The sequence below is a fragment of the Saccostrea cucullata genome, unplaced genomic scaffold (genome assembly GCF_032062105.1).
Source record: "Saccostrea cucullata isolate Sc308-1 unplaced genomic scaffold, CSIRO_AGI_Scuc_v1 ctg1159, whole genome shotgun sequence".
In the NCBI taxonomy this organism is placed as follows: domain Eukaryota; kingdom Metazoa; phylum Mollusca; class Bivalvia; order Ostreida; family Ostreidae; genus Saccostrea; species Saccostrea cuccullata.
Window position 1 is genome coordinate 52,288 of NW_026919615.1, and position 103,786 is coordinate 156,073.

Here is a 103,786-nt window from a genome sequence, read left to right on the forward strand (position 1 = left end):
TGATACTGGACCTCGGTTAATACGGTCTCATCCGAAGGACTGGTCTCCACGTCCGATAGTGGGATTCGAACCTGCGACGTAAGAATCAACTCCTTACTTCGCGATTCAAGAGCAGACACTCTAACCACTGCGCCACGTGGGCGATCGATAATTCGTCTGTATTGAGAGCATCTTCGCTAGCCAATGGTTTCCGATCTACTTTACAACTCTCGAGTTGATTTCGGATCGGAAAGATGCATTCAGAGCTAAACAGCATGATGTCCGTCTTTTGCACTATATCAAATTTGGATAAAAAAGGAACATGTATTCTTTCTACAACAAAACGTTCCTATAGTAATGTTATCTATCCTTGAAACTAAACATGTCTGCTTTTAAAGGTGCATCTAGTGGACACAGATTTGAAGTTAATATTTTTTGTGTACTATCATGACGTATATGTTTTAATACATAATTATATTCAGAGTAGAAATATTCGAAAGCAAAACCCCTTCACAAGTATCGTCATTCCGCGCTAAGTGTTGTGTACAGAGTTTAGCAAATTGAACACACCCGTGAAACGTACACAGTTTTTGTAAACAGGGCACGAACTCTGTTATTGTTAAGGTAGGATTCTTCTCATATTTCTTGTATTTAAAAATTAATGAAATTTTCACAGAATCAAGAATACAAAATCACAAGGTGATGGTATCAGTGAGATTAAATTTGACCGTTTTATACTAGATCATAACCTTTTCCCTGGACATTAGAATAAAAAAAAATACTGTTTCCAACCATGCGATCCCTACTTGTATTTCAAAAGATTGAATGTTTTTCTTTTCACATAAAAAGAAATTACCATATAAGGCCTATAAGATGATTTTACCAAATTGACATAAATTATCTAACTAAAATGGATATTGGCTAATCTGAATTTTCTCTGCTTTTCTTAAATTTTTAGGATATATTAGTTATTTTCAAATGCTTTCTATATTTAAATTTTTCTTATTCTCGCATATAGTAAAGTTGTCACACAACGATACAAAATGATACAAGAACAAAAGGTTTTGATCGTTTACTAAGAGTGGAAAAATACTTTTTACGGATTTTAGGCTCAAATCTGCATGTCCGTAGATTGGTAGCTTTTAAAAACTAATACTGTTCTAGTTTGTTTGAAAAATTGTATTTATTTGATATATTTTGTTCAGTCCCTTACTATTGATTTAAATTACATTTGAAAATTGTAAAAATTATAACTAAATTCATTGTTCTATAATAATTTTGAGAAGCAGAAAAGAAGATATTTTCATATTCCGCCATTCCATTGGCCACCATTCCGCCAAAAATATAGTCCTTGCTAGTTTTCAATAGCAGTTTACCATTTCTATTCAAAGTTGTACAATTGTGTTGAGGATAGAAAAATATGGTCTTTTAAATCTCTTACACCTAAATAATAAGACATGAAAGCAAATATACTTTGAATAGTTCATCTAGTCAGAGAAGAATCATACTTCAAGGTTTATGATTCACCGGGTGTGTTCAATTGTTTAAGTCTGCTCACCACAACTGCACGGATTGACAATACCGGTATATTGTGTGTATGTTTTGCTTTCGAACATTTCTAGTCTGAATAGTTTGGATTATAGTTTTTGTATTTTTCATTTATACACAATAAGATTGTAACTTTTCCTACGTATTAAGAATAAAATTAAAATTTGTGAAAGTGCAAGGGTGTGTCAATCAAACCCATCTAAAAATTTGAAGTTTCAATAACTTTTAGATGAAATAAGATTTTTAATATATTTTCGTGCGAAATGCTATTGCAATATATAAGTCAGATATTATACAGAAAAATTGAGAAATATTAACTTCAAATCTGTGTCTCTGCTCCTTTAAGAATGCCGCATATATGTAAAAACACATCAGGGTGAAATACAAATTCATGAGTATAATCGACTAAATAAATTTTCATGATTCATGAGTAATTTCATCGTCGCAAACCACGGCTAGTATACGACGGGAAGAGAGAGAGAGACTCCCAACCGTACCTTGAGACGATGGAGTTATATCAACCAGGGACCTATAATACTAGTTTATAATATAATATAATATAGTATATAGGTCCCTGTATCAACAGGATGAATTTTAGTTATTTATTGCATATTTGAACCGAAATGGTGATGCATTGCGAGACGATACACTGACTGAAATACAAATTGCGAAATCCAGCAAAGAATCTGATTGGTGGATTTTTATAGGTCCGCCCACGCTCTCAGACAAGAAAGATAGAAAACAGGCAAAAAAAATCTTTACTAAACCAAGTATTTTCTTTTGGTGATTAAGTTGGACGGGACGATGCAATACCTTATTCAATAATTGTGATTTAAAATAAAAATGAATGGAATGTGTTGAAAATATTTACCGTGTTCGAGATATCAGGAGTTTCTCTAATCAGAGAGAGATAGAGAGAGAGAATGCGACCGGGACCAGCGATCGACTTCGATATAAACGGGGAATTCGAGATATATATTTAACTGATATTTAATGCTGACAACATATTATTTTTAAAATATCATAATCGAGAAGTAATGAAATTTTATGCAACAACTAACGTACTTGTTATGGGCTAAGAAAGACCTTTTTGATACTGAGTTCAAGGTCATATACATTCTCAATGCGTGTAAAAATTTCATTTCCGAGCGATTTCCCTCGAAGCTTTTGAGCTTTTTGAAGGTAGTTTTATACCATAACCCCCCACCCCCGCCCCGACTTCCCTTTAGATTCTTAATCGGGGGACACAAAGTCTCTGATTAAGCTTTTTGTTCTTAAAACTAGACTTTTCGTGTAAATTATATGTTAAGAAAAACAAGAAAAATGTAATCTACACCCAGAATAATAAATTTCTGAATAAATCTCTGAAATAATTTTTAAAACTTTTAACTTTTTAGAAATATTTAAAATAGCTTGATTAAATTATTGTTAAGTGAAATCAGATTACATGTATTTTTTTTAAAAAGAAATATTAATTTTACAGGCACATAGTGAAATCAACGTGAATAGAAGAAATAGTTAACTAATTTATTCAGTGTTATTCTGAAAATTGTTTTGATTTAGACATAGTTTATTTATCTTAATTAAGTATATACAAAAAGACAGAACCAAAACTGAATGTAAGTCTTCACTGCTGAAAAATTACATAATTTAACCGAAAAGGATCCATCACATTTATAATGATGAATCGTGTTTCATTTTTAGCGCAAAGAGGCATAGGCTCTACCAGTGTTTCCGATTATTGTCTCGCCTACAACTATGTTTAAATAGATCGAGTACCTGTTACTACCGTCATGTATAAATAGATGAAGTTTTCGTATTGGTTTAGGAAACCAACTTTGACTTGTGATTGAAATAAATTATAATATTCAGAACCACTTCTATATGTATATCATTTTAAATATTTACCCATATACTTATGCAGATTGCTCTTTTCACTAAAAACATTTTTAAAACTACGGGAAATTAATGTCTTCTCTTTGATGATACCACAGAAGCCTCTCAGTACATAACAATTCATCACTATGAAGTAGTAAAGTTTTAGTTTGAATGGAACGTTTCGAGCCTTCCTTAGAACGTTGAGTGACATATGGCGCCACGCCCATTTCTTTCAAACGAAAGGTTTATTCGAATTCGAACAAGTATTCCATAAAAACAACAGCCAATTAAATTGACATTGTGCAGAAACACCCTGTAAACACATGTTTGACCGACACATGTGTTGTAACAACTCCAACAAACGTAAATAATTAAGGTACGTATTCCTTGCAAGACTTGTCTTACAGAAGCGGGATCGAGTCTAACTGTTTTTCCTAACTTCATAAAATTTTCATTTCAGTAACACTCGTGTTACTAATTATGAGATTCATATAATAAATAGAGGGTTATTTTAACTTATTTAATGCATTTTAATATAATAATACAGTTCTCAGTTAACCTTTGACTTTCAGTGAGGCGTGGCATTCTTGGCTCAACGTAATAAACGTCTGTCAAATAGCGAATACGTAGATTCTCATTGGTTTAGAAATTAGTTTACATGTAAATTTCAGACGCTATTTATGTAATGCCGAGAAGGCAACACCTTACTGAAAGTCCAAAGTTAACTGAGCATTGTCCTAATTATCAATTGAGCCCCATCCAAATACCAGAACATCTTACTCATGCAGGGACCAAGGAACTCATGATCTGGAAGAGGCACCCTTGCTCATCAGAAAGATACACTTAGTTTCTCTACTTTAAAACAATATTTTTGAAGAAAATAATTTATGCTTTTCCACCATCCATAACCCTCCTCTCATCCGTCACCTGCATGTGTGGCACAGTGGTTAGAGCGATTGCTCTAAAGTCGCAAGGTAAGGTGCTGGGGCTGGTCCTTATGCCGCGAGTTCGAATCCACTGCAGGACGTGGAAAGTGCCCTTTGGACGAGTCCGTATAAACCGAGATCCCGCATCGCAGTAGGTGTTGGCCAAAAAAGATCCCTCGCTGCTCAACGGCCCGGAGTGCTGGATAAATGTATAAATTTGCGGTCGTCCACTGGCAAGTCGTGGCGTCTCCATATGAGTGAACTACAAATATGTCCATAAGACATGAATGCCCCGAGGGTATATTAGTAAATGCAACATGAAAATTTTTATACGAGTGCACTTATGGGCCCCGGTAAAATGTGAAAAAATAAACATTCAAATTAAGCAAAAATTTTCATCCCAAATCATTAATTGATATCTAAACCGTAAGATTCAACAAATTTTACCGCTGAAATTCACGTATATACAAAGAACAAAACCATGGAATGCGGTAGGGGTCAACCGACATTTGTGATTTTCTATAGTAAATCGAGAACGGTCATTCATTTCAAAGCTTTTGTTTACTATGAGCCTAACTTTGTACAAACTTGCAAATGACAAAAAACGCATAATACATTTACAAAACTTGTGTGAAAGTAGGAAATTTGTACACGATTAGGCTGGTAGTTAAAATATTAAAAATGTACAAAAAGTACAATGTTTTTCCTATAGCAAGTGAGAGGTATTTACCTGTATGACCGATGTTGAACCCACTTGTGGAATAAATTATTTAAAATACTGAAAGTCACGTGAGTTCTACCCAGGTAAACATTCCTCAAAGGTGCTCACTGTAAAACATAGACAGGTTTTTTATCATTTAGTCAAATTCGCGCCGCTTAGAAATATTTCTATGTATCTATATTTAAGATTACGGTAGGGTAAAGAGAGTTTAGCGCCACTCATAAAAGTGTCAGACATTTTAACATTTATGCAAGACAATGAAACAGGTATTGAAAGCCACCTAAACACTCCTCTTAGATTTTAAATTCATTTTATTGTATATATTTTTTCAAATGCAAGAGTACAGATTTCTTAGTTTGATTATTATGGCTACAGGCAACTACACAACTTCTTTCAATTTTTTTAAAACAGATATAGCACAAAAAAGTTACATTCCACAAACGCGCCCGACTATGATCCACCATCAGATTGTTCAAGATCGCTTCGCCTTGATTTACATAAACGAAACTAAAAGACTTTTCCGGATTTTTAAGGTGTCCATATAGGCATTTAAAAATAGCTAATTGTTTCAAATCCATGCTGATTTGGGTGATGATTATCGTGTAGAAATATACACTAGTATATAACTATTTCCAAAAGAGAACGATTTGGTTATATATTCTAAAGTAAAATGGTACATAAAAAGGGCCCATTAAGCATTGCTTGAGTGCACTTGTCCTTTTATCAGAATATCTTGAATAGTGATGCGGTTGAATTGCTTACATCAGTATGTATCAGCACATGAAGTTTGACGCTAATTTCTTTAAAATGAGGTCAAGGTCAAAGGAAATGCCAAGGTCAAAAAATGTTGATGCAGTTGAAAAGCTCTCATCAGTATGTATCAGAATATGAAGTTGAAAAGAATGGCTAAAACTGACTTGAACACAATTGGATAAAAGTGAGGTCAAGGTCATATGAAAGGTCAAGGTCAAAATGTTGAAGCAGTTGAATTGCTTAAACTCTACGTATCAGCATATGAAGTGTGCCACTAATTTAGGAAAAGTGAGTCAAGGTTAAAGTCAAAATGTTGATGCAGCTGAATATCTCTCAGCAATATGTATCAACATGAAGTTTGATAAAAATATCTTGAGTGGTTTCTTTAAAACTGACTTAAACACAATTTGATAAAAGTGAGGTCAAGGTCAAATGAAAGGTCAAGATCAAAAATATTGATGCCGTTGAATTGCTAACATAAGTATGTATCAGCGTATTAAGTTTGACACTGATTAAGGAAAAGTGAGGTCAAAGGAAAGGTCAAAGTCAAATATGTTGATGCAGTTGAATAGCGCTCATCAGTATGACAGCATATGAAGTTTGATAAAAATATCTTGGACGGTTTCTTTAAAACTGAGCTGAACACTAATTTACCAAAAGTGTGGTCAAGGTCAAAGGAAAGGACAAGGTCAAAAATATTGATGCAGTTGAATAGCTCACTTCAGTTTGTATCAGCATACGAGTATGAAGTTTGATAACACTATATTAAATGGTATCTTAAAAACTGAGCTAAATACTTATTTAAGAAAAGTGAGATCAAGGTCAAAGGAAAGGTCAAGGTCAAAAATGGTGATGCAGTTGAATAGCTCTCATCAGTATGTATCAACAAGTGAAGTTTGAGAACACCATCATGAATGGTATGTTTAAAACTGAGATAAACAATATTATAAGAAAAGTGAGGTCAAGTTCAAAGGAAAGGTCAATTAAAAAAAATGTTGATGCAGTTGCATAGCTCTCATCAATATCTATCAGCAAATGAAGTTTAATGAAAATATCTTGGATAATTTCTTTGAAACTGAGCTTTGAACTGGTCTAAACACAAAGTGTGATGGAAGGACGGGAAGACGGAAGACGGACATGACAAACACTATATGCCCCGGCCATATTCATGGCGGGGCATAAAAATTCTCAAAAGGGACGTAAAACAACAGGCAAATAAATAGAGCCGCTTCCAACACCAACCCTCTCCTTTCACAGGAGCCCCAGGTTCTGGGGCCAAGGAAATTTACTATTTTGAAAGAACCACCCATAATCACGCACTTCGCTTGTTTAAATAAAACCCATGAGCAGAGAAGAAAATTTTCCAAAAATAGTGCCTTTTAACAATATAATCAATACAGCCCCGTCCTTACACCAGAACCCCTGACCTATAGGTTTCTTCAAATTCACTATTTTGAATGAGGCAACCTTTCTCACCATAACTATATATGCATCTTTTTATTGATTTATTGTTTCCAAAGAATTTGGCACAATATAATCATTAGAGCCACACACCCCGTCTTTCACCATTCACCAGAACCCCATATCCTAGCTGAGCCATGAAATTCACAATTTTGAAAAAGGCACCCTCGCTATTTCTGATTCTTATGAGCTTCCGAGGGCCCTTCCTCCAAGGATCCACCCTGGAGCTGTTATTTCCAACGTCTCGTCATCGAAAAGTCCCACCCTTCCCTTTCCAACGCAAAATCCTGAAAAAGCGTCTCAGTTTGTCTTCATCCTTCTCCCCAGGGTACATTCTTCTCCATTTAGTCGATTTGTTCTAACCCCCCCCCCCCCCGCTTAATTTCGTGAGAGCGAGTGGACATTAAATCTCAATCGTCTGTCAGTATGTCCGACTGTCATAAAAACTTTAACCTTTGTCTTAACTTCTGAATGAGAAGAGTAAGGGTTTTCATATTTTACATGAACATTACCTGTGACAAGACCTTTCAAAATATGCCATGATTTTTTTTTACCTTCGACCTTGACTTTTGAAGTTTGACCTACTTTTTTTCAAAAAATAATATTACTTTAAATTGGACACAAGTTTGACCTACTTTTTTTCAAAAAATAATATTACTTTAAATTGGACACAATTTTTGAAAGAGAAAAGATAAGGCTTTCATGTTACAAATTCATTATAAAGTATTATCTGTGACAAAACCTTTAAGTTTCTAAATATACTATGATTTTTTACCCTCTGACCTTGACCATGAAGGTACTTTTTCAAAAGTGTTATTTTTCATTTAAATTTTTGAATGGGAAGAGATATAGCGACAAGATGTTTCCGAGGATGCTATCATGATTTTTTACCCCTAGACCATGTTTGACCTAATTTTCAAAAATATAACTTTGGTGACATACATGATGTTGTGTTCATATTTGACACAGTATACCGTTATGCCTTAATGGCATCTTTCTCACTAAGACACCGAAAGTGGAGGACCACAATTCTTTGAATTTGCTTGTTTTATATTATTTCTCGCCATCTTGGATCCGTGCATTGGTTCCCAAAGAACACCCCCCTCCCTTTCTTAACCCTTTCCCTTTTACAGAATAACTTTGTTCACGTATACAGTAAACGTAATAATGATTATAAATTGTGATTATATGGTTTTTATGTGAAAGTGATTAGTTTGATGTTTTTTAAATATTCAAATGTATAACATAAAACTGCATGCCTAATCACTACATTTAGAATAGTTGTTTACTATTAGGACAACTTCAACCAAACACCTGTAACTTTAAATACTATCATCTTTGAAATGCTCCCAAAACCAGAAAGGTGTTTTATTATACTATAAACATGTATACATGTAAACAATTCTTTTTTTTCCTTTACAGGTGACACGATGTTGTGCAATGACATGAACACCCCGTGGCGGGCCCCACATTTAAACTGTCAAAGTAGCACATGCTGTCCGTGAATGAAGTTCCTTATGGGGAAGCAGAGTATATTTAGGAGCCATCTTGGTAGAAACGGTGTTTCTATCTTTTAACAACAGCTAAAAGGTTATGTTCAACAGGGCAATATTTTTTTAATAAGTTTTTTATTCTTATTCAAATAATATATTTTAATGAATAGATTCTTCATCTTCTTTACGGTAAATCATTGCTTTATTCTATCGTTTTGTCGATAGTGGAAATTTCCAGATTTTTTTAAATGAATGTTTACGCATGCGCATGTCGGCTTCTCCGACGACAAGATTCGAAGTCAGCAGTTGTACAGATTGTGACCGAATGTAAGTGAAATTGTGTGAACTGGGACGAGGGAAATAATTCCTTCCTCTATTATTTTAAAAACAGAAGTTTGAATGGATCCAAGAATAGCTTGGTATGTACCTGAGCAGTTAGGATTAGCCCATGACATTTGGACGAGGATCATTGAGACCCAGATAGGCGTGGATAATATGTCGCTGAACAATTCAAATCATAATTTGGACCAGAGACCACCAGAATTTATTTCTCTCAGTGTAAATAACAATCTAGCCCAGAAACATGCGCCTACGAATAAGCAATATAATATTCAGAATCAACAGAACAGCTTTAAAAGAAAACGAGAGAACAAGGCCAGCACTTACGGTCTGAACCATTCGTCCTACAAACATTTTCTGCATGAACATGGTGGATTAACACCCTGGATCCGAAAAGGAAAGGACTACCCACCAAATGTCATAGGGTAAGTACAGCTAAATAGACCTGTTGTTTCAAGGGAAATAGTATTCATTCACAATCACGCCCACGCATGACAAGTCATTCACAGTTCTCTCAAAGAATGCCCAAACTTAATAAATAACCCAAAAATATTGAAAAAGTGGGAGATTTTTGAGAAATATTTCTGTTTTTTGTAAAATATGTGATAGAATGAAGAACAGCAGTGTATAAAATTAGCTGAAAGATTATCTGTTTACTTTTTCAAGGTTATACAACATATGTCAACCTGTCTCTCCATTTTGTCATTCTATACCTTTCAAAAATTATTTCACTTGGTATTGATTTGTGAATTTTCTTAAGTATTGTTCACAATTGTCATTGATTTTTTTTTAAATCTAAAATGATTTCAGAAGAAAACCACACAAACAACTTGTTTATTTGGGGTAATGGTTTGAGAGAATATATAGTAGTCATAAATTGTTTTTCCAAATCCAATTGAGTTTATTAAAGTTTTTTTTTCTAATTTCAGGCTACATGAAGAAATTAAAGACTTTTATGAATATATGTCACCTACTGCAGAAGAAGCAAACATGAGGAATGAGGTCGTTCAGAGAATCAAAGATGTTGTCAAAGACCTTTGGCCAGATGCAAAGGTTTGTGTCTAAAACTCTAGAAATATTAGTTTAACATAAGAAAAGATACCACTTTTCACTCAAATTTGTAACCCATACTATTGTAGTCTCTTTGACATCTATTCAGTATATTCTTTATTTAAGATGTTTTATATCATGATATTTTTCTGCATTTGTCATGTTTGTAGGTGGAAATATTTGGAAGTTTTAAAACAGGGTTGTACTTACCAACAAGGTATGTTATGACACTCTTTGAAGTGAATATGTTTTAAAAAACCAATCATCTTTCAAATTTTTGTTTAATTTTAATTCTAGTGATTTAGGAAAATAATAACAAGTGTTATATTTTGCAGTGATATTGATTTGGTTGTGTATGGAAAATGGGACAGTTTACCTTTGTTCACCCTGGAAAGAGCTTTGAGAGAACGATGTTATGCAGACCCAGCCTCTGTGAAAGTGCTAGACAAAGCTTCTGTAAGTATTTTATCCCGTAGTTATGAACTCATGAGGAGGTGAAATAGTTAAAAGGTAGATCTTGTGAATTTTACAACACTTTTAAAATAAGCAAGAAATCTTAAATGGCTATACTTTTCAGACTTGGGATTGGAAAAACATGATTTTGTAAAGTAATCATCTTTAGTGTTGAAAGAAAGTCTGGACTTGAACCACACTTGTCTGCTATGTAGAGATGATTTCTTAATAAATATAATGGGTATAAATAATAAATTTATGTATTTTTCCAGGTTCCAATTATCAAAATGGTGGACCTCCAAACTGAAGTAAAGGTGGACATCAGCTTCAATACACAAAACTCTGTGGAAAGTGCTCAACTTATCAGCGTAAGCAGCCATTTTTAAGGCTAAATAAGAAAGAGAAAAAAGGTCCAAATTGAAAAAGGAAGAATTCTATTTCAATTTACATATATTGATATAAATGGATATGGTTAATCTTTATTATTAATATTTTTTATCTTAATACAGAAATTCATGACTGAATACCCAAATTTGAAATATTTGGTGTTGGTGCTGAAACAGTTCCTCTTACAAAGAGATCTGAATGAAGTGTTTACAGGGGGAATTAGTTCTTATAGCCTTATCTACATGACAGTCAGCTTCTTTCAGGTAATCACTGTTATACTGAGAAAAGAAATTTTTATTGTGACAGAGGTAATACTGAAACAGAAACATTTTATTTCTCTAGACAAATGTTCACAACTAAGTAAGTAACTCTAGTTTGGGGCTCTGCATTTATTTTAGAATTGCTGAAATTCTAAGGGAATTGATAATGTTGTGATTTTATATTCCAAACAGATATTGGTCCCAAATGAGCAATAATGATTTCAAAGCATTTTTTTTTGTTTTCAAAAAGGCAGAATTATTTGAAATGCTTAGAAATGTCGTACTCTTATGGTGTCTGCCTTCCATTTTAATTTTTGATACTTCGATGTAGATTTCATTACATCAGTTTTAAATTCACCTATCTCTACTTATTGATTTATATGGTTAACAATACAAAATGTGATTCTAAGAATTATGTACTTTCATTTTTGGTTTGGTTTGATTTTCAGAAAATTGTGTGAGCTTAAAATGAAAGTAAATAGCTAAAAACTATTTAAAAAAAAAAATAGATAAAGTAAATCATTATTAGTTTTAATCATTCTTGCACTTTTGAATCAAGATCTGACAAAATTGTTATACAATAATAAGGCATAGTTTTGTTTTTATAATAGCTCCATCCAAGGTACGACGCATTGGAGCCAAATGCGAATCTTGGAGTTTTGCTGATTGAATTTTTTGAACTGTACGGAAGGAATTATAACTACTTGAAGACAGGAATAAGAATTAAAAACGGAGGGTCATATGTCCCGAAAGACGAAATTCAAAGAAGCATGGAAAATGGCTATAGATCGTCTATGTTGTGTATTGAAGATCCATTGACAAAAGGTTTGTTAGAACATATTTATCATGTCCTAATTATGACGGAAAGTAAATATCTATATTAAAATTTTGAATAAATTTTATCATTTATGAAACCGCATGATTTCATCAAGGCATACTCTTAATATGCCACTTCTGAAGTTCAACTTTTGGAGGCATTGTTCTGTGTTCATCCATCTTAAGAGTTTCAATATTTTCATTGTATATTAAATATTGTAGGCAGACATTATTAATTTACATGTTACACATTATATGTTGTGTCTCATTGTATATTATTACTAACACATACATAGTGATTTGCATTTGCAAATAAGATGCACCCAAGGGATATATGATATGGATTAAGTGTAAAAAGTTATTTTCAGATGCAATTCATTCATTAAAGCTTTCTAGTATTTTTATGTATAACAGTATTAATGTTAAAATACTTCAAAAAATGTCTTTGTTTTTGTTTTGCAATCTCTTTTCAATATATTAGATTGATATACAAACAAGCTATTTTATGTGATTATTTTTTTTTTTGTAGGAAATGACATAGGGAGAAGTTCGTATGGTGCTATGCAAGTGAAACAGGCCTTTGAATATGCCTACATAGTTTTGAGTTACACAGTAGGCCCACAATATATGTTTTCAAGAAAGCCGAAGCATAGGTGAGAATCTGATGAGTTGAATTAATTTTTTTTTTCTGTTGAAAAAATGAGGGATTCCTAATCTTTAATTTTCATACTTGTTTATTGTTAAATGCGTTTAACAGTTTAACTCGAGAGTATACAAAGATACAGAAGGTTAACTTTTGAAATAAACTCACAATATTTCCTCAAACAAATCAAGGGATTGGAATTTTAAAACCATTTATTTTAAATCAAAAGAGATATTTTGCATTATATCAAGCAAAAATATATTTAAGAAGGCTGAATGTTGCAAGAAGGAAAATAAATAAGGAATGCTCTTGAAAATTTTTCCCTATTTAAAAATAGTTGATAAAGGGCTTCATTTTTATTTTCCAGGAACTGATCAATACAAAAATCACAATGAAACCTTCCCTTTTTCTAATGTCAGTTAATTTTGAAATGTAGACTCTATAGTCTATGTGATGTCATTTAATAAGAACGAATCATTTTTTCTGCAATATTATGGTAAGGTGTCTTATGTCATTGTTTCAGAGAACCATGTGATGATTTCTTTGAAATTCTTGTAAAATGTTATTCCTCCAACAGTTTGATTTTGATTTCAATAATCCATACTAAAGCAGGAATGTAATTTTCTTGATTATGATTTTGATTTATAATCAATGTTAAAGGTACTTGGACACAGATTTGAAGTTAATATTTTCTCATTTTTTCTGTATAATATCACGAATTATATATTTTAATAGCATTTCACACAAAAATTAATTAAAAATCTTATTTCATTTAAAAGTTATTAAAACTTAAATTTTTTGGCGGGTTTGATTGACACATCCTTGCACTTTAACAAATTTTAACTTTATTCTTAATCCTTAGGAAAAGTGGCAATTTTGATGTGTTTTAATGAGAAATATTAAAACTTTTATCAAGAAAAATAATTTTATTCAGAGTAGAAATGTTAGAAAGCAAAACACCTTCACAAGTATCGTCATTCCGAACTAAGAGATGCAAACAGAGTTTAGCAAATCGAGCACACTCGTGTTATGTACACAGTTTTTGTAAACAGGGCTCGAGTTCTGTTATTGTTTATATTTAGAATTCACCGGGTGCGTTCAATCGTCACAGTCTGCTTACCACAACTGCACGGACTGACAATATATTGTGTGTTTGTTTTGCTTTCGAACATGTCTACTCTGAATTTTCTGGATTATAGTATTAATATTTTTCATGTATACAAAACGAGATTGCCACTTTTCCTAAGGATTAAGAATAAAATTAAATTTGTGAGAGTGCAAGGATTTGTCAATCAAACCCGCCGAAAAATTTGAAATTTCAATATCTTTTAAACGAAATAATATTTTCAATTAATTTTTGTGTGAAATGCTATTAAAATATATAAGTCGTAATATTATAGAGAAAATATTGACTTCAAATCTGTGTCCAAGTACCTTTAACAATGTGTAATACGTGTACTTTAAACAGAATATGTCATACTCTCCCAACAGATTTGGTTTGAATGAAATTTTAATTAAAATTTAAATTAAATACACAAGAGAACAAACCTAGGTTTAAGTTCTGTATATTGATATAGCCATTTAATAAAAAAAAAATTCAAACTGCTTCATGTACAGTTTTGAATAAGTATCGAAAGAGTGTTACAAGTTTAATATGAAACCAGGATACGTAATTCTGGAAAAGTTCAAGTATTACTATTATAATAACTAAGAACAGGTGGAGCTCTAATCTCATCAAAAACTGCTAGTCTGCACAATTCAATGAAATCTTGTTTAAGGTGATAATGGTGATAATGAATGGGAGCACTTGAAGAATGACCCATTTTTTATAACTTTCACTGGCAATATCTTCTTGCAGAGAGTATTTTAAAATCTTTGTCTGAATGCAAAAATATGAATGTTTTATAAAACTAAATATTGTAATTGTTATAAAGTAGAGTTGGGTATTGCGAGTGAAAACCATATTGCGATATATTGCAATATATTACACTGAATATTACAATATATTGCGATATATTGTAGATTAATTATCATTAATAAATTTGTGCAGAAAGTTTAAAATGCTGTCAAGTTCAAAGACTATTTGAATTTATCTATAAATTTTAAAGGGGCGGGGGATAAGACATTAATCGCGCACATAATTATAATAACTTTTAATCAAAAACCAGGTAAAAAATTAAAACAAAATGTACTCATTTGATGAATTTTCAAATTGAAAAAAAAGTTTGTGCATAGTATATTCTTTATAGTTTTGTTTTTTTTGGGGGGGGGGGGTTGTTTTATTAAAATAGCATAAAATGTTACTTAATGATTGAAACGATACATGCTATCTAGAAATTTTATGTGGTCACAGAATAAAATTAAAGCCAGAAAGAAATTGTGACCTATTTTCGGGCGTTTGGTGTTTTAGTCTGACCCGACCTAATTTCACATAATGACATACGATCAGGAACTGCATTGGCCTATTTCTATTGTTTTAATATACATGCTCCTGATATACCATAAAGGTGTTTAAAATGGCATGAAACTTGTTAAAAAATAATAAAAAGCAACACTGTATCAAGTGAAAACATGGATGGCCATTTATTTGTAATATGTATCTTGAACTTAACATTCATCGTCGATCGTGTAGCTAGATTCCATGAGATTTTGTGAACCACAGTACACATGGTATACACCCTGTAGAAATGTATCATATATTTTCTTTCTTAATAATTTACTTAAAAGTCTTTTATTAATTATTAATTTCATTTTAAAGTAAGATATTTAAAATTGCGACAGTGAATGAAAAGCTTCCTCTCTCTCTCTTTTCTCTCTATCTGCCTCTGAAAGCCAACGAAGTATTTTTTTACTAGATTGAAAAGGCCTGGGGAAGTTACAAGTATTATTTCAGCAGTTTCTACAATAAAGGAGGTTTTTATATATTTTCATAAATATCGTAAATTACCGGTATCTGATTTTCATATCGCGATATATTATCGTGGTGGATAATACCACAATATACCGATATACCGGTAATATTGCACAGCCCTATTATAAAGCCATAAAGCATTTGGAATTTATAATTTATTGATTTACAAGAAGTTTTATAGCCATTATTTTTGTTTTTAAATAGAAAGTGATGTTCTGATAAAAATGATAATTTTTTCCAGCATACTTGGTCGAATAGTTCGAGTGACGAATGAAGTCGTGGAGTACAGACATTGGATAAAAATGACATTCCCTCGTAAAATCCCAGAAAACAACATGTTGGATTCCAGGAGCAGAAGCTATGCAAGCGTTGCCAATGGCAGCAAAGCAGTGGAAGCTAAAAACGATGTCGGTAACGAAAGCAGCAAGAGGTAGGTGGAGGAACTGTTCATCTGAAAGTGAAAGTTGTCCCTTGTTTATTCAATTCTCAAATATAGACATTCAGGCATAACTGAAAAATATTTAATAATATTAGCCCCGTTGTGTTTGCAAGTTCTAGTGGAACTCTCGTGAACTGGAAACGTTTAACCTAGAAGTTGGGGAATATGACATAACAGTCAATACTTGTGGGACTAGAACTGAGAACTATGGATTTTTTAATTATTTATAAAAATAAAAGTATAATTTGAGAGAATGTTAACAAGCACAATGCATTAGCCACTCTTACAAAAGTGGAAAAAAAAATGTTTGGTTAATAACAATGTATTTGTGATTGTAGGTGTAATGAGGATGGATCAAAGCCCTGCAATCCAGAGAGTGAACAGTCTGACTCGAGTTCTGTGTACAAATCCAGCAGCAGCTCTGCCAGCAGTAGCTCCACGTCTAGTCTTACCAGCGACACGGTAAGTAGTGAAACTTGGTGTGTTAATTCTCAGGGTAGGGCTATGGGACATTCTTTAAAAAATGTAAAGAGATTGTTTGTACATATAGTCATGAAGACAGACACAAAAAGAAAGTAATTTTGTTGAAAAAGGAAAGAAAAGCACTCCTTACATACTCACTAAAATAGAAAAGGGGAGAGTAATTTTGTTGGAGTGAGTAAAAATATTCTGTTCCTTAATGATTTTGAATAGATGTGTAATTGATTTTTTAAAAAGTGAAAAAAAGGATCTTATATATGATCTTTATAGAAAAAAGGAAGTTTATAAAACAATTATGAATTAGGGAAGAAAGCAAGGAAGTTAAATAAAATTTCTTATTGTAGGACTCTGAACCTGATCCACAACAACAAACAGAAATAGAAGTGACGAAATCAACCCCTACAACTCCAGTCAAAACAGAGAAAAAGACAGCTGTAGTCAGTCAGGAGTACACACGTAGTAGAGACAGGGCGCATAGCAACAGTAAACAAAGGACAGGTTCATCCAAAAGTCGAGACACTAGTTGTAGTAGTGTGTCCTCCACTCATTCGGCCGGATCTAACAGAACTAATGTGAACAGTGGACACAGGGGTTACAGCAACAGTTATGAGAACCGCGGAAACAGCAATAGAAACTCTGGTCACTACGACAGCGGACCGTCGAGAAAAGCATATCACGGAGGAAGTGCTCAAAACAAAAACGGCTATGACAGTGGCCGAGTTCACACATGGACGTTCAGTAGCAACAAGAAGAAGAAAAACACGGGAAATGGGTACGGCTACAACAAGAGGGACAGTTATCCAAGTGCTACTGCCGGCCACAGGTAACCTCTACTGAGGCCCGGGGTGGCAGTATTCAATGGTGCCCTTCAAAGTGTAAGAGGAGATCTTTGTGTGCGTTTTGTGTGATGTGTGTGCTTGTCTTATTACTTGGTGCCTCATATATCGAGTTCGAGTGGCATAAAAATGAATATGGATAGAAAATAACTTTTTGTGTGAGTTATGATCATAAGATAAATATATGTAAATTGTATACATGTCTCAAGATATTATGTTATTGTAAAATGATGTGAATAAGATTTATTTTGGAGACTCATTTTTTTTTTTTTCTGTACATGTCTGTTGAAAAGTTTTTTTTTCCTCCTGAATTTGTTATTCAATACCAAATGTATTTCAACAATCCAAATCATTTACTTTAATTAGAAATATGTTAAATTATGTATGAATTGTTCTTAAGAGATGTAAAATTGGGTAAAAAAAATCATATTTTAAACGGGCATATTTCCTTGTTCACATCACAGTAAAATTATGTGATATCAATGATTTATGTGATATATTTTTCCATTTTTCACCTCACCGTGTTGAAAAGAAAAGTCTATTTTCCATTTTTTACCCCACTCTCACATTATTATTATTTTTGGGGGGGGGCAAAAAATATACCATAGAATTTAATAGAATCATTGTGTAAAAATCATTGCATCAAACTGAAAGACAATGGATTCCTAGTTATTGTTCATAATGTACATTGTTTTTATGAGGAATAATAATGTTGGATTCAAAAGAATCTCGATAATTAAAAGCACAATATAAAATATGCAAAGGTCTTGATTCACTTTTTATCATGCCATTTTTATTTTCAAACAATGTTGTGTTATTTTTAAATACTGTTTTATTGTGAATTTCGGCTTGTTTTAAAGCTGTATTTTAAACAAGTTGTGTTGTTTGAGAGAGTCGTGTTGAACACAGACTTTCGAAAAAAGAAAAGTCAGTTTTCTACACAGATCATGTGTCAATTATTTTTCCCTGTGCCTTTTCATGAATGAACTACTGTAAAGAATTGAATAGGTGCTTTTTATATACATCAGAATAGACCTAAAAACTTACCACTAATTGTGCCAGCAATCAGGTATTAGTGCTGACCATTTTGCATGGTTATTTTTTTTTTCTTTTTAAAATACCCATAGGAATTCTTTATTTTTACCATTTGCAAATTAAAGAAGCGATCTCTCTTACTTTGTATTCTTAATTTCTTTTTCTTCCCTATCTTTCGTATTTCTTTCTCTCTTTTTCTTCCTGTTTGTCCTGCTTTCTATCTCTCTAATTTTTTTTGTTTACAACAGTCACGAAAAGCTTTTACAATGTATTTTGCTAAGGCAACTTAGTTGTAGCTTCCATAAATATTGAAAGCCAGATACTTTAAAATGACAGCTATTGACATTTTTTTGTGCGTGTGTATATATATACGAGACTTTGTTGTACATGTATTGATATTAATAATATTGTGCAATTATTCTGGTTATTAGAGAATTGGAAATATGGAAAAGAAAGAGGACCAATATGATTCAAGTTTTGTTTGTTTCAATGTATAATACGTTCATTTAATAGACACCCATTAGATCATGAATGGGTAAAAAAAAGTACAAAATCAAAAAAAAATGTGTATGATATTTTATTGGAAAAGAGGAAAATTCAATGCATCACTTTTGTTTGGAACCTATATTTAACATAGTGATTTTATGTATGTATGTATGTGGAACAAATCGTTGTAGAGCACATGAAGTTATTAAGCCAGATTTTCTTCTTTTTGTCCCCCCACTCAGTTTAGGTTGATTATTTTATCCTATCAAATCAGTATCCTATTAATGAAATGACTACGGTGTAATTTAGAGATGATCCTTGAAATCCATTTCTCAAGCAAACTGAGGTAGATTGATGAAGAGTTGGGAAATCTTTCTAGACATTTGGTCATTGGTAAAGATAACATCTTATATGTATTATGAGAAAACTGTTTATTGAGTGTTTGAGTTCATTGTTCATTTTTTATCAAACTTGGTATACAGGCAATGGCATTGACCCCTTGTATATAAGTGAAAGGTGAATGAAGTGTAAAAAATTTTACAAAGACAATCCATTTTGGTGATAATGAAAAAAAAAAATCTCCACCATTCATATCCAATTCATGGTATTTTTTGATTTTAATATTTTAAAATCTCTTTTTTTTAAAAAAATGTTCTTTCCTTCTTTCTCTGGTTTTAAAATTGTGACTAAATGTATATTTTCCTTCCTTCTTTCTCTGGTTGTAAAACTGTGACTAAATGTATTTTTTCATGTATCTAAAGTTATCAGAACACATATCTGCTAGTTCATTTGTAAATGTTATTATAATCTCTAGTCATTTTTCCTATACCCAGCTGTTTATTTAAGTACTGATTCAGAATACCAGACATGGTATACTGAGGAATTAAGTTCATATTATGGCAGCAATTTAATTCAAGTAAATGTGTATGTTTCTTTTATTGATGAACATCAGGTTTAAAAATTAGCATTTCGGTTCTGGGGGGGAAGGGATGAAATATAAATACTTTTAATTTTCTGTTTTTATGTGAAATGAAAATGCCTTTGACTTCATGTGATTCTCAAGTTTATAATTTTTGTGCATAGAAAAGATCTGTGCCCATTTTCAGTTATAATAATTATTGTTGATATGTTTTATTTCACAATGTTAAATTTGTCATCATTTTTGTATGAAAGAAAAAAGACAAAAAAAGTTGAAAAAAATAAAGGCATTAAAAAATAGCCATGTTTTCATTTTTTATGCAGAAAACTTGTTCAAACAATTTCAGACAGAGTCGCCATGCGAAGTTTTATCTTTCTGGTGATACATATCGATCCTCCAGAAAACATCGGATTTAAAAAAAAAAAAAAATCGGAAAGGGCTAAATGTACATTTATTGCAGCTACATATCAATGAATATCTTATTGAGTTATAAGCAGAAAATAAGTACCACCTAGACGTCAAATGGGATTAGTTAACAAGCACAAACTAATACACATAGTTGGAGAGTAATAATTAGTAGAGATTTTTATAAGATGGCTAACTTCTTCCAATAAAGTTGGATTTCTAAGTTGGTTTGTGACTGCAACCAAATCTTCAATCCGATGTGGAAGTATTGGCCTATGGTGTCATTAAAACTTCTCTTTTTTTATTTTAAATAATATATTATGAAAGGTAAACATTGACATGACTAATTAAGATGACTGTAAGAAAAATAGTTCACAATACGGAACATTGAGGCTTATGCAATGAGACATCCGTTTCCAACATTTACATATACTCTGGGGTATATTAGGGGTTACTTTTTAGTGAAAATGATTTTATCTCGTGTGAATAAGAAAAATAGAGTTGTAGTGTTCTGTTTCTTCCTTAAATATGTAAATATTTGGTTAGAAGTAAATTGAATATTCCATCAAATTCTAGATTTGCTGAAAGCTCATTCATTTAATTCAATCAGTGCCCTATCCAAGGCCCTTTAGTCACGTGACGTTAGCACCATCGGAACAAATGATTGCGATACGGCCATGGTGGAGAAGAATAGCGAAGTAACTGACGTGCAGAGGTAAATTAAGAAACAATTATTATAATATTTTATGTATGTGTTATATTTACTTTACGTTTACATGCGTCCAACAAAATGTACGTTTTTTTTATATATATGTGAAGGAAGGTCTGTTCCATTTGTGTATTTATTTTTAACTCGAGAATTCCCCCTACATCCCTTCGGATATCCTCGAATTTATTTACGTATTTTCTGTCATCAATGGGGATCAAGTACTGAAGAACTTTACATGGATGTAATTTCTTATTTAAAAGGCTATTTCATGGCATTGTTGCATGCATTTGGGGTAATTTTGTAAGTATTAATAGATGGTTCGTTCTTTAGTGTTTCGACACATTGTCCTGTCAAGCAACATCAGTTATTTGACGTACATGTAGCACAGGGGTAAGGCAGTTTGTAAGTGTAGTAGTCTAGAGGGTCAGAATGTCATGACACAGTGACCTAAATAAGTTTACTTGTTTTGGGACTTAGTGTACTAGCCTGCTAAATTTGTTTTTTATTGTCCAAAGAAATACTTTTAATCTATCATTGTGAACAATGAATATTTTCCAATTTTTTAAGAAACTGATATTTGTAGACTATCTTTAATTTAAAATTGAAATCTCTTCACCAGGTCACAATGATATCAAATTGTGTCAGTGTAGCACTAGAATTTGACCCAATAGAACTCCATGGGGGTGTAGGGATATTTATTATAAAGATTAATGTTAAGTCATCCTTTAACCCTTAGGTGGGAAGGGAGGGGGGGGGGGGTGATCAAAGTATGACCCATCTGTGACAATAAATAAGAATATTTACTTGTGAAGTACATGATATTCAAAACTTAATGTTGTACAAGATACAGCTTGAGTAAAAATTTTTAGCAGGATGCAAATTAAGTGTATTTTACTTAATTATTCTTACCAATAAGTAGATTTTAATACTTATTTTATATACCAAAAGTTTAAACATGTTAAAGATCATAGCTATATTCAAACTGAAAATATAGAATGAACATAAACTTGTGACTTAAAATGCTTCAATAATATCCTTGCTAAGAACTGCTTATAAATGCGATATTTTATGGGAATTTCATTTTTGACATTTCAGTTGTAGTGCAGTTTATCCTTCAAGCTGGTTTTCATGGAGACCTACTTCAATGGCTAAGCTTGCACAAGCCGAAAGGAAAATTCTTCAAGGTTAGTAGTCCCAATTAAAGATTTTAAAATTGTTAAACATTCATTGTATGCACTCGACAATTCTCAGTCAAATTTTACTTCATCTATTCTACAATTGTGGTGTTATAACTATGGTTACGGTGATATTCTACATGAAAGCACCTTACCTTGTTATATGTATTTAAAGTTTTTATGAAAAAAAAATCTTTATCAACTTTAGGAGATTAAACAAATTCTGAACATGTCATACTGTATATTTATAATTCTATTATTTTACCATGCAGCATTTCTGAGGAAAACAACCTATGATACAAAGTATGTGACACTACCAAACACCCATCACAGATTGTGGACGCTGACAGTGGACCACAAAGACAATGAGGTCAATAACAAAAAGGTCCCCCTCGTCATGGTCCACGGAATGGGCGGGGGGATCGGACTGTGGGCCCAAAACCTGGGTCCCCTCAGTGAAAACCGTCCATTGTACGCATTTGATGTGTTAGGATTTGGACGAAGTTCCAGACCCCAATTTAGTTCGAAACCTGAAAAAACTGAACAACAGTTTGTGGAATCTATAGAAGAATGGAGAAAAGAAATGGATATAAAAGAAATGATTTTACTGGGGCATAGCTTGGGGGCGTACATTTCGGGGGCGTACAGTTTAAAGTACCCAGACAGAGTCAAGCATCTGGTGCTGGTGGATGCCTGGGGGTTCCCTGAGAAACCTCCCGAGGATCAGCAGAGGCCGATACCCATGTGGATCAAGGTCATAGCCACTATTATTAAGCCCTTCAATCCACTGGCTGTTCTACGTGTGGCAGGACCTTTTGGTTTGTATATTAAATTACTTTTATTATAATAATATTCACTTTGCATTATGAAGAGTACTAAAAACAAACCATTTGAATACATGTATATTCTAGCTATCAAAAAAACATGATTTTAACTATGGATGAGGGCAATATTGATTTAATATGTTATCCCCCAAAGGATGAAAAAGTGGCAAAGTTCAAGGAAATAATTTTTCTGAGAGTAACTCTATATAAATCTAAAGTATCTAAAAAATATTGCACTTCTCTGAGAGTTATTTCCCTTGATTTCTATAATATCTACAAAGTCCATATATAATAAGTTTAAAGATTTGTGTTATAGGACCAGGACTGGTGAGGCGGTTTAGACCTGACCTACAGGACAAGTTTGCAGACACCCTGGACGATGACACAATTTTTGATTACATCTATCACTGTAACGCACAGTCACCAAGGTAACAATTTATTCAGATTAAAATTAGGAATATGCATGGCTAAAGAATATATATACAGAACATAATAGTATATACACAGATGTTTTTGCTCTGTTAAAGATTCACACATTAATAATTTTGCCCTACTTTGAATTCACCCAGACACAATTGTGTCAAAGGCGTATGATGTTATCTTCACAAAATAAATTCATCCTATTTTAAATATGTACATATGCAGCAAAAGTGATAGGGATGAAAATAAAAAGGAGGCAAAAATTTCCTTCTAAAAGTTTTCTACCCTCGTATACAACAGAGAGCAATACTGAATAAGTGATCTCTCTACGACATAGGGTAGGTACATGTATATTCTGTTTAGAAGTGCTACCCATGTTCTTGTTTTCTTTTAAAGTGGTGAGACAGCTTTCAAAAACTTGAATACCTCGTTTGGTTGGGCTAAGAACCCGATGATCCACCGCCTGCCGGACCTGAAGAAGGAGGTGCCGGTCACTCTGGTGTACGGGTCCAAATCCTGGGTGGACAGCAATACAGGGTACCACATCAAGTACCTCAGGAACGAGAGCTTCGTAGAAGTAGCTGTGAGTCATTAATTGTACAGTACCTTCTGGGTCAAAGACTTAAGTTTACATAATTTCAGAGATTGCACACATAGTTAGTTGTTCTTCATAAGGGTATTGTCAAAAAAATTTTAATGAAGGTCATATAAATATTTTTAGCATATTAGTTTAATTGCTTAAAAACTAATTCATTTATCCTTCTTTTGGTTTTAAAAACTATATGAATAGAAAAAAATATGAGCTGATATAACTGATTATTTATAATTATTTTATTATTATAAGATAGGCATATGTATTGAACTTAAATTTTTTTTCACATCTTCCGTATATTGCTAGGTTGTACGTGGAGCTGGTCATCATGTCTACGCAGATAAACCCAACCCATTTAACAAACTGATTCAGAGAGTATGTGAGGCAGTAGACAACAACACTAACCCCAAACCTCTGAAATTTCGGGAAAGTTTTAAAGCTTCTAGTGACTCATCTACACACATGTCTAAAACAATCTCAGAATCCAAGAGTTCGAAAAACTTGGTGACAGAGGAAACTCTGGATGACGAAGAAATAGAGACAGTCCCAGCTCAGGTTTTATAGCATACAATGGTGCCAATTTCATTGCTGAAACATTGTGATATTAATTGCATTTTTCATTAGCTCTTTAATGTCTTAATTTATTTTTCATTTCTACTTTTAGATTGTTTTTGCTTTTATATGTACGGGTCTTGATTAAGAATCACCAAATGAATTGCTCGAGTTTATTTTTTTTTTAGATTCATTTTTTTTTTAATTTAAGTTTGTTCTGTGGATAAAGCTGACAAATTTTTTTTTCTTAATCAAGTGGTTTCAAATTGTGCAAAAGATACTTGAATTTGAGCTGATGAACAATTATGTATAGAATTTATATGCATAATTAGTCATTTAATATACACAGAATTATATATTTTATGTCATTTAATATATTTTCATAAAGAATTGTTACATAAATAAAGTGTTCAGAGAGTTATAGAAACACATTATGTATAATTTTTTATTAAATCAGGTCTGTTAAAAAAATGTTTGCATTTGAGTTGTCTTCCTTCTTAAAAAAATCTTAAAAGCTATGGGAAAAAAATATTTATGAACATTTTCCTTGAACACAGTTCTCAATTCGGATATTTCTATGTACTAGAACCAAATGTGCCCATTTTTGTAAGAAATGTAGTTACTAGGAATATTTAAAAAATGTTTTTTTCCATGACAAAAGCTTGAATATTTCATGTTATCAGAGAATATATTTTTGTTGCTCTAATTTCAATGCATTCTGCTTCTATATTGTTACACCAAATAAATAAAAAAAAAATTGTCTTTTTTCTGTTATTCTTTATGAAAGCAGAAGAAAACACTATTGAGACTGAACACATTGTTAATCAGCAAGAGTGATTTGTAGTTTATTTAACCTATTACAATAAAAAAAAATTATTACCAAGTGCCAGGGACGAAAAGCAAAATTCATTATATCCATAAACTTTCAATATATTTTATAACCGAGGGGAATGAGAATTATTTTACTCTAAGCCTCAATTCTCTATACATGTGTCCTATAAATATTTCTGACATTTGGAAAGCAAGAATTATTAAGGAGTATTCTCCCAAGTAAATCATTGGTTACTGCTCTTGTACTCTCTAGAATAATGTATGTAGCAATGGCCTTCTAGTTCAAACAGTTTACTAATTAGCTCAACAAGGAAGCAGAGAAATTCATGTCAAGGGAAACGTAAAGGACGCCTCTAATTCATTTTAAGAGCTGCACTGATACCCTGGTAATTAAACTGTTTCACCTAAAGACCTTAAATCAGGAGAATTGTACATTAATGGCAGAATCAATAGTAAAACTCAAATCTTTATTTTTTATTTTTCTTGATTTCTTCAATTTATAAAAGAATTAACAGGAAAGTGAAGAACAGGTACAACGGAAAAAAATATCATTGTTCAAAAATTAAACTATTGCACAAAATACTTAAAAGGGATATAAAGCTTTAGACATAATACATTTGCCTAGAACAAAGTTAATGGCTAATTTAGTCTAGTTCATTAAAACATCTATTACCAATGTGTTAGTAGTTACCATTTGAAATTTAAAAGCAAACAAAAGTGTACTGGTACATGAATGTAAATAATTTTTTACAGAAAACACTACTAATACGTGTATATTTCTTTTTTAAGGGCTGTGAAATGCAAACAAATATGTTTTTTGCAAATAAGCATATAAATACTAACACTTCTTAAATAAGTCACCTCATTAAACTAAAAATAAACCTACCTCAAAACTATGCACATTTAAGACTTAGTTAGAGAGGAAACTTTGAAGTACATGTAATAATCATTGAACCTCAGTCAACTAAAAATCAAGAAGGGTATGGTAAATGATACTTTTCATGCTGCTAGCTTCCAAATGTCACAGATTTGAACAACCCAACAAAAATTCAATACATATGTATTCATTGTAATTTTAATTGTGCATCAACAAATCTTAACGGCATTTTTTTCTCCACTCTTTCCACTCTTTACGAGCTTTTGTAACTTTTACTGTATTTATACAATACCAAACAACAAAAACAATGATAAAAACATAAATAAGGAACCAAAACAAATGATGCATGGCAGATGAAAAGGAGTCACAATAACTGTCAATATTGGACAGAAACTGAAATGGGAACTTCAACAATTGAAACAAAAGAGATACAATGAATACAATGATGTCCCACAAGACACTCAGGATTGCACTTGGTATTGCGGTAATGTAACTGCTGGAGGAGTTCAGATCCATAAAGAACAGAAAGGCAACCATGATTATCCCAATTAAAACAAACATCCAATACTTTTCCAGAAGAATCCTGTGGCGTAGTGGGAAGCTGCTTATATATCCTGTTGGTTGGTTTTCAGATTCATCTAAAAGACAATTATAATTATGTTGCTGAATTGCATAATAATTTTTCAAGTAACACTTAAATTCATAAATGAAAAGAAAAAAAATTATTTATACAAGATTCTTTCTACAACAACAAAAACAAGCAAACTCCATATTGGTAATTTGATTCATTTGACAAGTTAGTAAATACTAAATTTCTACATGTGTACCGGGATCATGTCTTCTTTCTTCCATTCCAAAGATAATTTGTAAACTGTCAATGCGTCTCCTGCAGTCTGGACATTCTCTGGTGTTTTCAGCCCAGGATTCAATACAATCTTTGCAGAAGACGTGTCCACAAGGCACACAGCAGCAGGGATGCGTTCTATTCTCGAGGCAGATTGAGCAACATGTCATAACTTAGAATCATATTATTCTACAAAAGACATCATTAAAACTTTTTTTATCAAGTCAATATTTGAAAGGCAAGTAATATGCATAATAAGCAATGATAAGTGGCCAGATTTACTTTGTGAACATATGCCTATGGTAAACTATTTCGAAATGCAGTCCCCCATTGAAATGAGAAATAAATGTTTTAAGTATGAATTGTCTTCAGCTGAAATTTTATAAACAAGTACTTTTCTTGATATGTCAACTTACTAATCTCTGGATTTTATTAAGATTTCGTCATTTTCTTTGGTACACTGAAATGAAAATTATGTCATACGTTCACAGGAAACAAGATTCATCTAGCTAAAAGTGAAACCATACCAGGACAAAATATAATTTCCCGGTCAATCATCATTAAGACGAAACAAGAAGGGTTAATAATATAATATTTGTAAATGATTGAACGATTCATTAAATTATCAAGGAAAACGTAGAAAAAGGAGTGGGGTAATTATATATATATAATGGGATAAGATCCCCTTGAACAGATTCGGGATTTCAGAGTTTTAGAAATTTTTAGCTCGATCTACTGGTCAGAGACTAAACAATATTTCAAAATGCTACTTCTCCTACAGTTTTGGTCTGATTTCAGTATATAACTTGGCACACAAGTAGACTACACTAAGATACTTAATTCTATGTATCGGTTTTTGACTTCGATGAACATTATTGCCTTGATTACTAAAAATAGAAATTTCTGTGAAATTCTTTCAAATTGCTACTCCCCCTACAATTATGGTCTGATTACAATATAACTTGACACACAAGTAGACTACACTAAGGTACATAATTCTGTAATATTGGTTTTTGATTTGGATGAACGATGTTGCCGTGGTTACTAAAAATAAAATTTTCTGTGAAATTCTTTCAAAATGCTACGTCTCCTACAGTTTTGGTCTGATTTCAGTATAACTTGGCTACACTGTGATACATAATTCTGCATATCGGTTTTTGACTTCGATGAACATTATTGCATCAATTACTAAAAATAGAAATTTCTGTGAAATTCTTTTAAAATGCTACTCCTCCTACAGTTTTGATCTGATTTCAATATAACTTGGCACACAAGTAGACTACACTAAGGTACATAATTCTGTATATTGGTTTTTGATTTGGATGAACGGCGTTGCCGTTGTTACTAAAAATAGAAATTTCTGTGAAATTCTTTCAAAATGCTACGTTTCCTACAGTTTTGGTCTGATTTCAATATAACTTGGCACACAAGTAGACTACACTAAGGTACACAATTCTGCATATCGGTTTTTGACTTCAATGAACATTATTGCCTTTGTTACTAAAAATAGACATTTCTGTTAAATACTCTCAAAATGCTACTCCAAATACAGTTTTAGTCTGATTATAATATAATTTGGCATGCAAGTAGACTACACTAAGAACATAAAGAGACTTAATCAACTATCATTATTCTATTCATTGGTATTGTAAAGTTTCAATTCCCAACTCCTTAAAAGTACTTTTCTCTTCCTTTGTTATAAGTACAAACAAGTAGAGCTTCAGTCTCGACACAGACTTCTGGTTTAAATATACTTTTCTGAATTCTGATATTTTCTTGTTTATTCTAACCTCATCCATCTACCCCGAAAAATCCAAAAAAATTTCCATGATAATACCCGGTGGAGTATTCTTCTCAATTCCACACAGAAGAGTCTGAAGGAACATCTCATGCCACATTGTTAGGACCGAGGAGGTGCATTAGGCTACTACATGTACTTGTTTAGGGAAGCGGCACAATCGGACTAAAAAAAATTTCATGGCCAGTAACTGAGAGTATATTGGAGAGGGAGAAAACAGTTGTGAGAAGACAAGCTGGAGTAACAGAGAGAAAAAACACGTGTGGTCCCGTTAAGAAGGTCTGTGCACTTGCGGATTTGCCATCACTGCTGACCTTTCGGAAGAGAGATGTTATGGTCAGGTTTCAAAAGATTTGAAGACTGAATCGAGTCCATCTGATGGCAACTTGAACACCAGGACGTCCAAAACATCAGAACCGGAGGGGGGAGGGGGTTAAGGGGGTTTAGCCCCCCCCCCCATTTTTTTCCTCAAATATATGCATAATATAGGCATTGAAAATTGGGGTTAACTTTACTCCAGCATGCTAGAGGTTCACGGCGAGATACTTTTGACTTGGCGCCACGTAATATGGGTATATAAGGAGCGTAGTAAGGATGTTAACCGAGGCTCTTACTTGTAGGAGTAGGGTTACCTTTACCTTTTTTGTTGAATTAGCCCCCCCCCAAACACACTTTCAATTTGCTTCCGACGCTTATGCAAAAGGATTCTTTTTTAAAAGACGGGGGTGGATACCAGAGGACATACAAGTAGACATAATTTTGTTTTTGCCGAAGTGAAAAAAACCTAAAAAAACACAGCAAAGAAATACAAACACACGGAGTTTATGCCATCCATTTGATTCCATATATGCAATCTTGAGCATACTCTACGCACGAACAATTCCTGAAACGAAATAAGCTAATGGAAAATAAGTTAATGTAACAAGGAAATTAACGGTCACCTCTGATGTTATTGGATTCTTGTTTACTCTAGATTCTCTTGATCTGTTTTGTTTTAGTCGCATAACTTTTGGGAATTATTCTGTTCTTTATATCATCTTCATGTAAAAACATATATAGGAGTATGTGTTTGGTCAAGTTTATTTCTATAGACACAATTTAAATAAGTGAGTAGTAGAAACTTTTATCAAAGCACAAACATTGCAAATGTCCACAGAATGGGCCTTGTATCGAGACGTATATAACAAGGTCGAAAGATTAAAAAATGTTTTCAGTTAAATTTTTCAAGTTTCAATCACACTATTTAAGACAATATACATTCATACTAAGTACAACTCAATATTCTTTATAACAATTTATCATTATTAAACATTTAAATTTGCCACAATTAATAGATATACAATGTAGTTACATAATTATGCATGCGTGATGCAAAGCAAATATCGTTCAATTTAAGAAAAAAATCACGACGACAATTATTTCATTTCAATAATTTCATATGGAAATTTCTTGATTTATTAAATTCTAAATTTACACGTGGTAAAAATGTATTAGGAATTCAATAAACCGGGAAATTTTTATTTGAAATTCTTCACTGTTTGGTATGCAGTAAACGGAGCATTACTTTCGTCCCTCAGATGTCCACGGAATCGATATACATACTCGTACATATCTAACCATTACAGGTACATAATTATGGAAAGCATGTATGTTTTACGACAGAACAAGGAGGGTTATGTCTCTACTTGCCGTCCGATGATCTTTCAATCAAAGGTATCTCCCCGTAAACATCAAATATCAAATCACTTGAAATCCAGGAAAGTTGATGAGATTAATATAAGGACAGGTAAAATTTTGACTTTGATGATGTATCAGTGAAATAAGTTTTAATTATGTTCCCCAAACGAAGTTGGGGAACATATTGTTTTTACTCTGTTTCTTATTATTATTATTCTTATTATTTTTCTTCCTGGGAAAATTTTGTCCGCGAGTGATCTTGTAAACTACACATCAGACTAAGGTGAAATGTTTTTAGGGTCAGTAGACATGTAATGTAGATTTGCGGAACGAAGGTCATTTTGCGCGCACGTGCTTGCAAGAGCGCGCACGTGCAACATGATAAATGACAGATTTAATTGATATAGATGTAACTTTTTAAATTTTTGATGAAATGCTTTAGAACTCATAATATAAGGATACATTTGTAGCATAGACAATATGACATGGTCAAAATAGCAAGATCTCACGCGCATGCACGTGCGCTGCAATCTGATTGGCTGAAACAAAAATCTCAATATCTTTTTTGTTTCTTGATGAAATGCTTTGAAATTTTAAACATAGCCATGCATTAGGATATCCTACAATATTATATACAGCAATTATCATGAAAACACGTGCATGCACGTGCGCTGCAATCTGATTGGCTTAAACTTTAAATAGCTATAACTCATTTGGTTTTCAACCAAAGAGGATGGGATTTGAAACATAGATAGATATAATGAACCACTACAAAAAAGTATGGTCAACATGCACATGGATACACATGCGTGTACGTGCGCTGCAATCTGATTGGCTGAAACTTTAAACAGTTATAACTCCTTCGGTTTCCAACCAAACAGGATGGGATTTGGAACATAGATAGATATAATAGACTACTACAAGAAAGGTATGGTCACCATGCACATGCATACACGTGCGTGTACGTGCGCTGCAATCTGATTGGCTGAAACTTTTAACAGGTATAACGCCCTTGGTTTTCAACCATATGGGGTGGGATTTAGAACATAGATAGATGTAATGGACTTCTACAAGAAGGTATGGTCACCGTGCTTATGTATGCACGTTCGTGCACGTGAAATGAACAAAATCAAAAATACACTTGAATGAGCGTATTTTTTATTACTTTTGGATAAAATACTTTAATTTTAATATATTAAAGTATATGGATTGTGTAGACAAAATGATATGGTCATGCTAAATGCAATGCTAAAATTTGAATGAACTTCGTACACTTCCGGGTATATGTTGTTTAAGTCTCAAATACATAGAGTTTGTCTTATTTAATGAAGCTTACAGGTAATATGGCACAAAAGGAGAGTTGGGGAGCGTTTGGGGAACATCTGTAACGGTCCCCGTTACAATTAGCACTAGTTAAGATATAGTTTGATCATCCTTGTCAGGACCGGCTGCTTGTGATCGCGACGAAGCCGAGCTTTTGAAGTGTGTGCGTGTTCGCCAACAATAAAGAGAAGAATGGCCATTTGATTTTGTTTGATCGTAAATCTTCTTAATGTTGCTGATGTACAGAAACTTGTTATTATCTTTGAGAGAGAGAGGGAGAGAAAGAGTCTTAAAACATCATTGCAGCTCTTTTATTTCCATAAAAGTATATGAAGTATATCTTATTCAACAAAAAACATGCTAGTATTCATATACATGTAATTACACTTTAAATTTATGTGCATTTATGTTTTGAAATAATTATTCTAAAACGTCTTTTTTATTTCTTGATTACTCGTATACATATTAATCGGAGTTGTCTCTCTTTTACAAAAAAAAAATATATATATATATTTATTCATGTAAAATATGAAACCTGTATACATGTGTTCTCCTTTTCAAAATTTTAAAATCTTTGCAAAGAAATGATGGTTAAAATTTAAGGCCAAAGTCACGGGGACAAAAAATATAGTGCTTTTGAAAATATCTCGTCACAGATAGTGCACACATGTGTGAAATATGAAAACGATATTCTTACTTATTCAGAATTAATCATTAAGATTAATTGTTTTTTTTTTGTTTTTTTTAACAGAAAATGTGAGGTAAAGAGACTAGTGTATATATCCTTTCGCTTTCGCGAAAGTGGAGAAACGATTTTAGATGTCCATTTTTATATGCACCGTTCCTTTGGAGAGAAGAGGTGGTGTGCAAACTCAAGAGTTAATTGAAGGGAAACATTGAGTTGAAGAAGATTACAACCTATTCATTGTTAAATAATTTAATTTTGATTGTAACGTGTCATTTGACTGGATTAAAAAAAAAATTCACTCATAAGGAGACGCCGCCACATGCCGGTGGAGAGCTGCAAAATTTGTCCTATGCTCAGCACTAAGGGCAATTGAGCAATGAGGGATCTTTTTTTCGTGCCAGCACCTACTGCGACACGGGACCTCGGTTTATACGGTCTCTTCCGAAGGACCGGATTCCACGTTCCACGGTGGGATTCGAACCCGCGACGTAGAACTGACTCTTCGCAACTGCCGCAATCCAGGTTATACAGTATAACTTGGGCTACTATTTAATTCATTCCTTAAGTAGATAAGTATGAAACTTGTAATGTTTTGTGATAGCAATTTTTGTTGATATCAAGCATATCGACAAAGAACTGCGAACGATAGTATTGTTCTCTCTCCTAACTCCAAGTAAATTTTCAAAAGTTAAGATATTTGAATGATGATTTTTAGGGCCCAATCTGGCTCATACTTTACCCACATAATGCCTTTACGTAGAGAGTGTACAGTGACCATGAACCATTTTCTAGGTCTAAGGTCAAGGTCATAGCAGAATTACATGAAAAACTCTTGTCTGGAGCATACCTTATCTCATCTTAGTCCAATGAGCTCATACTTCATTCACACAGTGCCACTTGTCAATGGATGTGCAATGACCTTGAACAAAGTTTCTAAGTCAAGGGTCAAGGTCAAATATAGCCTCTCTGCTAAAATTTTTGCCTGGAGCATATTTTCTTTCTCCTTGGACCAATCTTGCTCATACTTCACCCATAGAGTGTCTTTGAATAAAGGATGTGCAGTGACCTTGAACCATGTTTCAGGTCTAAGGTTAAGGGCAGAATTCTATGAAAAATCTTATCCGTAGAATATCTACTCTCCCCTTGGTCCAATGTGGCTCATACTTCACTCACAGAATGCCACTGGTTAATGAATGTGCAGTGACCCTGAACAAAATTTCTTGGTCACAGTCAAAAATATCCTCTCTGTTTAAATTCATGTCTGGAGCATAGTTTCCCTATTCTTGGCCTAATCAGGCTCATACTTCACCCACAAAGTGCCTTTGGGTAAAAGTGTGCAGTGACCTTGAACCAAGAGTTTCTAGGTCTAAGGTTAAGTTCATAGCAGAATTATGTGAAATATCCGATCTGGAGCATATCTTCTCTCCCCTTGGTCCAGTGTGGCTCGTATTTTACTCACAGAATGACACAATGGCTGTGTTGTGACCTTGAACAAACTTTCTATGTCAAGGGGTCAAGGTCAAAATAGCAACTCTGTTTAAAGTCTTTGTTTGGGGTATAATTTCTTTCTCTTAAGTCTTGTCAGCCTCAAACTTTACCAATTGACCTAGGGTACGGAACATTTGTGATGTTCCATCTATATTTTGAAATAGGATATTCAACAATTTTCAGATAGAATATGCAACTTGCATGATTTTTGTGCGGTTTTTTTATAGAGGGTATGGAGCAGTATAAATAATCCTCTTCAAAATAAACCCTTTCCAGCTACCGTACCTTACATTTTCATGTTCTTTGTTGTTGAAAGCGGGACCCTTTGAGATGGCCACCATGCATCGGTATGATATTTAGTTTAATATTTATATGGATTTTCATAAAACATTACTTCTTTGGGAAAACAACGAGAGATAACTCTAAATTTTTGGTAAAACTAGTGTTTTTCGGTATAGAAATTAATAGAAAAGGGAAAATATTTTAAACCCCCCCCCCCCCCCAAATGAAACATAAATTCTTTTTAATGGGTAATATAGACTGTCATTTTACAAAATAATACCAAAGCACCAAAGCTTTTTGTGTTTCACAGGGGAGGGAATATATGTTTATATTTATCGAAACGTTGCACGTTAAAGGTATACACAAAACTAAAAATAGCTTATTTTTTCAATAATTTCAAAGTAATGTACAACTTATGCATGGTATTTTATTAATAAATGTATATAAAATTTCGGTTTTATCTAAAACAGATAAGAAAAGTATTTTTTATAAGGAACATTTTAATCATAGTAATTTTTATATTAATATGCATATTTCAAGAATAAGAAAAATCAGATATTTATTTTAAAGGAAATTTAGTAACGAAGGCTAAAATATTGTCCGTGTACAGGTATAAGTACTTTGTTGTGAAACCCCCCCCCCCCCTCGGGTTTTCTTCAAGAGATATACAGTGGATAATTTACTACGCTTTGGAGCAATTTGTGGTATTAAAGTAAAGTTAAACCAGTATAACATTCATTCTGTTCTTTGAAATATTAAACAAAGATTTTATGGCTGTAAATTGCAATTAATTTTTGAATTTACATATAAATGATTATTTTGTGTGACCTAACAAAAATTATTTTTTTTAACTTTTGAATTTTGATATCTTTTGAAAGAAAAAGACTAGCGTGCAAAAAGTGAAACAATTTTGACAATTTTTTTTAAAAAGAAAAACAAATATATTTTTTAGCGATTAGAATCGGACCAAGCGGCTTTAATATTTCTGTTTATAACTGAAATGTCACCATTCGCTTTGTCTTTTTTTTTTACTGCAAAACATATGGTGCAAAATTACCCCCTTTAAAAAGGAAATTTTTGGTTTTAAAAAGGATTTACTCTGTGGACTAAATAGTCCTCTATACTGACCAATTACTAGTAATCAAATGTCAACAAATATCCTAATTCAATGATAAATTCTAATAAAAATGTGAGGCTTTTAAATTACTACGTTGCAATTATCAATTGTTCTGCAAAAGCAGTTCTTGGCCTTTGAGTCGGCTATACCTACTTACAATTAGACTGTATAAAATTTAGAAAAGAAAATAAAGAACATTACGAAAGTTCTGACAATAAATATTAAAACCAAAGTCTTAATTTTCTAATCAAATTAATTAATTTATAACAAAAATTTAATTCATTTTAACATTTGAAAAACGTAAATCATTGATTTGCGCATGTACAAGTATTACATGACATTTAATGTATATATATATTTTGAAATTATTTTCCATTTCATGACGAAATATTCAGGAAGAAACTAGAATGGCATATCCGACGTCATTTAATTAACATGTATTAAATGTGAAATATTAACATCTGACCAAATTCTTACATTCAGGTGTTTTTATATGAAATATACGATGGTAAACATCAAGATTAATGAATGTTTTTCAACATATGCATGAAAATTACCGACAAAACATATTAAAGTTACAAGGAATTCGTCGAAACAATTAAGGTAACAAATACAGGTGAGTTATTATCGTGTCGACAATTAAAAAGAAATCAAGCAGGTTTTCTCAAACATGTGCGTGCTTCTCGCGTTGCGCATTTATTTGCCTATTACTTGGTACAAAGTATTTTTTATTTTCTCATCAACCAAACCTGTAGAGATTGTATCTTATTAATTTTACCGAACAAAGCGCTTAATTTCCTTTTTACACAAAAGCCTAAGACAAACAATTCTTTTGTAAATTACTACCAACGCGTCCAAGAACGGTTTATTAGTTCGTGCAATGTCTTATAAATTTGCCGAGCGAATGTGAGAGGAACGAATTAAAAGTGTTATTTTGGTGATTTTCAATAAGCACATCTATCTTTCTTGGCAATATATTTCTCATATTACCCCACTGAAATTGTCAGAATGAATTCCATAAGATCAGATAACACTTCATTTGAGCGTAAACGGATGTAATAAATTTTTCCAGAATACAGATTTCTTATTAGCTCAGAGAGTAATATGAACTTATTTGTAATCTTCTTTGGCAGAAATTGGTTTTATTTTCCCTTTTACAAAGACAGATCGGCATTTTTTTTAATAGGAATTGTCTCGAACAACATTCACATAATATAAGCAATGAATTCTGTCATCAAGTACAAATTTTAAAAAAATTTATATTTAAAAAATACTTATGATAAATTTAACGATCATGAACCATTTATATTATTTTTTTTAATTTAACATGGGTTTCAAAAATGGATAAATATGGAAATACCACATCAATATATTGCTATGAAAAGCTAATGAACCACAAAATTACATTAACTTCACTTTAAAGTTTGGCGGAATTTAATTTCCTTCTAGTGCAAAATTAGAGGATGAATCAAACTTAGAAAATAGATATCTTTTGTGGCCATTTAAAAAATAATTTTCAATTAAAATAATATCAGTGCATTTATCACATTAATTATTGACGATCAACCTGTTGCATTGGTTCTTAATAATCTCTCCCCTGTGGATCATACAGGAAAAGAAAATAAAGCATATTTCACTTAAAGTTACATGTAATTTGATGTTTCGCATATATATGTCTGTGTGTCTCCCATGAAAACTGCATGTACATTCTCACCAAAGCCATTTCTAATGAATCTTGTACCACAGTTCCTTTCATAACAATCAATCATAGTTAAATGCAATTTTGATGTGTTCCCATGAGAAACATATATGAAAAATAATTTTATTCAGATAGAAATGTTAGAAAGCAAAACACCTTCAGACAGCTATAAACAGACAGACAGGGCTAAAACCTAATGCACACTCGTGTTATGTACACAGTTTTTGTACATGCATGTCATAAATATTCTTTTTGCATACTTTACTTTTGTATTTATATGAGAAGACCTTTCTTTGCGTAATTTTTTTTAACCTTTCAAACTTGGAAGTTTGATTCACTTTTAAAATTTTTTTTATCTTGCCCACAACTTCTTAAACCGTTTTCTGGATTATACTTTAATATTTTTCATTGCCATCAATGTGGGAAGCCACTTTTCTTAAGGACCAATGGTTAAAATTAAATTTTCTTCCTGACATTGACTTTTCACCTTCTTTTTGAAAAAAAATACTTTAACCTTTTCCATATCTTTTGAATGACTGGTGCTAGGACTTTTATATTTCAATTTTTGTGTGAAATGCTTTTAACTGTCAATATATAGCCTTTAATATTGACTATTTTGAAAATAAGATTTGAACAGTTGGTGCTAGGATTTTCATATTTTAAAGGAATAATTAAGACAAACGTTTTCATATTTCAGTTGACAGTTAATTTAAAAATATTTCGCCATGAGCTCTTCACTTATCGATAAGTCGATTCAGTGTTTCACAAACACATCTAGTTTATCTGAGTTTTAGTAGCTGAAATTTGCACTGTATGTCTGGACGATTTCATACAAATTTCTTCTTTCTGGTTCTTGAGGATCGTGGTTCTTGAGGATATATGTATTTTTGACATTCACACATGTAATTTTCACTTCAAATTATTTGGATGATGGCGTGGCCCAAATTTGAAAACACAATTTGATACATGTATTCTTTGACACATATTTTTACAAAAATTTGGTGCATAGAAAGTGTCAAATCTTTTTCATATGAAAAATATTTTAGATTAACCTTTCAATAAAATTAAAATAAATATATATATATTTTTAATCGAAGAAATGAATTACTATTAACAACATCTGAAGAAATAGTCAAGAAAGGGAGATTTGCAACACATTTTTAAATAATTGTTGACCTTGAAAAATCAATCTTTTTAATAAACTTGGAGTTTTCTTTTTAAGGTCATGATTGAACGATAAAGGTCTTTTTTTTTTATTTTCTTCTCTTTCTATGCTGTAGACCGAGTTTAGAACAAAAGCTTGAGTTTAGATATGTCTTTCTCTCATATAACTGCTGAATTTGTCAAAATGAATGCCATACTATCAGATAACAATTCATTTGAGTGAAATTCTATTTTTCCAGAACCAGGTTCTTATTAGCTCAGAGTGTAATATAAACTTATTTGTAATCTTCTGCAAGAGAAATGGATTTATTTCGTTTCTAGCTGACATAAAAGCATTTTTATTCTTTAAATTGTCATGGAAAGTATTCATATCAGTGCAAGCAAGACACTAAGTTATAAGCTGATATTCGTATCTCAATATACAGTTTGCTTAACAAATAAGGTTTTAAACCTTATTTTTTATTTTGCATGATTTTTAAAACCAAGTGAATATGAAAATTTGCATATCAAGTATTGCTTTAAATAGCTAATGAACCACACATTCACATAAAACTCACTTGAAAGTTTGCAAAAGAGTAACTTCCTTGTAATCTCTTTTCACAATTCAAAAAGTGCAAAATAAGGGGAGGGGGGAAGCAAACTAATTTGGAACAGACACGCCCTCTAGAACATTTAACAAATCAAATATACATGAAGTTTGAAATAACATGTGATTCAGTTTAATGAGGCTCAACCTGTTGCATTGCTATTTAAAAGTCTTTCCCTTCTTGTTTATTTACTGTGCAATGTTTTAACACAATGTGTTGCAAAAAAAACATAAACATGTCTAACTTCTGATTGTCTCTCCAGATCAAAGCGATTGTTGATAAATCTTGTACCCTACAGCATCAGTTCCTAAATATAAAAATAACAGAGATATAAATGATTAATTTGGATATTTCTAAAGACGCAAAAAAAAGAGAAACTTATAATGGTAAAGTGTTTGAATAAATAAATACATATGAAATATGGGACACCATTCAACTGAAAGTACTAAAGTTCAAGATCTTCCAAATCTTGCTCTATTTGGGGCATTCAAAAAGAGTTAATTTTTGCATTATTATTTAAAATATCACTTAAACATTATTATTTAAAATCAGGTTTTTAAAAGACTATTAGGATAGTTAGTAAAAATTTCTTAGAGTAAAAATTTTGTTTCATTCATTGTGATAACTAAAGGGTCTGCGAAAATCCACAGGTTTAAAGCAGCTCTTCCTGCAAATAAATACTGAAGACTACACTTTATCCAATATTAAAGTTCAAGCTACATAAAACTAACGGTTCATTAAAAAAAAAATGTTTGTTGCATTCTGGAGGTAAATCTGGGATTTTGTGTTAGTGGAGTGTGGGTTAAACATGTAAGGAAAACAAATTTAAATTTATCACAAACAAATGAATTTTAGCATTTTCTGCTAAAATCTCATTGGTGGATTTTGATTTCCATAAAACCTGAGAGTTGCTAGGGGCTTCACTCCCTGGGCCCCTTCCCCAACTTTTTGAGTCCCCTTTTTTGAAGAACCCTGGATTCATCTGCTATGGGGTCCAATTCATGTACTAAGCATGATTTTTAAATTAATTTTCTATAATTAATTTATGTGGCACAGTGGTTAGAGTGTTAACTTTGCCCAAGAGTTGCAGAGTACGGATTGATCCAGGTTCAAATCCCACTGTATGACGTTGTGAGTCAATACTGATCATTCAGAAAAGAGTGTAGAAACTGTTCTAATAGCTTGGGAATGCCTATGTCAGTATGAATGCTTCAGTTGATGATGAAACATAACATCTATATGTACATTTCTATATGCTAAAATCGATCTTCACTCACTTTTATTTTATCAGGTGTGAACAGGGTAAAATTGACTTTGACTTCCGTGACTTTTGTGCTATTTTCTGGCTCTGTTACAGCAGTGTCCGTTTGTTGCTTAGGAGCAATTTTCTTATATGCTGTAGTGTGGAATTTTCCGGACTTTCGGACACTCCTGCGATTAAAGGATTTTTTAATATGTTCTGGTTTCACTAGTACAATAGAGCTGGACTGTCCAGAATGATCAGTTCGAAGAATATTTGCGACAGTTTGTAAAGTATGGAGCGTAAGCGACGACTGCTGCTGGGATCTAGATTTGAGGTCGTTGATAAGACTGAGTCTCTTTCTTTTCAAAACATCAAGATAATGCTCGATGTTGTAATCGACTTTTGCCAGGTTATTCAACTTAGCAAAACAGTAACAGCAAACATACTTTGACAAGCAATCACTTGAGCTTGGAGTGTAACCTAAAACTTCAGTTAGCTGACTGAATACACGAAATGTGTTACTAAAGATGCTTCTTCTCTGTTTAGGGGCTATTAACTGGTTGCATATGCACATTGCGACATGGAGGAGTGACCGCCATAACTGTTTTTGTTTATGGCCAGCGGTAAACCTAGTACTCTTGTCTCCCGACTCTCTCAGGCTCGGTTGTCACTGGGCAGTTCAATCCACGTAGAATATTCAATCAATTCATACATAGATTTAAAAAAAAGTTCTATCTCCTTATTGCTCAGATAAATCTCTCTTTTAATCAGATGTTAAAGTGAAGGGTTTTTCAAAAAAGGGGGTGGGGGTTACAACAACTCAGTATAACAAATGTACGTCATACTTTGAATATTTTAAACAAGCTTCAAGTCCCAAGTTTTCAAGTTTCTTTATTTCAACTGTCTCATCAGATTAGTTATACATGAGAAAAAACATACAGAGAGAGTTAACGTATAGCACATAATAGAGAGGTTTAGCAAGCTCACTTGTACTGTACATGTACGTGTAAACTACAAGTTAGAATTACACGTACACGTTAACAATTTTTTCTTGTTTAGCAAAGTATAAACTGTACTTGTACGTGTAAGTGTTTTAAATGTAAAAGTGGTTTACATTTTAAAATCATCCAAAAAAGCAATAATTTTAATATGTATATCACCTTTCTACATAACTATATGCATGTACTTATAAGAAGCATTTCAAACAGAGCTCTTATATTTTTAATCGGTCAAAGCATGTTTCGAAAATCTAGATGTTTGATTTTAACTCCCTATAAATTTTTGACGTTCAGTTCTTTTAATCAGTTTTTGCAATAAATATTCAGGTTTTAGAAAAAAGCAGACTTTTTGAAAAATAAACAACAGTTAAAGAATTATAAGCTACAAGTTTGGACTTACGTGTACTTGGCAATCTACACGTAACCTGCGTAAGAGGATACGTGTAGAAATTCGTCATTAGCAAAAGTGATGACGTAATGCACATATTTCTGGTGCTACACGTACACGTACGCGTACACGTTGGTTTGCTAAACATCTCTATTATGAAAAAAAAAATACTTCATGTATACATCAATTTTATTTTTATTAAAAACTCATTCCAAAAAAAATACTAATTAACATGCTCAAACTTAAAAATTTTATTTTATGAAAAGGAGTAGAGGGACTTTCCCTTGTCAATTTTCTTTCCCCGACAAATGACTCTCCAATTTACGAGATTACATAAAACAGGATTAGAAAACGAGTTTGAAAACTTATGAACAGGCTAGGATGAGTAATATTTCCTCGTACATTTTAAACGGTTTGCGTAGCAAGAAAAAAATAGATTTTCTCCACTTAAGGTCAAGATCTAGTAAATGAAAGGTGCCTACAGATTTATCAAAATTGAGAAATAAATTCCTTTATTGATGCTTTACAACTTTAGCTTGGTCAAATAAGGTGTTTCGGGGCATATTTTGTAGGTAAACAAGATGAAAAACTGTATTTTAAACTGTCATTTTCAATGAAAAATTAAGAAAACCAGTCATGAATGTGGGAGTTTTTTTCGTATTCGGCAAAGGAAATGTATCCAGATTGCCTACAGTCTCTCAGAAAACGGTAATTAGTATGTTCATGGCCTCTTCTTTAAATTATTATCAAATTTAATATAGGTTTCCGGTTTACTTTTCATGATTTCAAATTGAATGACATGAAAATACCCTATTTTCTACATAATTCTGCTAAAGCCGTAAAGTACAGGAAAAAGAAAATTGAAATTGATTATGACGTCATAATGGATCTAGCACCAAAAAATTAGTCTAAAGTTATTTACTAGATCTTGACCTTAAGGTAGGATTCTTCTCGTGTTTTTTGTATTTAAAAAATAATGAAATTTTCACAGATCAAGAAGACAACATCACTAAGTGATGGTTTCAGTGAAATTAAATTTGACCGTCTTATATTAGAGATATTGGGGTCAAATGCTGGTGAGGGTCTCGAGGGGTGTTTCTTTGGTCACGGAGATTCCCCAATAGAACTTCGAGTTAATGCCCACCGTCTCAAAAAGGTTCTGCCAGCAAGTCACATGTCACACCTCCACGTTTTGGTGGCCCTGGAAATGCTAAGGTAGCTGAGTGACAGTGGCGAAAGGCGAGTTTTCGGCGCCTTTAAATAACTGGAACTTGTGACCTAGGGGAAGAAAAACCCTGACAGAAAACCACTAGTCCTCCGAGTACAGGGGGTTTTGCTCAGGGTGAGCAACCCTGACATGTAAAAAAATCAACAGCTACAGAAACCAAAGCCGAGGAAAATTTTACCACTGGAAGGATTGAAACTATTCAGGAAACTGAGCACATGAAGGATGGCAGTCAAACCCAGCAGGAAACTGACACCCAGATAGTGAACATCCTTCACCCTAAAGAAGTATGTAGAGTTGGTTGCTGGAATGTCCGCACCCTCTACCAGACAGGAAAATTGGCCCAAGTCTTAAAAGAAATGGACAGGTACGACATCCAAATGCTAGGTATATGTGAAACTAGACGGACAGGAAACGGGACTCGCAAACTTGCCACTGGTCATCAGATACTGTACTTGGGAAGAAGCGACGAACAGCACAGCAGTGATGTAGGCTTAATACTCAATAGGAAGCTAGGAAAGTGCATGTTAGGTTGGAACCCATACAACGACAGACTTCTTTCTACACGATTCCATTCAAAATTTGCTAAACTGACAGTTATAGTCTGCTACTCGCCTACAGAAGACAAAGAAGAAGAAAAGAATTCTTTCTATGAAGAACTGCAGAGAGCTGTGGAGGAAACACCAGTTCATGATGTACTCATCATACGTGGTGATCTGAATGCGAAAATTGGAACCAACAATGAAGGAAAAGAATCCATTATGGGAAAACATGGATGTGATGTGATTAACAACAATGGTAGTAGACTAGTAGATTTCTGCCTAGAAAATAAGCTATTGGAGGCACCATCTTCCAGCACAAAAACATCCATAAACAAACATGGACTTCACCAGATGGTCACACACAAAATCAAATTGACCATGTACAGATTAATAAAAGGAGGAGAGGTACACTGCAGGGTGTAAGGGCATTGAGAGGGGCTGATGTACACTCTTGTCCTAGTAAAGCTGAAATTGAAATTGAGAAAGATAAAGGAAGGGAAACAACGGTCACCTCAAGTGGATGTGAGCAAACTCAAAGATCCTGCACTCATGAAATCATTTCAGCTGGAGGTTAAAAACCGATTTACCATCCTAAAAGATGAACAAGAACTCAGTATTGAACAATTTAACACCGCACTTGTTGAAGCAGGAAAGAAAACACTGGGCTTGAAAAAGAAGAAGAAGGAAGAATTGATATCATCTAAGACCTGGGAAATGGTGGAACTAAGATGCAAAACAAAGAAGAAAATACTAACAGCCAAGTCAGCTAGGCTATAAGTTCAACTAAAAGAAACATACATAATACAAGACAAGAAAGTTAAGAAAAATGCACGAAAGGACAAGAAAGATTACGTTCACAAGCTTGCGCAAGATGCAGAAAATGCTGCCTCAAAACAAGACATGGGGACATTATATCGCATTACAAAAACTCTGAGTGGAGGATTTAAAAGTACAGATACACCAGTGCGAAAACAAGATGGAGTATTGGCCTCTAGTTTAGAAGAAGAGCTTACCTGTTGGAAAGAGCATTTTGAAAGGGTATTAAACCAGGAATGTCCATCAACAGAACATGCTGAAATTATTGAAGCTATAGACACTTTGGACATCGATACCAACACACCAACAATTGAGGAAGTAAAACATGCCATCAAACTTCTTAAGAATGGGAAAGCCCCAGGGATCGATCAAGTACATGCAGAAATGTTAAAATCTGAGGAAGTATTAACACCCAGACTTCTCACAGATATCCTGCAAACTATTTGGCAGACAGATGATTGGAAGGTTTGTCTCATTGTGAAGCTGCCCAAGAAAGGTGACCTAGCTAACACAAATAATTGGAGAGGGGTGATGTTGTTTTCAGTTACCAGCAAAGTCTTAAGCAGAGTCATCTTAAACAGAATGGCCTCAGTGGTAGACCCATACCTTGGTAAAGAACAAGCTGGATTTAGAAAAGGAAAATCATGCACTGACCAGATATTTTCCTTGAGGCAAATTTTAGAACAAAGCATTGTATGGAATGCTACGTTGTATGCCAATTTCATCGACTTTGCCAAAGCATTTGACAGTATACATCGTCCTGCTTTATGGATGATCCTCAGACATTATGGCATCCCTAACAAGATCATATCCATTCTTGGAACCTGTAAATTGTTGTTTTTATCTAAAATTAAAGATAATCCATTGTGCTCTGTCTGTAATCTTGAGCAGGAAACAGGAAACTTTGAAGCATCTTTTTTATTACTGTCTTCCTGTTAAGGGAATATGGGATTGTTTAGAAGAATGGATTTTACAGAAAACTGGAAAAAATATTAACTTAGACCCAATTTCTGTTATATTAGGTATTTCTGGCAAAGAAAACACATCTTTAAATGTCATTATATTGCTTGTAAAACAGTATATATATCAAAAATTTTAGAAACTGTAAACCTTTGATATTTAACGAAGTAAAAAATGTAATATATAAATACTATAATTTTGAAAAATACTTGTTTGCATTAAATATGGAAGACACCCAGTTTAAAAAGAGATGGCAGTTGTTAGACAATCTATTTGATAAATGATTAGCTTTATATGATATTCATAAAAGGACACTGTAACTTTTACTTTTGTTTGTTTGTATTTTTTCTCTCTTTTTTATAAATATACTTATAGTGATAGTAAACACAGTGTAATATATAAACATGCATATATAATATATGTATATGTATATTGAATCATCTTTTTGTACAATTCATAAATAGGTGATACTGAAATGGATGAGTGAGGTGGAAGAATCAGTGAGTGAATGTTTAATAAAAACCCACAATGATTTTGTAAATATAATGCTATTTGAAAGTTGTATTGTGGAAATAAAAAAAAAACAAAAAAAAAAGATCATATCCATCATTCAGATGCTATACAAGGACTTCCAGGCAAAGGTGATATGTGGCACAGAACTAACAGACAGCTTCCCAATCCAAACCGGGAGATGACAGGGATGTCCGCTTTCACTACTGCTGTTTAGTTTCTGCATAGACTGGGTTATGAAAATTACTACCAGTCAAACCAGTAGAGGAATATCCTGGACATTTCAACAGTCACTAGAAGATCTTATCTTTGCAGATGATATTGCTCTACTATTACAGGGATACAAAAATATTCAAAGCAAAACTGATGACCTGGTCAAGTATGGCAGACAAATTGGACTTACCGGTAAGATGAATGTAAACAAAACAAAGTTAATGAAGATAAATACAAAGATAGATAAAGAAGTCACAGCAAACAACAACAGAATAGAAGAAGGAGACAATTTTATATACCTTGGAAATAAGATCACAGCCAATGGAGATTCCACCATGGATGTAGAAAATAGAATTTCAAAAGCCCGTGACATCTTTGAAACATCTGAAAATCCTCAATTATCAGATCCAAAACCAAAACTAAGGATATTCAAAACAAATGTCATTGGAGTCCTTCTCTATGGATCTGAGTCATGGAAGGTGACAAAGAACATCTCGCAAAAACTGGATACCTTCCAAACAAGATGTCTCCATAGAATACCCAAGATATTCTGGCCAAACAAGATCACCAATGAGGAGCTGTATGAAAGAACACTGCGCAACACAGCTGCTATATCTGACCAGATTAAAGAAAGACAATGGAAATGGATTGGCCATGTGATGAGGTTGAAACCATCAAAAATACCAAGGGTAGCCCTAAGATGGACTCCACCAGGAAAGAGAAACAGAGGGCGACCAAAGGAGACATGGCGACGATCGGTTGAAAAGGAAATGAATGATCAGGTGTGGACTTGGGGCACTGTACAGACAATGGCAGCAGACAGACAAAGATGGAGGTCCTCGGTGCAAGCCTTATGTTCTCAAAACACGAAGAGGAATAAGTAAAGTAAGTATATTAGAGACAAGGTCAGGCCAAGGTCATTATTCTTTTCCTGGACGTTAATACTGTAATGAAAAATTACTATTACCAATTATGCGATCCTTACTTGTGTTGCATAAGATTGAATGTTTTTCTTTTTGCATAAAAAGATACTACCATAAAGTGCCTATAGGAGGATATTACCAAATTTACATAATTTAACTAAAATGGATGTTGGCTGATCCGAATTTTCTCGACTTTTCTTTAATTTTTAGAATATAATTGTTATAATTTTTATATGTTACCTATATTTAAATTTTTATCATTTTCACATATATTGTCACATAAGGTTTAAAACACTGTCGCAAAACAATAACTATCGAGTGGAAGTGGTCGATCAAGGAATTTTACATGACTTTCAGTACCATTAAAATAAGCACGTATTTTTTTGTGAGTGATGTTTCTTGCGAAATTACAAGTTTTAAATTTAAAATTCTTCGCGTTTATTTAGAATTTACAGTACTGTAGTCGCTGCTAGTTTCAAAGTCATTTTAAGTTGTATAACTGAGAAGGATAGACAAAGATTACATATTAATCTTTTTAATATTTAAAAATAAAAGACATGCAAGGACATGAACACTTTGAATTTTTTATTCAATCAGAGAATAAATAAGTGCATGATTCGGAGAATATCATGGAAAAACAGATGGGAGTGCCATATATATATTTTGCAGAGTTCCTCGTTTCATTTACTAATGAATTTTATGGGGACAAATTAGATACGTAAACTTGACATTGATTAAAGAGGTTTTATCAGGATGAAAAATTCCACGGTACTAAGGTGACCTAAAAGGCCCCACGAGCCTCTTCTATTGCTTTACTTTTTTTTGAAGAATTTTCTTTGAGAAATTTGAAACTGAACAATTTCAAAATGTACAATACACTGTATTTAAAAGAACCAAAATGATTTTTAACTACCATATATATATTGGATTCCGAAATTTCATAAGAATCCTTACGAACAAAGATACATAGCGGGTTCTAGTAATTGTTCAACCAAGCCTCTTTCTTTACTCCTCAGGAGAAACTTCGAAAGTACTGGGCAACAATATATGGACTGCTTGACCTTGACCATGAAGTTTGACTCACTTTTGCAAACATTCATTAAACTTACATTAACATTAGCCAAAACTTTGAACAAACCGTACCAAGTCTTTTGGATATAAATATGTTATATCTTGACTGTGTTTGACTCACTTTGAATAAAATTTCAACATTGACCATAACCTTTGAGAATTGGTACTAAGGGTGACATATTTCTCAAGTGTATTCCTTGTGATAAGAAAGTAACTTTGCCATAGCTTTTGAATGATTGGTGTTTGGACTTTTCACATGCACTGGTATATTTGTTGAGGCAAATTCTTTATGTGGGAAACGACATTTTTGATAAGATAGGTCTTCTAATAACATTCTAATAAATAGCAATTTGTACTCATGGGATTCCAACAAATTGTAGAAATACCTGGTCTCGAACCGCGATCAATCCTAAAAATCTACAGACAATATAATTCTGTAAACAGGGACCCGGAAATTCCAGAAGTGGAAACAGGTGTGTCTAGGAGGAATAAGCATCCCCTGTTGAGGCGTTTACACCCATCGTTAGTTCTACACGTATGTATGGATCAAGTAGTCAGATATTTCCGTTATTTCCCGATCATGACAAGGAGCACACGACGGGTGTGACCGATCGGCAGGGGATGCTAACTCCTTCATGGTACCTGATCCCATCTCTGATGTTTTGGATGTCCGTGTTTACTCTGTTCCTATTTTGTATTGTTTTATGAACTTTTGATCTTGAATACTGTTCGTTATTTCTATATGTTTCATTTAAAAAATCAACAAATTCCAAACAACAATCAGCCAAAATAAAATCCAGTAATAGGTTATGTTTGCTAGTAATAAGGCCATTGTAACGACCATAATATATTTGTTAAATGTTGACTTTAAACGAGATTATTGAAATCCCTGTAGTATCAATTTATTTGTGAAGGGACTGCATCAGTTTAAAAATTGATTGTACCCAGAGCCTGCTCTAAAGTAGCGAATATAATTTTTTATTTAAAAAAAAAACAACAAACAAATACACTATTATAGATGAAATTTCCGACAAGCAACATACCTATTTAGAAAAGAATGATTATAGACAAATTTATTTTAAAAAGAAATAAACTTCAATTTTTAATACTGGTATAAAGTTCGAATTGATGTTGAAATCTCAGGTTGATACAGGATATGAAACAGTTTATGACATGTATTGAATTGATTTTTTTTTATTTATTAGACGTGGACTTCAAAATACCAAGAGACTTTTGGAAAATTTGAAATCACAAAATTTTACCAATATTAACAGCATAAAAATTTTCTACTTTTCAACGTTATACCCTTTCCCATGCACGATATATAATAAAGTCCAGGCTTTTTGACATAATTGGCGGCGGCTTTTCCAGTAAAAATGAAACTTGCAAAGAATCTTTACTTATCTTGTTATAGGTCATTTGCAAAATTATTTTGTTAAAGCATTCTGATTGTACACACAAGTACTCTGAAGTTGATATTTAAAAGATGCTTGAGTTTCTGATTGACAATATCTCTGTGTTTTTTGGAGACCCGGTCTTCCAACAATCTATTGGAATTCCCATGGGAACCAATTGCATTCCGTTATTAGCATACTTATTTTTGTATTTGTATGAAGCAGAATTTGTCCAAAATCTTATACGCGAACAAAAAAAAGTTAATTGCTGTGGCCTTCAACTCGACATTTATAGATATCGACGACGCATTGTCGATTGACAAAGGCTATTTCCACGCATTCTTATGTTGATACGTTAAATCCCGGTGAGCTTGAAATAAAAGATACCACAAAGGCTGAAATATCTGTTTCATATTTTCATAGATAATTTACTAGGGGAAAACGTGAATGATTATGCTATAACCAAGCGTTATTAAAAACATGGTGACTTTAACTTTTCAATCGTCGACTTCTTTACTTATGCGGAGAATACCTTCATCACTTTCATACTGGGTCTTGCAGTTGATTCGATACGCAAGAACATGCTCTACTTATGAACAATGTCTAAAATGAGATAAATTATTGACAAACAAGTTGCTGAAACAAGAATGTCAACAGTCTTGTTTAAAGTGGTCATTTTGTAAGTTCTGTGGTCGACACAATGACCTTGTCAGTAAATACGATTTATCATTAAGTCATATGCTTACTGACGTTAGTCATATCTATATTATTAGATCTTTATATACTCATGGAATTGTCGACGGATTTATCTGTACACTTTATAAGATCGCAAAGCGGGTGTGACCGGTCAGCAGGGGATATTCACTCCTCCATGGTACCTGATTCCACCTCTGTTGTTTTAGCTATATGTTTTGCTCTAGTCCAATTTTGTATTGTTTAATGGACTTAATTCTGAGATCGAATACTGCTCGTTATCATCATATATTTCATAAAAGAGTAATACAATATATACGTGTTTTATTTAACATATAGATAACATTTCATTTCAAGATATTGAAATGCTTACCTGACATTTCTTGACATGTTTTATTAGACAATTATATTGCGCATTTCTATACTCTTAAGCACCTTATTTGCAAATGAATCAATTTTCGCATTCTCCTTTGAGTGCATATTATTTACAAGTAAAACATTGTATTTATCAATAATACATGTGTAAATTTGTATGTGTAAAACATAAAGATGGCAATTTTATTTATTTCCAATTTTGTTTTAAAATATGACAATTCTTTGGAGTCCGATTTCAGTAGAAGACCCCTCCCCTTATTACAGTACCTTGAATTAAAGGTAGTTAACTTTTTTTTTACACTGGCATTTTAAAATTATGAATCAATTTGCATTGAGATATTCTAAGACTTAATCATACAAAGATCTCAATTTCAAGCTTCAATTGGAGACTTCTTTAATTTAATTATTAATAGTTAGAGTTATCCCTCCTGGCTGTGGATCAGATATCCTTAAAGTGTAGTATTTCTGCTAAAGGTTAACATTATTTTTCTTTAATTTTTTTTATTTAAATTTAGAATAAAAATTTTTACTATAAGGCTACCCCTTGCCCCCTACAAACTTTATCATCTCTTCGAATTAAAAAAAAAAAAGAAGTTCTGGAGAAATCTATTATAGTAATACAAAGTACATATTTATTTCTCAAATCTGCTTACTGTACGTTACACCGTCTTTTTTAAAGAAATTATACAACAGTCCCTGTCTTTCTTGTTTCCTGTTTTTTTTTTTCAATCTGATGGCGTAAACGATTCATTCTCTCTCTCTCTCTCTCTCTCTCTCTCTCTCTCTCTCTCTCTCTCTCTCTCTCTCTCTCCAAAGTCGTTCTCTCCTCTAAACACTGGTCCAAAGCCTGTTTTAGATATAGATTTATTCTTTATATACTTGCCGTTAAATGTTATTCAAACTTTTATCAAAATTTCTTCTTTTCAATCTTTTAGATCAAAGACACCCAACAGCCGACCTAACACTCTGTATAATAACCATAAAGGAAAGTACGGTTATTTAAAGATCAAAGAAAACTTTTATCTCGACGATTCCATGTAGTTATTCTTTCATATGCCTCGGGATTTTTTGGAAAAATCAATATTTACCTCTGCATTTCATTTGTAAGAGGTAGTTTTCTTGTGATTTGTATCAAATATGTTAATTCGAGTTGCACTCACTGGCAACTTGCACGGATAATTCGATAGACAAAAAACGAATTAAACGAACTTCGCCAATTTGCACGACACCCTTCCCAGAAAATGAACTAAACCAACTGTCAGTCAAGCGGCATGAATTCGACCTAGCACCGCCCTCGTAACTCTGTCAAGTGTGCTTTTCGTAAATAGTTTGTGTATTTTCAGTGTACTAGCACTAGGGTTAGTCCTTCGTCTAAAATTGGAATTTTGATCGTAAAAAACTTTTGATTGTGAACTTGGGATTAAAGTGAACGACTCATATGTGTTGTTTGTACATGGGAAATGGGGAAACAAGCTAGTAAACACGGTAAGTGAGTCTACACGGGTCTTCGCGCCCCCGAAATGTCACGGGCGCGAGATGTAGTGTGAAATGGACATTGTCCATATTTGGTCGGCGTGGCGACTTCGGGGAAACGATTTCCATTGTTTACTAGGCCTAAATGATGTCGGTCCTTCTAAAACGGGACTACAACTTTGTCACTTTGTGTATATCGATTTTGTTGTAATCCGTTAATTGGGAATCATGGACGTTCTGTATGTGCCACTTAAACTACGGCTGTTTTAATTAAAATTAGTCGATCGTATCAGTTATGTGATGGTAAATAACCTCGACTAATTGAGCATGTACCAAAATGATAAAAGAAATTGAAATAAGCATGCAAAACTTGGAAAGAGGTACAAAATGGTCCCAACACGGGCACCTGTTTTTATGAGAAGGGTGACATTCATGACTAAGATTAAGAAATCTTTGATGAGTAGCTGTGCATGTCAAATTAGAGTAGAGTATTAGAATATAAAATGCATGACAAATTAGATGTGAAAGTTGTCATAATTGTATTAATATTTTCTTTTGCATGATATAAACAAACCAGCATACAGAGGAAAAGAGCCTCCTGATGGTGAGTTAGCTCCCCTCCCCCTTCCTTTCCCCACCCCCTCCCTGGTCATGTCTTGCTCATCTCCCCCATTTTATCAATTGTCATATAAAAGCATGCAACCTGTCTTGCAAGATATGAAACACAAATGCTCAAAGTAAATTAAGAAAATTTTATCAAGACACTAAAATTTTAGTGCAGTGCCATTCAAAAAGTCGATCATTCAATCATCTTTTTTTTTGGGGGGGGGGGGGAGGATGGCATAACTGAACCCTTATCATTTTCCAACCCTGTGCTACTGTTTGTTTTTTGAAAGGAAGCATACACTCCACATGTATCTAAAAACTTCCTGCTGTATAAAGGCTAAGACCCAGGCAGGTTCATAATTTCACAATATCTAAGCCTTTCACAATACCAGCTTAGAAATCCCATCTTTATCCCTTTGTTATTGTACAATAAGAGATAAGATGTTGCCCCCTGATATATCCCAAATGGATCAACATTGTCTTGTATCCAAGCTACTTGTTTACAAATTGAAAGAATCCAACTTATGAGTTGTTTACAAGTTCCCCCGAGTATGAGGCATGTGTTGAATGGCATGTTTTGTCACCAAATGCAGACATTTAGAATTGTTCTTACACTGGGACAGCGAGATAAATGAAGAGCTGACAAAATAAAATTGATGCAGACTTGTCAGTTTTTAAGCCTGGGGCTCATTATAATGCACTACCTACCACATATCATAATTTAACCTTTCGCTTCGCACGTTGCTTCAACATTCACCACTCTCATGTAATACACGTAATTGAATTCTTTATACTTCTGTCTTCCTATTTTTATGAACTTTGAAGCTTTATCAAAAATCTTCATTTTTTTTTTCTCTCTTTTTCAGCGGAATGCTTTCTTATCAACGGTCAGTTAAACAAGGCTTTGGAGGAGCAGATTTTGAAGCAGACAAAGACAGGCTTTAACCTGGCCAACTACAACCTAGATACTTCTCTGTCGGTGAGTGTACTTCACGTATACCCCAGCCATTCACATACCGGTGTCTGGTAAAATAGCCCCTTCGTGTTTAACGAGCCAGTATCTACTTGGCATTGTTATGGTGTACCGCTCTTCATTTCCTTTTCAATTTTTTTTTACCCTGGATCCATGGTTTTTGAGTGGATATGAATCCTCTCAGTGAGATATGTGTTTTATTTTTTTATGGTATGATTTTTAAGAGGAACACACAATTTTTAAGAGATGTGTGTCTAATAGGACCTGTTTTAACAAGGAGACAATAAAAGTGCCCCCTTGGGCAAGGCTGAATGAGTTACCGAGTGTATTTTATAAAGGGATCGAAAAAGAAAAAAAGGGAAAAAAGTAACACCTGGCCATGGTGTATGGCTGTACCAGTGCTCCGATTTTGTTGCAGAATTCATACCTTTCTCATTTGAAAGTAGAAAATAAAACTTTTCTTGGGTTTCCTGTACATCTGACTTTATCCTTCTGGTGAATGCTCCTTAAAATAAATACCATTTGTGTTTGGCCAGGAAAACATTCCCCCCTTTGCTGAAAATTAATGACATTCTTGGGCAAAATGAATGTAAACAAAAACTGTTTGCAAGTAGAGAGCATCCATTTGTTGAAGAATGGTGTAAAATTAGGGTAAATGAATGGAAAATGTGGTTTACTGTAATTTCCCCCCCATCAGCTATTACATCAGCAATTAGTTTATTACTTCATCAGAATAGTTCTTGCAGTGGGTTGTGGAATTTGCTCTATGTTGGTACTTTATTATCTTGGTATAGTCTGGATGCTTTAGTGTAGAGAGGTAATGGAGAACAATAAATTCCTAAATTATGGCATTGACTTGTGGCAATATTCTCTTAGATATTCAATTTCCTGTTGTAAAAGGTGATTAGGGCAGCTAGACAAAGATAATTGGGGCTTTTCCTCCTCAATTATATATAAAGAAGATGGTAAAAATATTCCCTGGGTAGGCATTTATGCTTTGTAGTCAAATTGGATGTCCAGGCTTTTTGGATCATAGCCATTCATCTATAGGGAAAAATAGTCTTCAAGAGCCCAAAATAGGATTTTGAAAAAAAGACGAGATTTTCTGCCTTTGAGTTATGGAATTGATTAGTGTTGGTGATTTTTTTTTTATTAATTTGAAAAAGCTAATATAAGGATGAGCAAAATGACATCCATTGAAGATGAAAATTATGGTCCAGAAAGAAAAGGCCAAACGACAACATAAAAAGGCATAAAAGTTTTCTTTATAGGAGTTTGATTGTGGAGGGGGGTTTTATGATACTTTGTCATGCAAATTCAATTTTTTTGTGTAGTCTTAGGAGACGTGAAAAGAGGAAGTCACCTCTTGTAGGAGTTCATTTTGCCAAGTTTTATGAGCCTGAGAAATTCGGTAGAGACCATTTTTCATGTTTCAAAAAAAGTGGATATGTTTTGCCAGCATACAGCGTTCTTGATCGCTGTTTAAAAAGAAACCATATGGAGGGTATTGGAATTCTTGTGTAAGATCACGTCAGCTTTATCAAACGTTTTTATCTCACTTACACTTATGAATACATCATAGTTGCGTGCTTGCAGGTCATCAAGGGCCATTTATAACAAATTCTTTTTTTCAAAAAAAGATTGTTTACGAGTTACTGCTTTTATTAAAAAATTTTCTTCTGCGGATGAGTTTTTATTTGGTTATTTAAAATTGAATGAGTTCTTTACGAGCATTTTAATGAAGTTTATTGCAATGAAAATTCATAAAAGTCATTGCGGCAAAACTCTGTTTGTTAACGGTTATAAAGATGGTCACAATACATCAGGTTGCTAAAAAAATTAAATTTGAAGAAATTTGATCTTCACACATACTATGTAATTTTTTTCGTGGCTTTTTTTTTGTGATTTACCTACGAACAGGTATCTGGAATGTGACATCAGATGAGTGTCGGGTTCGCTAACGAGCCTTCACCTGTCCTTAACTTAATAAAAATGTCGGGAACACAGGAAGAACGGTATAGGATGCATTGCAGTTGATATCAAATGCAGATATTACCATTAAACAATTACTGTGTGTATTGATATTAAATGATCTAAAGGGAGATAAGATCTAGAGGCAAAATTCGATACTCTTTATCTTGGAGATAGCTGTTGATATTGTTGTTGGATTTCAAAGTGGTTCTTGAAGTTAAAAAAAGTCCCAATTCCCATTACACCATACATAAGGGTTTTAAAACAAAACAAGGAATTCTTTTGATAGATGAACTTCACAGTGGGAAGATAATGAAAAAAAGTGTGCATGGATAAATAATGTTGAAGCTGCTTTTAAAAAAATAACCCTCTAAAGTATTTCTTCAGACAGAATACTTAAAGGTGGGATTCTTTTGTTCAAGTCGAGACGAGATGTGTAACTAGTTATTAGCGTTCAAAAAAGTATAATAAGGGGGTGTGGCGACACCAAAACATTGAAGGTCGACAAGTCCGTAACATCAAAGAAGGAACGAGAGAGGGAATAATTAATGACACAAAAACTTAATTGTCACCAAGTGTGCCAGTCAGTATTTGTCCAGTTATTCGATACAGGCAAACTCCTGTCATTAGTAAATTCACATATTAATCAAGGAGTTATTTAACTCCGTCCACTGAAGATCAGATGGCATCTGAAATTTTCAGAGATATCATTTCCCCAGCGAGGAGAGCAGAGCATGTAATAATGTCATAAATTTTCAAAGAGGGAAACTCGTTTTAAGACTGTAATGGGACTGACAGGAAATTTTTTGAAGGCCATTGGTTCCTTTGAATTTTTTTTTTTCCTTCTCGATGCCATTCTTTTGTATAGAGCTTTTTTGGGATGACTCGGGGGAAAAGAAAAAAATGAGACAAAATTCATGAGTTAAATGAGTCGTGTGTGTCATTTATCAACTGTGTACGTTTTAATGCTTTTCTTTAACTTCTGCATTGTTGTGGTTTTTAAAAATCCTTAAGAAAAGGTCAACTTGGTGGTATTGTGAATGTTACAAAGATGTCCAAAAATCTCTGCCAGGCCATCCATTGTCCTCCCTTCATTGATAGAAAAATGACCAATCCCTGGGTTCCATTGTTATTAAGGGAAGAGTCCTAGAATGGAATGTTGAATTCAATACTTATTTTAATGTTGAGGATAGGATAATTTTACAGAATGATAGCCATACCAGTAAACAACGACTTTGGAAAAAAACAAAATTTTTTATGGCCCTTTCAGATTTTGTCATCAGAGAAATGAGGACAAGACCTTTAAGGAGTGGGGAGCAATTTTTTAGACTGTCCATTGAAATGGTATAGGGTTAGACACCTTATTATTAAATTAAAAAAAAAAAGTCATTTCCATGTCTCGTATGTTTCATCTGTTGTGTGTGATGGGTGACATGCCAGATAAAGATCCTTTTCGTGGGGAGGTGATAATTGAGCGCAGTTGGGCATTAGATGGGATTCTTAAGGGTACAATGAAATTTACATGGAAATCCTGTGGGGTACAAATGTAATTTGTAATTATTTTTTAGATGTAGCATGTATCAATTGGACCTCACAATTTGAAATATAACATGACACATTATCATGTTATGGTTATTCTTGGTCACTTATTTACTCAGGTGGCCAACCACCATCTGTATCCTTCTTTGTCTTGGGCAATTGCATAGTTAAATTTTCAAAAACAGATGAAATTTGCTGGTTGCGTCTTTTGACAAAAGGGGAACATCATAACTGTGAATACCATAATGAAAAAAATTCATTATAGGTAGAGGTCTTGTATTGTTGCTATTATTGGTAAATAAGTGTTTAACAATCTTTCTTTTAACATCTTGAAGATGAGTGTTTGTTCATTTTGATGAAGGAGCTGTTTTAATTTTACTTTCACCAAAGTTGTGAAATTTTGCCTCAGGGCCTGGGATTCAGGCATTGGGGCCTGAAAATTGAGCTTAGTTGGCCACTTGCTGGAAACGGTACATTTTTAGAAAATTGTTACGTGGTATTCATTGGCATCTAACTGACAAACTTTTTATGCCTAGTGCACTATTTATCCATTAGCTATCATTCATTTTATTTGTGTGTATGAATACCGGTAAGCATTTTTTTGTTGTACCATTGAACACTGTGACTGAAGTAGGATTGTAGGACATTGATTTTATTAAATAGGGCTTCAACAAAAAATCTATTTGGACTTAGTTTTCCCCATTCATAAAGGAGTTGTGTATTGTCATTTAATTGAATCAATTCCCAGTCACCTTGTGTCAAATAAAGTTGATAGGTGAGGTCACAGAGTAGAAAAATATGTGAATCAAAAAAATGCCTATTGATTGATATTTTACAAGTGCATGTAAACAAATAGGTCCTGTACTTTATCATTGTTAGGTTTTGTTATAAAGGGACAAAGAAATTATTGTCAGAAAAAAATATCAAACACTTAGTATACTGCTCTTGAAGGATGTGTGTTGTGATTAATTGACAATATATAATCATGGTCCTTTGCAGCAATACGTGTCTTCAAAGAGATTTTTGTCAACAGCGGAATTGCACCATTTTATGATCACTTGACCTGCATCTGCATTCATGGTCTTTTGATGTACAGAGATGTAATTTTTCACATCAAGTTTGGTATTCCAAATATTATAGCAACTCTTCTGCTAATAGGCCTCCTTACAGATATGTAAATGTTACAAGTGTACCATTTATGAAAAATGTCCAATATAAAATTAAATGTTATCAAGCAAATTTTGCAGGATGTGCTAATTTTGGTAACCACAGAACCACTTTGCACTGTGCAGTTAAATCAGTTTAGCATACTGTTGGGGTTTAGCATATGAATAAAATTTTCTAGCTACATGCAGCTTGCAATGAGAATGTTGAGAAAACGAATTTAGCAGTGAACTGGGTTGATAATGTAAATCCAGGTCATTCAATACACAACAGGGAGACTCAATCTGGTTTATTGGGAGGGGTCAGAGGTTATCTGGTTTATTGGGAGGGGTCAGAGGTTATCAGAGTTTTAATCTAACAAGATGTCATACTCTCAGTGTGCAGCTTCTTGTTTACGAGTAAGCTTACACTAAGAATCTTTTGGGGCACTATCAAAAGCACAAATGAAACTCATCATTTCTTGTATTGTAAGGTTTCTCTAGTTCTGCTGTAAACTTGTTTCCCTTTATTTTCCAAAGCTCAACAGCTGTTTTGAGTTTAATGGTTTGTAGGAAAGAAATAAAAGTCTTGATTTCCTGTATTTCTCCGGTAGGTCTTTAGACAAATATATTGGAGCAATTAATCTTCCATTTGAAGCTTTTCTTTTCAGTTTGAGCAATTTGAGATGTGGTAAAGCAAGACCTACAGAGTGTTGCCTAGCAATGGAAAGATTTTACTTTAAAGTACTGAGTTTCTCAAATTAGGCAGTTGGTCAAATAAGCAGGGAATTTGAAAATTTCTCTATTTCTCACAATTTAATCATTCCCTATTAAATATTTGCAACATTTAGAGCTAGTGTATAAATTGAGCCTTGCATCCATTTTTTGTATGTTTCATTTTATCCTTTCATATACTGTCATCAAATTCTCAGAAGTATTTGGATTGTTTGTGCACTGCCAAAACAAATATCATAACATTGATGCAATAAAGGTACACTGTACACTTAGTTGACAATTGCATCAAAGAGGGAAATGTCATAATTAATATAGAGGAAATTGTAATTTGTGTTTTTCATGACATTAAGAAGAAAGGAGGTTGAGCTATAATGTCTTTGTAGATAACGTCCATGTATATCGAAGACAAATCTTTTTGTGTTCTCCGTGGATCTTTCCTGTCAGAAGAAAGTCCTTTGAAGACCAAACCCATTCTTGGATAATATCTCTTTGAAATGGAATATTTTGAAATCTTTTACTTGGCATTGGAGATAAAATTGGCCCCTTGCTTGTGCAAACAATTTCATTACAGGAGAGTCGGCCAATCAGATAAAGAGGAGACACTTTCTCAATGTCAGTGCGTTTGATGTCGATTTCAGGTGTGTAACTGATCTAGAGATCTATCGAGTGATCAGTTTCATTCATATTTAGTTACACTGTTGCCCCGCCATTTAAAAAATTATTAAGTATGGCTGTAATTTGTGGTCTATCAGCTTTATCGCAGTCTTTTCCCTTTCTTGGCACTTTGTACATTTAAATTTGCGAAGGATTTTTCTGCGAGAATGACTGAGCAATTCCAATTCAAAATCTTGAAGGTGTGTGAGATTGAATGTCATATTTCGTGTTAAGGCCGAATTCAATTTTCCCATGTGCATAGCTTAGGAGAGGTATTTTTGAAAAATTTACCCAACCTTCATTTCAATGTTGGCCTGTCTTCTTCATCAATTTTGCTTAAATTACTGGATATGACAATGTTATAATTTAGATTTTGTCATTTCGTGCAAATGTTCCATAGATTATGATGCATTAGTTAATTGATTTTTATTCAGTGTCTGCCACCTGACTTAATTTTGTAAAATATTCTAGGTTGGAATTTTTTATCTCGTCTGTTTACTTTTTTCTCGATGCCTTATCAAATTTCTGTGAAATGGGGATACTTTTTAATCATTTATATTGTTTGTCAAGAACAGGTGAAATTCAAGGCTCTTGAATTCGCAAAACGTTGTTTTCCGAGGGTTAACAAAAAATGAATAGTGATATGATGGTTTAATGAGTAGACGTCTCATGTGAGATAATTCGATCTCGCAATGTCAGCTTTCCAGTGATGACATTTCAGATTAATCTCGGAGAGCAAGTAGTTTCTGAAATTTTCATCAATTTTTTTTTCAGTGAAACAATAGATTTAAATTTAAAAAAAATAAGATCTGCCTTGATTTCTGCAAATCATTACAGATTGGATCGTTTATTGTTTTTACTGCATCAATCACGAAGAGGTGTGTTGATTAGCCAGAAAATGAGGTCATACATCACCAAAGTTCAAAGACGAGGGTGATCAGTTTATTTGCATTCAAGAGTTTTTTTCTTTTTTTTTTTGAACCAGCAGGGCTACTTTATCTTGTTTACTGGAAAGGTTGCACAGTCTGTAACAGATGAGATATGTTTTTTAGGGTTTGTTTGTTTTGTTTAAATAAAAGGTTGCATGGACTTGTTTGATTCTTGGCAAAAGTATGTTACCTATTTTTGCTTTGACAGAAAACGAGAAAAACTAGAATGACAAATGAAATGAAAATCTGTAACAAATTTACCTTTATTAAAATAGTTTGTCTGGGAAAAAGTTTTTCTATAAAATCTATGCAATGCAATGGTCCTCTTTATGGAGGGGGAATTTTTTAAGGGAACAGCATCCCTCAAACAATTTCTTTTCTCTCTAGAATTTGGTGGATGTCCAATGTAGCAAAGTTTGAAAGGAGTGTATGTAATTATGGCATAAAAAAACCTGCATGCCTGCTTTTCAGTACTATTGCCGCCAACTGTCACTTTGTGTTAGGGCTATTTTTCATCAGCGCTAGAATTTTCTGACACTATGTGGGGTCACTTAGGTACTACAGAAATACATAAATTCCAGGTTAGTTATTAACAACATGGGATGTTTTAAGCACATTAGCATGTAGGTAAATGAATACTTCATTGTAAGCAGTAAACAATATAGACTATTTTTTATATGCTTATAGAAAGGTTTGATCATAAAATTCATGCATTACATTAGCATAAAACATATATCTTGTAAAGGGTTGCCAGGTTCTTTGAAATTATAGGCATGGGCATCATTTGAGAAAAGAGAGAGAAATGGAGAGAGAAAGAAAAAGAGATTTCCTAAAGCCCGGTTTACACGCTCTGCTTTTGCAGCTGCTTTGAAGCAGAGCTGCAAAAGAAGAGATTTCCTAAGAAATGGGCACTTTGACCAAAAATGATAAATATAATGGGCACTTTGATGATAAATATAAGTTGATTAAGACCCACAGTATTGACAAAAGAGTGCGTCTTCCTTAGGAGAAGGGAAGACTTTGGACATTATGGAGAGAAATATTGCCCAATTAGATGGAGAATTGACAGGATTGGGGGGAGATTTATAGGGAGATGGATTACACTCCGGCTTCCTAATGTTGTACCATTAGCGGTCCTTCTCAATCTTCTCTGGGAAAAAAAGCACTGAAATTTGCCTAATATTGATGATCAAATACATGTCTGCAATGCATAAATCTTTTATCAACAGAATGACATTTAATGCGGTAATGCTTTAAATGTGCATCTCGAATGACAAGTATGATGTATTGCCTCGTTTTTCTCTTAGTCTGTAATTATCTACATGTAAGGCTCGGATTAGTGGGGGCTTCTCATTTGTTTTGGAAAAACTCGGGGTGAGCTAATTCTTCCCTGGCCGCTAATTGCTGTGACAATCACGGTTATCTTTTGTTCTATTGAACAGCTGCTCTCCGTAATAATCCCTTCCTCAGTTCGATAAAAAAAAATGTCCCCCTTCTGCTGAATTACAGAGTAGGGGTATTAACAGAGAGGGATTAAATAGTCGCGGATGTTTTATTAGTAAAGTAGGGAAAAAACCTACAGAGTAGATCAAAAGATACTTGTCATGTTATTGTCATCTCATAAGGGAGGTGATTTTCAATCGCAAAGTCTCTTAGAGAGAAGATAAAAAGGAACGATTTTCCACTGAACAACTCATCAGATAAGAAGAAAGCATTGCATCAGTATTAATCAAAATTGATGAGAGCAAGGGCCATTGTTTACAGCTGACTGGCCAAGTTCTTTTATGAATTCCTTCACACAAGTAGAAATGAGAAATTAAAAGAAAAAAAGAAGGAAGAATTGCTCTAATGAAACATCAAATGGATCTGTTTTATTTTCTTCCAATATTGTTTTGCGATAGTTACAGTTTTATGATTGCTTTTCGAGATTTTACGGCAACTGCACTTCCTTTGAAATATTTATCTATGCATCTCATAAAAGGGGGAAGAAAATATTTGCATTTAATATGTATGGGTTATGTTTGACAAATTGGTCGTTATTTGTACATCTGTGCAAGTCGGTATTGGGTATTGGGCTCTATGACAAAATCGGATCTCCCAATCTGTTTCCTTTAGATGCTTTGAGGTCCCCAGCCAAAGGCAGAACTCCTTTTATTTGCACGAGTTCTTGCTATAATGCTATTTAATTATTAACACATTTTAGTGCCAATATGCTACGATTAATTAATGAATTAACACTCTTCTATGGTGCTTATAAGTTACCTTTAATTAAAAATTTAAACATAATGTTCAATTTTTTTTTAGCAACAGCTGGCCATGAAATGAGAAAATATTTTCCATAACGCATTCTTTTATTTTATTTTAATTATATATATTAAGGAATTTAAACTATTGCTACCGTATAATCCCTATTAACCGCCCCGGGCGCTTAGAAAATTGCAAAAAGTGGGCGGTTATTTTGGTATAGTCTTTATGATATTTAATGTCATATTTTAACTATATATTTGAAAATAAAAAATGAATTAGAACCTCTAAAATAATTTTAACTTTACTGAAAGTGTCAACCAAATGCTAAATTAATATTATTTTCCATGAAATTAAAGAAGTTTTATTTTCACTTTCATTTTTTTTATATGTGATGATTTTAATCATCTTGACAATTGAAAAATGAAAGCTGTGTTGCAATAGGGATTATACGGTATTTTGTTATTGACATGATTAAAAAAATTAATCATTGATCTTGAGATAAAAGCTCTAGCTGTTGCATTTTCGTCTCTGAAAGCACATGTATTATACTGCAGTAGTTTAGTTATTTCTCTACTCATGTCATTAGCCATTAGAATGAAAAAGAGCAAGGAAATAGGCAAGTTTCTCTGCATTAGAGAATTTAGAAAATTCGAATATCTACCAGTGACTTCATCAGATTGATGGGTTTCTTTGCAGAAAAAAAAAATAAAGGAAAAAAGTAAGCAAGAGAGAGAGGAACAAGAACTAACATTGCTTACTGCATTTTTGGCCTTTTGACATTTATCAAAGATTGTATGTAGAATGTGGATATTAGTCACAGATTTCATGTCTTACATCTCTAGAGGAGCCAAGACCTCACAGAGGGAACTTGTAAGAGCTACCTCCCTTTATCAGAGTTACGGGTCTTGTCCAATTGGTAATTTATGAGAGGGGGTGTTGTAGCCGCAAAAGATCTAAGGAAATCTGTTGGCATTTATCACATGAATACCATTTGTACTCTTATTTTATTACATTTGTAACAGATGAATGCAAACAAGAAAAAAAGATCTTTCATTTTTGAAAAAAAAAAGGACTGAGGATTTTTTTATATAATTATGTTGCCAAAAGAAATGAGAATTTGAATAGAGATTGGGAGGGCCTTGCATTAAGGTGACCGTTTTTTAACCTTTTAAATGTTTTAGATATATAGATGTATATTGGACAGTTCAAAGCAATATGTAGATATTAATCTCCAATTTGTCCTTTTAAGCATTGCAAGGGTCCGCTCTTTTCGGGAAAAGATCAATGGAAACTCTATCTGGGAATATTATGATAGGACAGGCTGTGTTATTACCATGTAATAGTTAAATCTCTTTGTAATCGGAGTGTTCAAAGTAAAAACAGGCTTTATGGAATATTAATTGAGGAATATTGGGGACAATTATCTAATCCATCAGAAATTCATTACGCTATTGTCCTGTGATAAAGCCAGCCCCTGTGGCTGTAGCCGCTTACTTTCGAGGCTGACTATTGCAAGATATAAAAGGTCGACTGGCAGAAATCAAAATGGTGAAATCAATCGCAGATGACTGATCAAAGGAGACCAGCCTATTTATCTGACCAGTAATGGGTCAGGACTAATCCACAGCCAAGATCAGCGGAGAACCAGGGGATTGGGGCCTATATGAGATGTCGGCCATTGTGGAGACCAACAATTGAGCAGGCCAGAAAATGTAGATGGGATTTATATTTCTGACCATTTCAAAGGAACAAATTTATCTCTAATATAGCCGTTTTTTTGTAAACTATTACTAATTTAAATAGGCTTTGAATTTTTATTTTTAATCTGCTTAGAAAAGATGCTGGATAAAAAAAATATTTTCTTTGATAAGTTGGTGCAGTTGGCTCTATGGTCTAGAGGTATGATAGTGCAGTTTGTCTTGTTGTCAGTTAAAAGCTGATACAATTATTAAAGAGGAAAAAAAACTTTATTTCTAGGTTTGTCATTCAAAAACACTTAGTGCAATTCATTTAATACTTCTGAATGCACTGTATTTGGCAATTGTTGAAAGACTTTGATGTTATGGTGATAGTAAAGTTTTATTTCTGGTACATTAATTGACATGAAATAAAAGTTTTGTATGGTTGTGTGACAAACTTGTGTGTTTAAGATAAGGATCAAAACTCAAGCACACTTTAGATGATATCAAAATTACCAGTTATCTTAAAGTGAACTTTTAATGTTTTGAATTTTAAATTTGCCTGTATACTTCAATGGGATGGTAAATACCAGTATATCTAAACTGTATCTTTGTTTTTAATAATGATAAAGTAAGAACTTATATTAAAGTCAAATGCTTGTTTTTTTTTTTCATGTCTAAATATATTGCAACATGCTGAAAAGTTTTTAATTAGTGAATTTAATTTACCAAGAAATCTTGTGATGAGGTTAAAAAAATATACTTTTTGTTTTCCCTGGTTTAAAAAAATATACTTTTTGTTTTCCCTGGTAACTTTTATTTTGTTTTTTTTAATTGTTAAGTTATCAGAAGTATAAAAATATTGATATTAAGTGAACATTAATCAAATACCAAATACTCATATATTCATTATCTCAAAACTTGATGGAAACAAGAGAAAACTAAAAGATATGGAGGGTTAAAAATGCTTATAAAGAACAAGTGGTTGCACTTCCAAATCAGTTTGACATATCCATGGTATTTAAGATATCAGTGTTTGAGATATCAAGGTTCAACTGTAGTGGAATGAAGCTAATTAAAGATGAAAAAACATAAAGTGCTGTAAGCATGAAATATGGTCTTTTTTAGATAAACCTGCTATTGCCAATAACACATTCATTTATACCCAAAGTTGTCAGAATTTTTATATCTAGACTGTGAGTTATTCCATATGATGTTTTGGGGTGATATTGATCTCTTTAAATGGGGGCAGAAATGATTTGATGACCGGCCACTGTTTGAAGCCGTTTCTTTGATCATTTGTTTATTGTCTGGTCTCGTAGTGAAAATCGGCATTCGCCTGATGTTGCCATCTACTGAAATAACTGCTCGACTCGGGCTTTTTACCGAGATAGGGGGAAGTATGTATCTGATAAATGTTTTTTTATGAAATAAATAATATTCAGAGCCAGGCAGACAGCACGAGGTTGACTCCTTTGATCTTTCTGCGAGGGATTAGTGCACCGGCTACAACCCTTCGGATTTCGGAAGTCGAAAGAATCTCGCAGAGGCATCTGCAGGCAATGAAGCTGTCAATAGTTTTATTTTTAAACTTGTTTTTTAAAGAATTTCGCACAAGGGATTTTTTTCCGCAATCTGTATGATAGTTTTTGTCCCATTCTCAATAGATGCACTGGAGATTTCTTCTATATTAAGGAGACTGCATGAGCTTTATTTTGACAGTTGGGATTGACATACCTTGCTGTTATGGTTTATTAACTATGTTTTCCAAGTTTTGTGACCCATCTACATAAGCTGTTGGGTCACAAAGCTTGGGACACAAATTTATGTTTTATTACAGTAATTATATGCATCTACCCTCTGTGAATTGTACTTAATTTTTTTGCTTTCGTAAAGGGCATCATTGGGATAATTTCAGAGCATTCATGGGAAATGAGCCAGGTTAGCGAATTACAGTTTATGTAAATGGTTCATAATGATGTGGGGAGTGAAATTTCAGTGTTGTTCCATGTATATCATTGCTCAGTAGTTGTCTTCCACTGTGGACCATGAATGACATAACCTCTGAATTCAGTCTATCTGCAGTTATGATCATGATAATTGACTTCCATTTCTTGCAGCAGGGCCTGGCCCTTCAGAATTTTTTGCAGTGTTTTTGCATCATCTGTAGTCTATACATGTTAAGGGGCCCTACATTTATACAGTGTTTAAGTTTGCTTGCACTTTACAGTTTTGTTATGATACTTAGTTACCTTTTTTCAGCACCTGTGCAGCTATCCACACAGGTGTTAGGGAAAATGGCCAAATCTTTTGTAATTGTCTTTAAAGAAGATTGATTTAAAGCAAAGGGGAAAATTTGTTTGAAATACTTAAGCATTTTTTTTATGTTGCCTTTGAAAATGTTGAGATACAAAGTTTAGAAACTTTTAAGGCCAATTAGTGGTTGTCTTCGCTATGTATTGCCGTGGAAGCTTTTTGAAGCTCTAAATACTTAAAAGATTCTGTAGTGTATAGGGGGGATTTTTTACAAGGCATATTTTATCCAGGACCATTGATAAAAAAAAAATCCTCCGTTGCAAGTACTTCAACAAGGTTTAGACTTTTGAGAAAAACAGCATTATTCTAAAATGGATAATTCTATTTTATCCATCAAAAAGACTAGATAAGTTTAGAACCTACTGGCTCGGATTTTCTTCAATAGCATGTAGCCTTGTATCTGTATTAATTTGAAATTTTCATGCCAAGATAAAGCAGAATTTACTGCATTTCAATTCTTTGATAATTTACTATTTAAGACATTTTATAAACATGATAAAGAATACCAGTTTGATTTGCCCATGCATGCTGTCTACAACTTGAAATGCCTTTTCTTAAATACATTGAAATTTACTTGTCATGTGATTAAAATATTAATGATCAACAACTGAAAAGAACTGTTTATTCCTTTTTAATGCATTCTTTTTTGATAAAAGAAAAAAAAAACATTTTAAAACTTTGATGGATAGTGATAGAAATTGAAGAAAAATAATTTCATCATGTTCATGGTGTATGTGTAAGAATTTTTTTCTCTGAATATAAGCATAACTTCTCCTTGTAGTTCAGCTGTTCAGTAATAAAATAATTATATTGTTTGATTAATTTTAAAATACCTATATATACACAAAAGAAAATGAATGATTTATGACTTGCTCTATATTTTATTTTTACGAGAACATAAAAGTCTTTCTGCATTTGTTTTCAAGCTCTTAGAAGTGTACTTTGTTAATTCTTTAATAGTTTTTTTGCATCCCTTTATACATATATAGTGTTTCAATCCTTGCTTTGAGATGAAATTATTTATTAATTAGCATTAGGGTACCTATTCTTCATCAGAAGTGCATTAATTAAATATTGAATACAAACCAATGAATCGATCAAGCTCAGTGAGAAAAGATAAGACAGAATTGAATGGAATTGTTATTTCTCTTTTAACATTTCAAAATTGTCCCAGAAGATTTTCTGCTTATTGTTTTAATACTATTGAGAGTTTGATTTGAATGATCATAAAAGTGAACTAAAAGCTTTTGAACTTTCATTCTAAAAGGAATCAAGTAAGAAAATTCAGTAAAAATTCAGTAAAAAATGTCTAGTTGTATTACTTGAAAGAAACAAAGAGCCCTCTTGGGGAGTAGAAATTCTTTTTCCCTTTTATTGTATATGACATTGCCTTTCATTTCACTTGTTAGATCTTTTACTATATATAATGATTTTATTTTTTATCTTGAAAAATTGATGTTGTACAAGGTTTGAACATTCTCTTTTGAGTCCTCATCTTATAAAAGACTGCAGTTGATTTACTCCCCTTTTGAGAATTATACGTGTAGAAAATTGTCAATCCTCTGCACATTTGAAGTGCTAAGGTTCAGTACTTTATGCACAAAAATGACCCTAGCTGTCAATATCCCAATTTAAATCATTTATCACACTAAATCAATTCAATTTCTGAATTGTGAGTTAATTGTAGGGAACAATTAGATAATGCACTGTACTTGATCTAGTTGATAAATGGAAGCAAAGGGGCTTAAATGTTAATTGATATTATTTTCTGATATTAAATATATCTCAAAAATTTGTAAGGATTTGACATTTCTATCAAAATTATTCTGATATAGGTAAGACATTAGTGGTTGCATTTAGGTCAAGGCCATAGATGTATTGGACGAGCAATTAAGTTGATTCTAGATATTAATTTGATGTTCAAACTCATTAATAAATGACTAGCAATTGCATCTCCATATTCCATTCAATTAACAGAAGTTGCTATCTTTATTTGAGTTTTAATGAACAAGAGAATAAAATTATAATTCCTACAAAATGTCAATGCTGACAAAAGCAGATTTCTTCAATGTCTTTTTTAGACAGTCTTTTTAAATTGACAGGACTGGATATATTTTTCTTAATTGATTCTTTGGAAGTGAAGTGATTTTATAGATATGGATGATGGCTATATAAATGTAATGCATATATAGTTGTACTTTTGGCTTTGATAGACTAGGCTTGAAATAGTTCTCCCTGACATCAAAAGGCATTTTTTTGATGTGCAACTTGATTTTCAATTGATCTGTATCCACTTTTTTTGTCGAGGAAGTGTTTTAACATTAAAATTTTTTCCAATGATAAGATCTGATGTGAAATAATGTAAGAGATATACTATTGCTTTTATTGCTTGATGGTTATCTAGATTTTTGTGAGTCACGTGTGTCTTATATACATTTAGGAAACATGATTGACTTCCCAATCAGCTGATGTTAAGATCCTTTTTAGATCCATGTTATCGTCAGATCTCTGAAATCCACTGTTCATACTTTGATCTTATTTGATCGTATTATTTATAATGTTTGTATATATTTTATTTATATGTTTTCCTGTTTTGAAGAATATTTATCTAATATTATGTTTGATTTGCACTTCATCTACAATATGTATACAGTGATTTTCAAGAGCTTGTATTCATTGAAAATTTAACACAGAGGGTGTATACTTAGCTTTATACTGGAAGAGTTTTGTAAATTTAAGTTCATTGTTATAATTTTTTTTGTTCAAATGTGTATCTTCAGATGAATAAAAAGGACATTAAATTTGGTATATTTTACTGAATATACTAGTACTAAATGTGAGCATTTGAGCACATTTTACCTCCATTGTAAAAAAGTATCTCAACCTTTTTCAGAATGAAAAGCTGCAAAACAGCTTAAAACCATGACTCGATCCTTCTGTGTTCCTTAACTCTTCTCTTGCCATTTGATCTGCTTTGATTCCTTGGGAATTGTTTACAAATTGAAAAATATTTACAAGACTTCAGTGTCACAATGTTGATAATTCTCTTTGAGAATTTTGGCAAAGTCTTGTGGAAGCAAAGAGATGGAGAGAGAATTAAGGTTTTTGTGTTCCTCTTGGATGATGTATATATTAGAAGGTAGGGAGAAACAGGGCTGGGTATTATGATTAAAATGTTCCAAGTTCTTCATCAAAGATTGAAGTCAATTGCCTTTTATTGGGCAAACAGTGGCGGGGCTAGGTGATGACAAGACTTTCTTTGATCCTGACAATGTGGCCGACCCTCAAATAAGAGTCATGGTGCTCATCAATAATGCATATACCAATCTGTTTGATCAGAGGAGAGGGGCACTTACGGGGAAATGTGATTAGAATGATTTTGTGCCTGCAGGGAAAACATTAAATGTCAACCGGAAAAGGGGGATTTTTAACTTTGAGAATGTACGTCTGCTTATGCTTTTTGGCCATTGAGCAAGATTTGGTGATAGTTGTGGGTCTATGAGTCAATTCATGGTCAAGTTAATGGTCTTGGTGAGTAAGAGAGATGGACTCGGCTATGCATGAGTCAATAAATAGAAGATTTCAATTTTTTGCTTTAATATGTGCTTCAGATATGATGTATGATTGAATGAATAGACAAGATTCATCAAGAGCACTCAACAAATGAGTCTAGGGACCCAAGGGCAGAGATTTTCATAGGAATAATGGTACAATTAAATGATGATCTGAGCAGATTAGTGGAAGAATAAATTGTGAATGGTGACAAATGGGGTTTTGGAGATGGTTGGGTGGAAGTTTTTATCTGCTTGGATTGAAATTGTCATACATCAAATTTCCCTGAAGAAATAGCAATGTCCATAGAAATGCAAATGAAGAAGGGCTACCTTTTCTGTTTGGTTATTTCGAAGATGTAAAAAATGCTTGAATTTGCCTAACAATGAAAATTATGTTTGATGAAGGGAAATGCCAATTATTTTGAAAAGATACAATGTTCAAAACAGGGACTGCTTTAATGAACTGAATGTATAGAAATCAAAGGAAATCAAAAGGGAGGAAGAAACAATGCACAGCAGAAAAGTTTTTATAAAAATAGTATGAAATAAAAGCATAGGCAAATCAACTAAACATGCTTTAATATCACCAGTACCTTTGAAAATATAAAGAATAGAAATAACCAGATGGTTCATTTTATCTTGCTTTCAAGATATTACATAAAGTTATGAATACTTCTATAGGTGAAATTTTATTTTGATCTTCAGAGATAAATTGTGAAATTCTGGCTAAATTTTATGAAAATGATGAATTACTAAGACTTTTGTGTATATAGTGTCAAAATGCCAAATCATTCACTGACACCAGTAGCTTAGTGTATCATATATTATAAATATGACCATGCAGTTAGAATTCATCAGTACGAATTCCCTAAATTTTGACAGGCATGTTATTCACAATCAAAGAACGTGGTACATGCCATGTCTAACATCTTGGAAGGTGTCCTCAGGGGTCCTGTTTTGCATATTTTCACAATGAAAACAAACATGGGAAACCGAATTCTATAATGCACTGGCAGAGGTGAAGAGAACAGAAGGGTCTATAAATTGTTCACTGTCGTGCATGTTTTATGGACATTGTACATGCATGTTGACACTTTAATTGACTAGCTTTTACAGGCTAGATTGTAAAAAAAGAAGACTGAAGGCAATTACTCAAAGCTTCCTGACAACAGGTGTGAAAATATTGGGGGACTGTCCTAATAGAGAGAAAAAAGAGAAATCGTTATGGGTTGTCAAAAAGGTTTTGTTTGATTAGATAATCAACATCAGAGGGCCACACTCCTGTGTATATAATCAATTAACACCCATTTTTCATTCAGAATAATTATTTTTGAGAGGATTAATTGAAACAGATGTTCACATTTTCTGTGTAAATATACGCCCTCTATCTCTTCATAATACACCCAGACCAGCTCTTTCATGCTCCAGCGAGTAATTAGTCAGGGCTATTTTGTATTTATCGAAAAACATTTTGATAAGGATCAATGTACACAAACAAGACCACCAGCTTTTATACATCAAAATGCTTTTTGCCTAGGTTGTATGTGACCTTAAAGTATCAAGTCTAGAGTATATGTATCGTACACAAACATTTAGACATCAAGTCAAAGGTGATGTTTGCGGCTAATTAACGACTTCCATCTTCCTCTGTCGTGGCCCTGCCCTCTTTACAAGGAAGTAACCACCTTTGATACCTTCCCCCCAGTATGTAACTGGCTTTGATCTTGAGACACAGGGAGGAGAGTTGTTATTGATTCTTGTTACACTGTCTGTGATTGGTAGATTGTCCTGTGTTTCTCTCCGATACTAACAAAGGCCACTCATAAGGAGCCCAGAGTTTTAATACTTTGCCACTCGTGGGCATTTTCTTCTTTATAAGGAATGGTTTTCTTAAATTCTTTAAAGGTAAGAATTTTGAATAGATTTGTTTATGTCTGTGTATAGTTTGTAAAAGGTTTTTGGTATATGGTGTGTTTTGGGAGAATTACTTGATTGTTTTTTCTTAAGTTTAAAAAATTAGTTAACTTAAAAGAAAAAAAAATTAGGCCTGCACACAAATTTAGCATGCAGATTTTAGATGTGTAAATTAACCAGACTTAATTGAAAGGTTTAAAGGGAGTTTGATATAAGGGGTAAAAAGACACTAATAAGAGATTTCATCTCTTCATTAAAGAATAAAAAAAAACCTACCAGGCAGAATGAGGTTTTGCTTCTATAAAGACATGTGGTTGTATACAGATCTTAATTACAGTTTTGGATGCGTGTGTGCTTTTGAGGTTTTTATTATCGCGGCTTGTTAAACATCTGAGCACTAAGGTGTTAACATCTCCATGCAAGCATCAAAGGCTAGGTGTCCAAAAGGTAATAATACTCCAATCAGATTATGTCATAACAGATGTCAGGTTACATAACATCTTCACTCCAGAGGAGCTTTGATCGGGGCCAGCCAGGTAGATTATCTACCCAGGTAAACACGGGGTCCTCTATCTATAGGTAAACACACAGGGCTCAAACACTGGCTGTCTAAACCATTCTACCTCAAATTGCTAGAGGAATGAGGGCAAGTCCTAAACGATTACCCTGGAGGGGAGCAATTCCGAAGATTTTGGGATTCCGCAAAGTTTTGGGAGTAAGGATGATGATTAAACACTTGCCTCTGCGGTGGCTGATTTATTTTCTCTTTGATTCTAACTAGCGCCTGGGTTTCGGTATGATCGTTCCTCTCTATAATGTCTGAACATTTTGCCAAGCATCTCTTTTGTAAGTTCAGAGGGAGTCTGAAACCAGAAGAACAAGTTTGATCAAATGACAGTTTTTCGATAATAATGTTGGCAAACTGAATGTTTTTCGGGCTTTTTGAGAAGTAGCAGCTGCCATTTTTGTAAGGATATGGGGGCTAGTATTATCAAAGTTTGGAGAATGCCGAAGGATCGGCAGTGAAAATTGTTAAAATAATAACACCAAAAAATAACAAGATAGATGGAATCTCTTTCTGACTTCAGCATTTTAGGTGCAGGTTTCTGAAAGTTTTGTCAGTTGAGATTTGTTTTAGCTGTTTCTTGAGAGATTTGCTACTGATACTGTGAACCGTATGAGTCATTCTGATTTTTCTCTAATTTACAGGAACTATCAGTCAGCCTGGATAATAAAGGAGGCAACATTCCACTCCGAGGTATGTTAATTAAACAATATGTGTTAATTAATCTGTAAGTTGTTTTCTGTGGAACTAAGTTCTATTGCTTGATTGTCTGATAGGCAAAAATTCTAATAGGAAAGCAGATAATTAACGAAGAGGAGGCAGCAGGCATTGTTATTCAATGTCATGCTTCTACTTATTAATAACATTATAATAATGAAGGAATTTTTTAATAAAAAGCTAAAATAAAAGTCAATTTTACAGCCATTGCTTTTCATCAGAAGCATCCCATGAATTTGTGATTTTATCGGGAATATATCTTGACTTGATGTGAGGGGAAGGAGCTGTAGTTTTTGGTGATAAATGAATCTGTCATGGTACATGAAGTGTGTATTAATCATCCGGTGATTTTTATTCCAGTGGAACTCCCTCCTCAGAAGATGGACACAGAGAACTCCAAAGTTCTGGAGCTGGAACAGGACTTGGAGAAACCTCCTCTTAATATTGAGGTAAGTATTTAAGACATGTTTTCTTTTTGAAAAAAAAAATGTATTTTCAGTTTATGCATTTTGTGAATTAAAGAATTATTTTGTCAAATCGAGAGCAATACCATTTTCTTTTGGCTGATAATATTAATGCTATAGTACGAAAATATTTCCAGGCTTATTTTTTTTTTTTGGGGGGGGGGGGGGATAAAATTCATTTACTGAAGCTTGGTTATCAGATAATTTTATTGGATTTGTGAGAACAGTGTAGTTGACATTAATTTCATTGAAAATTATTTTCGAGTATGATTTATAGAAGATGGTTTTGATCCATTTTTAATTTTTTTTTCAAAGAAAAATGTAGAAGGTTGTTGGACTTATATTAAAATGAATTTTTGATTTGAGAAAAAAAGTTGTCTTTTGAATCGAAAGTCGGTGAAGTGTGGATGTACCCTGAATGTGGAATTGAAGTGTTTTTCAATATTCATTTGTCAATTTCCATTATCTGATTCTCTTGTAAAAGTACAGGAGTTGGGTCTAGTGATAGTGCAAAGTAATTCTATCTTATCAAAAGAATTCTTTTTTTTTTGGTCGTACATCGGTTAATGAATACTTTACTTGAAATAGTGTGAAATTAAATGAGCCATACCTTTAAGAGATATATCTGTCTTTGTGCACCAACCAAACAAGTTTGTGTGTAAGTATTCATGTAGGTATATGTGTTATTGTGGCTTTGTAACACAAGACCCCTTTGAAGTTATTGGAGGGTGTTAGGGTGATAAATATCAATATTGAAGAAAATTGAGGGTGTTAGTGTGATAAATATCAATATTGTAAAAAATAAATAATTTGAATAATGTGTTCTATTTTTAAACACAATTCAAAAGAAATGAGGTATTGCAGAATTAATTATCCGAGTTAGTGAAAAAAGGGAAAAGGGGAAGAGGTTGAGGTATGAGAAAGAGAAATTTCTTTAAAGACTTTCCCCATATGCAGTAAAACTGGATTATAGGGAAGTCACTGGGACCTATGAAATTACTTCGCTATATGTGTATAAAGGAAATTGTTTTCCCCATATTTTCCAAATCAGTGTGTTTAAATTCTGACTAGAAATTGCCATAAACAGGTGATTTTTAAAGACGGATGGTAGGGAAAATAGGGAGGTATTCAATGAATCAAGAAGATCCTGTTGCCACAAATAAAATGGCAGGTGTCTGTCTCTAGTACCATTGTGTGTCAACCTAGAAACACATTTGGTCAGTCCCCAACAAAGCAAATCGTAAAAATCACTTCTAAGGAAATATGAAGCAGGATGAAGCATTCTTGTATGGCATTTATGTGCTAAATTTTCAACCTTAACTACAACTTCCAAAATAACAAGTAAGTATTGAGTTCCTTTGAAACGTACATAAATAAGTAATAAAGGCCCAGCAAGAGTCAGGGAAATAAAACTGCCATTCTCCCCCTGAAGCCGGTGTCACTGTGACCGGGGAGAACATGGCTTGGTCATTAGATGAAGCTTTTGATGTCCTCAGTCCTCCAATATTGATGACTTCTGAGAATTAATTGTTTACAAGCTGTCCCCTATGTATTTAAAAGGGGGAGGTCTTTTACCTGAGAAGGCATTGGATGGATATCATAAAAGGACGGAAATATTTAGGTCACCGTGTTTTATGTGTATACTGCTCAAAATTTGAAAGGTCCTGAATGAAATTTTTGAGTCATGCTTTCCTAGTAGATATGTTGATAGGTGTTATGCAGAACAGCTAGTTGTCAAAAAGTACACGTAACATTTGCCAAAATGTGTACAAGCAATAATGTTCAATATTCATTAATTTCCCTTCAATATCTAATGGGTTCTAGAGATGAAATTTTGAAGCCTCTTTAAACATTAGTAAATTAATATTGAAATAATTATAGATATGAGTAATATTAATGCATTGGGCGAAGAAAGTTTTTCTTATAAAAAACTAATAGCATATCTTGGGTATCCACATTTAATATGGAAATGAAATCAACTGCTTCTTGTAATTAATGTATTTCGTTATCTTTTCATGTTTAAATTGGTGGTCAATTACCATTTGAATCCAATGAAATATTCTTTTTAAAACAGCTTGCGTATCTGGAGCTTCGACACCTGACAGCGAAATAAATTCACTGAACCGTGTGCTGTTGTTAAACAAACTACACAGCTATTTTCAAGTTCCGTATTAATATTTTATTGCTGCAACCATTTCTCTTTTTGTTATTGAACAAATAACACCCATTTAGGAAACTGTAATTGCGGTTCGACCCACCGATTTGAGTGGGGATTATAAGTGAGAGATCTATTTCACCGATCTCACCCCGATTTTTTTTCCGTGCCCTTAAATTGCCTTTAGTTAATCATTTTTAATATGTTATGAATAGCATTGAAAAGTAAGTGGTATAAAAAATTAATATGGTATTCTAAAGCACTAAGTTTAGAATTTCACCCAAAATAGATAGCTGGATTATGCTTTCCTTTTTCTGTGTAACAAACGAGCATTCTAAGTGCAGGATGGTTAATGCCGTTTGCATGTATAAATGACATACTTATTTGTGCAAATTTGATTCCCCTGTCCTAAAACTGAACACAAATTCCCGGAGGAAGTAATTATGCTACAGCCAGGACCTAAAGCCTGTTATTCCACCATTCCTCATTAGCTGCCATAAATTGATTATCTCCATATGCCTGTTACTTGTGTGCATGTTTGCTCCAATAAGACACTAAAGTTCTCTGGCTGCAGCAGAAGATGCAAACTCACACACAATGTTCTTTATTCATGGGTGATTAATTCATCAATCGAATAAATTCCCCAACAAATAGCCAGAATTCACATTGGCACACAAGTTTGCAAATTGTTCACTGTTTTAAGATGTGTCAAATTTACTATCACTATTCCTGTAGCATCTAAACAGTAGAAGGCAGTTTTATGGTAAAGGAAGTGCACACACTTGCTAAAAAATGTGAATTAAGAAAAAATAATTCAGTCTTGGAGACATAACATTTCTTTCACTCAATTTAGTTCACTGTGTATAAATGTTAAAGTATGTTTACTCTATGTAAAAGTTGATGGATAACTCTTCCTTTTCAGGAGTTTGAATGCGGTGTCCATTTTGAGGGTCTGGAGAAGAATAAACAGGAGTGGTCCTTTACCTTGTATGATTTTGATGGACACGGAAAAATCACCAGAGAGGTATAGTTTATTTACCCTGTATGAGTTAGATTAATTAATGCTACAAATCAAAAGTCAGATAATGGCAAAGAGATAATAAGATGAGTTCACATAAAATCAAAAAACCTTTAATGGGACAATTTTTATAATTTTGCGCCATTGATGAGATAAATTATTGTTCCAAAGAAAGTTTTAAAGAAATATTTTAGAGAGCATAAAATTTGAAAAAATGTAGAAAATTTATTGATAAAAAAATATATTTTTCATACAATATTCACCAAAAGCAAAAAAGAATGTGATCCCTGTTCATAAAATGATAAAGAGTGGGATACCCAAAGTTAACAGGTGGAAGCCTTATCAATTTTATAGCTGCGTACAGAAAAAATAGAATCGGCAGCTGCCGGCTAGATAGAGGGGACAGGTTTATTTTTTTTCCAATGGAAGATGGTGATGTTCAGGATGATCAAAGAGCAGCCCTGAATTATATTGTTCATGTTGGATTTAGTCTTGTTGTCATTTATTCATCCAAGGTTTACTGCAAATTGAATATTATGTACACAGCTGATTAAGCCCAAAAGGACGGCCAGTCAATTTTAATTGCACGTACCGGTAAGATATTGGACAAGGTTTGCGATAAGCTCTAGGGGGAAAAAAACAAATCTATGTGTTTGAAGTAGCGAGTGTATTGACGGCCCTGCATTCCAGCTCAGTACAACAGTTTCTGAGTAATCGGCATTAAGAAGATACTCTTTAACACAAGCACCGATGGGATTTATTTCCTATCTCTGTATTAAAGTTAGCCCTTGTCTTAGGTATGCATCAAAAGGGTACTTTGTATGCCTCAGTGCAAGCTCTGGGCAAATATCCATCTGTCATAATAGTGCATCTTGTCGGGAGGAAGAAAGGTGATAGGGGCAGAATGAGAAAACAGTTGTTGGTGTTTCTCTTGTGTTGTGAGCAATAGATCACAGCCTGCCTTCACCTGCTGTGGTACTACTGTAAACCAAGTATTATACGCGTACGATAAATATCCGCGATTTCCGCGAGTAACCTCTGCTCGCGGATATTTATCGTCGCAAACCAGTTGTTCATTTTATTCCCATGAGGTATGGTAAGAGTTATTTGTCCAATTTTGAATACCGATCCCGACGGTTCAATAAGTAATCACGGAAGAACTTTAGTGTACTAGAAGCAGTTGAAATTTGATTACAAACATTCAGAAAAAATATAAAAACGAATGGCAAATCTTAAACTATTTGTCTACAAATGATTAAAATGTCAATAATTATTTCAGCTTGTTTATTATTGTTCATTTATTGTCACAGACGAGTTAGAGATAGCCTGGTTAATTACATGTACGACTTATTATGGCCTGGTCCTGCTCTACCATTTATAATGATTGCCCTTTGGCTATGTTGATCTTAGAAAGCGTCGATTACCCAATTAGTATGAGTCACTTTTACAATTGAGAGTTTGAAATCAACTTTAATCTCTTAGATTTTTCCCGAGTTTATTCGAGCGTCGTGAATACATCTTCGCTAGCCAAGGGTTTCCGATCCGAAATCTACTCTACAACCCTTGGCAGATTTGGCTGAAAATTTTAGAACTCGCGCAAACGAATTTGATTGGCTGCGAAGTCCGAGTCTTCGCAAGGTTTTTACTAATCGACGAAATTCGACTGAATTAAAGTCTATTCGTGTTTTATGCAAAAGAAGAGTAATATTTACACGGGATGAAAGTTAGGATGTGATCTATGCTAAAAAACAAAGGAGCAATTAATTTGAAATTTTTTTCTTTTGATTATATATGTTTTCAAGAATTATTGAAAGGACCACGTAAGTCCGTGTTCCGCAGTTTAGGTGCATCAATTTAAGCCAATCAAATGTTACGGCTCATTGATAATAATTGATACGGCAACATTTAGAAAGTAAAGTCAAACTCTTCACAAAAAATCCACGAAGAACGTTATTTTCTACCACTTTTGAGGTGTGCCCACTGCCCACAGCTCTATGTGGTTGTTAGGATATATTCTACATCAGGCTGCATGGAGGTCGCCATATTGTTTCAAACGTCATATTGATTTACGTATGTTACAGCTATTTTCATTGGACATATATTATACGGTTTCAAGGGACTTAACTCAATTACGGCGATAGGCGGCGCAATTAAAGTTCCCATTTGATAGGACTAAATCTGCCAAGGGTTGTAGAGTAGATTTCGGATCGGAAACCCTTGGCTAGCGAAGATGCGTGAATAATGCGTAAGAAGTATATTCATGGAAACATTTTACCCAATTTAGGGGCGGATAGAAGATTTTAAATGGACGCATTGCATATGTCTTGAATAATGCCTAAGCTGTACTCAAGGTAGCATTTTACTTAGTTTATAGGTGGATATAAAAATTTAATTTGAAACAAAAAATATTTCTAGAAATAAAAAATGTGACCACTTGTTCGCGGAAATAAATCGTCGCGGATTAGTTCTCTAGCGGTCAGTCGCGAATAAAAAATGACGCGTATAATAATTGGTTTACAGTATCACACAGCTCTCCCTGTAGACTGCAGATGATTAAGGGGGAGGGAGTAGTAGAAGGGAGAATTAAAGAAAGAACTGAAGACAAAATATGTATCGAATCACAAGTGTAGGTGTTGTGAACTGTTTTATGTTTGAATAAAAGAGGTTTTAAAAGTGTCCCAAAAACTAAATGATGAAACAACAAATCCATTTCTAAAAATAATTGTTATATTTGGTTACTTTATTTGCAGGATTTGTCCAGTTTATTAAAAGCTTTATATGACGCTGTGGGTTCTTCCATCAAAATTCCTTCCAATGGAACAAAAACTCTGAAACTTAGGCTCACTGTGGGACAGGACAACACACAGCTGTCAGAAAACAAGACCCCTACCAAGGGCAAAAAGGACAAAGTCAAGGACAGTGATAAGGTCAAGGACACTCCCAAATCAAAAGAATTTGCAAAACTGAACAATAATCTTACTGCCACTCATGTTCAACTGCCTGCAAAACAGTGCAATAGTGACTTACAGGAGAGGGTGAAAGGACAATGTCAAAATTCCTGTCAGGTCAAAGGTCATAACCCCTGTACAGCTCATGGTCAAGATAATGTGTGTTCTGGATCCAAAAGGATTCAACTGACATCACAAGAAAGACAACAGCTAGTGGAATTGGTTCAGGAAAACATGGAAAGAAACCATGTGAAGCAGTTAAGGTAATTATTGTATTATAAAGGATAAATGTCCTTATACATCTTTTTTGATAATGCTATTTCAGGGTATAACTGTTGACATACTGGTATGATTCAACCAAAAACGAGACAATAGACATCACACAGATTGTTTTTTTTTTGGGGGGGGGGGGTGAAAGAAAATGTATTTTGTCAGCTCAGTGGAGTGATGGTTTAATGAAAATTAAACATCAATTACACATGATCATCATAGTAAAGATTCAATAAGAAGTATCAAATTATAGAAAACAGGTTAAGAGTAGGTTATATTTCTGTGAAATAAAATTAATTCTCTATGTGAAAAAAGGTTAATCTGCACCATTAGTCTCTAGCCTTGATTGATGACATTTCAAGAAAGGGTTTTCACTAGAGGGAGGAGGAAAATATGGACTTTTAACATGTTGGGCTCATTTGAGCAAACATGCCAAGTGTGTGTAAAAATCCCTTTATTCTTGTGATATTTCTACATCATTTTTTGAGATCACACAGAATAAATGAATAAAATTGCCATCTGAAAATGTTTCTGGGAGTAATTAAGCAGCAATGGAAGAAAGTTTTATTTGTGAGCCTCCGTTTGAAGTTCAAACATGTAATGCAATCAGACTGGCTACTGAGGCAGAAAAACTCTTTGAACTGATGAGGCTGGGCTAGCTGGGATGAAGCAATATTGTCTTTTTTTCCCACTGATAAAGAAACCATATTAGATCTAATGAAAGAGAGAAAATGGGGTAATTTTTCATTAATTCAGCATATTTTATGAAAAGGACAAGGAGGGTAACTCTGGTTAAATTTCAAATTTGAATTAAATTTTCTTTGAAAGTTGTCTTACTTTTGATGAAGTTGTACAAGATTAGTTTTCTGCTTTTGAATACAAATAGGAAAGATGTATTTGTGTATGTTAGGCTAAGCATCAATTATCAGCAAAGGATTAAAAATGGATAGATTTGTAAAGGAAAGAGCACATACAAATAGAGAGAGAACAAATAGAATTCAACATTTTGATTGAAAACATTAGGTTAATGGGAAGAGGAAATGTGGGATGAATTGTGCATCTTAAAAGGAGAGAGAAACAAAGATGAATTTGTGATTGCAAAGCTACATCAAACTTATTAGGAGATTGAATAGGAAAAAAATAGATAGGGAAGCTAAAAGCAAACTCATGAATCAACAGAGAGCTGTCATCAAAGGAGATCTATGGATAGAATTTGGCCTGGCTGGTCTGTGAAGTGTCTCAGAACTGTTATGTTCAAAGACATCCAAATAAAACACCGATGACACTCATTGTTAAAAGCTTTGCCTCTAGGGGACACCAAAAACACTCTCAACTTCCCCTCTCTCTTTCTCTCTCTGGGGGAGGAATTCTGATGCCCCCAAAAAAGGAAATTTCTTTTTAATCATTCTTTTAATGTCTGAATACAGTGTATGAATGGAAGATCAGTTGTGTATGTCAGTAGGGTTGTTATGGGTGTCTTGACAAAAAAGGAATTAGGCCCTCTTTCATGGTTGTGTTAATGAGTGTAATGGAGATGAAATACTTAGTTAAATTAAAAAGTTTCAAGGAAAAGCAATCAAGGGATAGGTATTTTTCCTGGTGTGTTTGTGTTTCTTCGAGATCAAAACTCAGTCTCTTAAGTCCACTGTAGAATTCCCTTCAAAGGCAAGATCAGGGAGAAGAAATAAAAGAGAATAATTTTGGAGCTTCAAAGGTCCGCAAACCTGACATGTGCTTTTATGCTGCCGTTTTCATTAAGAGAAGAAAAAAAAAACACAAAAGTATGAAAAGTCATTTTTCACAATGACATCCTTTTAAAGGAAAGAAATTAGGAATCTTGTGTGGCTATTAATCGGCTTCAAAGATAATGTTTGGCTTTGTGTAAATTGATTATGATCTTGTGGAGATTTGTCTTATGACTTATTCAAAGACAAAAAAACAGGGAAGCTCAAAGAGAGATAAATTAGGAATTTCAAAGATCTTTGGTCGCAGCAAGGAAAAAAAACCTAAATTGAAGCATCTTTGGTACTAGAGCCAGCTTTATTTCAGTATATCATACTGTTTTTTTTCTCTTTTGCCTTCAAAGGATATCCTCTGATGAAGGAATTGTCATCTATTAGAGAGGACAATTTTCATATAAAAGAACTCTTTCAAGATACTGATTTCAAAGAGTAAATGATATTAAAGAGGCTGGACTCTTTTTTCCATTTCATGTCTGATCTTCAGAAACATTCGTCTTTGTTCTGTCCGTCATACGACAATAACAGATTAATTGTATGTTTTTGAAATGACTGATTATTTCCTTCTTTTATATCATTTCACTTTGACAAACAGACTTTAATTTCCAACTTCTAGTCAGAGTAGTTAATTTTACTGAAAAGAAAGAGACTACTTTTAAAGGTTCTTTTATTTTGTAAAGAATAAATACTTAAGCAGGGTAGTTGAACATTGCTGTTATAAAATTTAAAATGTTTGATTTATATCTAGGTAGAACAGAGCCTTTTCCTTGAATCAGTTTTATTGGATGTCTATACATCTACTAATTCCAATATTTGATTATTTTTCAAAATGAATATTTTTTTTCGTAGAAGACACCACAGTGATTGTCGAGGAATCACGACTCATGATCACTCTCACCACAAGCGGCGCCACCGGGTCCACTGCTCCAATCAGACGAGCTGTAACAATCAAACCAGCAACAACACCACCGCCACCAATAACATACAGGAGGAGAGAGCAAAGGAAAGCCAAGACAGGCGAAACTACTACCTCGACTTAGCCGGGATTGAGCACAACGCGCAAACCCAGTCCACGCAAAACCTCAACAACAGTACGGGACAATCAGCTAGGATCGGAGACAGTTTAGTTTCCCCGCGATCTAAAAGTCAGGATACCAAGAAATGTGATAACATCCAGCGAGAATCGCAGAGAATCAAACAACAGCATTTAGACAGTGCTAAGACAGAACATTCGAGGTCAAGGTCATTTGATCCCCAGGAAACAGAGACAAGGTCACCCAAAGGGCATCACAAAGGGTCACCGCACAAACATGGACGATTTCGGCCAGTGAGCTTGCCCATGCACGTTCCTGATTCAATGTCCCACTACCACAGGCGACATCGTCATAGAGACAAAGATCATGACCTGGCCATGCAGCAAGTGGCGGAGTGGATTGAACGCGAACATGCGTGTGATGTGGATGGGGACAAAATAGTGGTTCAGAAGCATGAACATCATCACATTCACGAACATCACCATCATCATCACTATCATCATTATTACGAAGCATGAAAGGTCAAAGGTCATTGGAATCCATTATTATTGTTGAATCTTTTCTAGAGTTTAATTTAAGAATTGTCAGATTTGTTGTTATCTCTTTTTTTTCTTTCATTTTAAGGAAACACATTTTTTCTGTTGATTGTATAGCCCTTTCGTAATGCTCAGAGTCGGGGGGAATATACTCCATTACCTGGCCAATTGAATTGTAACTGTTCATTTATTTTTTTGTGATAAACAATTTTTTCCTTGTCTATTTTTCAGTGTAAATAAATAATAAATGTGTAAAAAATACTCAGTCTGTCATGTATGTTAGTTAAATGTATACATTTTCCTTGTCATGAGGAATTCATGTCTGCTTCATTGTATTGTATGCTCATTTTTTTTCAGGTTTAATAATCATCAAACATTCATATTATAGTATCAAAAAAGGCATTTGCAAATCACTTTTATTTCATTTAAATTATTTGAATGCATGTATATATTATACATGTTTTGAGTTCAGCAAGTATTCAATTAAAACAAAAATGGCTGTAGGGTTTGTACTATTTGAAACCCTGTTATTTAAATTTTTTTGGAAACAATCAGATCTGTTTGAGATAGACAGCAGTGTGTGTATCTGTGAAATGTATTGAATGTCTGCATATGCGTGAATGATATAGAATGAAAAAATACCTGATTTCTGATAGAAATATTTATTCTCCCATAAAGTTGCTAAAATTAATATTCTTATCTACGTTCTGTGTCTGGTTTTAGATAAAAGATTCACTGTTTCAAAGGTTTTACCTTTAATATTTTTTTCTTCTGATTTTTCATTGAGTATGAGGTTTGCAATATTTATTTCCTGGATATAGCCAGACTGAACTGTTTTCCCCCTGAAATAAATGATTTTGATGAAAGATATGTCCCAGAAATACACAATTTTTTTTTTCGGGGGGGGGGGGGGGGGGAAACCTTTAGACAAAAATAAAATTTTGGCATTAAATTTAATTTTTGAATATAATGAAATTGCAAAAAAAGTCAATCTTGATTGGAATTTGAATGTTTGTTTTGAATGTGTATTAGAGAGAATGATTGATTTAGACCAGACAATGAGATTGAATTGTCCAAATTCTACCTCAGTTATTTGAATCGTCATGTGCTTCAAATGTGTTGAAAAAGAAACCCTGCATGTTTTATTTCGTTCAACTCTGTAAAGTTTTTGAATCTCGATATTTTTTTTCCCAACCCCTTTTATTACAGGTTTGATTTTGTTTCAAAGCAATAATGATATGAATAGATTATCCATAGAAACTGAATTAAAAAGAATCTAAATTCAAACTATTTTATAGAAAATATTCCCTTTTTCTGTGTGAAGAAGCATATTCTTTTATGAAAGATATGATTTTTTTTTGTTAAGACACCAATGGTATTGTTATATATGTCCCATTTTGTGGAAATGTTGAAGTAAAAATATGAAATAAAAGTTCACAACATTATAAACATTTTTATTTATTAGAAAGTAATGAATTGGAGAAATATTTCTCTCTGTTGCAATCTAGACAATATTTGCATTCATTTACATGTATATTAGTATATAAAGATATGAATTTTGTCACTGATCAGCCCCTCCCCCAAGGTTATTATAACTTTTATCTGTTCTTAGCAAAAAATCAGACAATTGGGATCCAGGCCCCAGGGTGAGGCTTATCTAATTCATACATTGAAAGTCTGAGGGTCCAGGAGAGTCTTATTTATTTCATACATTGAAAATTTGATTAAGATATGAAAATCTTAAAATTCATAGACTGACATCTCATGTATCAAACAAAATGTATTTGTAAAGTTAAGCTATAAGCCTTTAACAAATTGTGAAATACATATATCCTCAGGATGGGTCTACATTTCAAGCATTGACAATGCATCTTTACTGTATAGATTAAGTATCACACGGTCACATTCTCAGGTGCATTTAGATTTAAGAAAACAGATCTTTGCTTAACATTTAAGCTTAATTAATCTGACTTGTCCTAAGTGTCAATTAGGTGGTCATTACTTTCAAAATAAATAAAAACCCACCAAAATCTTCATACTCTTGTGACCTTCTTAAGGTCATTTTGTCTTGTGACCTTCTTATGAGGCCCATTTTGCCTTACATTGACAATACAAGATGTAGACAAAAAGAGCTCAGCTGGCTGTTTGCTGTAACGATTATTTTTGAAAATGTTTAATCAAGGGCCATTCATGATCAAATGTACCAAAATTTTCTGACCTTGACCTTTCCTGGTTCCTTGACATGTACTATTATGTTAAGCTCAGTTTCAATGTAATAATATGACTTTGTCAAAAGTCATATATATGTAATGATACAAATTGATGGGAACTATTCAACAGGGTTTTCTGACCTTGACCTTATATCTGTCCTTGAACCTGTTAAGACTTATATTTATAAGTGATTTTGCATTTGGCAAGATTTAGGAGAAACGGTTCCTAATAATTTCATGGTCTCATATACATATATTTTGATAGGGACTATAAAACAGATCTTGAGCTTCACTTGACCTCGATCCCACTCTTTGTCAATTGGAAGAGCTTTATTTTTAACTAATTTTTTGACCTTGACCTTTTTCCATAACTTAACCATCACTAATTTTGATTTTACGTTTTACTTAGTTTTAAAAGAAACTTTTCAAGATACACATATTTTATCATACTTGATTCAAAGATACAAATATTTAACTATATTGTTTTTACCTTGACTTTCCTTATGACCTTTACCGAATTACATGTATTATTATTTTATTTTTTATCCAAAAAGAAAAATTAATGTCCATACCTTTTTATGAGACTTCATACATCAACAAAGATTTTTGGGAAGTATTGGCATCTTATGACTTTGACCTTCCCTTGACCTTTAACATAACCTTGGAAGATTTTTTTCAGCCTTCATATGAAAATATATTTTCCATAAATATATTTCTTCAGAAAACTACACACATCAATAAATCTCTGTTCGCGCATTTGAACCCTGGGTAAGGCATTAAATTTCTACGGACATTTTTCTTTTCGTCTTTTTTTTTAAATTTCAATTTACTTTGTTTGTACCATTCTATGGTCAGGTGTGAAGCAAAAGCGGAAGGGAGGGGATGTGTGTGGTCCCGACATAACTTTTTACCATAACAAGTCTTGTTGCCCTCGTAGAAAATGTTCATTGAAAATATTGCCCCCCCCTACCCCCAACTCTTGTTGCAGTATAGTCAAGTCAAATAAGGAAAATATATAGTATGTTTGTGTAAAATAATGTGGTACTGAAAAAAGGGGTAATAAAATTCCTGTTTTTGTTTTTGTTTAGGCAGTAAACAAACTGAAAAAAAACATCGAACACCATGTGTTGCCAAATTTCGTTGACATTACAAAAGAATAATTCAACATAAAGGTGAGATGTGAAAACCAGCCATTCTTCTGGAAGGAAAGATCTAAGTGCTTCCATTCTAAAAGAGTTGTCCTTCTTTTGTCTAGATATTTGTTGAATTTTTGAACTCTGTCAATTTTGAAATAGTTCTAAACGAAAGCTAAAGAATTTCCATGCAAAGTTTTGTAATTAAGTTTCATAATAAAAAAAATACGGATGTTAATTATCATCAGATCATATTTGTTAGCATATATTACATGTACTCACAGGCACTTCGGATATCATGGACACCCCCCTCCCCCTTTCCATTTCATCTATTATTTTATCGATAATGTAACCCTTTTGTCTCTTTTGTACCTGTCGAAAATGATATATTTAAAACAGCTTATAGAGATAAAAGGTTAACATTATCGATATCATTCAAAGTGCATATTAGAATAAAAAATAGGGAAAAGTGACTCGATCCCAGATTTAAAAAGAAACAGAAAATCTGTGTCCACGGCTTAAGGAAAAAAGAAGGGGGGTTGGGGGTCGAGGGGGCATTTTAAGAATGGCGGGCGGACCATAGGGAGTTATTGCATACAATTTTCTTACAAAAACTCAATAGCTTCTGGAGATATCGCCCGGAAATGAAAGATTTAACACAAACTCACACACACAAAATGAACTAATGACCTTGACCTATAACCTTTTTATCTCAAAATCAATAATGGCCTTCCATAGGCCATAGGGAGTTGTGGTAAAAAAAATTTACTTCAAATACTCAAAAGCTTCTCCAGATATAGCTCGGAAACGAAAGTGACAGAATTTATTAATTTATTATTTGACCTTGACCTTTTGACCTCAAGAGTCTGCCTTGGGCTTAGCTACTCTGTTATCATGAAATCGCTTTTTAAAAGTAGATGTTTTGAAATTAAAGCAAAACAATTTAGTTTTCAATTTCATATTTTTGGAATATTTCTGGAATATCTATAACGTCATAATTATTTGGCGTCATAGTACTATGACGTTTGAAGGCGTCATTCGTATTATGACGTCATAATAGCTTAGTTGGTACAGAGCGCGAATTTGTTGTCAAGATACCAAAATGGGTTTGTTCCAAAGTTGCTTGAGAAAAAATAATAAAATTGGCATTCTATCTGACGAGGAGGAAGCCGCCTACAAAAAGATCGAAGAGGTCAACGAAGAAATGGCGCAAGAGAAGATTGACATTCAAACTCTCCCAGAGATGATGTTTTGTGTCACACCGAAGGAAGTCCATGGGGACGCCACTCATCCTCCAGATGTCACTAAAAAGACTGTAATGATGAATATCAATTACAAATCAAGTGTGCCTAAGTTACCTCCTATTCCTGGACAAGTTAAGACGATCCTTATTCAGGATCTAGATGACGAACATGATTACCTTAAATGGGAAGGTACGTTATACTAAATACGACAAAACCAGTCTTCACTGGCTAATTTAATGTTAAAAAAACATTTTTGTTTAAAAAAATCCCTTTTTTTTGCAGAAGAAACTAAGAGAGTTCTTATGGAGCAAGGTCCTCTGAAGAAGGGCAAGGATAAGTTGTCAGAACAAAGAAGAAGACAGCTTCTCCGAAGAAATTCAAATTAAAAGAGAAGACTAAAAAATATTGTGAACAGAAGAGACAGATAAAATATATACAGTGTATACATTTTTTGGCTTCAGTTGTGACTGATTTGTTGAAGGAGAGACATCAACATATATATAGACTGACTCTTCGCAGTTTAAACTTTACATGGCATGTTGTGGGTTTTTTTCTTGCTCATTTATTTATTTTTTTATTTATTTATTTATTTTTTTTTTTTTGTTGTTGTTGATGAAAATTTTCAGGATGTGAATAATGGAGACAGTTCTGTTGCTCACTGCTAACTAATTTTTAAAATACATATTCATTCTTTGGCTTTAGCAAAAAATTGCTTTCAGAGAATCTTTTCATCATATCTAGGATTAGATTCCAGGGCTGCCCAAAAATTAATCACAAGGCCACACCAATTTAATTTCTTGTTCGTCGGATTTTTGATGGAAAAAAGTACGAGCGGGCAAGCGGTTAAATAATAATATTATTACTTTTTTGAAGGTAAAATTTTTAGGCGGAGCGTGAAAAAATTTGAGCGGACAATTATATTTTATCTGATTTGCAGAGTTAGCAGATTAAACAAATGATTAATAGAGCAGATATGGAACAGAAAATAGCCCATAATTTTTATGGTGCGGGAAATTTAAATTAATATTATTTCTATAGTTTTGTTTAAATATGAGCGGGCGGGTCCGACGAACAAGAAAATTTATTGGTGTGGCCCAAGGAGCAAAAATATTGCATGCATTTTGATTTGCCTTATGATCTGTTGTACTTTCGTTTGCACGTTCTGAAATGTAATAAATATTTTTTTCATCATATGCTTGAGTAATTTTTATCTCCGATTGGGTGAGATCTAACATTTTAGACAGAAGCTAATTCAGAGGGAGAAGAGGAGCATGCGGGGATGTAAGGGTTGGAAGGGGGAAGGGCAGTTCTTTAAAGCGGGCGGACGGACCATAGGGAACAATAGTATGAAACATATGGAGATAACGAACAGTATTCAAGGAAAAAAAATCCGGAAAACAATACAAAATAGGAGCACAGCAATCACGGACCTCCGAAACATCAGAGGTGGGATCAGGTGTCATGAAGGAGTGAGCATCCCCTGCCGACCGTTCACACCCGTCGTACGCTCCTTGTCATGATCGGGAAATAACGGAAAAATCCGTTGTCAATATTTCATTGCAAAATCTTCTTGAGATATCGCATGGAAATGAAAGATTAATATGTACATGTACATATATAGAATGTATGAATTTATGACCTTTACCTTTGACCTTTCGAAATCAATATGGGTCTTTCATAGGCCATAGGGAGTTGAGGTAATAAATTTCACTTCAAAGCTCAAAGGCTTCTCAAGATATAGCGCGGAAACGAAAATGTTAAAACAGATAGTTTATAACCTGACCTTTGACTTCAAGACATGTATCTTCGTTAGCCAAGCGTTTCTGATTATGAGGAGATTAGCGTATCAGAAAACCTTGGCTAGCGAAGATGACTTCAGAATCGATAGGCTTCTTCCTTCATTGCAAAAGCTTCTCGAGATATCGATATTGCGCAAAAACAGAAGTGCTAATGACAGACAGAAAAATATACAGACTGACAGACAGACCAAAATTAATATTCTCCAGGTTTTCATATTTCACAGGTTTATTTCTTATGATTAAGTCCCTTCGGTACCATTATTCAAAAATTTTGGTCAAGGTTAATAAAGTTTGGAATTTTTTTTTTTTTACAAATCTGAGTCAAATTTCACAGTCAAGGTCAAAAGGTCAATACCCGTAAATCTGGAAATTTTTACGTCGATTTTATTTTGCGAATTCGGGTCAAAATGCTGTTGATAAATTTTTCCGTACCAAAATTTTGCGAATGACCACTGCTTTGTTTATATTTTCTTATTGGTGATTTATTTTTAAGAAAAATATTTTTGCGAATGCAATGCACTCGCAAATTTGCTAAAAATTTATCTACAGCAAAAATTTCCAGATTTACAAGACCGAATAACTATCTCAATTTACACTGCGTTTGTAAAATCAATGCCTTATGTTTACGAACTCTTATTTTTTATGAACTCTAATGATATTGTCTGATGACTCCCTTTTTTATCTCTGTATAATAACCTTTAATAAAGCCCTTTCCCACAAATGAAGTTGCTTTCTATACCTGCCTGTTTACTGCATATAATTTAATTTTTTTAAAATCAGAAATGAAAGAAATTTTTACATTTATATTTTCAGAATTACCCACCCTGTCATAACCTGACTATAAGAATGAAAAGTTAGGTTTTTAAGAAATTTAACTACGTTTTTTGAATAATATTCTACAATCATCATTAACTTGTGACTTCATTTATTTTATTTTATTTTATTCATTTTTTTGGAGAGGTGGGGGGGGGGGGTATGGCGTACACTCCTCGGATGGCTTGTATACATGTATCTGTTTGAATGGAATGTAGCGGAGGAAGCCGAGGATTTCCGACTTATTATGCATAATGAGATCTATCTATCAAAAAGTACAAAAAGCAAATAATTGAAACTTTTGCGTACAATCACATGCTGAGAATAAATTGAAGGAAATTTCTACCGATGACAGCGTGTATATTGTATGGATTTTCAGGGGGTGAGGCCCATTTCACACCATCTAAACATATATTGTCTTGTTCTCATTGACACCGAATATGAATTTAACTGATTATTTAATTTACTTGTGTGTAACTGTGTATGAACTTCTATATTCAAGTAATGGTTAGATGTACATGTATATCTTCAAGTTAGAATGTCATCCGGGACCCTTGACTTGGTCAATAAAATATTGCATTAAACAACGTACCAACTTAAAGAAAGGGTGGCACATAAAAAAACTTAAACATGTCAATTATATGTTAACCATTTTATCATACTCTGAAAGTCGAATTTAACGTCTGACTTTGAACAGATTGTGTTGGATCAAACCTAGATATATACGTAACCTAGGTATTTTTATCGGTATTTTTTTAATTGCAGAACAACTTTGTTCAGAACACGTTTTTCTTTTTAAATTGTACAACACACAATATTTGTCTTTATCAAATTGTACAACTGTAAGCACTGAAGTAATGTGTCTTAGTTACAAGCACAACGTGCCGGGCTCATTTTCGAAGAAGACCCCCCCCTCCCCATTTCCCCAATGTACAAAAACTTTATTTCTTTCACAATGTGTGAACTGGTATAATTAATTTTATAGCATCTTAAATCATTGTCATACAGGCAAGTAGCATCAATGGGGGTGGGGTAAACACGTTTATTCTATTTTCCGCATTTTGATATAATGTTCAATTGAAAAAAAATAAAGCGGAATCGTTTTTAAGAGAACTGTGAAATGACTGATACGCAAAAATTACAATTCCTGAAAGTTGCACCCCAATCACCCCTTAAATTTAGTTCAGGCAAGTACCATAAAAAGTACATGTAGGTACTGCCTAAAGGTTTATTTTTGTGGAGGTGGGTTTGCTGATTATACCGAAAGAGAAATAACATTACTTTGACCGGGATCAATCCTTAAGACCTTACTACATGAACAGTGATGTCAGATATTCTTTTTACCCCCTTATGAGCAATCGTAATTACTCGGTCAATTCCGTGAACAATGAATAACTTCTCTTGGAAAATGGCATAGTTGTTACGAATACCTTGCGAGATGATTTCAGATTAGGAACTTTTTCGGGGTTTTTTTTATGGGCAGCGGTCTGTCCCTCGTCAAGGTACATTCAAATACAAATTTCCAGTGATTAAAGCATGATTATGTTGATGATGTAGAAAAAAGGATGAGATGATGTTGCTGAATACACGTATAAGACCACATAAATGCTAAAATTTGGAAAATCGAATATTGAAGAAACTTTCAAATACATCTAGAAAAAATTATTTCTAACTAATACAAAAGGATGATAAGTAATGACGTTTCAATTATCAATGACGTTGTGTGACGTTATGTAACGTTTTATAGCGTTATCTTGTTAGCACTTCATTGCTTTCATTTTGAGTTTTTATAAGAATTTAAAAGGTATATTATGAAAAATTTGGTATCAGTATATTCAGAAAAACTATCTCTTTCAGAAACGGTCAAAAACCGATTTTCGAAAATTTGGTTACGAAGGTCCCTTTTCGCTTGACGCAACTCAAATATATCTATGTGCAATTTATGTTTCATTCCTCTTATCTACCATCTCTTGATTTGATTTGATAGGACTTAAACCTTTTATTTATAAAATTCAAAAGAAATATTGTTTTAACTCTTACTTAATCATCAATAGGTTCAGTCTTGTATTCCACCACGTCTCAATTTGAAATCTACATCCTTTATTTCCTCAAGAGATTGTAAAACTGTTACTTCCAAACTCTTCAAACACATTCAAATCTTACAATACTTAGATATTAACATGAAATACATGTATGTAGGTAATGAACAGCATCCAATCTCAAAACTCCATTCAAACAACAAATCAGGAGCAGAGCAAATACGGATTTCCTAAACAACAAAGGAGGGATCAGCTGCCCGGGAAGAGAAAGCGTCCCTTGTTGACCGGTGTCACACACGGTGCCGTGTGCATCTTTTCACGATCCGCAAAAAAGAAATATTAGCATACAATTCTGTGTAAAAATGATCTAATAATTGGTATGAAAAAAAACCGTCAGTTGGCATTCGACTTAATAGACTGTACTTGCTGATAAAGGGCATTGTATCGACCATTGAACTTGCGAAATGATGACTTTTAATTAAGACTTTAATTAAGTGCTGTCTTCCGTGTAACTTCAGGTTCGTCAATTTTGAACAACGAAAATGATTAAGCTCTGCCCATTCTGTGACGTAAGCGGTCCAACATCTCATCGACCGGTCCATCATATACCTTTGAGAATTTGTTCCTATACAAATCTATACGAAAAAAAGTTTAACATTCTAATGTTTTGCTGAGCGGGCATAAATTTCATAGTCTGATAAATTCAGGTATGAAGCATGGCGGAGGGAGGGGGAGGGGGTCCAGACATAAAAAGTACCATAAAAAGTCTTCTTATCCCCATAGAAAATGTTCATTCAAAATCGTGTCCCCTCCAAACTCTTGATGCAGTATAATCCAAAGGCGCTCCCCCATGTAATTCTGTAAATGACGAAAGATAAGTATATATGGTCTACGCCCTCTATGCTATAAAATCTTTTGTTTTTATAGTATAGAGTGGATAGACCTATATACTTATCTTTCGTCATTTACAGAATTACATGGGGAGCGCCTATGGTATATTCAAGTCAAATTCCTTTTTTTGTTTTTGTTTTGGCAATAAACAAACTGAAAAAAAACATCAAACACCATGTGTTGCCAAATTTCATTGACATTACAAAAGAATAATTCAACATAAAGTTGGTAAATGTGAAAACCATCCATTCTATTGAAGTACTTCCATTCTAAAAAAGTTGTCCTTCTTTTGTTATATTTGTTGAATTTTTGAACTCGATCAATTTTAAATAGTTCTAAACGAAAGCTTGAAGAATTCCCATGCAAAGTTTTGAATTAAATTTCATAATGAAAAAATACGGATGTTAATTATCATCAGATCATATTTGTTAACATATACATGTATTACACGTACTCACAGGCACTTTGGAGATGGACACCCCCTCCCCTTTCCATTTCATCAACTATTATTCGATAATGTAACCCTTTTGTCTATCTTGAACCTGTCGAAAAGATATATTTAATTTAAACAACTTAGAAAGACAAAAGTGTAGCATATCGATATCATTCAAAGTGCATACCGGTATTAGAATACAAAAATAGGAAAAAGTGACTCGATGCCAGATTTAAGAAGAAACAGAGAATCTATATTCCCCGCTTAAAGAAAAAAGAAGAGCATTCGCGGATGGGGTGGGGGTGGGGGAACGAGGGGGCATTTTAAGAATGGCGGGCGGGCCAATGGGAGTTATTGTATACAATTTTATTACAAAAACTCAAAAGCTTCCTGAGATATCGCCGGGAAATGAAAGATTTAACACACACACCCACAAACCCACACAGAATGATTTGATGACCTTGACCTATGGCCTTTTTAACCTCAAAATCAAGAATGGTCTTCCATAGGCCATAGGGAGTTGTGGTATAAAATTTCACATCAAATACACAAAGGTATCTCTAGATAAGCTCGGAAAAGAAAGTGATACAAATGACAGATTAATTTATGACTTGACCTTGGCCTTTTGACTTCAAGAGTCTGCCTTCGGCCAAGCTACTCCGTTATCATGAAATCGTAAAGTAGATGTTTCAAAATGAAAGCAAAACAATTTAGTTTTCATTTTCATATTTCCCTTTTATATGCCATGTAACTGGAAAAGTTTTGAAGTTATATCTATAACGTCATTACCGTCTTCCTTGGAAGACGGTATTGTATAGTTGAAGTTTTTTAGTCTTCGGACTATGCACTTCCTCTCTTTTGTGATTGGTAGAAATTGCATGATGAGAAAATTTTCAATTATTTCATTGGATGAAATGCTGTTCAGGCAAGGGAGATAACTTTCTGATGATCTATTTTTCGTACGACTTAACAATTTTGCAACATTTCCAATCTTAAAAAAATGACAAAACGAACAACAAAATCAGCAGTAATTATTTCTTAACAACTTGATATTTTTTATAGCAATAAATAAAAAGGTCTCCTTAATTTCATTATAAATAAAATTTGATAGTTATTGCTTGCAGGCTTTACAATTTGTTATTATTCTTTTCCCCTTTCTTGTTTGAAGAGTGAATGGGAATCAGCCGAGGTTTGCCGAAAGCTCTCGGCCAGTCAAAGTTTACGGAGATGACCGAGCGACAACCATGGTAGGGCTAATGCCCGTAAAAAGCTAATTTAGAAATACAAAATCAAGAAATTCAAAAGAATTATACGGCCTGTTAAGTGTAAATCTGTTTACTGTTTAAAATTGTTGCTAAAGACGGTTAGCTTTTTTGAAAAGCTCTACTTGTAATTATTTGCCGTCATAGTACTATGACGTTTGAAGGCGTCATTAGTATTATGACGTCATAATAGTTTATTTTGTACAGAGCGCGATTTTGTTGTCAAGATAATAAAATGGGTTTGTTCCAAAGTTGCTTGAGAAAAAATAATAAAATTGGCATTCTATATGACGAGGAGGAAACCGCTTACAAAAAGATCGAAAAGGTCAACGAAGAAATGGCGCATGAGAAGACTGAAATTCAAACTCTCCCAGAGATGATGTTTTGTGTCACACCGATGGAAGCCCATGGGGACGTCACTCATCCTCCAGATGTCACTAAAAAGACTGTAATGATGAATATCAATTACAAATCAAGTGTGCCTAAGTTGCCTCCTATTCCTGGACAAGTTAAGACGATTCTAATTCAGGATCTAGATGACGAAAACGATTACCTTAAATGGGAAGGTACGTTATATACTATATACGACAAAATCAGTCTTCACTGGCCAATTTAATTAAAAAAAACATTTTCGTGTAATAATTGATATCTTTTTTTTTTTTTTGCAGAAGAAACTAAGAGAGTTCTGACGGAGCATGGTACTCTTAAGAAGAAAGATAAGTTGTCAGAACAAAGAAGAAGACAGCTTCTCCGAAGAAATTCAAATTAAAAGAAACTTCATGAAATGTTGTGAACAGAAGAGACAGATGCTATCCGGCGGGACCTGCTGTTTTCTAAAATAGAATGAATTTGAAGTTTGAACATTCTTTAGTTGGCTTCAGTTGTGAATGATATGTTGAAGGAGAGATATCAACATGTATATAGACTGATTCTTCGCAATATAAACTTCATATGGCGTATTCTGGTTTTTTCTTGCTCCTATATATTTTTTTTATTGTTGAAAATTTTCATGATGTGGATAATAAACACAGTTCTGCTGTTCATTGCAAACTTATTTGATATATACATTCATTTTTTATTTAACAAAAAATTGCTTTCAGATACCTGGGGTAATATTTTCATCAGAATCTGGGATTAAATTCCCTATCCAAAAATCACAAGGAGTAAAAATGTTGCATGCAATTAGATTTGCCTCATCATGGCTCATGTTCTATTGAACTTCCTTTTGTACATTCAGAAATGTAATAAATAATTGTTTTTACTATATGCTTAAGTAATTTTCATCTCCGATTGGTTGAGCATGTCGAGATCCAACATTTCAGGAAGAAGCTTATTCAGAGAATATGTATCCTCCGCATAAAAAAGAAGAGTACTACGAGGATGTAGATGGTCGAAGAGGGGAGGGTGGTACTTTAAGTACTTTAAGGTGGGCGGGCTAATGACTGATAAAAAGATATACAGACTGACGGACAGATATGACTAAAATTAATATCCTCAAGGTCTTTCATATTTCACATGTGTATTTCTTATGACAAGGTCTCTTGAGTACCATTATTCAAAAATTTTGGCCAAGGTAAAAGTTTGGAATATTTTTTTTTATTAATCTGAGTCAAACTTCACAGTCACGGTCAAAACCTTGTTATTGTCACAAGAAAGATGCAAGTGAAATATGAAAACCATAGCTTTCTCTTATCAAAAGTAATTGACAAAGTTAAAGTTTTGGCGGAAAGACAGCTAGATAGACGGGCAGCAAGACGGACAGGACAAAAACATATACTTGTGTATGTACCCCCGAATCTTGGATTCCGGGTACCTAAAATGTCCAAAGTAAATATATCTATGTGCAATTTATGTTTCTTTCCTTTTATCTACCATCTCTTGATTTGATTTGAGAGAGCTTTTACCTTTTGTTTATCAAATTCAAAAGAAATATTGTTTTATAACTCTTATTTTTTCGCCCAGTCTTAATCATCAATAAGTTCAGTCTTGTATTCCACCACATCTCAAGTTGAAATATACAACCTTTATTTCCTCAAGATATTCCAAAATTGTTGCTTCCAAACTCATCAATTATATTCAAATCTTACAGCGCTTAGATATTAGACATGAAATACATGTATGTAGGTAACGAACAGCATCCAAGCTCAAAAGTCCATTCATATAACAAATTAGGAGCAGAGCAAATACGGATCTCCTAAACAACAAAGGTGGGATCAGCTGCCCGGAAAGAGGAAGCATCCCTTATTGACCGGTGTCACACGCGGTGCCGTGTACATCTTTTTATGATCGGCAATCAGAAATATTAGTATATAATTCAGCGTAAAGATGATCTAATAATTGGTATGAAAAAACGTCAGTCGGCATTCGACTTAATAGACTGTACTTGCTGATAAGGCCATTGTATCGACCGTTGAACTTGTGAAACGATTACTTTAATCAATACTTTAAAGTTTAAACAAAATCAGATATTCTAGTTTCTTCTTGTAGTTTCGTCATGGATCAAGAGGAAAATCTTAGAGTGAATGAGTTTGGATGATTTTACCCATAGTGCTTACTATTGGACTGTTAAGAGAAGGTACAGACAGCTCAATATTTAGAACTACTTTAAGATTGATCAATGAGCACTAGATCCATCCTGTTTGGATATTCATTGGTTTGGGGAACAAAGGCCATCTTTTAGTTTTATTTTATATTTCTATGGATCTTCTACAATGTTGTACAGTATTATACTCAGATGACCGCTAAGACCCTTAGGTCTCTTGTTTGAAATTTAAGTCTATGACAACTCATTAATTTCATTTTTTTTTTAAATTTCTACAATATTTTTTAAAGCAATTCTAACTTCAGTATATCTTCCATCCATTAAAGGACGACCTCCAATCGGGATGACTATAGAGATTCCCGACATGACTTTCAGTAGGATGCGTTCGGACAAACACCACGTCTCCCTGATTGACCTCTACCACCACCACTCCTGTTGTAGTTCTTATATTTGTTGCTCCCCCGCCGGATGTATACATGGCTGCAACAGCATTAGAGTTGACAACAACCTACGAATAAATATAGCTGCCCGGCTTGCAATACAGATTCCACATAAACACATACACACCATGTTGTGGAGCGGTGAATATTCCGGAATATGGATTATAATGGTTTCCTACGTTTGTTACTATGCTGTCGAATTTAATGGTGTGGTCTTTTGAGATCTCTGTTTCATATATGGAAATAAAGGCAGAAAATGCTACACAATTTACAGCTGATCGAGGCTTTGTTGTGTGTACACCTGAAATTCCAAAAAAAAAAAAAAAATCATTACTAAAGGAGAAATTTTTTTTCTTCATATTTCTTGTGTTCTTTGTCTTTCTATAAGGTCTGTGTTAACTCCGTTCCAATTTTATATTGTTTGATGGACTTCCGAGCTTTAACTTTATATTTCATTTAAAGATAAATTAAATTATCATAGATTAAATATATGTATGACTGTATCTATCATTATGTGGTGGTATCAGATTAACTTTTTCATATTATACTTAAAGCAAGGTCAGGTCAAGGTCATTACCCCCCCCCCCCCCCCCCCCCCTCAGGACAAAATAAGAACTTTGAAAAAATTACAATGTTTATTAATGTTGCCAATCATGCGATGCCTACCTCTATTTTAAACGATTAATCAATATATTATTTTTTTGCATAAAAAGATTTAAGGGTTTATCAGATGATATTAGTTAATTGACATAAATAATTTAACTAAATGGATATTGGCTTATCTAAATTTTCTCTTATGTGCTTAAATATTTGGGAGATATTAGTTATTTTTAAATGCTTCGTATATTAAAATTTTTCTTATTTTCATAATTGGTAAAGTTTGAAAAGTTTATATGAAAAAAAAAATTAAAAGGTTTTGATCATTTATGGAGGGAGAAAAATTCTCAAATTCATATTTAGTTGGTTAATTTTGCAAAATCATTCTTATTTGAAATATTTTTAAACCTTATTTCAGTATAATTAATTTTACTAACATCTGAAAATTTCGTCAAGTCTTATGTGATATTTTAACCTAATTCATTGCTATATAGTTATTTTGAGAAGCAAAAAGAAGATATTTTCAGACGCCACCCTTCCACCTAAAATATAGTCCTTGCTATAGACTTCAAACTGTTTACCATTTCTATTTAAAATTGTAAAATTGTAACGAGGAAAGAAATAATATGTATGACATGCCAAATTACCCGGTAAAAAAAATGAGCTAAACATAGTTTCCCAGTCGATAAACTAGGTTTATCGTTGTAAACTATAGTTTACGGATTGTAAACTATAGGTAACAACATTAATTTATATGTTACATCTGTAAACCATAAATAGTTAACGCGATTATCTATGTTTCAGAACCGTAAACTATAATTTGCGATTGCAAAACATAGATTATCTGATAAATACAGTTTCACGATTTGTATACTGTGGTTTACAACTCTTAACGATCTGATAAATATAGTTTCACGATTTTTGATACTATGATTAACATCTCTTAACTATAGTTCACGATTATAAATTACAATTTACTTTACAGAGGTTAATCTAGGTTTATCAACAAAATCTTTACAGATTACTATTACAGATAGATAAACTTAGATTAGCATTCGTAAACTATAGTTTACAACCGTTAAATATAGTTTTACAGATGAAAACTATAGTTAACGAATTTTTAACTATAGTTTACAGTTTGTAAACTATAGTTCACAGTTTGTAAACTATAGTTTACATTTGATAAACCTAGTTTTTCAACTGTGAAACTGTGTTTTGCTCATTTTTGTGAATTTGGCGTGCTATAAATATGATCTCGTAAAAATCCTGTACAACTTACTATCACATATAAACAAACATATGTCATCCAGTCAGAAATAAGACGACCCCCTAGCGTTATATTCTCTATTGCGACGGTGATGACTTGTAAAACTCCCTATCAGGTATGAGTCATGACGTATGCATTGTAGATCAAGTTCAACATATCAAAACACACATTAATCTACACTTTTATATGGAGATTACATACTAAAAAGGTAACGAAAATGAAAAGATTCTCACACACACACAGCCAAAGAAAATCTGAGAATAACATAAAACACTGATCACTGCAGTTTGCAGAGGTAGGATCACATGCCAAAGAAGAGCAAGCTTCCCCTGTCGACTGATTGACCTCGCCGTGAGTCCAATATATTGATCAGGATATGAATAAAATGAAATGGATTTCAATCTGTTACAGTAATATCTGAAGCAATTCTGTTATAATCATTTAGTCGCCAATTGTCGAGTGATTCGCAACATCCTAAGAATGCGTATATCGAACCAGCAATTTATATGTACGGTTTTGATATAATTGCTTTTGAGAAGACCAGAACAAATTTTTTCCCTTGGAGATGAATGTGGAGGGAAACGAAAAGTAGATGTTAATATTTCACCAGCAACTACAGTATGTTGCCGGGATATACAAGTAATAACTGACATGAGAACAAGTTAAATTTTTATATTTTAAGATAAATGAAATAGATAACTTTTTTTATCGTATATGTTTGCTTGCTATAGTATTCCATGGAAGATCTGGTTGTACAATTCTCTCACCTTTCAAAAGACCTTTCTCCTGAAATGAATTATATTTCTTGTTCAGGAATGGATTTGACTTAACAATGGCTGGTTGGTTTTCGGTCTCATTCAAGGAAAAATTCTGCTGTGCTTTCAAGAATATTTGGCCCTTTGGGTTTGAACTGGACGAAGAGATTCCATCGAGATTTTCTTTTAGCAAATCAGTTGGGCTTGTAGACATTTTTATTCTTTTGCGAAACATTGTGTTAACGTCTTTTTTCTTCTCAGATATCTCGTGGTAATTTTCCATAGCTGTTATTCTCGCATTTAGTTGTCGGTTTGTAGACAGCAATTTAGAGATCGTTGCCTTAACATTGTCCATTTGTATGTTCGAGTTATATAGCTTTTCTTCTAGTTGTAAAACTCTTCTTTTCAAATCTTGGTATTCTTTTTCAATCGGTGTTTCAAAAATCCGACTTTCTCCTTTGTCGTTTGCTTCATATTTGTCTTCAATTCTCAACATGAGGCTTTCCAGAAGATTTTCCACGTGTTCAAGTCTTTCCTCGCATGATTTTGCCGACAATGTTTTAACCAGAAACGCAAGGAATAATATTCTAAAAATCATTCCGAATCTGTCTAAGTCAGTAATCAAAAATTACACAGTGTTCTATTTCTTCTGAAAAATGATAAGCATTGTGTAACATTAAAGATATTTATCCTGATAATGTTTGTAATGCACTGTTAGTGCAAATTTCCACTGTCAGTGCAAATTTCTATCTTTTACTTTAGAAACAAGAGGCCCATGGGCCTTATAGATCACATGAGCATCATGTATACCAACATTCCAACTATTGAATTTGATTCATGTTTTAATCCAGAGGCCATGACATTCACAATTTTGAGAGAGAAACCATTGCTCATAAAAACTACACATTTAGCATGTTTAGATATTGATTGATTGTATACTGTTTAACGTCCCTCTCCAGAATATTTCACTGATATGGAAACGTCATAGCATGTTTAGATTGGTTACTTAACACCCGTATATATAACCATAATATGCAGAGTAGGGGGACAACATAATGTATTTCAACTTATCAGTAATATTCAGCGATAATTAGTTGATACTCCACTCCACAGGAACCCCTGACCCTGATTCCACACATTTCAAAATTTTGGAAAAGGCACCTTTGCTTATTATGAACGTTTGACTAGTGAAAATGCATTAATTCTTTGAACCTCTCTGCTCCTGGGTGTTAAACTAACTACATACATAGTTATGATGAGTAAGAGTGCCTCTACCATTTCCAGAAGATAATTAGACCCCACCTCTATGATAGCCCTGACCCAGGGCCTTGATTTTCAGAAGAATCGTTACCCTTCTTCATCATAATTATGTTCCCCAAACGAAGTTGGGGAACATATTGTTTATACTCTGTTTCTTATTATTAAGGTCTTCCGTTTCAGACGGAAGACCTTATAGTGATTCTACTGTTTCTTTTTAAGGTCTTCCGTTTCAGACGGAAGACCTTATAGTGATTCTACTGTTTCTTATTATTTTTTTTTCCCCTTCCCCCTTTTCTTTTTTTGACGATTTCTCAGAGATGACTGGACGGATTCTCATGAAATTTTCAGAGATGATAGAGAATAAAAATATCTTTCAAATGCAGTTTACAGTTTGTCAAAATTCACTTCCGGTCGTCGGATTTGTCCGATTTCCGCTTTTTTCGAAAAAGTTTTGTCCGAGTCATATCTCAGAAACGGTAAGAGATTAAGACACCAAACTTATAGGAGTAATAGATCTTGATAAGTAGGCAAAACCAATTGGGTTAACACTGTCCGCCGTCACTTCCGGTCGTCACAGGAAGTGATCAAATAAATCAAAAATTTGAACTTTTTCTTTTTTGAAACTTTTTTGCATTACATAATAGCATCTTATATGTAGTTTCGAAAATGTCAGTCCCACCGGAAATGAAAACGACAACTTCCGGTTATAAGAGAAAAACTGCATAATTTGAGTATTTTTCTTTCCCATAAATATTTTTTTATATATAAAGTATTTGTAAAGATGTTTTTAATATGTTATTAAGACTGCAAATGTCTAAAGTAACGTCAAACATCTTTGTAAAATTCACTTCCGGTCGTGTGATTTTCTGTCCTCAAAATGAGAAGTTATCATAGCTAGATCTCGTAAACGGTAAGAGATGAAGACACCAAACTTATAGGAGTGGTAGATCTTGAAGAGTAGGCAAATATATATGGGTTAAGATTGTCCGCCGTCACTTCCGGTTGTCACAGGAAGTGATAAAAGAAATTGAAAAATTCAACTTTTCTTTATGGAAACCCTTTTGCATCACATTATAGTATTTTTTTTGTAGTTTTGAAATATGTCAGTATCACCGGAAACAAAAACGACAACTTCCGGTTATAAGAGAAAAACTAAATAATATGAGTATTTTTCTTTCACATTAATATTTTTTATAGATAAAGTATTTGTAATAATTTTTGGATGTATTATTCAGACTGCAACTGATTGCAGTAACGTCAAATATCTTTGTAAAATTCACTTCCGGTCGCGTGATTTTCTGTCCTCAATATAAGAAGTTATCATAGCTAGATCTCGTAAACGGTTAGAGATTAAGAAACCAAACTTATAGGAGTGATATATGTTGATAAGTAGACAATTCCACTGGGTTACATTGTCCGCCGTCACTTCCGCTTGTCACAGGAAGTGAACAAATAAATAAAAAAAAATCAACTTTTCTTATGGAATCTTTCTTAGTGATACTTTAAAGCATCTTATTTGTAGTTTTGAAATATGTCAGTCCCACTGGACAAAAACGACAACTTCCGGTTATGGAGAAAAGCTGCAAAAATTTAGTATCATACTATCCCATAATTTTTTTTCTTATAAAAAGAGCATTTGAAATAATTTAGGAAATGTTATTCAGACTGAAATGTCTAGAGTAACCTCAAATATCTTTTCAAAAATTT

The 103,786-nt window shown here is 33.4% G+C and overlaps 6 protein-coding genes, 1 long non-coding RNA gene and 1 pseudogene across 12 annotated transcripts; 6 read left to right on the forward strand and 2 right to left on the reverse strand.

Annotated features, from left to right (window-relative positions):
* Positions 1–8,760: 8,760 nt before the first annotated feature.
* Positions 8,761–20,112, forward strand: LOC134234472 (terminal nucleotidyltransferase 4B-like). 2 transcript variants are annotated; one of them, XM_062716561.1, is made up of 12 exons: positions 8,761–8,856; positions 9,151–9,523; positions 10,028–10,151; positions 10,319–10,365; positions 10,484–10,604; positions 10,874–10,969; positions 11,111–11,251; positions 11,860–12,073; positions 12,594–12,717; positions 15,860–16,048; positions 16,396–16,519; positions 16,882–20,112. In XM_062716561.1, exons 2-12 carry the CDS (start codon positions 9,159–9,161, stop codon positions 17,362–17,364), a joined length of 2,028 nt encoding a protein of 675 aa, XP_062572545.1. In that variant the 5' UTR covers positions 8,761–8,856; positions 9,151–9,158; the 3' UTR covers positions 17,365–20,112. The 2 variants fall into 2 exon arrangements, with proteins under 2 accessions (XP_062572545.1, XP_062572537.1); XM_062716553.1 differs by lacking the exon at positions 8,761–8,856 and having other exon boundaries at positions 9,028–9,523.
* A 713-nt stretch (positions 20,113–20,825) lies between these two features.
* Positions 20,826–24,783, forward strand: LOC134234380 ((Lyso)-N-acylphosphatidylethanolamine lipase-like). 2 transcript variants are annotated; one of them, XM_062716451.1, is made up of 6 exons: positions 20,826–20,933; positions 22,023–22,111; positions 22,375–22,920; positions 23,243–23,354; positions 23,743–23,929; positions 24,245–24,781. In XM_062716451.1, exons 1-6 carry the CDS (start codon positions 20,896–20,898, stop codon positions 24,500–24,502), a joined length of 1,230 nt encoding a protein of 409 aa, XP_062572435.1. In that variant the 5' UTR covers positions 20,826–20,895; the 3' UTR covers positions 24,503–24,781. The 2 variants fall into 2 exon arrangements, with proteins under 2 accessions (XP_062572435.1, XP_062572428.1); XM_062716444.1 differs by lacking the exon at positions 20,826–20,933 and adding an exon at positions 21,126–21,227 and having other exon boundaries at positions 24,245–24,783.
* Positions 24,784–25,787: 1,004 nt separating this feature from the next.
* Positions 25,788–27,544, reverse strand: LOC134234397 (uncharacterized). Its single transcript, XR_009985171.1, has 3 exons — positions 27,455–27,544; positions 27,026–27,231; positions 25,788–26,836 (listed from the first exon to the last, which is right to left on the reverse strand). It is a non-coding gene; the product is annotated as an uncharacterized LOC134234397 (long non-coding RNA).
* Positions 27,545–42,937: 15,393 nt separating this feature from the next.
* On the forward strand, positions 42,938–44,038 carry LOC134234425 (craniofacial development protein 2-like). Its single transcript, XM_062716487.1, has 2 exons — positions 42,938–43,666; positions 43,826–44,038. Exons 1-2 carry the CDS (start codon positions 42,938–42,940, stop codon positions 44,036–44,038), a joined length of 942 nt encoding a protein of 313 aa, XP_062572471.1.
* Positions 44,039–45,783: 1,745 nt separating this feature from the next.
* Positions 45,784–46,644, forward strand: LOC134234432 (uncharacterized). The gene has a single exon (XM_062716495.1). The coding sequence runs from the start codon at positions 45,784–45,786 to the stop codon at positions 46,642–46,644; it is 861 nt and encodes a 286-aa protein (XP_062572479.1).
* Positions 46,645–51,501: 4,857 nt separating this feature from the next.
* Positions 51,502–84,260, forward strand: LOC134234487 (protein naked cuticle homolog 2-like). Of its 4 annotated transcripts, XM_062716569.1 has the most exons (8): positions 51,502–51,701; positions 52,267–52,293; positions 53,162–53,274; positions 73,158–73,206; positions 73,591–73,679; positions 76,772–76,873; positions 79,618–80,078; positions 82,674–84,260. In XM_062716569.1, the coding sequence occupies exons 1-8, from the start codon at positions 51,677–51,679 to the stop codon at positions 83,374–83,376; spliced, it is 1,569 nt and encodes a 522-aa protein (XP_062572553.1). In that variant the 5' UTR covers positions 51,502–51,676; the 3' UTR covers positions 83,377–84,260. The 4 variants fall into 4 exon arrangements, with proteins under 4 accessions (XP_062572553.1, XP_062572561.1, XP_062572565.1 ...); XM_062716577.1 differs by lacking the exon at positions 52,267–52,293; XM_062716581.1 differs by lacking the exons at positions 51,502–51,701; positions 52,267–52,293; positions 53,162–53,274 and adding an exon at positions 71,598–71,939.
* An 11,179-nt stretch (positions 84,261–95,439) lies between these two features.
* LOC134234402 (uncharacterized) lies at positions 95,440–96,187 on the forward strand. Its single transcript, XM_062716469.1, has 2 exons — positions 95,440–95,784; positions 95,887–96,187. The coding sequence occupies exons 1-2, from the start codon at positions 95,454–95,456 to the stop codon at positions 95,985–95,987; spliced, it is 432 nt and encodes a 143-aa protein (XP_062572453.1). The 5' UTR covers positions 95,440–95,453; the 3' UTR covers positions 95,988–96,187.
* Positions 96,188–97,894: 1,707 nt separating this feature from the next.
* Positions 97,895–101,445, reverse strand: LOC134234414 (cerebellin-4-like; annotated as a pseudogene).
* Between the last annotated feature and the right edge of the window lie 2,341 nt (positions 101,446–103,786).

Bases quoted from the DNA above. Each gene is read 5' to 3' on its own strand.
- LOC134234432 (XM_062716495.1), top strand. From the start codon at position 45,784: ATGAAAATTACTACCAGTCAAACCAGTAGAGGAATATCCTGGACATTT.
- LOC134234380 (XM_062716444.1), top strand. From the start codon at position 21,163: ATGGATGTAATTTCTTATTTAAAAGGCTATTTCATGGCATTGTTGCAT. The intron at 22,112-22,374 runs GTTAGTAGTCCC...TTTACCATGCAG, and splicing joins CGAAAGGAAAATTCTTCAAG to CATTTCTGAGGAAAACAACC. The intron at 23,930-24,244 runs GTGAGTCATTAA...GTATATTGCTAG, and splicing joins AGAGCTTCGTAGAAGTAGCT to GTTGTACGTGGAGCTGGTCA.
- LOC134234402 (XM_062716469.1), top strand. From the start codon at position 95,454: ATGGGTTTGTTCCAAAGTTGCTTGAGAAAAAATAATAAAATTGGCATT. The intron at 95,785-95,886 runs GTACGTTATATA...TTTTTTTTGCAG, and splicing joins CGATTACCTTAAATGGGAAG to AAGAAACTAAGAGAGTTCTG.
- LOC134234425 (XM_062716487.1), top strand. From the start codon at position 42,938: ATGAAGGATGGCAGTCAAACCCAGCAGGAAACTGACACCCAGATAGTG. The intron at 43,667-43,825 runs GTACACTGCAGG...AAATCATTTCAG, and splicing joins GATTAATAAAAGGAGGAGAG to CTGGAGGTTAAAAACCGATT.
- LOC134234487 (XM_062716569.1), top strand. From the start codon at position 51,677: ATGGGGAAACAAGCTAGTAAACACG. The intron at 51,702-52,266 runs GTAAGTGAGTCT...TAAACAAACCAG, and splicing joins GAAACAAGCTAGTAAACACG to CATACAGAGGAAAAGAGCCT. The intron at 73,207-73,590 runs GTATGTTAATTA...TTTTTATTCCAG, and splicing joins AGGCAACATTCCACTCCGAG to TGGAACTCCCTCCTCAGAAG.
- LOC134234472 (XM_062716561.1), top strand. From the start codon at position 9,159: ATGGATCCAAGAATAGCTTGGTATGTACCTGAGCAGTTAGGATTAGCC. The intron at 12,718-15,859 runs GTGAGAATCTGA...AATTTTTTCCAG, and splicing joins TCAAGAAAGCCGAAGCATAG to CATACTTGGTCGAATAGTTC. The intron at 16,049-16,395 runs GTAGGTGGAGGA...TTGTGATTGTAG, and splicing joins GGTAACGAAAGCAGCAAGAG to GTGTAATGAGGATGGATCAA.